Source organism: Cynocephalus volans, chromosome 2 (genome assembly GCF_027409185.1).
Source record: "Cynocephalus volans isolate mCynVol1 chromosome 2, mCynVol1.pri, whole genome shotgun sequence".
NCBI lineage: Eukaryota > Metazoa > Chordata > Mammalia > Dermoptera > Cynocephalidae > Cynocephalus > Cynocephalus volans.
In genome coordinates, this window is record NC_084461.1 from 184791127 (window position 1) to 184934308 (window position 143182).

General features: G+C 48.5%; 1 protein-coding gene across 2 annotated transcripts; it reads left to right on the top strand.

Moving 5' to 3' along the window:
• The first annotated feature begins 8479 nt into the window (after positions 1–8479).
• On the top strand, positions 8480–84595 carry SCARB1 (scavenger receptor class B member 1). Of its 2 annotated transcripts, XM_063085871.1 has the most exons (13): positions 8480–8821; positions 48894–49051; positions 51927–52068; positions 55826–56029; positions 58280–58375; positions 59644–59759; positions 61930–62096; positions 68061–68179; positions 71750–71823; positions 75898–75949; positions 76833–76979; positions 80120–80248; positions 83675–83762. In XM_063085871.1, exons 1-12 carry the CDS (start codon positions 8696–8698, stop codon positions 80246–80248), a joined length of 1530 nt encoding a protein of 509 aa, XP_062941941.1. In that variant the 5' UTR covers positions 8480–8695; the 3' UTR covers positions 83675–83762. The 2 variants fall into 2 exon arrangements, with proteins under 2 accessions (XP_062941941.1, XP_062941942.1); XM_063085872.1 differs by lacking the exon at positions 80120–80248 and having other exon boundaries at positions 83675–84595.
• The last annotated feature ends 58587 nt before the right edge of the window (positions 84596–143182 follow it).

Below are 143182 nucleotides of genomic sequence, written 5' to 3' on the forward strand. Positions count from 1 at the left end.
TGGTGTGAAAGTAATGTCTTTGTCCCCACTGGTCTGTGACCTGTATGAGGTCATGGCTAAAGCCCACCCATGTTCTCCTTGCCCATGGGACCTGCTCAGTTAACAAAGTCCCACAAATGCTGCTGTGAGTGACAGTCCAGTGGCCCTGTTGGCATCACCTCATCCCCACCCAAATGGGAGCCTCAGCTGCTGCCATTTACACCTGGAGGTCTGTTGCTTTCCAAAGAATATTTTTGGAACTGTCCCTATGTGGATTACAGCTACCCCTGGCACACATCTCAGCCTGGTGCCTAAGAACAGTTTCCCTCTCAGGAAAGACATTGGTGAGTAAAATTTTTTTTAAAAGTGCAAGGGCATTTCCTAATCTAAAGGATTCTCTGAACCAATGTTGGCTTCCAGAATACTTCTTCTGCTTGGCTGCACCACGACTGTCCTCTTGCTCTGATGCTGTCCCCAGGCTTTGGTGGGCCCTAAGCAGACGAGGTGAGTGTTGGAGAGGAGGGGACAATGACAAGAGCTACAGTTTTCTGAGCAGGAAGGAAAACGTTACTCTGGCAGGCCAAGTAGCAAAACAGATGGGGACTAACTGCAGACTGAGTTGTTTAGTTAGGATGAAGCATGACAAGTTGGTTTTCATTTTAAAAAAATCAGTGTGTTTCAGGCCCACACATGGTGAGAAGTGAAGTGGCTCTCCTGAGTTAGGAAGTGAAGCCTGAAAACTCAGCTCAAATTCCAGCAAAGAAGAGCTCATAAGCATTGGGCCTGGGAACAAAAACCCAAAAGAAGAGGAAGGGAGAAGAGAGACTCGGAATGACCCTTTGTATATTTTTAGATACTTTCTTGGAAGCTGCTACTGTAAGCATGCCACTGTCACATTCCATGTTTTAGTTCCTCAAATGCACAACATTCACTTCTACCTCAGGGCCTTTGCACGTGCTGTGTCCTCCACCTGGAATGCTCTCCACTGGTCTTCACATGTTCGGCCCTTCTTCATTCAGTTCTCCACTCAAATGTCACCTCCCCAGAGAAGCCCCACCCTTTCTCACTCTCTATCAAGCCACTCTGTTTGGTTTCTTCCTCAGCATTTAACATTACCTAAAATTATTTCATTTGCTTATTTGCAGACTTGCTTTTGTGTCCATCTCCACACGAGTCCTGGTCTGGTCCCTGCTTATCTGTTCCTTGACTAAAATGATCATCTCCCTACCACAGGGCCTTTGCACTTGCTGGTTGATTTGCCAGAAATGCCCTCCCTGGCTCTCTCCCTTCAGGCCTCACCCTCCACCACCCCCCATCTCCAGGTGGCATTGCCTTGTCTATTTCTCTCATTAGCACTTAGCATCATCTAAATGCCTTATTTATTTATTTGCTTATGTGTTTTTGTTTTTTGAATCTCTCTCCCCACTAAAAAGTAAGGCCAGGGCAGAGGTGACCTGCCTGTCTTGTTCACTATTCTATCCCCACCCCTAACCCACGGTAGGCCTGGCACATAATGGGTGCTTGGCAAATATTTGCCTCATGGATGAATGAATGCATGTGTACGTCCCTTCCCCAGGCAGGCAGGACAGGGCCAGGTGACCTCAGAGGAGCCTTCTGGGTCCTGGCCCAGGAACCATCCTCCTGTCTCTATCTGCCATTGGCTGTGGGAACTGATAGAAGCTTCTCTCCTCTTGTGATCTGTCAATGGAGCAGAGTGATTAGCTCATAGCTGCTGCCTGGGTCCTCCCCTTTCACTTGCACCTTTGTCCTGAAGGCATTTCTATGCTAGAGGGTTAGCCCTTGCCAGACAGGTGAAATTACAGGTCTTGAGGTCCAGGGAGCAAAGGTGAGGTTGATTGCCAGCCCTGAGTCAGAGCAGGAAGGCTCCTAGGGGAAGGTTGGTGGTCTCGGACTGACAGAGGCAGAAGAGATTGCAGGAAGTCAGTATTTTTTTTTTTCCATACTGAAACCATTTTATTTTTTAAAAAATTTAAATTTTTTAAGTTAATGTTTTTCATTGTGTATGTTTATGGAATACACTTTGTTGTTTCAATACATGAACATATTATATAATGATCTAATCAGAATAGATAACATATCTATCACCTAAATATTTATCATTTCTTTGTGGTTATGTGGTTATAACATTCAAGGTCCTGTTTTCTGGCTATCTGGAAATATACTACACAATATTATTAGCTATTGTCACCCCAGGGCATCTGAAGGGAAGTCAGGATGGACGGGTGTCTCAGTCTGTTTGGGCTGCTATAACAGAGTAGTGTAGACTGGGGTCTTATAAACAGCAGACATGTATTTCTCACAGTTCTGGATGCTAGAAGTCCAAGATCAAGGCGCCAGCAGACTTGGTGTCTGATGAGGGCCTGTGTCCTGGTTCATAGATGGCTCCTTCTCACTGTGGCCTCCCCTGGTGGAAGGGGTGAACAAGCTCTCTGTGGCCTCTTTTATAAGGGCACTAATCCCATCCATGAGGGCTCCACCCTCATGATCTAGTCACCCCCATAGGCTCCACCCCGTAATATGTCACATTGGTGATTAGGTTTCAACATATGGGTTTTGGGATGACACAAGCATTCAGACCGCAGCATGGGAGCTCCAGTCTGAGTTGGGGTAGAACCCAGGGGCAGAGGCCAAGCCTCCCCAGGGGATGTTGGGGGGCTCCAGAGACCTCCATGATATTCACAATATTGTAGGGGGCATTTTAATCTACTGAAGAAAAACAACTCCTAAGAAGTCACTTGCATCAACATAAGAAATTAACATTTTAATTAAAACCTATCCAGTTACTTCTCCTGCCTCAGGGCCTTTGTCATGGCTGTTCCTTCTGCCTGGAATGCTCTTCCTCGCATTGTTTCTGCACTTCCTCTAGGTCTTTGCACAGATGTCACCCTCTCAGAGTGGCCATCCCCAACCACTCCATTTAAATTGCAACCCCTTGCCGCAGTGGTGGCATTTACGCTGTTCTTGTATTTTTTTCCCTAAAGCACACATCGTCCTGTAACAGTGCTTTCCACTGGAAATGCAGTGGGAAACCACATGAGCAATTTAGAAATTTTTAGTTGCCACATTTTAAAGAGTAAAAAGAAACAGGTAAAATTAATTTTAATAGTATATTTTAGTTAACCCTGTATATGCAAATACTGTCGTTTCAATGTGTGATCAATATAAGAATATTGAGGTAGTTTATGTTCTTCTTTCCATGTGAAGTCTTTGAACTCTGGTGTGAAATAGGACACAGCACGTTTGGCTTCAGACTAACTCTGCGTCCAGTGCCCAGCGGCCCCATGTGGTCAGTGGCTGCTGTATGGACAGTAATAGATCTGCAACATAACCAGCGCCACTTTAGACAAGCCCAAGCACAAAATGGTGCCACCCACCTCCTCCCTTCCCCTCCCCCTTTCCCTTCACGAGGAGATTCCTGACTTAAACAGAAACCCCTTTTGCTTCTGCAAGGATGCAGTTCTCCACCCTGATCCACATTAGCATAATGACCCTCCTTGATGGTGTCAGCCAGCCCTTGGCCACTATGTAAGCTCTAGCACCTGCACACCTGGTGCTGTCCTCCATTTTCAGGGCAGCCCTGGGCTGTTCCCCACTTTGAGCACAGCCCAGTAGATTCTTTTCCTTTAATAAAGCTTGAATGGTACCCGGGATCTCGGCTCACTTTCTTTCAGACAGCACAGCCCCAACATATTACAACATTTACCAACGATTACATTGATCACTTATTGTTATTGCTTGTTTACTAGAGTTCAGGATCTGCAAGGGTAGGGATCGCTGCTGGGTCCCCAGCACCTAGCTCAGTGCCCAGCACATAGTAGGTGCTCAATTAATATCATTTGATTGAATACACAAGTAAACATGTGCTCTCTTTCCTGCCCTGCCAGTAGCGATGTAGTTGACAGATGAGGCCAAAATGGGACTGCTTCCTCTTCCTCCTTTGCCTGTTCTTATGTTCATTGTCCTTTCTCCCCCATCTCTTCCCTCTCCTCCACTTTCTTCCTCTTTCCCCTTTCCCTCAGCAAAGAGAGTAGTGGCCACGTTTGGGTTCTGCAGTCAAGTGACTTTGGTTTAAGTTCCCAGTGTCACTGCTCTGCCACTAACCAACTGTGCTTCTTTTGAATCAAGTCATTTAGCTTCTACGCCATGTGCTTCCATTGCCCCTGGAGGTAATAATAATTCTTCCCTGGCTGGGGTGGGGCAGACGGCATGTAGCTGCCTGCACGGAGTGATGGCCACACCTGACACAGGCACCTTGCTAACTTACCAGGATTAATTCATTTAATCCTCATGACTACCCCAGGAGGCAGGCACTACTTAGATCATCCTCATGGCCCAGATAAGGAAGCCAGGCACAGAGAGGTCAAGCAACTTGCCTAAGGCCACCAAGCTGGGCAGCCGGGCAACCTGGGTGCAGAGACCACTCTTAACTACTGGGCTCTGGTAGCTGTGGTTCATCAACACATATTGACTGAAGACCCACTGTGTGTCAGGCACTGTTCTGGGAGTTGGGAGCACAGTAATGGATGAAACATTGTGCCCTTGTGGAACTTTATCCGTCCTAGAAGAGGAAGGAAACCAATAAAGCAAATGAATACATGTGTAATGTGTGTTGGACGGTGATAAGTGCTATGGAGAATGATATCCAGGGAGATAGGGAGTATTGTGCGGGATGGTTTGTAATTTCAAAAGGGTGGATAGGAAGGAAGTCCTTGTTGAGAAGATGACATTTGAGCAAGGGCCTGAGGAAGGGAGGGTGAGCCTCAAGTGTGTTGTGTGAGCCTCCTGCTCATGATGAGCTTTCCAGTAGAGGGACCATTAAATGCAAAGGCCCTGGGGCAGGAGCACAGCAGCAGGTGGAGGAACTCCCAGGAGGCATGGCTGGAGCACAGCAGGCAGGGAGGAGAGGGGAAGTAAGCCAGGGAGATGATGGTGACCTTGTGGGACATGGTGAGGACTTTGACTTTTACACTGGGTAAGATGGGAGCCATGGGAAATTTTTTTAATAACAGCTGTTGTTGAGATATAACCCACATATCATACATTTGTGCATTTAAAGTGTGCAATTCAGTAGCTTCTAGTATATTCACAGTGTGCAACCATCACCACAGTCAATTTTAGAATGTTTTCACCAATCCAACAGGAAACCCTGTACCCATTAGCAGTCACTTCTTGTTCTCCCCAGCCCCCAGCAACCACTGATCTACTTTTTGTCTCTATAGATTTACCTATTATGGACATTTCCTATAAATGGAATCCTATATGTATCCTTTTGTGTCTGGCTTCTTTCACTTAACGTTCTCAAGGTTCATGCATGTCAGAGCGTGTGCTTCATTCCTTTTTATGCTGCGTAATGTTCTGTTGTGTGGATAGACCACGTGTTATTCACTCATCAGCTGATGGGCATGTGGGCTGTTTTCACTTGTGGCTCCTGTGAAGAGTGCTGCTGTGCACACTCGTGGACACATTTTGCGTGGACATGTGCTTCCCTTCACTGCTGGGTCTTACTGTAATTCCATGTTCAACCTTTTGAAGTTACACCATTTTACAATCCCAGAAGCAGTGGAGGAGGGTTCAATTTCTCCACATCTTTGCAAAAAATTATTACCTTTTTTTTTGATCATGGGAGGGTTTCGAGCAGAGGAGGAACACCTTCTGACTTGGTTTTTGCAGGATCCCTCCTACACCCATGCTGATAATATTTTATTATGATTAATCTCCTTTTCTTCTGTATCTTTTTCTCAAGGCAAAGCCTCTTTCTAAAACATGATGAAGTCTTTTTTTTCTCCCTGCTTTTAGGCGGCCCTCCCGTCCTCCCTGCCACTAGAAGTGACTCCTCCTCCCAGCGAGGTCAAGGTTGGTCATGTGTCCCACATCCTTTCATCTCTGCCTTTCTCCTTTGTCAAGTGACAGTGTGGCGTGACATGAGGGTGCTCCGGCCACGCACGGCCTTGGAGCTGGCTCTCTTGGGTAAGCACCACGTACATTTGGACCTTGAAGACTTAGTAATAAATAAAAGTTAGATTGGGTGAGATGGTCAAGGCAAGTTGGTATCAAGAAAGAGGGGGAAGGCCTTATAACACCAAGGTCTCAGGTTTGTATTACCATACTGGCCAGCCACCAAAAGAAAAAAGAGGGAGGGCATCAGGCCAGGACAAATGCCAGTTTATAGTTAATTGGCTAATTTCTGAGAACTACAAAAGTCATTAAAAATAAAAAACAATCTCCATAGCTGAAGGCTGTTGAAGGCCTTAAAGAATTCAGTGAAATGATATTAATTAATTATTCAATCAAGTAACTGATTAATGAAATTATATTAATGAATGAATCAATCAAGTAATTGATTGATTAACAAATTAATTAGCTAATTGATTACTTAAAGTATTTATTGAGTACCAGCTATGTGCTAGGCATTGTTCCAGCTGCTGGGGATACATTCATTGACAAAAACACCCAGCTTCTGGGAGAGACAAACAAGTAAACAGATTAATGAGACAATTTCAGATAAATGGGGTGGTGATTTGATAGAGAGTGAGTTGGGGCTCCCATTTTCAACAGATTAAACAGCAAAGGTTTCTCTGAGGAGTGGACTTTGAACTGAGACCTGGAAGAGGAGAAGGAGTCAGGTATGGAAGGTTCTAGGGGAAGAGTATTCTAGATAGAAGAAACAGTAAGCGCAAAGGCCCTGTGGCAAGAAAGCTGGGGGTGTTCGAGGAACAGAAGGAAGGCTGGGAGGCCAGGAGTATAGTGAGCAAGCAGGGAGCGGGAAGGAGATGGGGGCAGAGAGGCGGGCAGGGGCCAGGGTATGTAAGGCCATGGGATAACAACTGGCTTGACTGCACTTACATATTCCAGGCACTGTTCTAAGCACTGTCACATTTTTCCAACTTGTTTAATCCTCACAACAGTCCTTGGAGAGAGCCTCTTATTATCCCTATTTTACAGATAGGGAAACTGAGGTACCGTGAGACCCAAACCACTTACCCTAGAATTCTGGGGTGGGAAATCCCAAAGTATGGATTTCTCTGAGCCTGTTCTTGTCTGACACCACAGCCTTGCCCTGGCCACCCTGATCTGGGTCAGGGTTGGGCCCCTTCCTTGGGGCACTGGAATGTTAGGTCTCCGCAGGGGAAGACAGTACCAGGCAAGGCTGTCTGGCCAGTACATAGCTGGTGCCCAATAAATATTGATTCAGGCCAGGACATGTTGCTTAAGGCTGGGCCTGGGAGAAGGCTCCTTTCTTCTATGGTTGTGTAAGAATTTTAGCAGGCCTTGTGCTGAGCCTTCAAGGACCGGGCCTGCCTTACCTAGATGCTGGGGACACTATCCTCCTGTCCATGTGCAACCCAGGAGGAGTCAGTTGTCCTCTCAGAGACCCCATCCAGAAAACGAGGGGATTGGACTACGTGAAAGGCCCAAAACTCAGTGTGGGGTGCGGGACGCAGGCAGCAGGAGGCAAGCCAGGTGGGGGCCGTGGAGGACTACAGGGGCACACGTCTATCTGGGGGCAGCCACCACTCAGTGCTAGCTGCTGCCCATCCTGTTTTGTTTTCTCATCGTGCTTATCTGCAATTATCCACGGTTTATTAGCTCACTTGCTCATCATCTGTCTCATCTTCATTAGAAAGCAGGGACTTAGCTTTGTTGACTTAATCTCTCTGTGCCTCAGTTTCCTTATCTGTAAAATGAAGCCATTGTGGTCAAAGCGTTTAGCACAAGGACCAGCACCTGGAAGGCTCCTTATGTGTTTATTCTGGAATATTTATTGCGAGCAAGCATTCCCTGCCAGGCAGTGTTCTAGCACTGGAGTCTCTGCAGGGAGCCAGAGACCGAGCCCCCTACCTCCCAGGCTGGCAAATGAACATGTAAAGCGCCAGGTGGTGCCAGTGGTAAAGCGTGAGGGTTAACAGGTAGCGCTGAGGAAGGCCTTCCTGATAAGGTGACAGACAGTCATGAAGGAACAGGTGGGTATTTGGGCAAACGGAACTCCGCGTGGAGGGTGTACAAGGGCCCTGAGGCAGGAGCGTGCTAGGCTTGTTCCAGGGACAGTGAGGCTGGAACAGAATGTGTGTGTGCGGACCGGGGAGATGAGGTTCAGAAGTGGTGGTGCTGGGGCGGGAGCTCATCTCATGGGCTTTGATGTTCCTGAGTGAGCGGGTCAATTCCTGCTAAACATAGGCAGCGATGATGTCTCCTGACAGAGGAAGTGGGAGAGGAGGGAGGAAAGGGAGGGAGAGAAACGCAGGGAGAGGAGAGCTAGGAGGGGGAAGGGCGCCAGGCCTGGAACACCCGCTGCGAGACCTCCACGGCTCCCGCCCGGAGACGGAAGCCAGGGGGGGAGGTCGGCCACCGTTTGGCGGGGCGTGTCCTGGCGGCCGTGGCCCCGCCCCTCGACCCGTCCGATCCTCGACCGCCCCCGCCCCGCCCCCGGCCCGCTCAGGCTCCGCCCCTCGCCGCTCCCGCCCTCGCGCGCAGGCCCGAATCCCTGTGCCCAGGGCGGCCCGGGGGCGGTCCAGCCAAGTGGTGATGGCGCATAAAACCTCTGGCCACCTGCCGCCCACTCCTCCGTGCGCTGCTGTCCGGGGCCCGCCGTCCCCGAAGTCCTCTCCTCTGTTGCATCTGTCGCCTTGGTCGCCGTCCCCGTCCCCCTGCAGGCGCGGAGCCCCGCAAGCGCCGGGCGGACACCAGGGCGCAAGACATGGGTAGCAGAGCCAAGGCGCGCTGGGCGGCCGCGGCGTTTGGCGTCACGGGGCTGCTGTGTGCTGTCATGGGCGTCGTCATGATCGTGATGGTGCCCTCGATCATCAAGGAGCAGGTCCTCAAGGTGGGTGAGGGGCACCCCCGGGGGTCCGTGTGTGGGGTCCCAGCTGAAGAGCGCTGGGCGCCGAGGAGGACCGAGCGCACTGCTGGTGGGTTGGCTACCGGAGCCGGTATCGGTGCTCTGGGCCGGAGCGCATCGGAAGGGGCAGCTGCCCACCTCCCCAGTACCCTCACCTGTCCAGACTGAGGGTGGGGGCAAGGAGATCACCCGGCGGCTTTGCTGGAGGCGCAAGCCAGGGTTGGGGATGCCTGAAAAAGAGATCACCTGGGGGTCCGACCCCACCCTAAGGGGTCTGGGGGCCCACGACGCGTCAGGAGTATGGGCATGTTATCCCCGTGGCGCCGCTCAAACGCCTCTGTTTTTCACAGCAGCCAGTAGCAGTGTCTGGTAAAATTAGGGCTGCACATGGCTTGTATTCTGTGAGTCCATGAGGACAGGAACCTTCCGTTCATGTGCTCTTGTGAGGCTCATGTGGGTGCCCGGCCCATAGTAGGTGCTCAGGAGAGCATCCTTGCTGTACAGAATATTCTCACAGAAACCGTTTCTCAGCAGCAGAATGCCCAGTTCTGTTCTCTACCCACACTGCCTTCTTGATGCAGACTGGAAAAGATAAGCTGCTTTTCTCCCCAGATTCACGCAGAGGCAGGCAAAAGCCCGAGTCCCTCTGAGCACACACAGCCTTCGTGCACCATCGCCCTTTTAACCAGGGATACAAATTGGGCCGTTAGCTGGCCTTGAGACCAACAGACTGCCCCAGGTGCCTGGGCGGCCTGTTTGAATGAGCCTGGAGTTAGCAAAGCGGGGGAGATTGCACACTGTCATTTTTGAGTTAAAAGCGTCTCAGAGCTTTGACCGAGGCTCACCTTTGTGGAAGATATAGCCAGACACAGAGTTGAGTTGAGGATGCGGATACTGCCATGCCAGTTGACATCTTTTTCCCTTAGCCTGCTTCTTTAGACTGAGTTTCCTAAGAATCGGGACTCGTCCACATTTCATGTCTGTGCCTTGTGTACAGAGTGAATGAATGAAGGATACTTCTGCTGAGACCCCACTGCCCCTTCTTGGGACCCAGCTGGCTTTAAAGATGGAGCAACGTTTGGCATTTCTCAAGGTCTCTGGGTGGGCAGTTGCCTGAGTCATATTGGTCACTCTGTGTCTTTTTTTTATAGTTTTTCAAATCTTGGCTCATTAAGTCCTGTAATCTGATTGCAAAGAGGTCCTGGTGGATGGTGGCACTGCCTATGGGGATGGGGGGAAAAGCTTACGATGTGGGAGAGGCAGAACTGTTTCTTCCTCCCCGTGGAAGTGCAGAGGTGTTTCTCTGTGATGCTTTTCAAAGTGGCTGTGCAAGCTTTATTTCAGTGACAGCCTTGTGGTTTCTGCCATGGCATGTTCATACACCATGAGCATGCACACTGCCGGCTCCCTGGAGAGGCTGTCACTCAGGTAGTGCAAGCATGTGACCCTAGGCAAGGAGCACCTAGTCTCTTGTTTGGGGAGTATAGGGGGATTGAAACCAGATGAAGAATCTTGTCAGCCCCATCATTCTTGGGCTTATTTCAGGGTGTTTTCTTTCTCAGGGTGTTGGTTGGCTTAAAGGTGTCTAGGGGTGTGTGTGTGCACCACTGAATTTCCCCAATCCTCCTCTTGGCTTCCAAAGAGGAAACCACATTGTTCTCAGTTGTCCTGGAGCTGGGAGCTCTGGGCTTAAAGCTGTGAGAGCCTTCCAGCATCTTTCATGTGAGCATCCCAAAGGTGTTTGGTTTGGGGCTGAGTGGCGTGGAAGCAGGAAGACATGCCCAGCCCAAAACAGCCAGTTCTTGGACAGCCCAGGCTGGAGCAGTGGCCAAATGCCTTCTCGCCGAAGAAGAAGGTCTGTGTTCAGGGGACCAAGAGGGTGGGACACTAGAGTAGGGAGGGACTGCCCACTGGTGTTTTCTTTGGCTGTACATGTTCATGTGCAACTTGAATGGGAGGTCTTGTGCTTTGATTTTTTTTTTTTTTTTTAATGCGCTTTGGTTAATTCAAGAAGTCCATATGTAAAAGACATGAATACTTGCTTGTAAAAAAAAATTCAAATTGAGGAAAATAGAGAAAGTTCCCCCATTTTATTCCCCTCCTCAGATATTACCACCATCGGTCAATGTTAATACATGATTTTTACATAAATTGAACTATATACTATGTATAAATATCCTGCAGTTTGCTTTCCAATTCAGTCGTGTTGCTTGAAGATTTTTCTATGACAGAACATATAAATCGACCACATCTTTCTTCACCACTGCATGGTGTTCCTTTGAATGGATGTTCACTTGTTTACCTGTTTTTCCATTGACTGATAATTTTTTCTGTCACAAACGACAGTGACTGTCCTGATTCACACCTGTCTGTGTGCATGTATGAACACTTCTATCATGTAGGCTTCTAGAAGTGGAGCCAGTGGTGTGCTCAGTTTGAGTTTTGCTAGTTACCACCAAATTGCCCTTCTGAATGGCTCTACTGTTTACACTGCCCCCAACAAGGTGCAGGACTCCCCCACGACCCATCATCTCTACTGTCATTGGAGATGACTGGTCTAGTATTATCATTTTTTTGTGTTCATCTGATGGGTTTGATTTACATTTCTCACATTCCTCATGAGGTTGAGCAGGAACATGATGCATTTTGAAAACTGTGTTCGTTTCTGCAGTTGAAGGTTGTAGGCCTGGCTGTGCCATTGCTGCCATTTGAAGTAACTGGGACCTCAGACCAGTTACTTCACCTTTGATCTGGGGCTTCCTTCTTCAGCTCTAAGACAGGGATCAAATCTGATTTGCCTCCTGGAGATATTACACAAGGTACAAAGGACATGTGTGTGGAAGTGCCTTGGATGTACCTAGTTTCTCATTTGAGTTTGACAACTTTATGAGACAGGCTGAGGCTTTGGAATTTTTCCTTCCTCATCTGTAGATGAGGAAACTGAGGCACGGCAAAGGTCAGTTACTTGCCAGGGTACAGAGCTTGTGACAGTGGTGGACAGGAATCCTGATCACAGAATCTCAGTTTACCCTTCAATAAGGGAACAGGAAATAAAGTGGAAGGTCTTCTTCCAGTGGATTTCTAAGCAAATGTTAGAAAGAAGGAACTAGATACATATGTTTCAGCATGGGTAGGTCACAAAAACACATTACTAATTGAAAAAAGCTCTGGGGCTATTTATGTTTTCTAAAAAACCCCACCAAACAATATTCTGTATTTTTGGTGGGTTGATATTAGTGCAGGTAAAAGCTTAGAAAAAGGTGTGGAAGGATACACTCTAGTCTAACAAAGTGGTTACTCTGAGGAGAGAGGGGCGGAGACTGGGGGTGTGGCCAAAGGAAACCTAATACTTTATCTGTAATGCTCTTTTTTTTTTTTTTGAACAAAGAAAACGTATTTAAGTATTATGTGTTTAATTAAAAATTGCACGTGAACAGATACATAGCTTTCTGCAAATACTGGCTATTGAATTAGACACATATACACACTGGAGGCACATGGTGGAGGGGCCCTGTGATTGAGGGTACTTAGAGAGGCCTTGGGGCAGTGAGACTCGTTTTTTCTCCTTTTGCCTGGTGGGTAGGATTGGACAGAGGTGTTCTGGGGGCTTACTCTGTGCCAGGCAGGCTTCAAAGCACCTTTGCAAATATCATCTCATTTAGTTTTGGCAGAGTGCTGTGACACACGACTTAGTCACTGTTGTTAAGGAAACAAGCAGAAGAGAGCAATTTGCTGCAAGTGCCCTTGCTGGGGTGAGTGTATGTGCGCGCGCGCGTGTGTGTGAGAGAGAGAGAGAGTGAGAAAATGTCCCAGTGTGTGTTTGTGTGTGTGTGTGAGAGAGAGAGAAAATGTCCGTGTGTGTGTGTGTGTGTGTGTGTGTGTGTGTGTGTGTGTGTGTGTGTGTGTGTGTGTGTGTGTGTGTGTGTGTGTGTGTGTGTGTGAAAATGTCCCAGAGGCAAACCCATGAGGACGGGGACTCTTGTATCCACTGTCTGGATCTGAGGCTGGCATTCAGTTGGCCTCACGTATTTGAATGAATAATGAAGGCACATTCCAGGTCTCTGGGGGTACATGTTTAAGTTCCTGCATGTCTCTTGTCCTCCAGGGAAGGCTCCTCTGCCAGGCCACCATCTGCGATGATGGGTCTCGTGGCCTTCTTCCATGTCCAGGAGGAAGGCTGAGTCCCCTCTGCTGTCTTTAAGTTGGTTTTTCCAGTTGGAATCAGCATCTGGTACTTTATCCACTAATTTTCCAGATGCTCAAGGCCTCCCCCACCTGTGTTCCCCGTCTTGATAACTGGTACCTCCATTTGTTCCACCAGGTGTGGAAGCGAAAACCTTAGGTCGTTTTTGCCTGCATGTTTTTTTTGGATACCCCTGTAGCTGGTATATCAGCAAATTTTATTGACTTTACTTTGAAAGCATATCTGGAATCTGACCCCTTCTCACCATCTCCACCACTGTGGCCTCCCTGTTCACTACTTGGACTGGTGCAGTAGTCTCGTCCCTGGTCCCAAGGTAGCCAGAGGGATCCTGTTAAGTCATGTTGCCCCTTCACTCACAACCCTTTGAGGTTCCCATCACACTCTGAGTGAACCCCAAAGTCCTTTCAGCAGCCTGAAGACCTTCCATGCCTTGGCTTTCTTTTCCTCTCTCACTTCCCTGCTGTATCAGCCTCTTGCTCACTTGGCCGTGCTCACCTCTTTGGTGGTCCTTGGGCCTGCCAAGCCTGGTCCCACTTCAGCGTCCCTGGCTTGCTTTCCCTCTGCCTGGAAGGCTCGACTCCCAGGTATTCCTCACTTCCTTAACCGTCTCCCCCATTATGTTATTTGTGCATTCTCTTTCTCCCTCATGAACATGGAAGTCTGCTGGGGCAGGGGCTTTCCTGTTACTGTCACTGCAGAGTCCCTGAGGGCCAGAGCTGCACCGGTGCTCATGGTAGACCCTTGAACATTAGGATGGCAGGATGGACTGGCAGCAAACACTCTGCGATTGGCTGTTTCTTCACCCCCACCCTGCCCGCAGCCCGAGCCTCACACTCTTCATTCTGTCCTGTCCTCCCTCAGCAAGCCCAGGCACGAGGCGGTGAGCCCAGGCACAGGAGCCAACCTGGGGATAGCCAGGGGATGTCACGGACTGTCCCTGAGTTGTTTTTGCCCTTTGGCAAATCTCCTCGCCAATCAGTTAAAAAGTGGGAGTTGATAATAGATAACAGTTAATGAGCACTTATGTGCTAGTCGCTGCTGTTCTAAGAGTTTTAATTGTATTAACTCATTTCATTTAGTCTCTAAATAGCTCCTGTTACCTATGTTTTATTGAAGAAGATGGATGCACAGAGATGGAAAGTAACTTGCCCCAGGTCACACAGCTTGAAGTAGTAGAATCAGGATTTCAACCCAGGGAGCCCGACTCCAAAGCTGATACTGGCCACCCCCATAGACTATGTCCTCCCTGCTCTCCATATTTCTGAGCAGCTCAACTTGGCACTTGATGGCAGAGCAGGGCCCTTCTCATATTCTCTTCTTGGGTCGGCCCTTTCTTTTCTCTGCATCGCCAGTGGGCAGCAGGGTCCATTTCAGTATTTTCTCCTTATAACTACCTCCCAAAAAACTGCTGGTGCAGAGTGCCCCCAGCTATCTCCCTTTCTGGGGGCAGTTTGACAGACCCAGGGACATGTTCTACAATTACAGATGCCACGTGAAGCTTAGGAAGGCGGCCCCTTCCCCTGTCTCTCCCAGCAGCTCCTGGCTGGCTCCCACCTGTCCTGCAGGGTGCACTCAGCTACCTCTGTGCCTTTGCCAGCCCTCCAGATATGTCTTGCAGGACTCCCACAGGTGGACACGTAGGACAAAGCTGTAGAGTTTATCGATGGCCACACATGGGGCGGGGCTCCTTTCTCGGGGGGCAGGTCGGATCACAGGTGTGCTCTGATGCTGTTTTCTTCCTTTTTCCTGCCACTGAGCTTCCTTTTTCTCCTGGCACGTGAGAGGGCTACTTCAGCTTACTCCATTGAAACAGCTGAAAAACAAGGTCCTATTTTTAGTTTCCCTGAGTCTAGTTTATTTTTGTTTCTCTCTTTGCTCCTGATGTATTTGCTTCTCCCTGGCTTTAAGAGTGTGTGTGTATGTATGTACACATGTGTGTTGGTGTGTGTATGCTTGTGTGCTGGTGTTTGTCCATGTGTGCTGATGCTGTACACATGAGTGCAGATGCACAAACGTGTATCTGTGTGCACACATGTGCCTTGATGTGTGACTGTGTGTTGATGCATGTGTGAATATGTGTTGATGTGTGCCATGGATGTTGCTGTATTTGTATGCGTGTCCACATATGTTGGCATATGTTCATGCATGCCCACATGTGTTGATGTAGGCACATGTGTGTTGTGTGTCTGTACATGCATATGGATACACACATATGCATGTTTATGTGTGTCCGTGTTGCCCTTGTGTGTTGATGTATTGTCCACATGCATCTGGCGTTCCCGAGGTCAGGCCTGGCCAGGGCAGTGTTTGCTGAGCACAGATCTTCCCATTCCAGGAAGCATTCCTCATCCCTTCCTGGAATAACTGATACTTTCTGTGCCCCCACCCTGTGATTGAACCTGATTAGCAAGAACTTGGTTAAGCTCAGCTACCTGGAATCATTTTATTCTGGCCTTCAACTTCTAGCAAATGATTTGGAAGTGAGTCTATGTTGAGGACTTTTTTTCCTGGATCCCAGTGGTGACTTGGCACAGGCTTGTCTGCTCCAACCATGTCAGGGGGTCCTGTATGTAGGTCATTAGCTCCCAGAAGAGTGATCCCCTGTTCTTGGTCAGCAAGAGAGGCCCATGTGGTCATAAGCCACTCCCCCCGTAATCTCAGGACAAGAGAATTCAGTTAGGGAGCGTCCACCTCCAGCCTTCTGCTCTGTGAGGATCTAGGCAGCTCCAGTACCATAAACACATTTATATGATGAGGATTCAACTGCAGGGCTCGACCAAAAATAAAAACACAGAACGAAAAGAGAATCCCACACATCCCTCCCTATTCAAACATGGCCTTGGCCTCCACTGACCAGTGAGTGGCCGGGCCAAAGCTGAAATGCAGAGAAATGAAAACAACACGAAAAGGTTCCTTCTTGGCTTTGGAGCCATAAAGGGTCCAGGAGCTAGCGATTTACCCGTTGTGTGGGCAGGGATGATTTTCCTCCTAAAGCCCTTGGGTAAGATTCACAGCTGCTCAGTCTGCTCAGAGCCTCCCCAGACCCGAAGCTCCCAGCACCCTCATGGTGCAAGCCATGGCTATCTGAATTTTCTTGTTTTCTCCTTCCTCCCTCTACACCACGGTTTCTTCCTGTTCACTGATTCCCTAGTGCCAGGGAGGGGTGTTGCTTTGCCTCTCACGGATTTATCACCCCTTTTCCCCTGGGTGATGGAGCCATCAAAGATTACTCAAAGCCCATCTCTTCTGAGCAGTGAGAAGCCCTGAAAAGGGTTTAATCTCCCAGAACCCTCAAGAGTGAGGCATTCCTTCCATTTGGGAAATTAACCACGAATTGGGGTTCTCTTCCTGCATTTATTCTTCAGACCAGGAAGTTACAGGAAGGGAACACAAGTGGGGCTTTTTCTAAGTACAGTTTAACAAGTTTAACAGTAGGCATTCCATAGTGCAATTTTCAAGAAGTTAAGTTGATCCACCAACAAAAGCTTGATCTTAGCAAACATTCTCTTCTTACAGCAATTTCCCAGTATCTTTACATATCAATTAGTAACCTGTCTGTCTTTGAGCCAGCAACCTTGCTGTTACAATTCTTTATCTTACAACAGAGACTATATAGCCTGGGGAAAATTTCCTGTCCTTTGCAAGGTTAATACTTCAAACTGCAAGGCTTTGGAAAACCAGGCCCTGTGAAGTACATTTGTTTTATGCATACTTCACAGAGGGGGAAGGAACAGAAGTGGTCTGACCCTTGTTTGCTTCCTGGCATTTTGGGTGAAGTTCCTTCCACCTTTCTCTGGAAGTTTCTAGAAGACACTCTAAATGTCCTTCCCCTTCAACTTCCTTCTGCCTCGCGGGCTGGCTGCTCTCGGTCTCATCTGCTGGCATGTCTTTATCTCCCTGGCCTCTGGCTGTTGGAGCGTCCCAGGGCCCAGGCCTTGCCACCCTTTCTGTGCGGCTCATTCCTGGGTGAGCTCAGCCATCCTCATGCATTAAATGCCCTCTTTGTCATGACCACTCCCAAACTGGTATCCCTGGGCCCAGGCCTTACCCTTGAACTCCAGACATGAGTGTTCAATGGCAGACTCCACATGTCCCTTTGGGGGGTCACAGCAGCTCACACTTACCCTGACCCATTCCTCATCACATCCTCCTCAGACCTGCTCCTCCCCCACACTCCCATCTCAATCAATGCCCAACCCCCCATCCTCCAAGGGCCCAGGCCAGAGCTGTGGAGTCAGCCTGGACTCTGTTCTCTCTGCTTCTCTCCTTGAACCCAACTGCTTGTCACCATGCCTGTGGAGCCATCAACTCTGCTAAGGCACCACCAACTCTCATCTGGATTCCAGCATCCTCCTCCTCCTGGCTGGTTTCTCCACGTCCACCCTTGATCTCCTAGTCCAAGGCACCACCAACTCAAACCCCGATTCCTACATCCATCTGTGTCCCGGCTGGCCTCCCTGCATCTGCCCTTGCTCCCTATTAGGGTTTTTTTGATACAGCAATGAGAGGGATCCTATTAAAACTGCAGTTAGATCACCGTCCTCCTTTGCTCTGAGCCCTGCAGTGGCCAGTCCCATCCCCTGAGGAGTCAAAGCCAAGTCGTCTCCCTGGTCCATGAGGCCTGCACCATCCACCCTGACACCTCTCTGGCCTCATCCCCATCCCCTTTTCCTTGTACACTGGCCTCCTGGCCATGCCTCAGATATTGGCACAATCCGCCTTAGTTCTTCCTCTGCCCTGGAGCCCTTTCCCCTAACAGGTGTGTGCCTTGCTGTCTCACCTGTAGGTCTTTGTTCAGATCTCACCTGCTCAGGGCCTGTCCTGACCTCCCTTTGTTAATATTACAAGCTCTGTCCCCATCTCCCGTGCCCCCAGCCCTCCTTACCCTGCTGTGCATCATGTTTGTTGTTTGTTGTCTATGTCTCCCCATGAGAATGTGTGGGTAGGGACCTTTGTGTCATTCACTGCTGTGTCCCGAGCACCTGGAGTGATGCCTGGTACGTAATTGTAGGCTCTCGAATATTTATTGAATGGATGTTTGAAAGACAAGGGTTGTTTTACAGGATGGTTTGTGACTAGAGGCAGGTTGCATCCTATGCAGGGACAGGGGGCCTGCTTCCTTCCACCTGCCACGGCCACCACCGCAGGCTGAGCCACCAATACTTCCTCGTGGGGCTATCTGCTGTGCCTCTTCACACTACTCTGCTATCAGCTCTCCCCATCGACATCAGAATGCTCTTTTAAAAATGCACATTGAATCATTTCACAAAGCCGATTAAAACCTTCCTGCATTTGGTATCAGACTTGTGTGCCCCCACGGCCTATAAGTTCCCACATCATGGGCCCCTGCCTCCCTCAACTCTTAGCATTCCCACCCTGCTGCAGCTGCACAGGCCTTTCTTTTCCTCCAGTGTGTCAGTCTCTTTCTCGCCTCAGGTGCTTTGCACATACTGTTCCTTCTGTGTGGAATGCCTTTTCCTCCAGGCTCTTATGCTTGATTCCTCTTTTGTGGTTTGGCTCAAATGTAACTTCTTGAAGAAGACACTGCTGATCACCAGCTCCCCCAGTGGACAGTTGCTCCCACCTCCACTGCCTGTTCCATCTGTGTTACCACCACTGCATGCTATTCCCTTCTGAGCTCTCAACTTTTTCTGAAATGGTCATGTTTGCTTGCTTGAGGTTCCATGGCATAGTTGGAAACCCTTGTCTAAGGTAGAGACCTGGCTAAGATGGGACTCTGGGCTGAGGCAAATCCCAATGGGGATTCCCAAAAGCATGGACTTTGGAGCCAGACTCCTTGGTTTCAATGTTGGCCCCTGCACTTCCTGTCCGTGTGGCTGTAGGTGAGTTACATAACCTTGCTGTGTTTCAGTTTCCCCAGGCAGGCCTCCTTCCTAGTGTGGTTGTGAAGGCTGAATGAGTTCATATGCTCTAGAGAGCACCCAGCTACCTGGATCCCTGGGGTACATCCACAGATTCAGGGCCTGAGTCTTAACAAGCTTGGTCTGGATTCCAGTGACTTCTTTCTAGTTCCAAAGTCTGGGTGTTTCCCCTGTTGGAGCATTGGTGTCTTCTGATTGACCCCTTTCCTACCCCAACACGAAGGAACAATGGCTAGGAGGAAGGGACAGAGGTTTACAAAGGTGTAATCAAGGCTGTCTGTGGGCTGTAGGGAAAGGGCACCTGTCCTGGCAGGGGGCCAAGGGCAGGGTGGAGGTTGGTTCTGGGGCCACCTCCCTCTGGCTGCAGGAGGGAAACAGGGAGCCTCCTGCGGCATATTGGTCCCATCAGGTGGCTTGGATTGGGGTGGAGCTGGGGATGTTTTCCTCCCTGCTGCATTTAAGCCTAAATTCATTACTTAAAGTGGAAACTTTAACTTTTCACTTTCTCTTCCTCATCAGCAGAAACTGTGAGGCTGGAGTCAGGAGACTGAGGTTCATTCTGCTGGTGATTTTACTCTGAATGAGACTGTGGAGGTGTGGCCTGTGTGCATGTCATTTATGCAAAATTATCTACACGCACTTAATCAAACAAAAGGAAAATAGCAATGATGCCTGCAAGTGACTCAGTTAGTGTTGGTGCAGGGACAGGGTGGGGAAGGAGTTTTTTGCGATCCTGCTGTTTTCTCTGTGATAGAGCATCTGACCAGGCTGAATTCAGTTCTAGAATTAAAGATTCATATGTTTTTGTATGTATCTTCAGTTCCACTTGCCAATAGCTTCATATGAGGCTTCAAAAGTATGGGGCCGGCCTGTGGCTCACTTGGGAGAGTGTGGTGCTGATAACACCAAGGCCACAGGTTCGATCCCATGTAGGGATGGCCGGTTAGCTCACTGGGTGAGCGTGGTTCTGACAACACCAAATCAAGGGTTAAGATCCCCCTACCAGTCATCTTTGAAAAAAAAAAAAAAGGGTAATTAGAGAATTTTCCCCTGCTAAAAAAAGTTGTGGAATGAATGTTCATTGGCTCTGATTGGCTGGGCTTGGGTCACATGCTCATTCCTGGACCAATCACTGTGGCTCAAGAAATGGACTGCTCTGATTGGTCAGGCTTGGGTCACATGCCCATTGGGTGCCAGGGAGTTGTTTTTCACCAAATCACCAGGACTCAGGTGGGAATGGGACGGTGCCATAAAGGAAAAAGGAGGGGCTATTAGCAGAAGGAGGAAAGGGTGACAGGCAACAAAAGTGGTGGTCTGCCCACTCGCCCCTCATAGCTTCCCCATTTCATCCCCACGTTCCTCTCGCTGTTTCTCGCTATTCCAGTATTAGAAATTATTTTGTCTGTATTTCCAAAACCTTTTGAGGAGGTGGAGCTTATCAGCTAATTGTCTTTATCCGGGAATATTTCATAAACTCTCAGATCGTTAGATCTGCAGCTACTGGGTTTCACTCAGTCCCATCCTTTAGTTTTCCTTTGCGGAAACAAAACCTGGAGGGAGCAGGGGTTTACTCAAGGCCACGGAGCTAGTTACCAGTGAATGCTGGCAGGGCAGACTGTTCCAGGCTAGCTGGGGAAGTGGGATGCTGGATGGAGGCCAGGAGAGCAGGGGAAGCAGGAATTGGAAGGGGCCTGGGCAGGTATAGGAGCAAGTCGTTAATTAGCGTCCTTCAGGCAGAAAGTCCCTGGGGTCCCATCTACACCCTTGCCTGCTCACATCCTGGCGGTAGGACTGGGCGGAGGTGTTTTTAATAAACTGGGAGAGATGTCAGGGTTGGAGTGTGACAAAGTTCAGGCTTTGTCCACCTCAGGCAGGAGGTTCTGGGGAGGCACGCTGGCCAGGATGGGAGGATGAGTCTAGTGCTCCGTGGCCTCCATCAGAATCTGACCAGTTGCAGCTGCAGAGGAGTTGATGTGGAATCCCGGGCACTGGGTATATTCTGCAATGTGTCCCAGCACACATCTCAGCAACAGTCCCTTGACGAAACACTGCCAACCTACTAGCCCTTGCCCCAAACCCTGGGGCATACCCTTCTTTACTTGGGACAATGTGGTGGCTGCAGCTCCTACCTCAGATGTGTGGGGGAGGAGTCCACCAGGACAGCCAGGCCCCAGGGCCTCTGGGAGCATCACTGTGTGAGCCGAGAGTGCCCTAGGTGCCTACAGGAGCACCTTCCAACTGGGTGAGGGGCATGGGGCAGAGTACGACGTGAGGAGCTGGAAGGTGGTTGGCTCTGGCATGTCACCGTCAAGGTCAGACAAGACTTCTCAAGTCCTCAAGCTTTACTCCAGCCCTTGGAAGGGTTTCAGCTTCCAGGAGCTTAGGTGGACCCAAGCACATGGGCTTTGGAGGCAGGCAGCCCAGGTTTAAATCCTGGCTCTGCCAGTTCCCAACTGGGTGCCTTTGGGCAAGTGACTCAGCCTTTCTGTGCCTTTTTCCCTCTTTTGTAAAATGTAGTTAATAAAAGTATCTCCTATGAGTGGTCTTCAAAAAGTTTATGGAATCATTCATGTTATCTTTTAATTCTATTTCTACACAAACTTTTGGAAGTACCCTCATATATAGGACATTTATGAAGTTGTAGTTGGCATGTGACAAGCTGTTAAAATTCAGCTTGGCAAGTGTCACCTGTGTGTTTGCTGTTTTCACCATCTTAACCTTATTGACACAGATACGTAGAGGGATCAGTGGATCAGTCTGTCATCAGTTTACTGAAATGGCACCACACTCTGCATGCTTTCCTATGCCTTGCTTTTCTCACTCGGTCGTCACTTGTCTAAATCTCCCTCAGTCCCCAGAGATTATCTGGTGATTATCGTGTCCGTTTCCCTGGAAGATTGCGAATGCTCCACAATGTGGACCTACTGCAGTTGGTGCAGCTGTTTCCACGAGGGAGCTTTCAAACTGTACGACAATCTGCAAAGCAGCCGCTCGTGTTCTTTTCCTACCTCAAGGTTTTACTTTGACAAATTTTATTTTGGAAAAATTGCAAGAACAGTACAATTTGCTGTGCTTGTGGTCTCCTTCTCTCTCTCTCTTTCGTTGCTGAACCTTTTGAGAATCATGTGTAGACATCATCACCCAAAAGACTGCAGCCTGCCTGTCTGAATGACAGGTATGTTGTTCTCCACACTTAGGAAAGCTCACAATAATTCACTTCTTTAATCTAACACTCAGTCTGCTTTCAGATTCCTTGATGTGATGGTCCCAACAGCACCCTTTATAGCAGCTTTTCGTTTTAATTGTTAAATTCAGGATCACGTCCTGTGTCTGGTTGCTTTGTCTGTTTGTCCTCTCTAACCTAGACCAGTCCTCTGGCCCTTTACTTTTTGCTGGATCTTTCATGATCTTGGTGTTTGTGACAGGCCCAGGCCACTATTTTTGGCAGGACGTTCCTTGATTTGGATCTGCAGATTTCTTCCTCATGAGAGCACATGTTCGTCCCACAGACTCACACACAAAGGCCTCTTTGTGGAGATCAGGTGGGAGCAGAGCTCTCCCGGCTGAGCTGGGGTGGGTGTCTGGGCCTCCTTCAGCCTGGCAGCCCCACCCCACAGTGGGCCAGGATCCCAGGGCGAGTTTGAACCCCTGGACTGGAAGAAGCCTGTGATTCCTCCCAGCCCCTTCCTCTACTTGCTTCCTAATTTTCCTGGCTCTGATTCCTTGCTCTCACACCATGATGTCCTGATGCTTCCAGAGGCCCCCAGCCAGCCCATTTCCACCCCAGCACCATCACACAGGAAGTGATGAGAGGTCCTCTGGGCTGGAAAGGTTGTGGGGCTCTAGGGGTGCCAGGGCTGGTCTGGGAAAGAGGGGAGGCTGGTGGAGTGGCAGATGGAGGCTTCTCCCCGTTTCTCCTCCCCTCACCTGGCCTTCTGAGTCCTGCAGAAATTCTTCTGCTAGATCATCTGGCCCCATCTGGCCTCCTGGAAGGCGGGCGGAGGTCACGCTGGCTTTACTTGGCAGAGAGCCGATTGCAGCCGGGATCCCTTGGCAACTTCAGGATCAGTAAAGGCTCCCCAATCTTTGGGATTTCCTTTTCCCACCTGACCCCGGGCTCCCTGGACTCCACTTGCTGCAATCTTCAGCTTCACACTTTCAACACAGAGTCTTTGATTTCTTTTTATTATGAAATATCGCTCACTTCGAGGAAAGTATGTAACACACATGCAGTTAAATAAATAATTAAAATGAACATGCATGTGATCCCCCCAGATTAAAAAAACTAGAACCTTGTCTACCTCCAGAAGCCCCTGCAGAGGAAACTATGCTTGTTCCCAGCTTGCTTTCTTTTCAATAGCATCATTTCCCTATATCCATCCCTAAATGCTGGGTTTAGTTTGGTCTGATTTTAAACTTTACTGGAATGGAATTATACTCTCTGAATATTTTTTTTCTTGGTGTATTGCTTGGAAGATTTATCCGTGTTGTTGCAATAAACCACACCTCATTTTCATGGCTGTATAATATTCCATGAGGGCATCACAGTTTATCCATCTTATTCATGATGGCTGTGAGTATGTCCAGTTCTGGGTTATGAGTATTCTTGTACCCCTGCCAGCCAGGTACACCTGCCTGAGTTCCTCTAGGGTCCATAATTTGGAGTAGTATGGCTGGTCATGGTGTGTGTATCTTCACTTTTATAGGAAAGTGCCAAACTGTTTTCCAAAGTGATTGCAACAGTTTTTACTTCCATCATTTGTTTTCTATTTAATATATATATTTTTTTCTTTTTGGTTGGCTGGCTGGTATGGGAATCTGAACCTTTGACCTTGGCATTATAAGACCATGCTCTAACTACCTGAGCTCTCTGGCCAGCCCTATTTAGTAATTTATTGAGGTAAAATTCACGTAACATAAAATTAACCATTCTAAAGTGAACAATTCAGTGGCACTTAGTACATTCACAATGTTGTGCAACCACCACCTCTCTCTGGTTCCAAAACATTTTCATCACCCCAAATTTGAACTTTGTACCCATTAGCAGTTCCTGTCCATTTTTCCTTCCTCCCTCCTTCCCAGCCCTAATCTACTTTCTGTCTCTACAGATGTGCCTGTTCTGGATATTTCTTGTAGACAGAATCACTCAACATGTGGCCTTTTGTGGCTGGCTTCTTCAGCTTAGCATCATCATGTCTTCAAGGTTTGTAGCGTGTGTCAGAACTTCACTCCTTCCTATGGCTGAATCACATTCCGCTGTATGGATGGACCACGTTTTCTTTATCCATTCACCTGTTGATAGGTATTTGGGCTGTTTCTGCCTTATGGCTGTTGGGAACAGTGCAGCCGTGAACCTGCGTGTACATGTACTCTTTCAACTCCTGGTTTCAGTCATCTCCTTCCATTTCCCCTTCCTCTCATCCTCCCATTCTTGAGCCCTCTTTGCCCCAGAGCCCATCCTCTCTGTGGCTGTGTCTTTAAATATGAGTGTGTCCTCGTACCACATGCAACACTGGGGGTCTGCACACAGAACAGTGGGCAAAGGCACAGGTTCTGGAGTTCACAGTCTTGAGTCCAAATCCTGGCTCTATCTCCTGCCAGCTGTGCAACCTTGGGCAGGTTCCTCAGATCTCTGGGCTTTGGTAGGGGTATTAGTTGGCTCGGGCTCCCATAACAAAAGACCACAGGCTGGGTGGCTTAAACAACAGACATTTATTTCCTCACAGTTCTGGAGGCTAGAAGTCCAAGATCAAGATGTTGGCAGGGTTGGCTTCTCTAGAGGCCTCTCTCCTGGGCTTGCAGACGGCCGCCTTCTCCCTGTGTCCTCATGTGGTCTGTCCTCTGTGTGCACACATCCCTGGTGTCTCTGTGCGTGTCATAACTCCTCTTCTTATAGGGACACCAGTCAGATTGGATTAGAGCCCACACTAATGGTCTCATTTTAACTTAATCATCTCTTCGAAGGCCCTACCTCCAAATACAGTCACATTTTGAGGCACTGCAGGTTAGGCCTCCAACATATGAATTTTGGGGGGACACAATTCAGTTCATAAAAGTAGGGCACCTATAAAATGGGATAAAACCACACCTTCCTATAGGATTGAGGTGAGGATTGAGTGAGTTCATAGGTGGCAAGTGCTTTGAACTGGGGTGGCCCGGGGAAGCCCCACATGTGCATACTGTAAATCTCTGGGACAGGGTTGCTGTGGCGTGTGTGATACTCTTGCTCCCTGCTGACTTTTCTAGTGCCACCCTGTTTTTTTTTTTTTTTTTTAAAAGATGACCGGTAAGGGGATCTCAACCCTTGACTTGGTGTTGTCAGCACCACACTTAGCCAGTGAGCAAACTGGCCATCCCTATATAGGATCCGAACCTGTGGCCTTGGTGTTATCAGCACCACACTCTACCGAGTGAGCCACGGGCCGGCCTGTGCCACCCTGTTTGAAATCTATGTTGCTAAGTGTGAGTGACTCCTTGCTTGTTGTGGCTGCCTGGACTCCCTAGTTAATAACATTTATCACCTTTTGTTTATTCCCTTAGTGACAGGTACCTTGGCTTGGTCCAGCTCCCGCCTCCACAGACAGCAAACACCCTGGAACCTGCTGCCTTGGGCTCCTCAAGAATTTCCTTGGAATGTGCTGGGGGTGGGATTGCCATGGGGCAGTGAGGAGCCAGTGTCACTAAATTGGAAGGGCTGACACTGTTTACCCTCATGTCACTCCAGCGCTTGATACACCTTCTAGAATTTTTGTCCTCCCAATGGGTGTGCATAGTCATGCGGTGTTCTTTTGACTTGCATTTCTGGGTCATGAATTTGAGACTTCTTCCTTTTTTGTAACTTGGCAAGTGGGAGTCTGGGGCTCAGAGAGTTTGAGAGGCTTGTTCGAGGGTCATATAGCAAACAGGAGCTAGACCCCAGGCCTGGGGCTTGGTGTGAACAGAAATCTGTGGTCCCCAGTGACTGAGGTCTGGTGTAGGGAGAAGATGAGAAGTTCTTTCTTTGGACTGAGAGGCCCAGAGAGTGGTCGGCTCTTGTAGAGGACAGGGAGAGAATGTGGATCCTTCCTGTTCCCTCCCTGTCTGCTAATGTGTGCTTGTGGCCTCCTTGGTGTGTAACTGTATACATGTGTGTTAGTCTTCTAGGGCTGTGTAACAATGTACTGCAGACTAGGGGCTTATACAACAGAAATTTATTCTTTCCCAGTTCTAGGGGCCAGAAGTCCGAAATCAAGGTGTCAGCAGGGCTGGTTCCTTCTGGAGGCTCTGCAGGAGAATCTGTTCTGGGCCTTACTCCTGGCTTCTGGTGGCTGCCGCAGTCCTTGGCATTCCTGGCTTCTTGATGCATCACTCAGTCTCTACCTCCATTTTCACACTGCTTCCTCTGTCCTCTGCTCTTCTTGTAAGGACGCGTGTCATTGGATTTAGGGCCCACCCTGAATCCAGAATGATCTCTTCTTGACATTTTTAACTTGACATCTTCAGAGACCCTATTTAAAATAAGATCGCATTCTGAGGTTCCAGGTGAACATGAATCGGGGGGGACACTCTCCGCCAGTACAGTGTGTGTGCATGCGTGGACGTATGCCCGTCCTCAGACCTGCAGCATTCTGGGCTCAAATCCAGGTCCCACCACTTGAGTTCTGTGTGAACTAGATTTCCTCCTGAAAGCCAATTTCCTCATCTGCAGATGGTTGCAATTTTCTCTGCCCTCACGAGCTAGAGGTCAAGTGGGGCAGCTTTGGATGGTCACGTAACTCAGGGGGACTGGATGATGTGCCTGGTGGGGCCCAGCATAACCCTGGCTGGCACTGGAAATAAGATAAGGAAATTAAAATGGGGACATGATTAAACACATGGAAAGTGTACAGAAAGGAGTTGAACCTCTGGGAAGGTACAACGTGAACCTGCTCTCCCTGCCCCCTAACTGGTCCTTGCTCCAGAGGGAACTCTGATTTATAGTTCCTTCCTGGAAAACAAGTGTTTGTGTCCACAGGGAAGGGTCCGCGCCCATATCCTTCCCTTCCTGGTGCATGCACACATGGGCACGCATTCCCCATGCCTTTCCACACCTTAGCTGGGCACCTAGGTGGATCTTGGGGTCTCTCATTCTGGCACATGCCTCGCCCTCATCCCGACATTGGGTCCCCTTTCCTCCCTGTGGCTTTGCCAGTGGGACACTGCAAAGGACAGGACTGTGTTTCCTTATTGCCGGAGCAGTGAAGAAGGGACCTGGATGGCAGGGAGACCTACCTCTGAGATGTTGGGGTCCATTCCAGAAAAATCTTCCTGTAGTGGAAAACACCTGCATGTCTCCTGGAGCTTTCTCAGGGGACTAGTTTCCTAGGACTGCCATAACAAATCACCCCAGACTTGGTGGCTTAAAACAACAGAAAGGAATTCTCTCACCGTTCTGGAGGCCAGAAGTCTGAAATTAAGGGGTCAGTGGGGCCATTCTCCCTCTGAAGACTCTAGAGAAGGATCCTTCCTGGCCTCTTCCAGCTTCCGGTGGCTCCAGCTGTTCCTTGGCTTGTGGCTGCATCATTCCAGTGTCTGCCTCCTCTCACATGGCCTTCTCTGTGTGTGTCTTCTCTTATAGGGCATTTGTCATTGGATTTAGGACATACCCTAATCCAGGATGATCTCATCTCTTGACCTTTAACTTAATTAATTATAACATCTGCAAAGATCCTTTTTCCTAATCAGGTCACATTTACAGGTTCCAAGTGGATATATTTTTTGGGGGGCCACCATTGAACCCACTATAGGAAGGAAAACATTAACAACACTAGCCAGCCTTGACTGAGTGCTTGCTGTGTGCCAGACACCGTGCTGCGTGTGGTATAAGCATTTGCTAATTGAACCCACAACTACCCCTGCCCCCGCCAGGGTAGTTATGCTTATTTTCCAGCAGTCTCAGAGAGAGGTTGAGGTACCTTCCTGAGGGCACATAGCTGGGGATGGAAGCCAAGTCTCTTTCACAACCTGTGTACCCCACTATTGACCAGAGGTCATGTCTTGACTGCACATGGGCCCAGGCCTGGCTGGACATATGTTTTGTTCAGTCCACACTGCTATTAAAAAAAAAATTAAATTGGTAGCCTGCTTTTAAATATTGACAGATTTTACATCTGAATCTAGATTTCTAAGCTCTCATGACAAACTGGAGGATCTACAGAGCAGCTGTTGGCAAAGCTGAGACATGTCTGCCCCCATTTGATGGGGTCTGTCCTCACCAGGACAGTTCTTTCTAGCTGTGTGGCTGTGGGCAGGAAACCAGGCTTCTCTGTGCCTCAGTTTCTTCATCTGGAAAATGGGGCTTGTAATAGCCTTTGCCTCACAGAGCTGTTGCGAGGGAAAAACGGGTTGATAAGTGGGAAATGCGTAGGTGCTGCTGTTGTGGGCAGTGAGGTGGCTGTGTCAGGCTTTTTTGTATAAATTAAGAGCCAGTTCATGAAGGCCGTCTGTGGTCCCATGTGATGAGAAGTTCCCAGAGGAAAGCTGGGCTGTCAGTAGCCCTGTGTGGTTCTGAGGCTGCTTACAGCCTTAGACCTGCTGTAAACCTCCTGCCTCAGTTTCCTCATGTGTCACTGCAGCTGCTCTATCTTGCCAATTGAGGTAATAATGTAAAGAATGAAAGAATACCATTTATTGTTGTAATTATTCTCTCAATATATGTAGCAGTATAGAGTGAGTATTAAGAAAACAGGCCCAAATTCTAGCTGTTGTCTCAGGCACTGACCTAGCCTCCTTGAGCTTCAGTTTCCCCATCTGTAAGGTGGGACGATTTTAGTGTCGACTTTGCAATATGCCCTGGCCTCGGGCAGTGCCCTAACCTTCTCGAGCCTTGGTTTTCTCATCTGTCACTGGGATGGCGTTAGCGTCTACTTCGTCGAGACGGGGTGAGCATTCAGTGAGTGGTGTGGGCATTAGCTGTGGGGATGATGATGGGGGTGGTAATGAAGGGTGGGTCTGGGAACCTTGAAAAGCAGGGGATAAACCCAGCCTGACTGGGGAGTGGTGGGCAGGCCATGCTGGCGGGAGCTGTGGCTGTGGCCATGGGCGTGCAACCCGGCTCTTGCTGTCCCCTCCTACAAGACACTGGGATTGACGTGGCTGACCTCCACGCTCCCTCTGGCCCTGACAGTTGTGATGTGTGGCCTGGGAGTGCAGATAAGTGCAGCAAAGATGTCTATGTCCTTGGTGGGGGGAGGGCAAGGGGACGAGGCCAGGCATGCTGGGGCCAGGGACAGAGTCCAGCTGAGACATGAGATTTCCTTCAGCGCTGGGGGGGGGTTTCCTTGAACCCTTTCAGGCATGGTGACATGATAGCCATGTCAGCCTTGCGTTCTGCTGCATTCCCCACTTTCCTGGGCCTCTCACAGTATGGGGGCTGGCTGAGCCCTGGCAGGCAAGGCGCTGAAGCCTAAGGTGTCTGTTTCACCTGGACAGGTGAATGCTTGGGGCCAGTAGCCAGCACAGACAGGGTGCCTTCCCGCCCAGGCCAAGAGTGACCTTGGTGCTTTGCATTTATCACCAGCTGTTCTGGTATATTTACAATCCCCACTTTACAGATGGGATGAACCCCAGAGGACAATTGCCTCTGGGCAGCTGTTTATGAACCAGCCACGTTGGGCAGACAGGAAGGGGGCTGGGTGTTGTGAGAAGGAGGGACCCCTGAAGGCCACATGGGGGGGGTTGCTCATTCCTTCAGCACACGTTTACTGTGTGTGGATTGTGTCCCAGGCGCCCGAGCCACAGCCATGGTCAAGGGAGACCAGGTCCTGCTCAGGCTGCTGCATTCTAGCAGGATGCACCGTGGACAAGCCAACGAACATACACACACACAAGGAGTTTGGGTTATGGGAAGAGCTGTGAAGGGAACAGGCAGTCGAGGTGACATTGAGTGACTGGTAGGGAGGGGGCTCCTTTGGATGGAGCAGTCAGGAGAGCTTCTCTGAGGAGCGGTCTATAGGCTGACCAACAAGCACATGAAAAGATGCTCAACATCACTCACTTGTCATTAGGGAACTGAAGATCAATGAGATGCCACCACATACCTTTTAGGATGGCCCCTGTAAAAACACAGAAAGTGGGCCGACCCCGTGGCTCACTCGGGAGAGTGCGGCGCTGGGAGCGCCGAGGCCGCAGGTTCGGATCCTATATAGGGATGGCCAGTGCGCTCACTGGCTGAGTGTGGTGCGGGCGACACCAAGCCAAGGGTTGCGATTCCCTTACCAGTCACAAAAAAAGAAAAAAAAAAACCACAAAAAGTGACAAGTGTTGGCTAGGATGTTTGGAACCCATGTGCACTGTTGGTGGGAATATAAAATGGTGCAGCCTCCATGGAGGCTCATCAAAAGATTAAACATAGAATTACTATATAATGCAGCAGCAGTTTCACTTCTGGGTATGTACCCAAAAGAAATTAAAACAGGGACCCGAAGGGATACTTGTACACCCATGTTATAGCAGCATTATTCACAGTAGCCAAAATGTGGAAGCAATCTGAGTGTCCATTGACTGATGACTGGGTAAACAAAATGTGGTCTATACATACAATGAAATATGATTCAGGCTTAAAAAGAAAGGAGATTCTGACACATGCTCCAACATGGATAAACCTTGAGGACATTGTGCTAAGTGAAATAAGCCTGTCACAAAAGGACAAATAATGTATGATTGCGTTTATATGAGCTACCTAAAGTGGTCAAATTCCTAGAGACAGAAGGTAGAGGGTGGTTGCCAGGGGTTGGGGGAGGGGAATGGGGCATTATTGTTGAATGGGTATAGAGTTTCAGTTTGGCAAGATGAAAAGAGTTCTGTGACAACTTTGTGAATGTACTTAATGCCACTGAATTGTACAACTTAAAAATGGTTAAGATGGCAAATTTTATGTTATGTGTATTTTACCACAATTCAAATTTAAACAAAATTGTGGTATGGTTTAACCTGAAGGAAGAATTGGTACCAGCCGCTCCAGATGGCTTGGGACAGGCTGCTGGTTTGTAGATGGTAGACCAGATGGCTCAGCCCATTGGCCATGGTCAAATTCCACCCACTTGAGTCTCTTGCAAAAGACTTAGCCTTTGAAGGAGGCAGCCCTGAGCTTCTGATTCCTCCAGGCCTAGACCACAGTTGCCCCATCCTACAAGACCTTGGCAAGCTTCACAATGCGTTCTTGAACTGGGGCCAGTGGCAAGCCAAGGAAGGCTCATTCAGCAATCATCCTCCAAGGCATATTTGCCTCCTGCGGGCCATCTCAGAGCAGACCCACATCCTCTGTCATTTCATTCTCTCTGTATTGCTGCTGGGGCGGAAGGGATTCACACCCCCCTGGGGCATATCAGGGGACCAAGCTGGGCAGGAGCTAAGTGAGTGAGACCAGAACCAGGTCTCGGGCACTTTCCCTCTCCCTGATGTCCACAATCCGGTCTCATACACGAAGCTGGTGTGGCAGGGGACAGCCCTTCTGGAATTTCTGAATGGTCCAGGACAGGGGTTGGCAAACTTTGTAAGGGGACAGGTGGTAAATATTTTCAGCTTTGCGGGCTGTACGCGTTGTGTCTCAACTACTCGGCTCTGCTGCTGTCATGCAAAAGCTGCCCTGGGTGATCCATACGTGGGTTGGCGTGGTTGTGTGCCCACACAGCTTTAATTATGGACAAGTGTCAAATTTGTATGATTTTCATACGTGACAAGATGGTGTTTTTCTTTCAATTTTTTCACCATTTAAAAATGTAAAAGTCCGGGGCTGGCCGATGAGCTCAGTTGGTTAGAGCATGGTGCTGATAACTCCAAGATCCAGGGTTCGATCCCTGTGCTGGACAGCTGCCAAAAAGAAAGAAAGAAAAAAGTGAAACTACTCTTAGCTCCTGGGGTGAGTAGGAACAGATGTCAGGCTGGACTTGGCCCACGGGCCATAGTTTGCTGAAGCCTTTCTAAGAGTAGAGAGGGATAATGTTCTTGCCTGGGAACAACCAGCTTTGTTACTTGGAATGATGGAGTTAAGGAGTTTAAAGGAACAGTTATTCTCTGCCTGATTTATGTGGCAGAAGTGGGGCTGGGATCAGCCCTGGTGGAGACTGTGCTTGCCAAAAAGAGCTCGTACAGGTGGGCGGCCTGGACTTCCTGTCATGGTGGTGTAATTGGGGATCAGGGTGGGGTCCTGATTTGGGGAGTGGAGGGTGCGATTGTGCTTGGTTTGCCTTGGGGGTCAGGGATCAGGACTATGTGTGCCTTCCAGCAGTCTCCTCACTTATATGAGATCTTTACTCATTCACGCCTGCGGTGAGCCTTTACTGAGGCAACAGAACACAGTGGTGAGAGCAAGGCTTTGGGGTCAGACCCAAGTTCAAGACCGTCTGCCACTGCTGGGTTTGTGCTCTTGGGCAAGCAAGTGGTTTAAATTCTCTGTACCTCACTTTCCATGGAGCCAATAACAGTACCTACCTCATAGACGAATTATTAGGTTTAAATACAAGAATGCGTTGTTTCAGATGGGTTGCTTTTGGCAGCAAGCAATGTAAGACCTGCCTCCAAGTGGCTTGTAAACTGTGGACGTTTATCATCATGCTTAATGAGATGGGCAGTGATAGGTGTTTCCAGACTTGTTCAGCATTTCATCAACATCAGAGCACTGGGTTGGTATCTGCAACTCTCTTGGCCTTGCCCTCTTGGTCTCATGGCTGCCACAGTGCCAGACATCGCACTGTCACACAATATTATTCAAAGCCAGGAGGGAGGGATAGTGCAATGGGAGGGCTCTGCTCAGGTCTTCCTCTTTTATTGGAAAAGGAATTTTTTTCCCTAGAAGCTTCCAGCGGGCTTTGCCTTTCCTTCTTATTGGCTAGAACAGGTTCATGACTAGAGTCTAGGCACACTTTTCTCTAAGATTTAGGGCTTTCTACCTAATACTTGAACCAAGTCAGGGTTCTTTTAGTGGGGTTAGGGACAGAGGCAGCCTTTGGGTGGGTAGCAGCACTGTCAGTCACATGCACATCAAATGCTTGTTTAGCACATGGCCTGGCACTCAGTAAATGCTAGCCGTTGTCATCATTAACCTGCTGTGTATCAGGCATGCAGAGTTTTGACAAATGAATGTAATTGATAAATAGCACCCAGATCAAGAAACATCTCCCCAGAATTCCCTGTGTTCTCCTTGTCACCACCTCACCCCCAAGGGTAACCACTCCCCTGACATCTTATAGCATAGATTAGCTTTACCTAAACTACTCCATGCTTCTGCACCCAGTTTTTGTACTTTCTCGAATGGAACCACATGGCAGGTACTCTTGCTTCTTGCTTCTTTAAGCTCAACACGAGGTTTTTGAGATTCATCTGCATTGTGGCTGGCTGTTCTTTCTCATTGCAGTGTAGTGTACCATTGTGTAACTAGACTACAGCGTGTGTCCTGTGGTTTCAGTGGTTTCTATTTGGGGCTATCGTGAATAAAGCTGCTGAAAGCATTCATGTACAAATCTTTGTGTGGACATGTGTTTTCATTTCTCTTGAGTAATACCTGAGAATGGGTTATTGGGTTGTAGGGTATGTACATGTCCTAGGTTGGCAGATCTTGCCCAACACTTCTACAAAGAGGTTGCACCAATTGACTCTCCTGCCAATGGTGTATGAGTGCCCTGGTACTCCCCAGGGCCTGTCAATAAATATGTTTGATGTCTCTGAGCTCTTCCTATTGTGTATCTGAGATATTTATGGATTACATGTCCTCTTCCCCACTTTCTGCTCAGTTCCCTGTGGGCAAAAATCCTGTTTGGTTAACTTTGCCCCTATAGCACTAAGTACCAACTTTGAGCATACTAGATGCTCAAGCAGGGTTGGAATGAATGAATGAATGAATGAGTGCTGTGTTTTCATCCTGTGTTACTGTAGGATAGGGATTGCAAACTCAGATACTTGTAAGGGCTGTGGAGGAAAAATGAGTGAAGCAGCCTGGTGTGAGGCGATAGGGAGTGGTGAGGTCTGTGGCAAGCTAGAGAACACACCCCATCCAAGCAGCAGCTGCCTCTCAGCACCAGCAGGCTGTGGCCATGTGGAGATGCAGGCCCAATGCTGGTACATCTCCCAGTTTTTCAAAAGAAGCCAGAAATCTGGAATTTAGCTGTCACTTTTAAGGTATTGTCAACAAATTAAAATACTTTGAAATACCATGTGATCCAAAACTCATCTATTGGCCAAATCTGGCCCATGGGCAGACAGTTTGTGAAGTTTGCCTCAGGAAGACAGAATACCCAGTCTGTGTCCACCCCTCCCCCTGCCATAGGGTGGGAGGGATATAAAAAATTTTAAGTGATTTTTAAAACCTTGTTATTATGAAAAATATCAAACATAAAGATAGAGAGCAGTATGGTTGCTGTGTGCTCTCTCGCCTGCTCAGAAGACGGTTCCATCTGTCCTTCCTCCCTACCTTTCCCCTCTTCTGAATTGTGTTGGAGCACGTGTCCGACATCATTGTAGCTGTAAACATCCCTAACAGTCATTGTTTGACTTTATTGTGCATCAGAATCTCCTGGAGGCTTGTAGAAACACAGATTGTCCAGCCCCACCCTTGGGGTTTGGTTTCTGAGTCAGCTGGCTTCAGATGGGGCCTGAGCATCCATGTTTCCATCAAGTTCCCAGGGGATGTTGATTCTGCTCATCCAGGGACCACACTTTGAGAACCGCTGTTCCAACAGGTACATGCTAAACACCACCACCTACCACCACAGAACAGAAGAAACCCCCCAGACATGACCACAACACTATTATAATAATTCCGGAGCACAGTGATGAGTTTTGAAAGGGTGGACCTGCTCAAACTTTGAGAAATTCCCTGGGGCCTCTGCCTGGGCTCTCAGCCCCTTGCTGTTGGATCCTTTTTGGGAGCTGAGAGAGCCCCTTGCTGTTGGATCCATTTTGGGAGCTGTGGCTCTGTGGTCAGCACCAAGGACAGGAATTGGTGGCAACTCTGTGTCCTGGTCCCAGCAGAACCTAAGGACCCTCAAGTTGCTCTGAAATCTGGTGGCTCCTGTTCTCCCCCCTTGCCTATCCCCTGGCAACCTGCTGGCTTTAGATTTGCTTTTGGCAAGAGCCCTGGTTGTATTGCTGCCCAGGAGAGGGAACAGCTGGCCTGCCAGGGCCCTCACACCGCTTGGTGTGGATCAGCAGGTAGCTCATGGCATTTTTCATCCATCGTGGATGAGGATGAAGCTGGCTGAGCCCTTTTCAGGGCGTGATTCGGTTACTGTCTAGCAGTCCTAGCTGTTAGGAGGGGGCAGCTGCGTGTCTGCAGCCTGAAAGGGCTTGCTTTCCAGATCCCTGCTGCGAGAACAAAGGGCACCTGCTGTGCCACTTACAGCAGCCACCCGGAGTGTGTCCTGCTGCCGGCAGGTCTTCCCTGCCTCATGTTTCTCTTAAGGCAGCTCAGGCTGAAATATATCAGGATGATTAAGCATCCTGGGTGTGGGGGAGGAGAAAGGGAGTGGCCAGAGTCCCTTTGCTTTTAGGGAGGGGGTTCCAGGACTCTCTTCTCCATCCTGTGGTCCCCCAGCAGTCTCCTTCTCCAGGAGGCAGGTGCAGAGGTTCAGAAATCAGATTTCATGGGACACCAGGATGTTTGTGAGGTTTTTGTGGGCTGCAGGTGCTCTCCTGTTCGTAGCGCCACTTGAGGATGTGCTGGACTTCTGAAGAGCACCCACTTCCATGTTAAGAATCTTTCGCTCTAACTTTTAAAGCTGGAGTGTAACATGCATCGATGAAAGTGCACACTTTTAGATGTGGAGGTTGGTGAATTTGTACTTAGGTGTGCACACTGGAACAGTCACCTGGATCATAAGCAGAAGGTTCTCTTGCACCCCTGGCTGTCAGCATACACCCCTGAGGAACCTCTGTCCCCGTCTCTATCCCCATGGATTAGTTTTACCTGTTTGCCAGAATTCACATAAATGGATGCCCACTGCATGTTCTCCTGTGTGTTAAGTTGCTCTTGCTTAACATTAAGCCTGTCATTGTGTGTGTCACAGTTGTTCCCTTTTGTTGCTGGGTAGCATTCCACTGTGTGAATGTGCCACCATTTGCCGTCCCCTCACTTGCTTGTGTTGTTTCCAGTTTGGGGCTATTATGAGTAAATCTACTATGAACAATCTTTGTGTGGGCATATGCTTTCGTTCCTCTGGGATGAGTACTAGGAGTGGGATTGCTGCATCATGGGGTAAAGGTTTGTTCAGCTTTAGTGAGTGTTTTAATCTGTTTTGTGTTGCTACAACAGAAATACCTGAGACTGGGTAATTTATAAGGAAAAGGGGTTTATTTGGCTTATGATTCTGGGACAGCTGCATCTGGCACGGGCCTCAGGCTGCTTCTACTCATGGTGGAAAGTGGCAGGCAGCCAGTGGGTACAAGCAGATTACATGGCGAGAGGAAGCAAGAGAGAGGAAGCAAGAGAGAGAGAGAAGGTGCCAGGTTCTTTTTAAGCAATGAGCTCTCATGGGAACTAAGAGAGCGAAAACTTACTCATTAATCCCCCCTCCCCCAGGGAGAGCATTAATCCATTCATGAGGGATCCGCCCCCATGACTCAATCACTTTCCAGCACTGCCACATTGGAGATCAAATTTCCACATGAGTTTTGGAGGGGACAACACATCCAAACTCCATCATTCCACCCCTGGCCCCCCCAAAACTCATGTCACTCTCACATACAAAACACAATCATTTTATCCCACAGTCCCAAAAGTCTTAGCTTACTCCAGCACCAACTTAAAAGTCCAAAGTCCAAAGTCTCATCTGAGACCAAAAGCAAAAGTCCTTCCAGCTGTGAACCTGAAAAACAAAACCAAATTTGTCTACTGCCAAGATATAATGGTGGAACAGACATTGGGTACACGTTCCCATTCCAAAAGGGAGGAATAGACCAGAAGAAAGGAAAAACAGGCCCCAAACAAGTCCGAAACCCAGCAGAGCAGACATTATGTCTTAAAGCTCCAAAATAACGTTCTTTGACTCCAATTCCTGCATCCCGGGCACAACTGGGCATCTGGGCCCCCAAAGCATCAGGCAGCCTCATTCCCACAGCTCTGCCAGGTGCAGCCCAGTGGGCTGTGCTGGTGCCTGTGGCTTTTCCAGGCTGGTGTTCCACTCTGGTAGCTCCGTAAGTCTGGGGTCTCCATGGTGGTCCTGCTGCCTTGGCTCTACTAGACATTTCCCTGGTGGGGGCTCTCTGTGGGGGCTCTGACCCCACTTTCCTGTTCGGCATTGCTCTAGTAGATGGCCTCAGCAGTGGCTCCGCCCCTGCAGCAGGTCTCTGCCTGGGCTCCCAGTCTTTTCCATACATCCTCTGGAATCTGGGTGGAGGCTGCCGCACCTCCACTGCTCTCATGTCCTGCCGGCCTGCAGACTTAACACAACGTGGATGCCACCGAGGTTTCAGGCCTCTACTTTCCAGGGTTGCTGCATGAACCACACTTGGGGCTGCTCCAGCCAGAGCATCTGGGATGCAGGGAGCAGGATCCCGAGGACAGCTGTGCCCCAGGTCTGTCCTCCAGGATAACTCAGTCCTTCTAGGCCTCAGGGCCTGTGATGGGTGGGGCACCCTTCCAGACTTCTCAAATGCCTTCAGGGCTTTCCTCTCATTTTCTCCACTATTAGCATCTGGCTGCCTCACTGCCAAGATTAGCAACCAGTTTATCTGCTTCACCCTTGCATTGTTCTCCGGCTCTCTGCTTCTTTACCGCATGGCCAGGCTGCAAAGTTTCCAAATCTTTACGCTCTGCTTCCCTTTTAAATTCTGGCTTTATATCATGCCTTTGCTGCCATAACTCAGAGTAGGCTGTTAGAAGTAGCCATGCAGCGTCCTGAATGCTTTGCTGCTTAGAAATTTCTTTGGCCAAATGCTCTGGTTCACAACTCTTAAGTTCCAACTTCCACAAAGTCCAAGGGCATGGACACAATGCAGCCAGATTCCTTGCTATGGCGTAGCAAGGATTATCTTTTGTCCAATTCCCAATAAGTCCCTCATTTCTATCTGAGACCTCATCTGCATGGCCTTTGCTGTCCACATTTTCAGGTATCTGTATAGCAACACCCCACTCCTCGGTACCAATTTTCTTGTTTTAGTCCGTTTTGTGTTGCTATAACAGAAATACCTGAGACTGGGTAATTTGTAAGGAAAAGAGGTTTATTTGGCTTACGATTCTGGGACAGCTGCGTCTGGCACGGGCCTCAGGCTGCTTCTACTCATGGCAGAAAGTGGCAGGCAGCTGGCGGGTGCAAGCAGATCACATGGCAAGAGAGGAAGCAAGAGAGAGAAAGAGAGGAGGTGCCAGGGTCTTTGTAAGCAACGAGCTCTCGCGGGAACTAGTAGAGTGAGAACTCACTCATTAATCCCCTCTCGCCCAGGGAGAACATTAATCTGTTCATGAGGGATCAATCCCCATGACTCAATGAGTTTCCAACACTGCCACACTGGAGATCAAATTTCCACATGAGTTTTGGAGGGGACAACACATCCAAACTCCATCAGTGAGAAAAGTGTTTTCTATAGTGATTGTACCAGTGTTCACTTTCACCACAATGCATGAGCACTCTGGGTGCTCCACATCCTCGTCAACACTTGTTATTGTCAGTCTTTTTCATTTTAGCCATTCTGGTATATGGTATGGGATCTCATTGTGAGTTTAATGTACACTTCTTTGATGACTGTGCCACCCAGGGCTGATGGGGTGGCTTTGGGAAGTCATGGGGACCCATTCTCCTATCTTCCTGTTCTGCCATCCTTTGTGTGTGGCTTTCATTCTCAAGTCTGCCTCATGATCCAAAGTGGCTGCTCAAGCTCCACCCATCATGACTGAATTCCACACAGCAGAAAGGGGGTACTTGTCAACAAATACATAGAAAATTCTGATATTGATAACATGAGGAAGAGAAAATGGTCATGGATAGAATGTGACAGGACAAGGGCTGCTTTAGAAAGAATAGTTCTTTTGTCCATTTTGTTCACGCTTGTAGTCCTCAGGCCTAGAACAGTCTGTTGTATAGTGGGAGCTCAATAAATATTGTTGAAAGAATGAAAAGCATTCAGGGAAGTTTTCATTGGGAAGCTGATTAGACTTGGGAAGTGAGGGGGTCACATATGTGGACACTGGGGGGAAAGATTGCTCCTGGAGGAGCAAATAGTCAGTGCAAAGGCCCTGTGGCAGAAACTTGCCTGGTGGCTCAGGCACACAGCAAGGCTGGTATGGCTGGAGCTGAGCAAGCAAGGCAGATAGGAAAGTGAGATGAGGTTGGAGCGGCTGCAGGGTGGTAGACTGTGCAAGGCCTCATCAGTCACTGTCAGAAGACTGGGTTCTATTCTGAGATACATAGGGAGCCATGGGAGGGGTTTGAGCAGAAAAATAACATGATCTGATGTAAATCTTAAAAGGCTAACTCTGATTTTGTAGGGAGAATAGACTAGGGGGCAACAGCAGAAGCAAGGAAACAGAGACTACTGCACTAGTCCAAGAAAGTGATGATGGGGTCAGGATGGAATTGGAGAAAAGTGGATGGATTCGAGGTATGTTTTGGAGGGAGAGCAGCCAAGACTTGCGGATGGATGGGTGTTGGGTGGGAGGGAAATGGAAGAGTCAAGAATGACTCAACTTAGCTTAAGCAATTTACTCCGTTGTCTTAGCAACATGCATGGGTTCCCTATATAGAAAAAAAAAACCTTTAAAAAAATTCTTCTTACCTTAGCCCTTTAAAATCAATAGAAGTTGGAACCTTAACCAAGGATGTGGTGTTCTCATGTCCCAGATGGAATCAGCATATGTTGCAGTCCTTCCTGTGTTTATAGGTCCCACGGGGATGTGGACACCTGGGGCCCTTGGATTCAAGGTGTCCTAAGAGACTGGCTGGTCCAGAGTGGGCAGGGTCTGGTCCTGTCCTAGAACTGCGCCTTGTATGGGTGAATCGGGTTCTTGGCTCATTTGCTCAGAGGTGTGTTCTTTCTCCTGGATCCTGTTTTCTGTTACTAATGGAGGAGGAATCAGGTTTTGCAATTCAATGGCTAGGTCAAGTTAATGATTAATTTGCGAAGCTCCTGAGCATCAGATCCCAGTGGGGAAAGCCTAGGAGAGAATGGTGGGGGCACAGAGTGGATACAGAACCTGGGGCTCCGTCTCTCCCTGCACCTGTGACCCTGGGGAGGCATTTGCCCTCGGAGCCTCAGTGTCTGCATCTGTGAAATGGACCATAGAGAATTTAATGAGGTGAAGTAGGTGGAAGTGTTTTGTTACCTGGTGGTCCAGGTCCCTAGGATTCCCCTGTTCCCCACTTGTCCTCACGCATCTCAGGGGCTGGGGTCCCATTGTTCATCTTTTTGTCTAGCAAAGCATCTAGCATGGGGTGGTGATTGGGCAGTGAATGAACCGGGATCCTAATTAGATCAGCTCATTTCAGACCGAGGTAGTCCCATAGGCTTCCTGGAGGAGGTGGCACCTGGATAAGTGGGATTTTAGGTTTGGAAGTCAGGGGCATCCTGGGAGCACATGCTATGGGTGGCAGGATAGATAGGCATGTGTAGGAGGCAGTGAGCTGATCCACCTCCTGGGGCTGGCCCTGGGGTGGAGAATGTGAGGCATTTGGTTTGGAGAGTTGAGGCAGGGCCTTGAATGCTGAGTAGAGAAATTCATACTCAAAGGTGGTAGGAACCCAGTGATAATTACAGCTGCCTCACATCAGCACCTGCTGTGTGCACTTGCCGTGCCTGTCTCTAAGCCTCATCACAGCCTTGAAAAGTAGGGGCTGTTACCACTCCTGTTTTGCAGATGAGAAAACTGAGGCACCAGGAGGGATGCCTCTTGCCTGAGGCCACACGGTTTAGGAAGCAATGGAGGTGTTTCTCGAATCAGATTCGTCGATACCAGCGCTTTTTAAAAAAAATATATTTATACCAATATAAATCAAACCACCACAGCGAGCTGCACATCTGATCTGAAATTTTCTAGCAGCCTCGTTACAGAAAATCAAAAAGAAATAGGTAAAATTTATGTTAGCAGTATATTTTATTTAGCCCAGTATGTTCAAAATATCATCGGCTCAGCATGTGATCAATATTAAAGTATTATGAGTGAGATATTTTGCATTCATTTGCTTTTTTTTTCATGAAACCTTTGAAATCCAGTGTGTGTTCTGTACGGCAACTCGTCTCAGTGTATACTGGTGCCCTGGCTCCCATAAAGGCCCTGTCACTGTCCACCTGGCTTTATTTTTTCCTAACATGCCTCAGGGCCTGAAGTTCTTTCCTGTGTGGATTTGTTTACCTGGTGATCATCTGTCCCCCACCTCAGGGACCTTGCTGATTTGTTCTTTGTGATATTCCTGCACCCAGGATGCAGCCTGGCACCCAGCACATGCCCAGAAAGTATTGGGATGCGAATGAGTGACGGGGGTGTGCGGTGCATCCTTCCATGATTGTCTGGAAGCCTGGAGGTTGCTCCCTGCCACCCGTCTCGCAGGGCACCTGGGCAGCATCGCAGGTTCGGGCCGGCATGGACTCATTGCTCAGCTTCTGGGGAGTGAGGTGTGGCTGCCCACAGCCAGGATGCTAACCCAGCCAATTGGGGGATCACGATAGTCATCCTGGCTGCTTGGTTTTGTCTGGCCTTAGCCCCTGTAGTGGGTTGAATATTGTCCGCCCCAAAAGACGTATCCAAGTCCTAACCCCTGTTACCTGTGAATGTGACCTTATTTGGAAGTAAGGTCTTTGCAGATATAAGTAAGGAAGGGGTCAGATAGGTCCTGTGTTCAGTGGGAGTGTTCTTGTAAGACACAGAAAAGGACACACAGAGAGGAAGGCATTGTGACAACGAAGACTGAGATCGGGGTGATGTGGCTACAAGCCAAGGACTGCCAAGTCCGCTAGAGCCACCGGAAGCTGCAGGAGGCAGGGCAGGACCATCCCAAGAGCCTCTGAAGGGAGCAGGGGCCTGCGCACACCTGGATTTCACACTTGTGGCTGCTACAGCTGTGAGAATACACTTCTGTTGGTTCGTGTGACTTTGTTGCAGCAGCCCTAGACTAGTACAGATGACTGAGTGCTTGGGAGGTGGGTGAGGCCAGGCTTCCTGGTGCATGGTTTTAGCAGGAGTCTGGGGACCTGAGGAGAGATGCTTTTCAGGCCCTCTCTGAGCTGAGGTTCTGCACTCTGGCTGCTGGCAGTCAAAAGAGAGGGTAAAAACTCTGGAGTTGTGGGCCCTGTTCTAGTCTCTGCTCAAAGCTTATCCCAGTGTGTGCCTCAGGCCTGGCCGGCTGGCTTGAGTGTTTTGGAAGGATTGCCATGAGGCCTGGCTTCTCCCCTGCCTCCCCCAAGTCCGTTCTGTGAAGCACAAGGCTGGGCCCGGGTCCTTCAGCCCTGGGAACCCTGCTGTGCCCTTCCTTGGCCAGGGCCTGGTGCTCCTCGTGGAGGCCTGTGGCGACCACCCTGGTGAGGGACAGCAGCCTGAGCCTTGGAATCCATTTACCTGCAGCCTGAAGCTGCAGCCTGGCTCTGAGTTTAGCTTGCTAAGCCAGAATTTTTTATTATAATTTTAAAGATTTACTTAATTGAAAAATAGAGTAATAGCTAAGAATTAATGTATATGAAATTTTCATCCTGTCTATCACACACTGACAAGCTGTTGCCCCAGCCCAAGCTGGGCCCCAAACAGGCCATACTCTCTGTGTATTTAAAAACATTCATTCTTAAGTACACGCTATTTAAAGCATACACCAAGGAGAAACCACCCCCTTGACATTTCCACGTTGATAATATTATTGCAAATCTCACTTTTGCTCATTCACTCGGCACATGTTGATTTATTGAGCTCCTGCCCGGTGCTGAGCACTGTTCTAGGCCCTGGGGACATATCAGTCAACAAAGTAGATGAGGATCTTGCCCTTGAAGGTTTATGGTCTAGCAGGGGATACAGACGAACAATAGAATAATAAGTTAATTGTAGTATACACCGGAAAGCAACAAATAGCATGGAAAAAACAGAGACCGGTAAGGGAGTTCAGGAATTTTCAGGGTGGGTAGGGTGGGCCTTCCTGGAAGAGGGCATGTGAGCAAAGATCTAAGAGGGTGAGGGATATGACCACGTGGCTACCTTGAGAAGAACACTGAAGGCAGAGGGAATAGCAGGTGCAAAGGCCCAGGGGCAGGAGTGAACCTGCAGATACGAGGGACAGCAAGGAGGCTGGTGGGCCTGGGCTGAGTGAGTGACGGGGACAATGGCAAGATGTGGGGCCAAGGAGGGGACAGGGGCCAGACTGGGTGGAAGGGCTTGCAGGCCAATGTTAAAATGACAACTTTCATGTTAATTTTATTTTCAAGAAGTAAAATGATACAAAGACAGTTAAAGCCTTACCCATGTCCCTCCCCTCCTGCCCTCTCCTGTTGTTTCCAGGTTAGTGGGTATTATTTCCCTGCATGTTTTTCTACATTTCCATGAGTTAGTCTTCAGAGGGAATATAGAGTAGTATTTTGTGTTTGAGAATTTCACGTTAAGAGGCCATTATCAACTGTATCTTTCTGCAGCTTGCCCTTTTTTTCACTGAAGATTCTTTTTTAAAAAAAAATGTGTTTAAGTTGTATAACATTATATTGCAATTTTTTTTTTTTTTTTTTGGTGGCTGGCTGGTATGAGGACTGAACCCTTGGCCTTGGGGTTGTACAACACAATGTTTTGATACACATGTGTGTAGTGAAGTGTTACTACCTTCTCACGTAGTTAACTTTCTTTTTTTGTGTGGTGAGAACCCCTGAAATCTACTCTGTTAGCAAACTTCCAGTGTATAATACAATATTATTAATTATAGTCCTATGCTGTACATTGGGTCTCTAGACCTACTCATCCCACACAACTGTGGCTTTGTACCCACTGTCCGACACCTCCCCATTTCCTGTACCTCCTTACCCCAGTAACCACCATTGGCTGCTTCTGTGTGTTTGTCTCTTTCAGAGTCCTTGAATCTAAAAGTGAGATCATGCAGTATTCGTCTTTCTGTCAAGGTTCTGTCTTGGAAACTTATCCATGTAGCTCTAGTTCATTCATTTTGTCTGCTATCCTGTGCACCAAGGCCCAGTTTATCTTTGACTGGGCACCTGCTGGGCTCTCTGTTCTTTTTCGAGATTCGACAGGTCTTTTGCAGCCCTCTTGCACACACGTGAGAATTTCTCTAGGGCAGTTTTTAAACTGAGATATGATCCGCTAGGTGGGTTGTGAAATAATTGAGGTATGTGGAGACCAGCATTTTAAAAACAGAATGGAATAGGATAGAATATCAGAGTCCTAACGTAATTGCATTATGCCTGAAGTGAGTACTCTTTCCGGAAGCTTCTGGTAGGTATGCAGGTAAAGGCCCTAGGGTGGCAGGTAGTGTTGGTGCCTCAGGGGACCCACAGAGCCATCAGGGCCTTGGCCACGTTCTGACCTGGTTAGGAAGTGCCCACTGCTCTCCAACCAGCTTACTCAGCAGTGCACGGCCATCCCCATTTCTAAACATCTTTGCCTGAACTTGGTTTTCTGGGGTGTCTTGATTTTTGCCCATGTGTTGGGAAATGATATCTCATTTTAATGTGTAGTTAATCTTTTAAAAATTGTGGTTAAGTTTCAGTTAACATAAAATTCACCATTTTAACCATTTAAAAGTCTATAGTTTAGTGGCATTTAGCGCAGTCACAATGTTGTGGAACCATCACTACTATCTAGTTCCAGAATGTTTTTGTCACCCCAAATAGAAGCCTTGTACCTATGAAGCAGGCCCTTCCTGTTCTCCCCTCTCCCCTGCCCGTGGCATCTACCCGTCTGCTTTCTTTTTCTATGAATTTGCCTGTTCTGGACATTTCACGTACGTGGAATCATGCAATGCGTGGCCTTCTGTGTCCGGCTTCTTTCACTTAGCATCATGTTTTCAAGACTGGGGGGCGACTGCTAATGGGTATGAGGTTTTGCTTTGGGTGATGGAAATGTTCTGGAACTAGGTCGTGGTGATGATTACACAACTTTGTAAACATACTAAACATTTTTGAATTGTATACTTTAAATGGTGAATTGTATGATATATGAATCATTAAACTGTTAAAAATGTTAGCATGTTTTTAAGATTCGTTTATAACACTCATCCATAACTTTCATCCTTTTTAAGTTTACAATTTGATGAGTTTTATCAAATGTATACACCTCACTTGTGTGGCAGCTAAGATCAAGATATGAGACATTTTTATCACGCTAAATCAGCTTTCTTGTGCTGGTTTGCAGTTGGTCCCCTACTTCTACCCCCAGCCCCTGGCAGCCACTGATCTGGTTTCCTTGCTCCCAGTTTTCTCTTTTCCAGAATGTCATATAAATGAAATCATATAGTATATCGCTTTTTGTGTCTGGCTTTTTTTTTTTTTTAACTGAGGGTAATGCTTTTGAGATTCATCCATGTGAGGTATTTATCAGTAGCTGATTCCTTTTTACTGCAGAGTATGGATGCTTGGCAGTTTATCTGTTGATGGGTATTCAGGTTGTTCCATACAGCATTCCTTTAAAAACATATATATATTTAAAGATGACCAGTAAGAGGATCTTAACCCTTGACTTGGTGTTGTCAGCACCACGCTCTCCCAAGTGAGCTAACCGGCCATCCCTATATGGGATCTGAACCTGTGGCCTTGGTGTTATCAGCACCACACTCTCCCAAGTGAGCCATGGGCTGGCCCTAAATAAAAAACATATTTGTTATTGGTGGACATTCAGGCAAGCCGTGATGTTAAAGACTTCCTAGCCTTTGCGTAGGCTGTGTCCTCTGCCTGGAACTCCTTCCCCAGCCCCTTTTCTTTTTTATTTTTTAATACCCAGCTCAGAGGTCCCCTCCTCCAGGCAGTCTTCCTGACTGCCCAAGAATGGGCTCAAAGGGTCCATTTGCCTGGATGGGAGGGGGTGGCATCCAACAAGGGCTCACCTTGGCACTGTCTCCCAACTTTGTGTTCCAGGGCTATGATCTTTGACCTTGGGGGTAGGGATAGGGACAGGATCACAGAATCAGCTATGTTAGGCAAAAGGGTTTGAGCTTCACCAGAGCTGTTATCTAATCAGCTGCCTGGTCCAGATGCCTCTGGTCTGGTGTAACTGAAAGAAAGTTGTCCTGCTGATCAAAAGCAGGTCAAAGTCTGTCTGCCACCAGGGGTGGGGGTGGGGCAGAGGAGGAAGGGTCATTCCATGTCAGGTGACTATGTGGCTGACCATTTGGATGCCCTGGAGTCCAACAGACCCTCTTCTAAGCACTTTCACTACATGGACTCATTTAAATCTTTTTAACAGCCAATGAGGTGGATGCTATCCTTATGCCCATTGTAGAGATAAGGAAACTGAGGCTCAGAGAAGGTCAGTGACTTCACCATGGTCATCCAGTCTGAAGGGGCAGATCTGGGTCACTGGAGATTCCCTGTGGGCAAGTGCTGGATAGATGGGCTGGAACTCCAGAATTCACCACCCTATCAAAAAGTTTCCTGTGCCCCCTCCCCCTTTCTTTGGTGGTAAAGACAAATAACTTGTGGTCTACCCTCATAGCACATTTTTCAGGGTACTGGGTATTGATGTTGTGTTTTCTACTGGCAGAGCACCAGCAGAAGCCAGGCTGGGGAAGGCCCAGGAGGTTAGGGAGTTGCCCACATCACAGAGCTGGTAGGGATGGGGCAGGATTTGAACCCAGCCTTCATGTCACTAAGCATCTCTTGGACTCAGTTTACCCAGGAGGGCTGAGTCCTGGGGCCTGAGTGAGGGAGGGAAAAATGTGTGCGTGGGTTTTCCTCCGTACTGCTGGCTCTGAGCTGAACCCTAGTGGACAGATGGTGTGGATGCAGTGAGGCTGGATTGGACACCATGGCCCCTCCCCTCTTCTGGAGGCAGCTGGCTTGTACGGGGAGCTCCAAGGGGGCTCGTTCCCTCCTGGGGGCATCGCATTTGGTAGACACAGGTGTGCTCATCCTTCTTGCAAGCCCCTTCCAAGGTAGATATGATCATTCCCAATGCTCAGGTGAGGGGGCTGATGTTCAGAGAGGGGAGGAACTGGGCCCAGGGTCACACGGTAAGTGAGTAAGTGATGGATTTGCACTGAGGCCTCCCTATGACTCTGGAGTCTCCCTCCCTGGAGCTGTGTTGGGTCTAAAGTCCTGGGAGGGAGAGTGAAGGGAGAGGTTCATCATTCATTCATTTAAAATCTCCCCCTGCCTAGCTCTGTCCCTGGCACTAGGATTTAGCAGTGGACAAGACTGCAGATCCCCACCCTCATGCAGCTGACATTTTGGTAGGGGGGGTCATGCCTAATAATGAAGACCATTTCAGGCCCTTGTTAGTGCTGTAAAGAAAATATAGCTGCAGAGTGCCCTGTGTCGGGTGGTGCTGGGTGTCTTAGAGAAGCCTGGGAAGCCTCTTGGAGGAGGTGGCATCAGGGGTGTGATGGCCACCGAGTGTGCAAAGGGGCCGGCCTGTGCCGAATACGGTCCTCAGGGGTGTGGGGCCTGTCCCAGGCAGAGGGACACACAATGCACAGGCCTTGAGGCTGTTGAAGGTCGGTTCAGATGGAAGGCTAGGACAGGCAGGAGGCCTGGGTGACCGGATTCTGTGAGCTGGCACCTGTGGGCTGTGGGCAGGGCCCGGTGAGGGGGTTGGGCTAACCGAGAGGGTGGGGTCTCTCTGGATCCAGCTCTGTGTATTGATTCTGGCTGTTTGGGGTGGGGGTGTGAGGGTGGGGGATAGCTGTCCTTGTCCTGGAAGGCCATGTTTGAGAGAAGGGGGAGGGTGATACAAGCCACCAGTGCAACCTCGCTTTACGACATCAGATGTCTGACGGACTGGGTCACTCCACCCCACTGGGCTGTGAGGGGATGTGTGGGGCCAGTGATGTGGCCAGGCTGAGTTGGGAGTGAGGATTGGGGTGGACTGGGGGACTCCTCTGGGACACTGGGGTTAGGGAATTGCAGATCTGGAGAAGCAAAGCAGCAGTCAGAGGCCTAGTGGACTTCAGACCTGTTTCCTTCAGCCTTTCAAGAAAATTAAGTTTTTGCCAAGCTTTATAAATCAAACGTTTCATATAAATTTCTGAATTTCTGGCTGGGAAACATCTCTGTTCTCATCTCCTTCTGCCTTTGCCCCTTGCATGCTCAGCTCTAGCCACACTGGCCTCCCTATGGCCCTCAAACTCTCTTTAAACACCTTGCTGCCTCAGGACCTTTGCATGGGCTGTTGCTACTATGTGGAGTCCCCTCCGCCTCCCAAATTCACGTGCTTCCCTCTTTCACTGCCTGCAGTTTCTATTTTGGATTTGGCTTCTGTTTGCATTTTTTTACATCTCACTTACCTGGTGACTGTCTAAAATTCAGTTCTCTTCACCATCCCTGTTTGCTTTCTCTGCACTCTGTCACATGGCACCTATTGCACCCTCATTGTTTAACACCTGCCTTTCCCCTGCTACAGTCAAAGCCCCATATAGTTGGGGATTGGTCTGTTGTATTCGCCCAGTTCTTAGAACAGCACCTGGCACATAGTAGGTGCTCTTACATGCTTGTTGAATGAATGAATGAATGAATGATACATTTGGCCCCATGGAGCTCACATTCCTGCATGGTGCCATATGCTGCCACTGAGCAGCAGCCACCTCCTTTAGAGGGCATGAGGGGACCCCATTTGCCATACTACATTCACCGGTGTTGGCTGTTATTATTAAAACACAGTTTAAAAAATAACAGCATGAATATTTACGTATTTAATTTTATAAACTCCAGGTACTAGAGCTGTGTGTATGAAGGGCTTTTCCTCCACCTCCTGTCCCCACAGCCCGCACCTGAGGAGCCCCTTCCCATTCATTCCTGTGGGGTCCAGCAGTGCAGGCTGGCTTGGGGCAGCTGTTCCAGAGCCGCATGGTGGAGCCCCCACCACCCTCCTCATGGGCCCGTTTGTCTCATCCCCCTGCAGAATGTGCGCATCGATCCCAGTAGCCTGTCCTTCAACATGTGGAAGGAGCTCCCCATCCCCTTCTACTTCTCCGTCTACTTCTTTGATGTCCTCAACCCCGACGAGATCCTGAAGGGCGAGAAGCCACAGGTGCAGGAGCGCGGGCCCTACGTGTACAGGTGAGACTGGAGGGGCTGGCTGGGGCCAGGCGGGGGAGGGGTCTCAGAGTGGACAGGGTGGGGCTTCTGTGCTGAGCCCCTGAGACTGTTCCAGAAGCAGGCCAGGTACAGAAGAGGGGCGTTGATGGGGCTGGGGATGTTCTTTATGGAACAGTGAGGCACGAGGGATGTGGATCTGAGTGGAGGGGGTGTGTGTGTCCCCCTCTCTCACACATTCCCAGGGCCATTCTCTACCAGGACCAGGAGCAAGCTTGCCCAGCTCTGTCCAGAGCAGAGGATTGGGCGGGCGAGCACAACCATGCTGGCCGCGTGCCTGGCATTGTGCCTTTGCTTTCTGGCCTTGCCTTACCTGGCTGTGGCCTCGGGGGAGTGACTTCACCCCTCTGAGTCTCAGTTTGTCCACCTGCAGACTGGGGGCAATGATGACATAGCAGCTACTTTGTCGGGTTGTCAGACACTTGCACGAGATAAGGATACACTCAGAGTGATTAAGACAATGTGCCAGGGTGCGGTGAAGCATGCCCCAAGTGCACATGCCTTCTTACTGCACTTTTTATCTCATGGAGTTGTTGTAACACCCCTCCTCCTCCGCATTATCGTTCCCTTTTGCAGGTAGAGGAATTGGGGCTCAGAGAGATGAACTGACTTGCCCCTGTCACATGGGGGTGGCCGGTAGGGTGGGTGGGACCTCAGGACTGGCTGCCTGCTCTGCCTGAGCCTTTGGACCTCGAACTGTGGCTGGTGGAGCCAGGGGTGCCCCTTCTGAGGGGTGAGTGACCCCGCCCTGGCTCTCCTGGGGATGGAGTGGGCAGAGAACGTTCTGGCTGTTTGAGATGCAGTTTGGTTCTGGGAAACCTAGGATGAAAACTCAACAAATGCACCTGAAACATTGTGGAGCCGGAAACATTAGAGTCAGCTGCATGGATTTGTGTGCTCATTCATTCATTCACTCATTTATTCAGTAAATGTTTGTTGAGCACCTAGTAGGAGTCAGCTGCTGTTCTGGGCACATGGGAACCAGGAGTGGACACGATGGGCGGGTGCCTGCCCCGGGATGCTTGTAGTCGAGTCAGGGAAGTTGGAGGAAGATAAATAAGTAAAACCGTAAGTCAGCATTGAGTGCTAAGAAGAGAGTGATAAAGCAGGGGAGGGACTAGGGAGAGTGGAGTGTGATTAAGCCTTTGGTAAGAAGACCAGGGTGGGCCTCTCTGAGAAGGTGACTGGTGAGCAGAGACCTGGAGGAGGGAAGGGAGCCATGCAGGTCTGGGGCAAGAGTGTCCCAGGCAGGCGAACCCATAGTGCAAAGGCACTGAGGCAGGGGCATGGTGAAACTAGGTAGCAGTGAGGAGGCCAGCCTAGGTTAAGAGTCCCACTTGGGCCCAGAGCCACAGGGCCTGGGAGCATTGCTGCCAGCGTTAGGGTTTCTAGAGCACTCTCTGCAACAACCCTCTGAAGTATGGAGGGTTATCACTCCATTTTACAGATGAGGAAACTGAGGCCCCTAGAGGTGGAGGGGCTTGCTCGAGGTCACACGTTTCTCCCAATCTGGTGCTCTAGTCATTGAGACTTTGGACTCTGGAGAGTGACTGCCTGGATTTAAAATGTGGCTTCGCCACTCACCAGCTCTCTGCTCATGGGCAATGGGCTTTCTTTCGGGTACCAGATGCGTCAAATTAACAGAAGTAGTTTTCCGAGGGACTGTTGGAATACAAAATCCGATTCTGACCATTCTGCCCTCCTGGGCCGAGCAACTTCATGAAACCAGGATCCCAGCTGAGCTCTGCTGTGCAAAGGCTTCTGTGTTGGAGCCCAGCCTGGCTTGCCAATGCCTATAGTTATTCCTTCATTCTGTAAGCATTTATTGAGTGCCTCCTGCTCCCAGCCCAGACAGATGAGACCCTGCCTCACAGAGCTGATGTTCTGATGGGGAAAGGGCAAATAAGCTGGCAAGTAGTGAAATCAGGTACCAGTAAGTGTGATGAAAACAAAACAGGGACATGCTGGAGAGTGCTGGAGGGAAGGTGTCAGCAGGGCTTGGACTAACTGGAGGGTCAGGGAGGACCTCTGCAAAGGGGACAGTTACTGGATCTGAATGGTGGGAAGAAGGCGCTGGGGGAAGGAAGGTCCCAGACAGAGCATATGCAAAGGCTGAGGCAGGGAAAGGCAGCCTGTGTGGCTGGAGTGTCATGGGTGGGGGGGAGTGGGAACGACCAGGCCTGAGGATTGGGCTGGGTCAGCTGGGGGAGGGCCTCGGAGGCCACATGAGGAGCTCCACTGGGGGTTGTGGCCAAGAGAATGACACGATCTGATTTCCACTTTTGAAAGATTCTTCTAGATGCTTTGTGGAGGATGGATTGAAGAGGCAAGAAATAATGAAAACAATAACAATAATAATAGCTGCTAATGTCTGTATATTGTTTCCTTTGCATCAGGTGACTGTTTTAATTGCTTTATGTGTATTAACTCATTTAATCTTCACAGCAACTCTACAGAGGAGATCTTGTTATGACTTCCATTTTATAGACAGGAAAACTGAGGCACAGGTAGAGAGTGATGGAGACAGGATTCCACCCCTGGCGCTCTGGCATGTTCCTTACTACCGTGCTCCACTGCCTCCCTTGAAGGAGCAGGGACACTCAGGAGTAGGCTGGTGTGGTCTCCCCACCTTAGTGAGGGGGAGAGGGAGGTGTCAGGGTTTGGGGTGCTCTGGGGAACAGACTTGGGGAGGTGGTCACGCCTGGCTTTGGCACTATCAGGTAGGAGATGTATGTGGACATTCCAGGGCCCCGCAGCCTCCGGGTGGGTACTGCAGGTGAGTTGCTGGGAGCGTCCCCACTCAGGTGGGGCCAGCTGATCCAGCGGCTTCCCCCTACAGGGAGTTCAGGCACAAGAGCAACATCACCTTCAACGACAATGACACGGTGTCCTTCCTTGAGTACCGCAGCTTCCATTTCCAGCCCGACAAGTCTGGTGGCTTGGAGAGCGACTACATCGTCATACCCAACATCATGGTCTTGGTGAGGCTGCCTGCCCTTGTCCCTCGAGGGGTTCCCTTTCTCTTCCCACCTGCCCCTTGCACGAGGCAGTTCCCTGAGGTGGGCAGAGCATGGCGATCCTCTCCCATAGTGGGTGCTCTTGGCCCTGTGCTGTCTCAACTGCCCCACCTGAATTCTGAGTTTCCTGGGCTGGCCCACCTGTCTCTGGCTTGCAAGTACTGGCCAGGTTCATTTTCTTTTCTATTCCATCTGCAACTCTGAACTCTCCAAAGGGAGGTACCTTGTGGGCGACTGAACGGGCACTGATAGGCTCTGGTCTGTGGCATTTGGGGGAGGGTGTGGGCAAGACCTCTGCTCTGTGGGTGACAGTCATAGTCATAGCCAGTGTTTCCTGAGCTTGTCGTGTGTGTGGTGTTCCCAGGAACACCCCCCGGTTTGCTGATTCACAGGACTCAGCATAAAGTCGTACACACAGCTGTGATTTATTACAGGAAAAGGACGCAGAGGACAATCAGCAAAGGGAAAAGGCACATGGGTGAAGTCCAAGGGACACCAGGCTCAAGCTTCCAGAGTCCTCCCCCCATGGAATCCCACAGGACATGCTTAATTCCCCCAACAATGAGCTGTGACAACACGTGTGAAATGTTGTCTACCAGGGAAGTCTGCTAGAGACTCAGGGTTCAGGGTTTTCACTGGGAGCTGGTCACGTACACAGTCTTGGCTTGGCACCTAGCAAAATCCCAGAAGCCCAGAGGAAAGCAGGTGTTTGACATAAACTACATGATTTGTGAAAACAGCCTGGGCATAGTGAGCTGCTGTTATCAGGGGATGGAGGGAACCTTCCCGAAATCCAAATTTCCAGACTCCAGCTGAGGGCTTGCCTTGCCAGCAGCCTTTCTAGAGCCAGATAGTAAATGTTTCAGGCTTTGAGGCCTAATGGGCCCTAAAAAGGGTCTCCTTGGCAGCCGCTCAACTCTGCCATTGTAGCTCAGAAGCAGCCAAGGACAGTAATGAGAAAGAATGGGCGTGGCTTGTTGCTATAAAACTAACTTTGTGGATGCCGAAATGTGAATTTCGTGTGTCTCTCAAGTTTCTTGGAATATTCTTTTTTTGATTTTTTTCCCCAACCATTTGAAAATGTTAAAAACATTCTTAGCTCATGGACTGTACAAAACAGGCTTTGGGCCGGTTTTGGCTGTGGGCCGGAGTTTGCTGACCTTGGTGTAGATTATGTTCAGAAGGACACCCAAGAACCTGCAGCAGCAGCAGCAGCAGCAGCAGCGGCAGCGGGCTGCCTCAGGGAGGAGAACGGGGAGACGAGAGCCAGGGATGGGAGAGGGACTTACATCCTTTTGTGAGTTTTTAAAACTGTGTGTATATTACCTTTAAGAAATTATTAGAGAATGAAGGAGTCCCTGGTAAGTTCCCATGGAACCAGATCGCTATGACCCATGTTTCAGGAAATGCTAGATGTGTTCACTTTTCTAGAGGTGGAGATTGGCTTTTAGATGATGTACCTTCAAGAAAATAAACTGAGAGTGAAGACGGTATCTCTAGAAGAAAGCAAAAATTGACAAATTCCCGTGTACTCTAAGCACCTAGGTACTGGGTAGAAGAGATGTCTGGGGCTCTTGGTGTTTGGATAGGAAGGAGATGATAAGAAAGTGGAGTAGAGTCACCATTAAGGCTCTCTTTTTGTCGCAAATGGGAGTAAAATGTGCTCCAAACTGCCTCATGCAAAAAGGGAATTTATGGGCTCCTGTTACTGAAAGGGTAGGGTTGTGCTAGTTTCGGGTATGGCTCAATCCAGGTGCAAAAAGTTTGGCTGGGATTTGTGCAGGCTTTATTCTCCGGCAGGCCTGCCCTTCAAGGTGCCTATAGGCTTGTACACACAGGGTCACATGGCCAGTGGGGCACTCTCTCTCCTCTAGCCCCAGCAGAATGTCTCCTTGTAGCTCCTTGTCTCTGACTGGGCCATATCCACATTCCCAAACCAAGCACTGTAGCCAGAGGGAGGTAGGTTTCTTTTCTTTTCTTTTCTTTTTTTAATTTTATTTTATTTTACCAATATACAATGTAGTTGATTTTTGTGGCCCATCACCAAAACCTCCCTCCCTCTTCCCTCTCCCCACTCCCTCCCAACAACCTCCTATCTGTTCCTTGTCGTATCAACTTCAAGGAATTGTAATTGTTGTGTCTTCTTCCCTCCCCCCCCCAGTTTATTTGTGCATTTATTTATTTATTTTTAGCTCCCACAAGTAAGTGAGAACATATGATATTTCTCTTTCCATGCCTGACTTGTTTCACTTAATATAATTCTCTCTAGGTCCATCCATGTTGTTGCAAATGGCAGTATTTCATTCTTTTTTATAGCTGAGTAGTATTCCATTGTGTAGATATACCACATTTTCCATATCCATTCATCTGATGATGGACATTTGGGCTGGTTCCAACTCTTAGCTATTGTAAAGAGTGCTGCAATGAACACTGGAAAACAGGTATACCTTTGACTTGATGATTTCCATTCCTTTGTGTATATTCCCAGCAGTGGGATCGCTGGGTCATATGGCAGATCTATCTGCAGTTGTTTGAGGAACCTCCATACCATTTTCCATAGAGGCTGCACCATTTTGCAGTCCCACCAACAATGTATGAGAGTTCCTTTTTCTCCACAACCTCGCCAGCATTTATCATTCACAGTCTTTCTGATATTAGCCATCCTAACTGGGGTGAGATGGTATCTCAGTGTGGTTTTGATTTGCATTTCCCAAATGCTGAGTGATGTTGAGCATTTTTTCATATGTCTGTTGGCCATTCGCATATATTCCTTTGAGAAATGCCTATTTAGCTCTTTTGCCCGTTTTTTAATTGGGTTACTTGTTTTTTTGTTGTAAAGTTGTTTCGGTTCCTTGTATATTCTGGATATTAATCCTTTGTCAGATGTATATTTTGCAAATATTTTCTCCCACTCTGTTGGTTGTCTTTTAACTCTGTTAATTGTTTCTTTTGCTGTGCAGAAGCTTTTTAGTTTGATATAATCCCATTTATTTATTTTTCCTTTGGTTGCCTGTGCTTTTGGGGTCTTAGTCATGAAGTCTGTGCGCAGTCCTACTTCCTGAAGTGTTTCTCCTATGTTTTCTTTAAGAAGTTTTATTGTTTCAGGGTGTATATTTAATTCTTTAATCCATTTTGAGTTGATTTTAGTATATGGTGAAAGGTATGGGTCTAGTTTCATTCTCCTGCATATGGATATCCAGTTATCCCAGCACCATTTGCTGAAGAGGCAGTCTCTTCCCCAGTGTATAGGCTTGGTGCCTTTGTCAAAGATTAGATGGCCGTAGGTGTGTGGGTTTATTTCTACGTTCTCTATTCTATTCCATTGATCAGTGTGTCTGTTTTTATGCCAATACCATGCTGTTTTGGTTATTATAGCTTTGTAGTATACTTTAAAGTCAGGTAGTGTTATGGGGAGACAGGTTTCTGATTGGCCAGGCCTGAGCTATCTGCCCACCTCTGGGACTGGGGCTAGGGTTAACTTAGCCTGAATCCACTGGGTTGAAAGGAGGAGAGGTGGTTCTGCAGAGCACATGGGGTCCTAGAACCAAAGGATCAGGGAATGGTTCTGGATGCCCCAGTTGCCCAACATGTCCACTCCAGGGGCCCTCCTGGGCCCAAGCATTTCCTTACATGGGCTCTTTGCCTTGAGGCCTGGCTTGATTTGAGGAAGGACGGGCAGCCATGTGCAGCCACTGACCTGGGGCATCCCTTTGTGTTGCAGGGTGCCTCCGTGATGATGGAAGATAAGCCCACGAGCCTGAAGCTGATCATGACCTTGGCATTCAGCACCCTTGGTGAACGCGCCTTCATGAACCGCACCGTCGGGGAGATCATGTGGGGCTACGAGGACCCCCTCGTGAATCTCATCAATAAGTACTTTCCAGGCATGTTCCCCTTCAAGAGCAAGTTCGGGTTATTTGCTGAGGTGAGTGTGGCCCAGAGAGAAGCCAAAAGTTCAGGGCCCATGTCTTGTCCTCCATTGACATAGCCTGGAAACCAGGTCACCCCTTGCTTTAGAGTTGGCTAGGGGGCCCAGGGGCCATGGGTTGTGAACTGCAGAGAACCTAACTCAAAGTGGCTTAAACAAAATAGGGAATTTTTTGGCTCATGTAACTGAAAACTCTAGGGACAGACTCAGGTGCAGCTTGATTCAGGCTCAAATGATGTGATTGGGGCTTAGCTTACAGAATTGTTGGCAGTCAGGGGAATGGCTGCTGAGGAGGCAGATTACAAATGTTGACTACAGCATTGCTCTGAGCTGCCTATTTATTCTTACTCTTGATCCCCAGTAACCTGGTAATCTGGTCCATGTAGGGTCTGATCCTTGACCTCTGGCCCCTGACTTTGGCTCTTTCAGTTGCTGGTTTTATTGAGTCGTCTGGGTTGCTCCATCCTCAACCTTCTCTTTGGATTTGGGCTCTTCTGATCTGGTGTAGAGTGTTGAGGGGAAATTGTGGTTTTATATCTGCATGTGATAGATACTCAATACATTTGTGTCCAGGATGAAAGGTACTGGTTGTGTGGGTAAATTGGCAAGTCTCGGTAAGTGACATGATTCTGCAAAAACATCTTGTAACTTCTGAAGTACTTTGCAAATGAGAGTTATTACAAAGTAACTAGCATAGCTATAATCTATGTTTGACCACGTATAATGGAAAACTCAAAATAACAGTCTAGCAGTAGGCTGTTCAGTGTTGGTATGGTGGCTGCATAGTCTTCAGTGATTGAGAAGCCTTCTGCTACTCTGCTCTGTCGTCCTTGGGGTGTGGTTTACATTTTCAAGATAACCTTATGGCCCAAGATGGCTGCTAGAGCCACATCCCAAGTAGCCCAGCAGGAAGAAAAAAGTGGTGGTGGTGGGAGGAGGTGGGGGAGTTGAGGACAAAACAGCATGTCCTAGCTGCCTCCCTCTTAGGGAGGGAGAAAACCAATTTCCACTTACTTCACATGGGCCAGAACCTAGTCATGTGGCCACACCTAGCTGCAGAAGAAGCTGGGCAGTGTAGCCTTTTAGGTGGGTGCTGATACCTTGATTACCCTGATCTGGGTTTTGGTATGAAGGAGAAAGGGGAGAAGAGACTTTGATACACTGCCTATTACAGTGATCATTTAAGTATCCTATTGGGTGAGCATTTATTAATAATATCAACTACCATAATAAAAACAAAGACGAGCATTTTGAGCTCTTACTATGTCCTAGGCACAATGCTCAGCCTTTCTGAGCTCTTTTAGTGGCTTTGTAGTGGCTCCTGTTATTCTCACCTTGCAGTGGCTGCAGCATGGGGCTGACAAGGTCCGTTTGGGCAGGTGGCAAAGACACAGCTGTTAGGAGCCAGGCCTGTGCTTTGTACTGGGACCTGCTCTGGAGCCTGTTTGCTGTAATAGGTGTAGCTGTTTGGCCAGTACACCTCGATGGTGTTCTTCAGTCTGCTATACCTTACACAGCACTTCTAGATTTTACCCCAGCGGTCACTCCTTTCTTTGTATGCTTTGTATGTCTTTGTTCTGAATTAAAAACCTGCTTCTAGGAAATGCCCTCAGAGCACCAGTGCCTGGGGCTATCTAGAAAGTGCCCCATAAATCCTGGGTCCTGGATGAGCCTCAGAATTTCAGTGGCTTAGAACAATGAGGATTTATTTCTTGGCTTATACTGCCTGTCCAGTTTGGTGATGGGGGTCCTTCTGCTCATGGTGGCCACTCAGGGATCCAGGCCAAGGGAAGCTCCTTCTTGACACCAACTTCCATGGTCACTACAGCAGTGGCAGAGAGCCTGGTGAAATGTGGGAGCCCCAGTCCTTCGAGTGGGAAGGACCTGGAAGTGATGTGCCACTTCTGCTGTTTTTTCATTGATCAGAGAGCTTCCCTGGCCGTGCTTTATTTTAAGTTGGCAGGGGGGTAGGGGGCAATCCTGCCATTCACCTGGGAGGAGAGCCCGACTCCCCTTGCATTAGGAAGGCAAGGCGAGACACGCCAGCCCACCACAATCAGGGGAGTTTACCTCCTAGAAAGCCCCAAGTCTCCTTCTCTTGGTCCCCAGATGCTGGGGAGTGGCAGTGAACAAGATGATGGGACCCCTGTCCTCCTGGTGGAGGGGGAGGTGGGCTCGATGGCCTGTCCCCGGGTCCTTCGCACCTGGCCCGAAGCTTAAAGACGCTGTTCCCTGCCCTGTCTGTAGCTCAACAACTCCAATTCCGGGCTCTTCACCGTGTTCACCGGGATCAAAAACATCAGCAGGATCCACCTTGTGGACAAGTGGAATGGACTCAGCAAGGTGAGGGGACAACAGGCGGGACCCCCACCCGCCGCCAGGAGAAGGGAGGGCGGGCAGGGCCGTGGCTGCATGGGAATAACAGGGGCCACCGGGCAACTTTTTTCTCTTAAAACTCAGGAGGGTGGGTGGCATCTGTCACAAGGAGGGTACAAAGTCTTTCAGAGTCGGGGATTTTACCCATGGTTAGGGCTCAGCTAGCCGGAGAGGTGGGTAGAGAACAGTAACTGTGCTGAGTACCTGGTGTCTGCCGGGAACTGAGCTCTTTCTTCCTTTGATTCTTCATTTACAAAGATATTTTTAAAATATTATACTACAAACTCAGGAAGACATTCACATTAAAAAATGAAACAATAGAGATATATATAAAGTGCCCTTTACACCACCTAACACTTCCACCCTCCTCTCCCCCATCCACACAGGAAACCCACAATTATCAGTTTGGAATATATTCCACCTGCCCATTTTTATCCTTTTGCACGCCTCTGTGTGTACGGGAATATGATGTTCTTTTCTTCTTTGAACATAATAAACAATACTGTGAGCATTGTTTTGCAACTTGCTTTTTTCACCTTCTTGGCCTTTTCTCGATATGCGTGGCAATGACTGTGCAATGGTGTTCCTTCCACCACTAAATCCTCCCTGTGGCAATTGCTACAGAGACCCCAAGGGCCTGGGACAAGTTACACCCCGACCAGTACCCAGAATGGCAGAACCGTTCTTAATGGATATGATTAACAATCTTTTTGGCTTGTTTTTTCAGCGTAAAACTATACACATGCACATGATTTAAAAAAATTCCAGCGTACAGAAGGCTGGAAAGCAAAATGGGGTCTCACTACAGGGGGGAAAGTCCTCTAATCGGTTCCGTTTGGAGGTCTCTATTATGATTCGGAATAGCTTACCTTTGAGCCATTTCCTAACGTTATCTCTGACTAGGAGGTGCCTGTTGACGTCCACCCCGAGGGGCAAGGATGTCAATGTCCTCCCATCTCACCTGCGCTCTGCTTCTTGCTCTGTGCAGTCTGGAGATGTGGGTGACAGGCCCATTTTACAGAGCGAAGGAACAGAGTCCTTGCAAACTTAGGGAGTGGGAAGCCGCAGTGGACGCTGTCTGTCTGTGCACACAGCCTGCTCTCTCCTCATTGCGCTGATATTGAGAACTGAGTGGTGATGTCTATGCCAGGGCCAGTTAGGTGTGTGGTACCTGAGAGCATTTCTTAAGAGGCCGTGGCTGTGCTGAGTGGTCATGTCTGAATGCTTCCTCACAGGTCAACTACTGGCATTCCGACCAGTGCAACATGATTAATGGGACTTCTGGGCAAATGTGGGCGCCCTTCATGACTCCTGAATCCTCGCTGGAATTCTACAGCCCCGAGGCCTGCCGGTAATCACTCTGATGTGGGGCCTCCTGGGCGGCTCATGGCTGAATCCAGAAGCTTTTAGGGCACACTTGGAAAGCGTTTTGATTTGTTGTGTAGTTGACTCACTAGCCCTTGGTATTGTCTTGGATTCTCTTTGGCTGCAGCATGAAGAGCCAAACGCCAACTTCTGATGCTTTTGCAAGGCCCAAAGAGAGGCTGCTGGTGGTTGTTTGGGGCACGGTAGTGGTAGGGCAGGAAACGATCAAGTTCACAGGGATCCCTGAAGTGAAGGCAAGAGGTGGGCTCTGTCTGCATCTGGCTGGCTGTCCTAAATGGCCATGTGCCTGCTGAGCCATCCAGCTGACTCTGCTGGGCCTGCTGGTCTCCAGTTGTGCAGTCTTGGGGGCCTGCTTGGGGCTAAACATTTCTTGTTGTCTCTAGCTGTGGCGTAAGAATAGGCAGTGGTTCCTGCAGCCCTTTTCTGGGCACTGCTGTGTCTTCTGTTCCACTCCGGTCACTCTTGAAAACTTCTTTGTTTGGGAATTCACTAATGTGAACCTTGACTTACCTGCCCTCCCAACAGACCTTTCTCCTAATCTTTCCCAGGTGCTGGGGACACAGCAGTAACCAGATGGCTGAAGTCCCTACTCCCTGGGAGGTTATATCCTATCGGGGGGTACTCAGGCAAATGCATAAACAACAGAGTGAGAGGACAGTGCTTTTGCTCTCTGTGGCCACTTTTTAAAAATGCAACTTTAGCAGGCTGGCTGGTTAGCTCGGTTGGTTAGAATGCAGCCTTGTACCACCAAGGTCATGGGTTCAGTTACCCATACTAGCCAGCTGCCCCCGCCAAAATTTTTTTTAAGTTGCAAGAAAAGTCTAGGTAACCCCCATATATCCTTTAGTCGGTCTCAGCAGTTGTTTCTCTTTGCCTCAACTGCTGTATCCTTATCCCCATGCCCTCCTCTCCTTGGGTATCTCTTTCCTGAACCATCTGAGAGTAGATTGGAGACACTGAGCCCCTTTATGCCTAAATACTTCAGTGGGTGTTTTCTAAAAACAAGGACATTTTCTTACATAACCACAGTACTGTTATAAAAATGAGGAAATTTAACATTGATACTATACTGTTGTCTAAGCCAGCACTGTCCAATGAAGATATAATGCAAGCCACATATGCAATTTTCTTCTTGCTCTTTTTTTTGGCAACTGGCTGGCAAGGGGAACCGAACGTTTGACTTTGGTGTTACAGGGCTGTGCTCTAACCAACTGAGCTAACTGGCCAGTTCCATGTATGCAATTTAAGATTTTCTAGTAGCCACATTAAAAAAAAGTAACATGAAATTGATGTAATTAATTTCAATAATATATTTTATTTGATTTTATATGACTTGGTATACCCCAAATATTATCATTTCAAATATCATGGAAGAGTTTTTTTTTTTTTTAAATCAAGTCATAGAAATCTGGAATGTGTTTTACACTTACAGCACATCCCAATTCGGACTCGCCCTAATTCAAGGGCTGGGTAGCCACATGAGATTAGTGGCTACCCTGGTCAGAGTGGGCCACATGGTCCCTGTGCAAATTTAAAGTGCTTTTGAGAAAGTACAGTAGGGTGAGTAGCTAGAGGCTGAATAGAATGGGTTTGGGGGATGGTGCTGCCCCCACCTGAGGGGGTGACAGTCGAACTAGGACCTGATTGAAGAACTGAAGTCTGATGTGTAAAGCAATCAGGGAAGAACATTCCAGGCACAGGGAGCAGCAGAGACAGAGGTCCTGGGGCAGTCAGGAGCATGTTTGAAACACAGTAAGGAGGTCTGAGGGATGTAGCAATGTGAGGAGGGGATGAGCAGACGGTAGGCAGGGGCCAGACCTCATAGAGGCTTGTGGGCCGTGCTGAGGACGATGGATCTTAGCTGTAGGTTAGATTAGAAACAACTGCAGCTTTTCAGCAGGGATGTGATGCATGGTGTTCTTGCAGAGAGTGGTTGGCATGGTGGGGGAGGCAGAGTTGGCACAGGACACCAGTTAGGAGGCCGTTGCAGTTACTTGGTTGAGAGAAGAGGGTGGCATGGACCCAGGAGTGGGCAGTGCAGGTAGGGGGTGGCTTGATGTGGGCCACCTGCAGTGGGACCTGGCTTCAGCCTCCAAGTCCTGGGTGTCATCTCTCCCCTTGTCTGTCTTTTACAGGTCCATGAAGCTGATCTACAAGGATTCGAGGGTGTTTGAAGGTATCCCCACCTATCGCTTCGTGGCCCCCAAAACCTTATTTGCCAATGGGACCGTCTACCCACCCAATGAAGGCTTCTGCCCTTGCCTGCAGTCTGGAATTCAAAACGTCAGCACCTGTAGTCTCAGTACGTGTGGTCGGGAGGGCAGCGGGCGCGAGGGTGGGGCATGACGGGGGGTGGGGGTGTGATTACCCCCCTCATGCTGTCTGCTTAATCTCTGGCCTCTGTACTCTTGATAATCCCATTAGGCTGGAGATAAAGAGGGCACCAGAAAGATAATTTGAAAAAGAAATAACGCTGTGTGTATTGATTCCTGCTGTAATAAATTCCCACAAACTTCATGGTTAGAACAATAGAAATTTATTATCTTACAGTTCTATGGGTCAGAAGTCCGCCGTGGGTCTCGCTGGCCTACGATCAGGGTGGTGGCTTATAGCGTTCCTTCAGGAAGCTCTTGGGGACAGTCCATTTCTTTGCTTTTTGCAGCTTCTAGAGGCTGCCCTTGTTCCTTGGCTCACGGCCTCTTCCTCCGTCTTCAACGCCAGCAACATGGCATCCCTCTGATCCACTCTGACCTCCCATCCATCCTCTGACCCCCTTTTCCAGTTTTAAGAACCCTTGAGACTACATTGGCCCCTCCTGGATACTTCAGGATACTCTCCCTATCTTAAAGGCAGCTGATCTGCATCCTTAATTCCATCTGCCACCTTAATTTTCCTTTGCCGTGTAACCTAACACATCCATGGGTTCTAGGGATTAGGGTGTAGACATCTTTGGGGGCCATTAATCTGCTTCCCACACTGGGATTTATCCCTTGAGAGTGAGGCTTGGTGGGAGGGGCCTTTCACCCCATTCTGGGGTGAGAAGAGGCTGGGGTGATCCAACTGTTACACACATCCTCTTGTTCAGCAGCGTGTCATTGCAGGTTTGGGTGTGAAGGCTGGTGCTGGCGTAAGGTCCTCTGGCATCTTGGGTGTTTATCAGAAGTGTGCCAGCCTCCACGATGTCTCCTCCTTTGTTGCTCAATTTGGACACTCAATTGAGTGGCACTTGCCAGCTTGACTCCCCTGTCCTCACCGCCCTCCTCCAGCACGTCCCCAAGCCCAGTTGGCTCTACCTCCAAATTAAATGCCAAGTCCGTCCTGTCTGCATCCCTGCCCACCACTTCCCTCTACTTCAGGGTCCAGACCACCATCCCATCTTACCAGGGGATCCAGGCCCCTCCAATTAGCACCCCCATTGCTCTGTTGCCACCCTACCAGTTGCCCCCCAGACTGTCCAGTGTGGTCACGACTGGCCTCATGTGGCTGTTTAGATTGAAATGTATTGAAATGAAATCAAATTAAAAAGGCAGTTGCTTCATCGCACTGGGCACATTTCAAATGCTCAGCAGCCATGCGTGCCTAGTGGACCACAGAGAGAGAGAACGTTTGTCATCTAGAAAGTTCTGTTGGAGAGCGCTACTCCAGACAGCAGCCAAAGGGAGCTTTCAGCAGCACAGATTGTCATCCCACTCTGGTTATAATGCCTAATGGCCCCCTCTGCATTCACACTGAAGTCCAGACTCCTTACTATGACCTTGGGGCTCTGAAGGATGAGGACTTTGCCAGCCCCTCTGACGTCTTACCCCACCTATTATCCTTCAGCCCGGATGCCTTCTTCCTGTTTTTAGAATATACCAGGTTCGGTTCTGCCTCAGGGCCTTGGCATCAACTGTTTCCCTGCTTGGAGAGCTTTTTCTCTGGATTTCCACATGGATCATCCATCACCTTCTTTTGGTCTATTCAAATGCCACCTCCTCCTAGAGGCCCGCTCCGATTTCCTGTTCTAAAGTGTTGCCTTCTCCCCTGCTCCACCAGCTGCATCTGTCACTTTGTCGTCTTATTGTCTTCTTGAACTCACTGACTGTGGATTTTATTTTACTTATTCATTATCTGCCTCCTCCACTAGACTATGCACACTGTAGGCAGTGCTCCTTGGTCTTCTTGGCTATAACTTCAGCTTCTGGAACCGTGCCCAGCATCAGTGGGTACTCATACAGTATGTGAATACGTGGATGTGTGCGTATGTTCTGTACTAAGGAAATTGAGGCTTGAGGTTGGGATGTGACCGAGGTCATGCAGTTGGTAGGATAAGAAGCTGACCTTCCGTCTGACCCTATCTTGCCTTTTGGGAGCCTCTTTGGTGGAAGCCATGTCTTCCGGCTGGGGATAGTGATTCTGGAGGATTAGTCTGCAGCAAGGGTTGGGAGAAGGATTGTCAACAGATTGGATGGTTTCCCCAATTTCAGGCAGAACAGGGCACTCCATAGGCGAAGGATATGGAACTGGCACCTGGAATGCTGGCCCCTGTCACCGCCTTATCTGGCCAACCTGGGCATCGTTCTCTGTTTGTTTCATTCTCCCTTCACTGGTAGCTACAGGAATTTCTGCTTGTAAGATGGAGGATGTTGGATCACCTGATAGGAGGTGTGTTACAACAACTTCTGTGGCAAGTGGCAGATGCCAGACTCTATTTGATTTAGGCCTGAAAGGGCATTGCTTGGTTTGTGTAACTAAAAATTCCAGGGCAGATTACTGTATTCAGCATAGATCCAGAGCCTGGATGTTGTCCGGAAGCTGCCTTTCGTCATGTCCCAGCTCTCTTTTCGTCTAGGTGGCTGTGCTCTGGGCAGGCTTCCTCATGGCTGCCTGTGAAGGCTCCAGGCTCACCTCCTCCCAGCTCTGAGTTCTGCAGAAAGGGGCCACCTGGGTCCTCTTCACGCCAGCAGAAGTCCCAGGGTTCACTTTGATTGGTATGCCTTGCGTCACGTGCCCAGCTGTGAGCCAATCACTGTGGCTGAGGATGGACTGATTGGCCAGGCTTGTGTCACATGCTCAGCCTGGCTCCATAGGTGGGGCTGGCACTACTAAAAGCACTTGGTGGAGACTAGGGGAGGGTCTAAGATGGTGTGTAGGTACCAGAGGAAGGGTGAGAAAGGACAAGCTCAACCCCTAAAGTGGGCTTAGAATGGGTGTCATCTCTTAGCACATCTGCCAAAAGAATCTGAAGTGCAAGGGAATTTAAAAATATTTATTTAGAGGTTTTTTCTTTTAAATGTAATGAGCATACATACAGAGACGTTCACAAATGGCATGTGCAGTTTGAAATTTCACAAAGTGAACATACCCGTGCAGCCAGCACCCTGCTCTAGAAAGCAAATGTTACTGGCCTTAGACACCTCCCATGCCCCCTCCCACTCGCTGTCCTGATTTTCGGCACCTTAGGTCTGCCTGTTTTGAGTATTTTTTTAAAAAATGTATTTATTTTTTAATTGATATGTATCGATTATACATACTTATGGGGTACAGAGTTATATTTCAATACATGTATACAATCTGTGATGATCAAATCAAAGTAAAATTCATTGCAAAAATGTACCATATCTTTGTGATGAGAACATTTGAGTTCCTCCCTTCTAGCCATCTGAGAACACACAATAAATTGTTAATTATAGATACTTAGCACTACTGTAGACCACTAGGACTTATTTTTCCTATCTAGCTGTAATTTTGTATTCATCAACCAACCTCTCTCTATCGCTCCATGTTTTTGGTCTTTATGTGAATGGGATCATAAAATATACTCTCCTTTTTTCTCTTTTTCTGGCTTCTTCCACCCCTTCTCACGTTGGTGGGGTCCACCCAGAGCACCGTGGGTGGTTGCAGTGCATCCTCTTCGCATCTGAAAGCGCCGTACTGTGGGGCACACCTCAGTTTCTTACCCTTCCATTCCTCATGGGCATCTGAGCTCCTGTGTGTTGACCATTGCCGTGGTGCTGCTAGGAACATTCTTGCATGTGTCATTTGGTGCACTTATGTCTGCATTTCTGTGGCTTTTTATCTGCAGATAGAAAATACCCACACATTTGTCTTTTTGGGCCTTGAAAATATGTCTTGGACCAAGGGAACCCTTCACCTCAAACTTCCCTGCCAGGCGAGGGCCTTCCAGCTTGTGCGGTAAAGCCACTGAATCATAATCCATGGTGATCCTGGGCAATTAATTCTGGCGAGATGTATCATAAAGCTGTAAATTAATTACCACTTATTGCCTGGGCGAGTCTCTCTCAGTGTGTTTGAAAATAAAATAGGAAGAACCACGTGCATGCGTGCATGTTATTAAAAAGCCATGCTGGCTCAGCGTCTGAAGCAAGGACAGGTGTTGGCAAATTGCTCCAACCTGCTTCAGTCTCCACCTGGGGTTGGAGGCATAACGGGGCATGTTTGAGATTCTTCCAGGGCCTGGCTAGCTTGGTGGCTGCCTCCTTTATGGTGGGCCTCCAGAGTGTCACCACTTGTAAAAACGGGGTCCTCGTGTTTCCTCTTTTGGGCTCCTTTCACAGTTGAGATGGGAGGATGGGAAGCAGGGGTTTCCAAATTGTGTAGGACATTGTCCCTGTAAGTGCTTGAGATGACTTCAAAGAGTCTAGGGAGTCAGCTTTAATTAACATCAGCTTACACGGGCTTTGGTTTTCCATTCTCTTTCCCTCCTTCCCATCACCTCCAGGAGAAAATCTCCTTTCTCTTGGTGCTGACAGGGCTTGAAGACCTTCCTAACATGCACCAATGTGTCTTTTTTTAACAGTGAAAGAGCAGATTTCATAGTGAGCCTTGTACAGGTAACAACATCTAGGTAGAATTTACAATATTCATTGGCTTCCACTGTATTTATTCAACTATTTACTTTCTCATTGTGGCAAGTGTTTGCCAGTTATGGCATAAATATAAAGCCCCTTTGTAAAACATAGGTACTTTAGGAAGGCAACAGCAGTTGGTTCAAAGAAGCACATTAAGTTGTAGTGCAGGGGTGCAAGGACGCTGAGAAAAATGAAATCAGACGTCAATAAAATCCCAGCTTTTATTTCAAACCAATGCCCAGCTTTGCTAAGAAATGCAGAAATAATCCAGAAATGTGAGGCCGTGAGATGCACCAAAGCATGAATGCCATCACCTGGCTGGCCACGAGGCAGGGGCGGGGTTGAGGGAAGATCTCCTGTTTGCTTGTTTTTCCTTCCTTTTTTTCTTTTTCTTTTCTTGAGGGGAAATTCATGTAACAAAATTAACCATTCTAAAGTGTATAATTCAGTGGAATTTAGGACATTCAGTGTTGTGCAACCATCACCTCTGTGTAGTTCCAGAACGTTTTTATTGCCCCAAAAGGACACCTGCTCCTCATTGGCAGTCAGTCCTCCTCCCCCAGCCCCTGGCAACCACCAGTCTGCTTTCCATCCTGATGGATTCTCCCGTTCTGGATCTTCATGAGATTTTGAGAGAGGGTCAGTCGTTCACTGTTACGCATTGTTCAGCAGGCCTGTTGTCCATTGTGATGCAGATGAGTTGGCATTTGCCCTGTCAGGTGGGCCTCACGTCTGTGTGTGTGAACTCTCACTCGGAGGGGCGAGTCTATCCTTGTTCATGCACACTGGCCCGGCTGCTGGGAGAGAAGGGGCAAAGCAGGCGTGTCTCCCACCCTCCCGTGGATGTCAGGGAGACCTGGCCACAGGAGTGCACACACCAGCTCTCAGGTCATCAGCTGCAGAAGACAGTCCAGGCTACTTGGCTTGGCGCTCAAGATGCCTGCCCCTACACTCAAGTTCAAATCTGGCCTCAACTTGGCTTTTTATCCTCACCTCCTGTAATTCCCCTTCACACACCTACTGTCCCATATGTGCCACGCATTTCCCACCTCCCCACACCTGCTTCTGCTATCCCTCCCACCTGCAATGCCGTTCCCTGACCTTCTCTGCCTGGCATCTCTTAGAGACCATCTTCTCTTCCTTCCTTTGGCGCCTCTCACCAGAATCCTACTTCGCCACTCCTCCAGCACAGAGCCTGTCCCTTGCCGTGTCACAGAGCCCGGCCTCTTTACAGAACAAGAAGGGCTTTTTTCCTCATCTGGTTATTGATGTTCATGTCTTGTCATCATCTTGGGGGGTTCTGCAGACAGCGGCTCTGTCTCATTGTGTGTCCCCTGCACCCAGTAAGGCAGGCCTCTGACATGCCGCCAAGCTGTCCTCATCTGATACCCCCTCTCTGCCCCTCTGCCTCCTAGATGCGCCCATGTTTCTCTCCCATCCTCACTTCTACAACGCCGACCCGGTCCTGGCAGAAGCTGTGCTCGGCCTCCACCCTAACCAAGAAGAGCATTCTTTGTTTCTGGACCTCCACCCGGTGAGCTCCCCCGTCTGCCTGTGGGTGGGTGGGTGATGGTTTCCAACAGGTGCGCTCTTGGCTGCCTCCCCCCTCATCCCCCCAGGCACAGAGCTGGTCCAGGGTTGGGTGATAGGAAGCCAGGCTTCCTTTGGCATTGATGGCTTCTCGAATATTGAGCCATCAAAGGTGCTTACTTTACCCTGACTCCATAGTTCAAGGATTTTATTATCCCTTTATAAGTTTCTATAAAAGGGCCATAAGACAGTAAATTAATTAGGACTTATCAGCCTGGTGTGTCTCCTATAAATTAATTAGTTGGAAGCAGCCCTCTGACTGTGTCAAGATATCGTAAATATCTTTAGATTCCAATAAAAGCCTGGAACATCTTGCAGACTAATTAGGTTCTGGGGAATTTGTCCCATGTGAAGTTCCTTCTCCACGCAGGGACTAGGAGGATGTCAGACCATGCATGTGGCCTCCCCGAGGACACGACTTCAGTGGGTGCCTCTTCTCTCGGCGCCTCTGTTCACTGTGAAATGTGCCCAGTTGGACTTGGTGGCTTCTACCTGTTTCCTGAGTGGATATTCGTGGTCTCCCTTATAGGCCTTTTAAAAAATACTATTTTTTTAAATTGAAAAATAAAAATTTTACATATTTATGGTATACAACATGCAGTTATATTGTATGTATACATTGTGGAATGGCTAAATCAAGCTAATCACGTACTTATCATTTATCTGTGGTGAGAACATTTAAAATCTGCCGTCTTAGCAATTTTCCAGTATACAGGACATTGTGAGCTATAGTCACCATGTCATATAATAGATCTCTTTAACTAATTCTTCCTGTCTAACTTCCTTTCTATATTTGACCAACATCTTCCCAACCCACCCCCCACCCCCAGCCCCTGGTAACCACCATTCTACTCTCTGCTTCTATGAGCTCAACTTTTTTAGATTCCACATATAATTGAAATCATGCAGTATTTGCCTTTCTGTGCTTGGCTTATTTCACTTAGCAAATTGTCCTCCAGACTCATCCATGTTGTTGCAAATGACAGGATTTCCTTCTTCTTTAAGGCTGAATATTATTCTGTTGTGTATATGCACCACATTTGCTTTATACACTATCTGTTGGTGGACACTTAGGTGACTCCATCTCTTGGCTATGTGAATAGTGCTGCGATGAACACGGGGGGTGCAGGTGTTTCTCTGACGTGGTGCTTTTATTTCCTTTGGGTCCATACCCAGCAGTGGGATTTCTGGATTGTATGGTAGTTCTATTTTTAACTGTTTGATGAACCTCCATACTGTTTTCTGTAATGGCTGTACTCTCTCTAGAGCTTTTGTGAAGCTCTTCTGCAGACCTTGTTCCACACCATTTTTGTTTGTCCTCCCCAGACTTTCTTAGCAACTTACTGGACACCCTGAGCCTCGCCGTGGCCCCCAGCTCTCCACCTTCTCTCTTTTAATCTATTTTACCACCTCTCTTGCTCTGCCGGCTTTTGGAGAATTCCACCATGAACCTAGACTCTTCTGTGCTCTTACTGGTAACTTTCATTTTAGTGCATGTATTTTCTTTTTTCCCCCATGTGGAGAAAAAGGGAGTGAAGTTTGGGAGGCCAGAGAGTGGCAACCAGCTGTCATGCAGTGGCCACATCAGCTGGTGCCTCCCACTTCTCTCCTTTCAGGTCAGCTCCAGGCAGGCAGGCTGAGGAAGTTGCCTCTCGTGTTTTTGTTGTTTTTCTGGGCATGTCCAGGAGGAGGATCATGGAGTCAGTTAGCTGTCTGCTGGGCATTAGCCTTGGAAACCCAGTGACTGCTTCTGTGTGGCTCCTTTTCTGCTCCTCAGTTTGGGAGAGGGTGGGGAGACAGGAGGCCAGGTCCAAGCTGCTGTTCTCTGGGGTACATGGAATAGGCAGGGCTCTGCCTGCTAAGTGGTGGCTGGACAATAGCTGGAGACATGAGCCAACAAGGGCCTGGGACAAGTTTCTTGGGGAAGAAAGTGGCCCAAGTGGAGACTCCAGACTTTGGAGTGTGTTCTAGAGAGGGGAAGAGGGTGACAGGTTGTCTTGGGGTCCCCAAGACCATCATAGGTTCGATGATTCAGTAGGAGGACTCATAGGACTCAGCTTTTGGTTGTGCTTGTGGCTGAGATTTATTGCAGCAAAAGAACACAGAGCAAAATCAGCAATGGGAATGAGCACATGGGACGAAGTCCGAGGGACACCAGGTGCAAGCTTCTGGAACCCTCTCCCTGCAGAGTCAAACAGGATACACTTAATTCCCCTAGGACCGAGTGTGATAACATGTGAAGTGTTGTCTACCGGGGAAGCCCACTAGAGACTCAGTGCCCAGGGTCTCTAGTGGGGGCTGCTCACATAGGCATCCTCTGCCTGGTCTGTACCAAAATTCTAGACTTCCAGAAGGAAAGCAGGTGGTCAGCATAAGCTACATTGTTTGTACAAACAGTCTAGGGTCAGTGAGCCCCTCGCATCAGTTAGGGTATGGGAGGAACCCTCCCAAAACCCAAGTTCCCAGATGTCAGCAGAGGGCCAGCCTTGCAAGCAGCCTAAGAAGGGCAGGTTCAGGGCTGCTCTGAGAACTCTTTCTACACACGGGTGATCTCACTCCCATCCTGCCAGGTTCTCTCCCCAGTCATGGGAGCAAAGCCTTTGCCACAGGGGCTGGGAAGGCCCTCTCCCGATAGTGTACATGACGATAACTCAAGCATTTGTAGTCCTGAGTGTGGCTGTCTTGCATACCTGCAAAAATTCTGTGAGCTGGGTAGATTTAGCTGCATTTTACAGAAGAGGAAACAAGTCTCAGCTAAGAAGAACCAATCATGGTCCTCTGACCCCAAACCTAGGTTCCTTTTCATTATAATTTCCTGGTTTCATTCTGGAACCACCTTCCTGATTTTGGTGACATATGTGTGGCACTTCTGTTATTTCCTTAAAAAAAAAAAATCATCTCATTAAAAAAATATTTTTCTACACACAGGAAGCTTCCCGTTAGTAGTTTGAATGGGAGATTATAAAACTCTCCAAAAAAAGAAGACAACCAGAAAAATAAATAGGGAAAAAAATATTATGAGGCTCCATGTACAATCCTGTTGCCTGCCTATGGTGCTGAGACTGAGGCCAGCTCTGTGAAAAATGGAGATTCCGTGTAGGTGTATAGAGGCGCCAAGGACCATGAGAGCTCCTGACCGAGATTCTCTCTGAAATGATCAGGAAAAGCTGGGAGTGAACTGAGAAGAGATTCTCACCCATATTACTTAGTATGGAGGTTGTGAGAGAGAGAATCTAAAAAATGTCATTCTGCACTTTGGGAAACATTGTCTCAGGAGATGACATTTAATTATGAAATGGATTTGTTTTTTTCCATCCTGAGAGAGGCTTTAAAGAGAGGCCCCCTGGAGGTGGTGGACATAGACTGTTTGGGAGGCATGTGCGCTTAGAACCCACAGAGGAGATCTCAGTGCATGTGCACAAAATTCCTAGAGCGGTGGACTCCCCCAAGGGAGTTTGACGGTGTCCTTAGAGCGCGAGGGCAGCTGAGCCTCTCACTGTGCTTGTTGCTGCAGGTCACCGGCATCCCCATGAACTGCTCCGTGAAACTGCAGCTGAGCCTCTACATCAAAGCCATCAGAGGCATCGGGTGAGTGGGGTCTGGGAGCTGGGGCTGTGTGGCTCATTCAGAGATCAGGGGCTCGGGACTCTGGCAGTGCCCCTCAGGAACCAGGGCAGCAGGGAGAGAGATGGTCTTCCTGGATGTGGAATCCAGCGCCTGCCATCTTCTCCATGACAGGGGGTTATTAGCTCTGGGCCCAGGTCTCACTCACATCTTGACACCCTCCCCAGAAACCACCCCAACCTTTTCTTTTCTTTTGAACATTTCCCCGTAGAATGAACCAGAATCTTCAAGCCAAGCCGATTCCCACTCAACAGAGTGGCAAAAAATGAAAGCCTGGCAAAATCAAGTGTTTGAAAAGGGAAACTTACCAAATAGCATTCTTAAGTTTGACTATTCACTTTACTGGAGGAATTTTTTAAGCACTGGTTTTCTTTTCTTTGATTTTTAATATAACAGCTTTATTGAGATATAATTCACATACCATAAAACTCACCCCCGCCCCTTTTTTTTAAAAAAGATGACCGGTAAGGGGATCTTAACCCTTGACTTGGTGTTGTCAGCACCACATTCTCCCAAGTAAGCTAACTGGCCATCCCTATATAGGGATCCGAACCCATGGCCTTGGTGTTATCAGCACCACACTCTCCCGAGTGAGCCACGAGCCAGCCCTAAAACTCAACTATTTTAAAATGTACAATTCAGTGATGTGTAGTATATTCACAGAGTTGTGCAGCCATCACCAGAGACAATTTTAGAACATTTTTGTCACCCCAGTAAGAACCCTGTACCCATTAGCACTCCCTTCTCTGTCCCCCTAACCCCAGGCAACACCTAATCTACTTTCTGTCTCTATATATTTGCCTATTCTGGGCATTTCATATAAATGGAATCATGTAATATGTGGCCTTTTGTGTCTGGCTTCTTTCACTTAGCAGCATGTTTTCAAGGTTCATCTATGTTGTGGCATGTGTCAGTGCTTTTTATGGTTGGATAATATTCTGTTGTATGGATAGATCACATTTTATTTATTGGTTGATGGACATTTGGGTTGTTTCCACTTTTTGGCCATTATGAATAATGCTGCTATAAACGTTCATGTTTCTGTGTAGACATATATTCTCATTTCTTGTGGGTATAGACTTAGGAGTGGAACTGCTGGGTCATATGGTAACTATGTTTGACTGATTGAGGAACTACCAGATTTTTCCACAGCTACTGCACCGTTTTACATTCCCACCAGCAGTGCAGGAGGTTCCAATCTCTGCATATCCTCTCCACATCCTCACCAACACTTGTTACAACATTACATTTTGATAGAACTGGGTGAGGCAGGATACTGATTTGTCCTTAGGTCAGTGTCTGTACTTCTCAGCATATTTGAAATAGTTTCATTAAAAAGAAAATCCCCCTAGAAAGATTCCTGGGTTTCAGGAATGTGAGCATCTATTCAGCTTTGTCAAATGCCTCTCAGCTGGAAAGAGCAACACTTTGTCAGAGAAGGGCAGGGGATAATACCTGCAAACTCACTTCCACCCTTGTGTTTTATTTTTTCATCTTGAGGCTGCTGGGGGGTGAGAGGGGGGCGGTTCTTGGTAGGTTTGTGGGTAGTGAAACAGCACCAGGTCTGGACAAGGCATTTGCAGCCCAGACTCGCACTCTGGCTGGACCCTTTGGCCCCTGGGTGTTGATTTAGATGCCACCAGGTGATTTGGACCCAGGCAGGTGACCTGGACAGAGGAGCCCAGCAACTGGGTGGGGCTGGGCCCAGGGTGCAGCCTCTGCCCAGCACTAGCTGACCATTGCTTCCTGGGGATACGAGCCCAGTGTGGCCACATTCTCTGCATTTTTCAAAAGGACCTGAAAATCTGGATTTTAACAAGAGCTCTATCAATTTTCACCTGTCGGGAGGTCATTCAGATTGTTGACCAACAGTACATATGGGCACTGTACTGTGCCTGGTTGGTGACCTTGGACCTGGTTGCCATGGGCCACTAACCCCACCTCTCTGGGCCTCACAGCTGCCCGACCTTCCCTGCAGACTGACAGCCATGGTCGCAAGGGAAGTGGTCTCAGCAGCAGGAATTTATTGCTACCTCCGAGGACTGGCAAGGGATGGCTGTGGAAAGGTCTAGAGGTGCAGCTATCGGGAAGCAGAGCTGCTGTGTTGTGTCAGAAGGGACTTTCGTGCTCCTTGCTCACTAAAGGCAATGGCACGTTGCAAGATACTTGCATTTAACTTTCACGAGTTCTTACGAAGGCTTTCCGAGAAAAGCTGGAAAGTGAGCAGTCTCTTCCACTGTACGAGGGCATTTCCAAAAGTTTGTGGAAAAATAGGATTGAAAGATAATACGCATCTTTCCAGGAACTTTCTGAAGACCCTCTTATTTCCGTAGTGTTTTCCGTGTCTTTCTCATCTGTCGGTGACCCATATCAATCCATTTCACTGCGCAGACTCTACATAGTGGCTGCCCGCGTGAGTGTCATCTCTCCTCTCTACTGCTCTCTGCCTTCCTTTAAGCAGACCCAAGAATGGTGAAGTTACTCAATATATGTCTATTTGTTCGCTGGTATTTAATAACAACAATAACTGTAACAATAAACTTATGGGGCACTTCTATATGCCAAGAAGAGAAGAAGCCTGAGAAGCACCAGGCAGCAGGGTGCCCACTGGCCAAGGTCCCGCTGCTCCAGACTGGGTGTGAGTTGCTGTATTAGTCTCTTATGACTGCTGTAACAAATGACTACAAAATTAGTGGCTTAAAACAACACGCATTTATTTTCTTATAGTCATGAAGGTCAGAAGTTTGAAACAGGTCTCACTGGGCTGAAAACAAGGTGTCGGCAGGGCTGGTTCCTTCTGGAGGCTCTAGGGGAGAATCTGTTCCTTGCCTTTTCCGGCTTCTAAAGGCTGCTCACCACCCTTGGCTCCTCCATCTGACCCTCCATCTTCAGAGCCAGCAGTGCAGCATCTTCCTGTCTCTCTGTCTCTGACCTCCTGCCTCCCTCTTTAAGGACCGTTGTGATGACATTGGGCCCACCCTAATAACCCAGGACAATCTCCACATCTCAAGATCCTTAACTTAATCACATCTGCATAGTCCCCTCTGCCTTATAAGGTCACATTTTCACAGGTTCTGGGATTAGGATGTGGACATCTTTGGAGGGCTGTTATTCTGACTACCACAGCTGCCAAGGTCCAGACCACAGAGACAGAAAGAGGAGCAGAAACCTGGACAGGGCTGGGCTTGGACACAGGAAGTTGAGGAGCAGGGAGGAATCTATGATGATCCTCTAGGATTCACTTCTGGGTGACAGTGGTGCCAGCCCTGGCACCCCAGGGACCCCAGGGGTAGAAATAGATGAGTGAAGGATTCTTTGGGGTACATGTGAATAACAATTAATAATGTACTATTAAAGTATTATTAGTACATATAACTAAGTATCAGGTGTCTTGCTACCTAGTGTTCCTCTGACTTCTCTTCTTGGCATGTAAGAGTGCTCTTTCTGTTCCATTTCCCTAGCATGTGGCTTCCATCCTCAAGGTTACCTGTGGTCTAAATGGCTATTGGAGCTCCAGCCATTGCATCTGCATTCCAGGCATCTGAAAAGGAAGAAGGGAAAAAGGGTTCACCTTCCAGCTGTGAAAGCTCCTTTTTAAGCAGCCCTGCTAGCCTTCCCAGCTATCTCACATAAGGGTTATTAACCAGAACTTGGTCTCACAGCGCCCCCTTGCTGTAAGAGAGGCTGAGATAGTCTTTTAATTGGGTGCATTGCTATCCTGAATAAAATTAGGGCTCTGTTTCTAAAAGGGATGAATGGTTATCAGATAGGTCACTGGCAGTCCCTGCCATATAGGAGATGTGAGTTTTTAATTTTAAAAGATTATCATCACATTGTCAAGTTACTCCCTACCAGGGAAGATTCCTTCAGCGTTCCACACTCGGCAGATCATTATACCTGTTCACCACGCCTGCACTAGTCGAGTAGTTGCAAATCAAATCCCTCCTGAACCCGGAGCTTACAATCACATGTCCAGAGCTGTATGATGTAAGACACTGCAGCAAAACTTCTCACCTGCTCTGTCCTGCTTCTTTCCAGACAAACCGGGAAGATTGAGCCCGTGGTCCTGCCACTGCTGTGGTTTGCAGAGGTAAGACCGGGTTGGACTTGGGGTCAGGTACGGTAGTGAGGAGTCAATGTGGGTATTTGAGGCAGGGAGCTGTTTGTAAAGAGGGAGGGCTGCGCCAGGGCATCTGGACTGTGGAACATTGTGTATTAGGATCTTCACACTGTCGAAGCACTTTATGAAACGATCACTTGAGATGGGGAAGACAGGCGCTGTACGAACGGTAAAGTCCCTGGCCCTGGGTGTAAAAGAATTTTGTTAATGTGCATGAGCACTTCTCCTGAGAGAGGCGAAGTGGTTCTCAAGGTGTCAGCTTTCACTTGAATTTTCTTCTCTCCCAGCTTTTCAGTATTCCTTCTGGCCTACCTCGTTTTATTTTATTTTGCTTTACTATTTTGTGTTTAATTTTAATTTTATTTTTCTGGCCTACCTCGTTTTAAGTCAGGGTGAGCTAATGGCCAGGACAGACCACCTCGGAATGTCAAGTTCACTCCTAGCTCACAGCCGGTCGAAGTGGGCTGGTGGGAGGCGGAGCTTGCTCCACGCTGTCATTCAGGGAGTCCGGGCCTTTTCCACCTTGAGGCCCCGCCCTCCCCGAATTCAATGGGCGGGGAAAGATGGAGAATCACTCCCACCTCACATTGGTCAGAACGCGATCACATGGCCCTGCCCAACTGCAAGGGAGTCTGGGAAACTGGTATTTTCCCAGATAACTAGAAAAAGGTAGTCCTGCTGGTTCCCTGGAGGACGCAGAGGCTTTAGCCAGGGAGCTGGAGTCGGTGCAGGGGTGAAGGGTCACAGGTGCAGGGGTGAAGGGTCACAGAGGCAGGCGTCGCGGGGTGGCATCTGCGCCCAGGCCTGCAGCCTGAGGCCGCAGCTCAATTCGCTTGTCGTTCTGCCTCTGTAGAGCGGGACCATGGAGGGCGAGACGCTGCAGACGTTCTATACCCAGCTGGTGCTGATGCCCAAGGTCCTGCATTACGCCCAGTACGTCCTCCTCGCCCTGGGCTGTGTGCTGCTGCTCATCCCGGTCGTCCACCAACTCCGGAGCCAGGTAAGTGGCCGGAACTGGCAGCCCTTTGCTTGCCTGCTGGGGTCGGGGTTCTCGGGTGGGATCTCCCAGCCGCCCCCAGCCTGGAGCCCACCCCGGTGGCGGCCCTGCGTCTCTGCGGGGGCGGGGCGGGCACGCTGCCAGCCGGCGCTGCATCTCACATCTCTTGCATCCTGCGTCGCCACTACTCTGCCTGTCCTGGAAGGCCGGGGACCTTCCCTTGGAGGGGCTGCAGGTGGATTTTGAGTGAGAAGACCTGGTATTTGAATCATTTGCTCCTCAAGTCAGCACCTGCTGGATGCCGGGCTGTGTTAGATGCAGGATTGCAGAAGCTAGCAAGACGGTCGAGGTCCCAGCTCAGGAGGAAAGGGGGGCTGGCATACTAGTCTGGGGACAGATGAAAACCAGTAATAAATAAGCAGGAAATATAATAAAGATGATAGAAAACGTGATGGGCTAGAGCCATGGTGTCCAATAGAAATACAATGTGAACCACGTGTGTGATTTTTAAATTTAAATTTTCTAATAGCCACAGGACGTCAGAAGAAACTGGTGAAATTCATTTTAATCACACATCTGATTTCACTCAAATATATCCAAGATATTAACGTTTCAACATATAATCAGTATAAAAGATGTCTTTTTGCATTTTTCATAGTCAGTCTTTGCAATCTGGTGTGTGTTGTACACTTACAGCAGGTCTCAATTCAAACTCGCCCCATTTCAAGGGCTCAACAGCCATATGTGGCTCCCAGACTGGACAGCACAGGTCCAAGAGGGTTGGGACAAGTATAGATAGAGTGTTAGGAAAGAATCTCTGAAGAGGTAGAATTGAAGCCTAGATGTGAATGCTCGGGAGGTGCTCAGCACAGAGCCACAGAAAGAATGCTGCAGGTGGAGGAAGGGCTAGTGCAAAGGCCCCGAGGCAGGGACGGGAAGGCACACTGGACGATCAGGCAGGTCCAGGGTGGCTGGAGAGGACGGGGGAGAGGGTCAGGAGCAGGTCACACCCCGCCCTGTACTGTAGGATGAGCAGCGTGGAACTGATTCTGGGAGTGAGGGGAAGCCCTTGGAGGTTTTTTTTTTGTGTCGTTTTTTTTTTTTTTTTTTCGTGACCGGCACTCAGCCAGTGAGTGCACCGGTCAGTCCTATATAGGATCCGAACCCGCGGCGGGAGCGTCGCCGCGCTCCCAGCGCAGCACTCTACCAAGTGCGCCACGGGCTCAGCCCTGCTTGGAGGTTTTTAAAGAAGGAGCCACTAGATCAGCTGCTGTGTGGCACATAGGTTCTTGGTTGGGAGGGGCGAAAGCAGGGAGACCAGTGAGGAGGCTCAGGTGAATGAGGATGGAGGCTGAGTCCAGGGTGGGGGCGGCTTATACTAGGAAGGGAGCATAAATGGCAAAAACTCCAGCCCTGGGACTTTCAGCCTGGAGAAGCAGGAAGAAGAGGGGGTGACAGCAGATACCCCTTCTAGGCTTGGGGTCATTCATTCAGTCACTCATGGCATTAACTGGCAAACATTTGCGGAGGGACTTTATTTTGTGAGGCACTGTGCGCAGGTTGGGGGATATGGAAATGACCACAACATGAGGTCTGGAGACCAGGGGCAAGGGAGACCTTTAAGTAAGTCCCTGCAGTCATGTGATGACAAGAGAGCTGTGATCCCAGGGCTGCAGGGGCAGTGGAGATGGCTGAGCAGCTGCCCTGGTAGGGGAGGGGATATTGCTCACTGGCAGGGAGTTGGGAAAGGCCGTTTTTGAAGGCAGGAACCAGAAAGTCACCCACTCAGGTGGTTATCCTGGGGCCACAGGCCATAGGCCTTGGTGGGGTGTTAGGGCCACCTGGCTCCCCTGCTGGTCTTTGGGTCATCTCCATCGCCTGCTTTCTTGGTTCACTGTTGGCAGATCAGCTCTTTCTCCCTCCCCCTTTCTCAGAGGAAGCTTGTGTACGTGCTTGCATACATGCTTGCTTGCTTGCTTGCTTGCTACGGTGATGACAAACCTTCCCGGGCCCTTACCCTGGACTTTCAGACCTGGAACCCGACTTTTCTTCCCAATCCCCCATCCTCTGGGGCAAAAGGCTTCCACAGTGTGAGGTGGCATGGGCAGCCAGATCTTGAGCCCCCATGAGGGTTGGGTCTAACCAGTCCTGTTGGGTGCCTCTCTTCTCTGTCGCTGCCCCTGTGAGAGCCAGGGCCCAGCTGGGCTGTGACTCCAGCGAGCAAAAGGGAACTCCCTACAGTTTCTTGACTGAATTATGTGGAGAGGGCAGAAGGGACCAGAGGCAGGCTCCCAGCCCTCAGGTACCGCAGGTGTCCACTAGTGAAGACGCACACAGCTGCATATGGGGCTAGGCCAAGCAGGAGGCCGGGACAGCCCTGGCCCTCCGTCCCCTTCTGTCTCTCTCCTAATCATCCATTGGAAGGGGGAAGGGGAAGGAGGTTGAGGAAACACAGGATGTGGAGGCACTGGCTAGGGTCCCCTTCCCTGCTCCCCTCCCCAAATCAGTGTCCCGCCCCTGAATCCGGTAAGAACACTATTATTTCTATTGACAGTGTAGTTCAGGCTCCCCTTCCTGCAGGTTTCATCAGAGGCCAAATGATTGAAATGTATCCCGTTATGTATTCTTTTGGCTTAGCAGGGTCAGGTTTTATCTTTTTGTCTTGATTGAAAAAGAGAAAAAAGAATTGCATGCTGGTAAACTCAACCTATTTTAATTTCTCTTCAGAGAAATTTTTCTTCTCAAGTCATTCTTTAAAAAAAAAATCAAAAGTATTTTAACAAAAAAAATCTCTGTTTCTGGTCCATTTAAAATGCCACCTGCTCACTCCACTGATTCTCGGCCAGCTGACCCTGCCCACCGGGTCTCCCTACCACGTTGCTACTGTGGCCTGAATTTTCAGGTGGACGGATCCTTTTAAGCTTGGCCTGTCCATCCTTCTGAGCCTGTTTCCTGAAGATGCTTTTATTTCTAAGGGCGACAGCTCCCCAAATCTCAGCCAACTCCAATCATTCAGGGTTGTTGGTCTCTAAAATTCTGCATTTTGCCCGCCTCCTCTTTGCTTTTTGAAAATCAAAGAACCGTGTAAAAGCTTTTGTGTTTGGCTGCAACGTCAACTATAAATTAGCTTGGTTATCTTCTAGGAGAAATGCTATTTATTTTGGAGTAGTAGTAAAAAGGGCTCAAAGGATAAGGAGGCTGTTCAGGCCTATTCTGAAACCCTGATGACATCAGCTTCCAAGGGCACTGTGCTGCAAGAAGCAAGACTGTAGGTGGGTACCAGGTAACGTTCCAACACCCTGCCTCCCCCCGCCCCATAGTGACTAGAATGCTGGCAGCTCAAAACACTTGCAATCCTACATTCCTTCAACCTAAACTTCACCTGGAGTGTCTACAGACTGAAAATACGTATTTGTATATTTTGCTTTTGGAGAAACTGCCCTTCCTATGTTTCCAGTGAATGGCAGTTTCTTTGATCCCTGTGGGCTGGTATGTTATTTGCAAGGTTGTATTAGGAAGGCAGGACAAGGTTTAGGCCAGCCGTTTCTCAAAGCTCTAGTGCAATAGACTCCCCTGGGGAAGTTTGCTAAAAATGCATATCCCTGGGCAGCCTCCTGGAATGAACCATTGTGGGGCCCAGTAATCTGTATTTTAATTATCCCCTAAGGGAATTCTGGTGTATGTGGTCCAGAGATCCCTGTTTGAGAAACTTTGGTCAAAATCTGGAATGACTGACCAAGAACAAAGAACTTAGTTTGGGCATCAGTTGAGCACCAACTATATATCCAGGACTGGGCTTGAGGGTAGGGTTGCCAGCTTGGGCACAAACCAAAAACCAAGAAGCAGCAACAGAGGAGTGGCCAGTTAAATCTCGATTTCAGGTAAACAATGAATAATTTTTAGTATAAGCGTGTCCCATGCATTTATGGGACACGCTTATACTGAAAACCTATTCATTGTTTATTTGAAATTCAGATTTAACTGGGCATCCTGGTTTTATCTGGCACCCCTACCTGCGAGAGAAGTAGACTATTTTCTTTGGCGGTTCTGTTTCCTTGACCAGTTTCCTTTAGGGTTGAGGTCTGGGGAGAGTCACATCCAGGGTTGGTGTCCCTGCCAGAGGAAGTGACAGGCATGCAGGCCCTATGATTTGGGGTTGGGCACGGGTGAGTCGATCTACGGTTGTGCCTCTGATAATAGCTGCTATTTTAATTTCTGAAAAATGTGCCACCCTTGAGAGCTTCTGGGTTTTAAAGAGCTTTCCTGGAGCCAAATTACAGAAGCAGGAGCTAGAGCCCTGCTCTCTGGGGCCAATTGGCTGTCTCCAGTTCGCTTCAATTGCCAGGGCTGGAAGAGGAGATAAAGTGGCAAATGCAAAGGGTGGTTAGGGGCGTGTTTGCATTGGCAGGTGCTGCCAGTCCTGCAGGGAAAAGGGAGGGACAGCTGTGTCCCCGCCAGGCTCTAGGGGCTTCTGTTTATCTGGGAGTAGCAGGGCAGGTCTGACCACATAGGGGCTGAGCATTAAGATAGGACCTTCTGAGGACAGGGCGTCCTTACTGGTCACCCCTTTCCTTCCTTTTTGCTGAGGATTCCTCCAGGACACATTTTGGTTGTGTACAATTTGGTCCCACCGGTGTCCCTGCCTCCTTCCAGCCATGACTCCGTTCTGCAGAAACTTGCTTGGTGTTCTCGGGGTGCAGGATGGGAGGTCCTGAGGCGTAGAGAAGGGAGTTACTCACTTGTAGCACAGACAGAGCTGGTGGTTGGGGGGCCAGAGCCCCACAGCTGCACCACCTGGACATGACCAGGATGTCCTGCCATATCCCTCCCCACTAACTAAAACAAAACAAAACTGGAGTCTCCTCTTTATTTTGCTAACAGAATCCAGTTTTCAAGTTATTAAGGAAGTATTTGACCTAAAGAGATTCTACTCCCATGCCTTCTGGAAGGCGGCTCAACCCCCACTCCAGATGACACCCTCAACCCCCAGTCGTGTATTTGGGGACTAAAGCATTTTCTAGTGGGCTGGCTACAGCCTGGGGGACAGGCACCTGGGAAGTGGCTGTCAGCCCTGCAGACCTGAAATCTCTGCAGGCAGCCTCCATCCCTTGCAGAGTCCTGTTCTGAGTTTCTGGCCTGGCTCCCTTCACCCTGCAGCGGGTGTGGGGGTGGCCCCAAGGGGCTGCCTTGCTTGGGGGGAGAGGGGGGAAACAGGGCCTCCACGAACCCAGGAGGGTATTTTTATATGGATAGGAAAAAGACAGCCCCTTAGGACAGATGACGCCTGCTGGAGGGCAGAGGACTTGGTGAATAGTGCCCTTGTGCAGTGCTCAGCCCAGACAGCTGTGCAGGGTGGACCTTCAGGGAAATGTTCCTGGACATTTTTTTTTACCTTCTCATAGATTCTTCTCCCATTCTAAGTCCTCTTTCCTCAGTTAAACAAAAGTGGAAGGTAGGAGGAGGAGGAATCTGTTTCATGTTTTGGCCTCTCGGGGGTTTGTTACATGTGTCTTTCCTGGGAAAGACCCGGGGTCCTTTTACAGCCTGGGGGTAGTTTCCCCTTTTTACTTTTGAGTGAGACTTTGTCAAGTCATGGATGTTTGGGCCCACATTGATTGCTGAGGTTCTGGCCACCACTGGTGTCCCAAGCTGCCTCTTTGTAGTGGTATGGGGAGACGGGCTGGTCTCACTCCACCTGGCTCAGTGCAAGAAACCTTAGATCTGTCCCCAGAGGGGGAGGAACCAGGAGTCCCCCCACCCCCTAAGCCCTCTGTCTCCCTGCTGTCCAGGTTTGTGAGCAAGCATAAGTGGCAGGAGCGTTCAGGGGGTTTCCAACCCCAGTGAGGCAAGGAGGACTCTGCTCTTCAGGGGAGGGCAGGCAGGGGGCTTCGAGGGACAAAGAGTCACCCCACATTCTTATCATCATAGTTATCTTTATTTTTAACTTTTTTAAGTTGAGAAATTTTAAAAAATATATAACCAGATAAATGATAGTATCCGAGTTCCCTCTCGCCTAGATTCAACAATTAGTTATTAACATTTTGTCCCATCAGTTTCACCTTTTTCCTTTATGTCCTTTGTCCCTCTCTCCAAGTCCCGCTGTCCCCTGCACCCCCAGAGGCAACCACTGCGAGGAATTTGGCACGTGGCTTTTTTCCCCCTGCACATCTGTATATAGGCACCCATGGACAATAGGTGATTTTTAAGCATTGGGTCTAAGTGGTGTCATGCTGCATGTGTCACCCTGCGGCCAGCCCTCCCGTCCTCGTGTTGTTTTTGTGAGCTGTCCAGGTTGACATCGTCCTATGACTGCAGTTTAAAAATGTGTTCTGTCGATGGACATTTAGGTGGTTTCCAGTTTTTCTGTGTTAACAGTGTTGCCCAGAAGCCCTAACGCCTTGCTCCGCCTTCTCACTGTCTTGGCAAGTCTCTTTGGGCCTCAGTTTTTTGGGCCCTTCTTGAAGGGGTGGAGGCAGAGCCAGATGGCATTTAGTGAGGCCAGGAGGCTTTTGTCATGACATTTCAGAAGTCTGTAGGTCACTCCAGCCTTTTCTCTTCTCGAGCTTGACAGATGCTGCTGCAGGGACGGGAAGCGGGAGGTGTCTGTGCTGGTGGGGATGTGGGTGCGGGGACAGGGGTGGGACCGGGGTGGGGGGTGAGGGCCAGGTTTGGTAACCCAGCTTCCCCTTTGTCCACAGGGTCCCAAAGAAGCTGTGAGCCAGCCAAGCCTGGCGGCTCAGCCGGAACAGCTCCCTGGCCCCTACAACCCGCTTCTTGAGGACTCTCCCAGTGGACAGCCCGCCAGTCCCAAAGCCTGAGCCCCCCGGTTGCCACACAGCTGTCCGCACACATGCACACATGCCCCTGCACGTGTACACACACGTGTGTACAGGCATGTGCAGACACACTCAGGGATGGAGCTGCTGCTGAGGGGACTCCAGAGGAGACTCATCAATAAGCACTGTTTTGGAACCTTCTCTCCATGTGACCCACAGGCCTGACCACAGGTGCTGTGGGCATGGCGTATCCTCCCTTGGGTGAGCCTGGCCCATCCCACACAGGGCCCAGGTGCTTGACGACATATACCACCTGCTTCCCTCCCTGTTGGGCACAAAGCACTGTAGCCCCGGCTTGGTAGCTTGCCTACAAAGAACACGCCATCTGCTCCACCGTCCTGGAATCCCAGGCTGGGAATGCAGGCACAGGGCCCTGGCCAGGAGCTGTGGCTATTGTCTGCCTGCCTTGGCTGGGGCCGTGCGACTTCACACAGGCCTCAGAAAACCATGTGGCACAAGACACGCCTGCACCAGCCCCACAACCTCCCCCACCATCTTCCACCTCCCCGGAATCTGCACAGACACCAGGTTTGGGTCACCACACTGAGCTGGCCACTGCCTAGCTGGGGTGGTGGCAGGCTCAGCCCTGACCTGTCACTCACAGTGTCCCTCAGCTTTTAGGGGCCAGGGTGGAGGTGGAGAGGCCTTAGGGGCCTGTCCTCCCCTAGCCGAGTGCCTCCCCCGTCACCCTCTGCCTGGTGCTCCTGGTCCCTGGGGCAAGCCCTCTTCTCTTTTCTACCTTGAGAGAAATGAGTTTTGTTATCTTTTAAAAATAATTCACTATGGAAGTAATAAATCTTTTAAAAAAGTGAATGCTTGAGTCTGTGACAGCCTGTTTGCTGTGGGGGTGGTGAGGGGTGGGGGTGGGGGCTTCCCAGGAGTTCTGGGCGATTCTTCTCTTGTCAATAGCTCCTTTCTGATGGCTGCCAAGAGCGTTTCTCAAGGGGCTGATCTGCAGACTTGCCTTTCTGTGGATTTTAAATTTCAACTTTGTACCTTTTTAAAATTTTGTGTAACTATTCCATGAATACCGTTCTTGTTTAGAAGTAGATCCAAGTCCTTTTTGGCCACTCCTCTGGGCCCCAAGGTATCCCTCTTGTGAGGTGGAGCCTCTAGAATGTTTTCTGAGTATTTACATACAATTCGAGGTACCTGCAGGACATAGTAGCATTGTTCTGGGGCTTTGCTGTTTCTTACATAAATGGCAGAAAAGAGTACTGGTTAAGACGGTGGACTGGAGCCACCTAAAAATTTTCATCTTAAGTTTAAATAGTTGCAATGGATGTACTGTCATTGACATTTAAAAATAAAACCATTTCATCACTGTTTTAAATGTGCCTGATAGGATCTAAATACAATGGTGAGATGATACTGTTGAACATTTAAAAAAAATACATGAGCAAGCTCTTTTATAGTTAGAAATTTGATGCCTTTTTCCCCCCTTGAACTTGTATTTCCTTTCTTCTCCCCCCCAATTTTATCTAAATGTTATATATTTGATGCTTTTTCATTTTTTATTAATCACTTGATTGTACTTCTCTGCAATATAAATATCTGTATAAGTTGGAGTGAACATTTTTATTATTTCTTTTGACCAGAAAGGTTAGTTTTTGGCCTGGTGTCTTAGTCTGTTTGGGCTGCTATAGCAAAATACATAGACTGGGTGGCTTATACAACAGACATTTATGTCTCAGTTCTGAAGGCTGGGAGTCTGAGATCAAAGGACCAGCATGGTGGGTTCTGATGAGGGCTGCTTGCTGGCTTGCAGCCGGCCACCTTCTATGTCCTCACAGGGCCTTTCTTCGGTGTGGGGAGAAGGAAAGAGAATGACATTGGTGTCTCTACTTATAAGGACAAGAATCCTATCAGGGTCTTACCCTTATCACCTTGTTTAATCATAATTACTTCTTCAGTGTTCCCATCACCAAATATAGCCAAACGGGGGGTTAACAGCCTTAAATATAGGAATTTTAGGTTGACACAGACATCCAGCCCATAACATCTGGATTGCCATTCAACTATAAAGACACAATTGATCAGAGCAGTGTCACGTTTTTGTTTGAACTTGTTTTGTTATATATACACCAAAGGAATAAGGCTGGCTGGTTAGCTCAGTTGGTTAGAGCACCACTTTGTAACACCAAGGTCAAGGGTTTGGATCCCTGTCCTGGCCAGCCACCAGAAGAGAAAAAAAAGTCATATCTTCTTGCTATTAAAAAAATAAAATTTTATTGAAATGTGTGTCCTTTTTAATGTGTTTTATATATTTTAAGATTTACATAAAGTATATTTGTGTGTGTGTACGGTTCCATGAATTTAAACACATGCATAGATCTAAGTAACTACCACTATAATTAAGATACAGAACAATTTCATCATCCCCCAGAATTTCCTTGTGCTTCCCCTTTAAGGTGAAGCCCACCTCATGCCTAACCTCTGGTAGCAAGCTAGTTTTGACTTTCCAGAAGGTATGTCTGAAGGTGGACCAACAGCAGATTGTCCACCTAACTGGAAAGATATCTCGAGGCCGAACAACAAAATAGGCCATTTTATGGAATGAAACGAGGAACTTTATTCCAGGATAACTTACATACAGGGTAATGGATCAGGCAGACAGCGACCCAAAGGCACATGCCAAGCTTCTCTCTGTGCTATCTCAAGGCCAAGTTCAGGTTTACACAGGCAGTTCATAAACAAGCTTAATGTAACTAGCTCCAAATGTTGATGCAGGTGGCCAGGCTGTCTTATTGCTGCACTGGTACTTAATCATTCCTTCTTTACAGTCAGCAGGTTGTTCCTACCAATTGTTCAAACTACCTTTTCTCCTAGTTACTATGTAACTTTATGGGCAAATCTCTCACAAATACATAAAAAGCTTATGGTAAGGGCCCAAGATGGAGTCACTCATGCTCACAGTCCCATAAATGTCATGAATAGAATCGTGCCATATGTAGCCTTTTGAGACTGGCTTCTTGCACTTGGCATAATGTCTTAAGAGTCATTCATGTTGCTGCACGTAGCAATAGTTCGGTTTCTTTTGTTGCTGAGTAGAATCCCATCGTATGCATATACCACAGTTCTTTTAGCCATTCACTGATTGAAGGACATTGAGTGTTTCCAGTTTGGGGCAATTATAAACACAGCCTGCTGTGAACATTTCATGTGCAGATTTTTGTGTGAACATATCATTTTATTTCTCTTGGCTATATACCTAGGAGGGGGATGGCTGGGTCAAATGATAACTGTAATTTTTTGAGGCACTGGCAGATAGTTTTGGTATTAGTTGGACCGTTCTGCATTCCTACCAACAATGTGTGAGTTTTACCACATACTCTCCATTTTCAGTTTTAAAAAGTTTTAGTCATTCATAGTGGTACCTCATTGTGGTTTTGATTTGCTTAGGAACATGTCTCACAAGGAGAGGAGCTGCACTTCCTCTCCTCACCTGCCTTATTCACATACCCATGAGCAACTATTGCCTGTTGCCGGAATGAGAGCAGTTTTGTCATGAAGACTGTGCGGAGAAGCCTTGTTTCATAAATAAGTAGGTGGTAGTGGAATTTTAATGCTCCTTCTGAGTAATGTGCAAAAATCATCGAGCGATTTGTCACCAGAAAGTGTACCGATCTGTCAGCTGACAAGTCCATTTGACCTTTCTCCAAATTTGTAGAAAGCAGCAAAATGGAAACCACCAACTTGCAGAAGAATTTATTGCCCAATCTTTTGGTTGATTCTCGAAATCGGTATTTGGGAGTGTCCCTTGGGTGGGGGCCAGAGGTCAGGGAGGGCCCTGCCTGCCTGCCTGCTGTGGAGGGATGGGGGCCCAGGTCTAAAGACCCACAGGCGACAAGCTCCTGTGAGAGGCCAGGCCTAGAGACGGTCCCTTAAAACTCCCCTTGTTTGTTCACAGCATCCCCCCACTTTACTTATTCTATAACCACTGTTAGGAGTTTCGACTTATCTGGGTGTAAGCCACATCACAGACACTTTTAACTTTTGCATTCAGCTCAGAAAAAAAAAAAAAAACCTGCTCATAAAAAAGAAAGAAAAAAAGCAATCTCCATAAAGCGTTCTGCCGGTGTGTGTGTGTCCCATGTGTCTCATTGTGTGTGAACATCTTGCTTCTCAGGGTCTTTCTAAGGTTTAAGTGGATTTGTTCTTAGGTACAACCTCGGTCCCTAAATCCAGCCAACTCCTTCATCTGGGCTCAGTGAGGAAACCACCATCTGCCCCAAAGCTGGAGAGATGGGCTACAGGGACACCCTGCAGGACACCCCTGCACACTTCCACGTGGCATCATCCTAAGGCATTCTCAGGGGTATCTTTGACTCTGAGGATTTTCTTCTCATGCTATCACGTTGGACCCCAGCTGCCACCTATGATGTCACTCTGCTACTTAATATTTTTCTTTAATGTGACTCACATTTTTCACTTTAAGAATTTTATTTGAAAAGGAAGGCAACTGGGCCGAGCCCGTGGCGCACTCGGGAGAGTGCGGCGCTGGGAGCGCAGCGACGCTCCTGCCGCGGGTTCGTGATCCTATATAGGAATGGCCGGTGCATTCACTGGCTGAGTGCCGGTCACGAAAAAGACAAAAAAAAAAAAAAAAAAAAAAAAGAAAAGAAAAGGAAGGCAACTGTATCCATGAAATTATAGGTCTGATGGGCAAGTACTATTTCCCCAGTATCCATTAGAATAAATCCGTAACTATTAAAGTTTAAAGATGTTTTTCTAGGTACCACTAAACTGCCTCCTTCCCTGGAGAACTCTGCACTGTCCTACTCTTGCGTCCTGTACTCTCCCTTCTTCCCACCCTGCCCTGTAGAACAGCTGTTACCCCTGCATGGATGGCTTCCCTCCTGTCTTACTCAAAAACTCAATTCCAGCCATGTCCTCTCCTCCAGGAAGCCTTCCTGATCACTCCTGCTCGCTCAGCTTTCCCATCTTTGGATTCCTGGGGCACTATGTACCCTAGTTGATACGAGACTGTTCTAGGATACTAGAAGTCCCAACTTCCGTTGCTGTAGTCCAAACCTCCAAGGACCTGTAACGTAACCCCTGGTACCTGCCATTGTGCTGGGAACTGGAATATTCTTAACTAAAATGGTTACTTGCATTCCTTGGCTCACTCACATGTCCATTCTTTCAGCAAATACTTTTCTTTTTTTTTTTAAATATGACCGGTAAGGGGATCTCAACCCTTGGCTTGATGTTGTCAGCACCACGCTCAGCCAGTGAGCTAACCGGCCATCCCTATATAGGATCCGAACCCGTGGCCTTGGTGTTATCAGCACCGCACTCTCCCGAGTGAGCCACGGGCTGGCCCTCAGCAAATACTTTTCGAGTGCTCACTATGTGCTAGGCACAGGGGATACCACAGTGGACCGGACGCATGGCCCCTCCTCTCAAATAACTACAATTCTGCCACTTACTAGCTGTGGGACCCTGGACAAGTCACACAACCTCTCTAGAACCCCGGTTTTCTCCCTTTTGAAGAGAGTGAGTCAGACCTACTTTGCAGAGAGGTGTAAGGTCAGCTGAGATGGGGGAAGTGCACAGTGAATGCGTAATTGATACCTGCCACACAGGGTCAGCGTGGAGCTCACAAGTGCTGATTGCCCTGTGTGATGGGCCCAGGGCTGGGGACTACTCAAGCCCATGGCCCTGGAGACCCTCTGGTCTCACCTGGAGGTGCTGCCAGTCTGGTCTCATGCGTTCTCCATGAGGTGGCCTGTAGGGTCTTTCTGAAATGTAAATCTGTCACAAAGTTTATCCTTGCTTAAATTGTAGGCGCTTTTCCCCACCCTAAAGATAAAGTCCCCCCACCCTCCTGGGTCCCTTCCCCTCATCTGGCTGCAGTGCTGGGCTTCTGGGCAATTCCAGAATCGGCCACTGGGGGGCAAGCTATGCACACGCGTTGCTGAGAGGCCTGGTGTCCTAGAGGTGCTGAGGTCACATCCTGTTCCTTGAATTAAAGGAATTGATTTTAAATTGGTCGCTTGTTACCCGTGGTCCACAGGCTGCCATCCCTAGAAATTGTATTTTATGTGTGTGTCTGGGCTTTTTATTTTGGGAAGCATTTCCATAACAGTCTTCAGATTTTCAAAGTGGTAACCCTCTCCAAGGGTCTTGGGAGAAAAAGTGACATCCCCCAAATAAAAAACAGGGTCACGTGACGTTTGCTCTTCCTTAGCGTGTAATGTAAGGGTCTCTGGCCTTGGAAACAGGCTAAGCGTTGAGCCCTGCTCTGCTCAAGTTGCTGGGCAGCCTTGGAGCAATTCAGAACCTCTCTGAGCCTCATGTTGACCCCCCATGACACGGAAGAGAAGATCGCTGCTCCGCGGACCTCTGAGAACCCCTGTGAGGGTGGAGTACAAATAGAGGTGTGCGCATTCTCTAGGGAGCCCAGGATTGTTGTAAAAGCTCTCAGATGCTGAGCCTCTGAGATACCTACTGTGTGCAGAGCACTTGCTGGGCACTGAGAGGGAGTCAAGTGCTGAAAGCTCTGTAGATATTCATTCTTCATGTTGCTTCATTCAGCAGTGTTGTTTGGGTGCCCACTATGCGTCTGGCACTGTTGTATGTGTTAGGAGTTATTTGGGGTCGGGTTCCCCAGAAAGAGACACAGAGGCAAACATTCCTGGCCAAGAGGTGTTCCAGGAAACTGAGCCACGTTCCTTGCCTCTGGAGAGGTCGTATCCCTGGCTTTTCACTTTCTAGGTACCCTAGTACCTGTCCTTTGCAGTTTGATCTTTGTGGGGGAGCATTTGGTCACTCTGTCTCCTTCTTTAGGTTGTGCGTGCAAATAAGTCTTCGTTGAGTAAATGAACGACTGACCGGGGGCGTAGCAGGGTTCGGGGTGGGGCTCGGGGTACGGGAGCGCGCAGCACCCGTCTGGGGCCCGCCGGAGGCCGCGAGTGCAGGCCTCTGCCGCGAGGGGGCGCTGTGGGCCCTGCCTCGCAGGGCAGCCCAGGTCCAGATGCAAAGGCCTCGGTTGCTCTTGGGCTTTTCGTCTGCCCCAGGGGCTGAGCAATGGCTGTTTTGTGAGGCTCTGGACATATTAATAGCAAAAAGTGAAAAGCTGACGATCGAGGCCTGCACAAACGATGCTGTCTTGTATGTTTATATTTAAAAAGTTAACAGTTTCCACACATGAGAATGCCACATAATATATTTTTGTGAAGTAAGGATTTGCAAAATTCTTAATGAACAATGTCCAGAGAGGGCAAGACTTGTTAATGGGAATTGATCACAATTCTTTTAGTCTGAACAGTGAAGCTCTAGGGCAGTACATTCAACGTCATCTCCAAAGTCTGACTGGCGGTGTTCTAGTGAATGCAGGGCCCTGTGCAAAAGGCTGTCATTGGTCCCCCAGGGATGGCACAATCCTGATCAACACTTTGGATGCCCAGGAGATATAAAATCTCAGATGCTGGCCATACCAGCCCAGGCAGGCCAGAGGTAGGCCCTGGTATCCTGGCTTCCTCTCCTGAAACAGATGGTTATTAACATTAATTGAGCATTTATTGTGTGCCCTGCATTATTTGGAACCCTTGACATGTGCTCATTTAATTTCCATCATAACCCTGGTAAGTCTTATACTACCATCATTCCCATTTTATAAATGAGGAAACTGAGGCACAGAGAGGAGAGGTAATGGTCCCAGGTCTTATGGCTGGTAAGTGTCAGAGTCTGGATTTGACTCTCAGCAGCCTGGTCCAGGACATGTGTACCTAAGTGCTAATCCACCCGTCCCCTCATTGTCTGGTACCAGGACTTATGGATGTAGCTGGCAACCAAAGACTCCCACTATCTCTTTTCCTTTCTGAAATTGTACTTGGGGGGCCAGCCCTGTGGCTCACTTGGGAGAGTGCGGCGCTGGTAGCGCTGAGGCTGCAGGTTTGGATCTTATATAGGGATGGCCGGTGCGCTCACTGGCTGAGCGTGGTGCAGACAACACTGTGCTGAGGGTTGTGATCCCCTTACCGGTCAGTAAAAAAAAAAAAAAAAAAATGAAACTGCACTTGGGAACCCAGCTTAGAAGAACGCCGTTTCCAACCAAAGGCAATAAGTACAGACAGATCCTGATTCTGGAGATTCCAAGAAGTCTGGGAGAGGAAAGGAGGTTACAAGGGTCATTTCCCCCAAATCCAATCCCAACTCCGTCTAGAAAGAGGCCCTGCATGCCAGGCGTGTGCCCAGCCACTCCGGAAAAGCCCCCAGCAGGGGAGCATCCAGGCTCATTCCAGAGAGGTCGAGTATGGGAGGGGAATAGAGGGGTAAGAATAAACACGTCTAAAAATAGAGCTTGGCTCTCCAAAACCCACAACAAAATATGAGAGAGAGGGCAGAGGAGCTGGGAGGGAGCCACCCGGGAGTGTGGCGGAGGCAGGAGTGAGGCGCGCTGCCTCGGTGTGGGCTGTTTCTCTGTCGTTCCTCTCCGAGGTCCCGGGAGCCAGGCTGGATGGAGGTCTTCGGGGTGAAGTCCAAGTGGCAGTATCTTGAAGCCCGTAGTCATGAGCATTTCCAGATTTCATGGCACATTTGCCATGGAGTCTTAGCCACAGCAAACTTGACAACATGCAGAAGTCCTCGGCTGAGGCAGAAGGGAGGCCTTTAAGATGGAGCTGTTTTTTTTTTTCTTTTCCTGCTTTTAGGAACAGATGTTTGAGCAACGTTGGCCATGATGTACATTTCAGCAAACTAGATCTCATTTACCTCCTCAGCTTCCATTACGAAATGGGAGTTCCACTCCCCCGGGGGAAAACAGCTCAGCAGATGGATCGGAACAATGTGGTGTGGAAGACATTAAGCCATAGGCTGGTGGTAGGGCCTGCGGTGGTTTTGCAGAACTGTACAACACCCTTCTGGTCTCTGGGATCTTCCCTCTGTTTCTGTGACCCACCCCATCTGCTCTTCCCAGGCCGCAGGAATTTCTTCCATTTCAGGGGCCAGGGACTTTCAGATTAGACACTAGTGTCTCTGGTCCTGCTTTGTGGTGTGCTTGGCTCTGTGGTCTTTCTGCCTGTGGCAGCAACAGCTGCCTAAGGGAAGGACATGGTTTCCCCATGATATCAGCCTTGGAGATTAGGCTGACAGCAGGGTTCAGAAGCTATTCTGTGTGCTGGAGAGGCCTGGATTTACTGTGTCCCTCACGCAAGTCACTCTGATCCCTCTGTGCCTACTCCCACGTCCAATGGAATGGACGTCCACTCTCATGTCCAACAGGAATTCTAATTCCTGCCTCATCTATTTCACAGGTTCTCATGAGGATCATAAAGAAAGACATTTTATGTACTTTAGGCTGAAAATAGTTTGAAAAGATTTTCAAACGTATGATAAAATACTCTTGAAACCAACCCTAACATCCAAAACCAGTTTATCTAAGTACGTACGTGGTCTAGGAGAGCTGAGCTGTAATACCACACACCACCAGGAGGTGCCGCTGTCAAGCACACACGGGCATTCTTGCAGGTGTGAGTCGTGTGGATCTCCTATATCGTGTAAAACTAGCTTCTTCAAATAGACGGATACGTGTAGATCTGTGGAGGTAAGTTCAAAGCCTACAGAACCAGCAAATGATGTAATTAGGCCCAGCAGGCTGGTGCGTATTCACTGAGAGACAGGGTGGCTTCAGTGGCAAGCTAAAGGGTTAAGGTGTGCCCTTGCCCAAAAGCTTGGCCAGAGAACAAGTGGGTGCAGGTGGGGGGTGAGGGTTGCCGATGCTTTGCCTTCCCAAAGTGGCAGCTTTTCATCACTTTTAAAGGTACACTGTTGGGCCGGCCCGTGGCTCACTCGGGAGAGTGTGGTGCTGATAACACCAAGGCCACGGGTTCGGATCCCATATAGGGATGGCCGGTTAGCTCACTGGGTGAGCGTGGTGCTGACAACACCAAGTCAAGGGTTAAGATCCCCTTACTGGTCATCTTTAAAAAAAAAAAAAAGGTACACTGTTGACATCATTATTGTTAAGACGGAGATGACGACATGCTCAAGTGTGAAAGCGAGGCTGTTAGACCCGTGGTTAAGGAGTGCGGCATTTTATGTGTTGGGTTCTGGGCTAATGATGCCCTTCCCTTTCCTCCAGCCCCGGCTGCCTTTCCATGATCCGAGAACCTGGCTTTGCCTCCTGTCATGCCGACCACTGCCTTATGAGAATGCAGGATCGTGTTGTCAGACGTTCCAGTTTTTTTTTTTTTTTTAAACAATAGAAGATGGTTTTTCAAAAATGTGAAATCTCCTGAGTTTTAATTATTGGCAACAGATTCCAATTTAAAAAATACTATATGGGACAAATGCAACAGTCTTGGACAGGACTTAGTCTGTCAGTTTTTGAGCAGTATTTGTCTTTGCTTGTTAGTTGTGTGATGTACGTGTTAATGCCTGAGGCTATACACCCCTTTTTGGAGGTGTGTGGGTGGGTGTTCGTCATCAGCCAAATTCACTGAATGTGTTTATCTTATGTTCAAACAGGGTTAAACAGATCCTACTTTGGGGTTTGTAAATGGTGACAGCTAAGACACTAGCTGCTAGAGTCAGACGGAACTGAATTTGAATTCTAGGTCTACTGTTTACTAGCTGTGTGACTTTGGGCAAGTCACTTAACCTCTCTGAGCCTCAAACACCTCATCTGTAAAAGTAAGGATAATACAAATACCAATGTGGTAGTGATTAGTAGTGTGTACAACAACTTTTCTAACTTTCACCTTCTGGGCACATGGGAGGATGGCACTTCCTGGCCCCCTTGTGGTTGGGGAGGACCATGTGACTCATTTAGCCAATGAACTGAGAGTGGAGTACCACTTGTGTCACTTCTTGGGCTGCAGCATTTAAATGCTGGTGTGAGAGGCTTCAGATCTCTTTGTCTCTCTGCCATGGTGACGGGCAATGTCTGCACCATTGGCTGATCCATCACCTTGGGTCCCAGAATGAGGACTACACGGAGCAGAGCACCAAGCTGACTTCTGCAGCATAAGCAAGTGATAAGCCTTTGTCATTTTAAGCTACTGAGATCTGGGGAATTGTCTGTTACCACAGCATAACCTAGACCACCCCGACTGACACAACCCACCTCTGAGAGTGTAGTGAGGATTCAGTGAAGTCACCTATTGAACAGACTTAGCACGGTATCTGGCACATGGCAAACACTCAGTAAATGAGGTCATCCGTGGGGTCATCTCCCCGGTAAAGGAAGGGCCTCAGACTAGACTAGAGGGTGCTGGTGGCCTATAGACTTGCTTTCTTTTGGCTCACGTAATTTTTAAAGAAAAAAACTAAAAACTGAATTAGTGGCCAGTATTTAAAAATCAAGGGATTTCATATAAAAATCTGCATTTCAGCTACTTTTGCAAAATTGGAAGATCTGGCTACCCTGGGCTTGCATTCCTGCCTGGCAGCTGTCCTGCCGGGTCGTTGCTGTTCTGAGAAGGGATGTATTTTGTGTGTCCCTGTCCCTGACTAGCCTTATGCATTAAATGCTGCTGCACCCTGCTGGCATTTGAGCTGGCAATCCTTCATTGATCCTGAACTCTTCCAACAGGCTTGTTCTAGAAGCCTGGTGGAGGGCTGTCTCGGATCAGCCATGCGTGGACCCCCCTCCTATCATCTCACAGCCCAGGAACCCCTCATTTCCATTCTGCTACCACTTAAGAGTGATCCCTGAGTCCCATTTCTTTATCTGGAGAAGCAACATGGAACAGTGGGGAGCAAAGCAGATGGAGAGGAGGAGACCGAGGCAGTAATAACAAGAAGGATGATTGTGATTAGCTGAGTCATGCCTCTCTCCCTAACGAGGTCCATGCCCTGATCCTTGGAACCTGTGACCTCACATGGCAAAAGGGATGTTACAGAGGTGATTGTTAAGGATCTTGAGGTGGAAGATGACCCTGGATTATCCAGATGGGCCCTGTGACATCACAAAGGTCCTTATGAGAGAGGCAGGAGGGTCAGAGTCACAGGAGGAGATGTGAGCATGGAAGCAGAGGTCAGAGTGATGTGCTTTACAGATGCAGAAGGGGCCATGAACCAAGGAACGTGGGCGGCCTCTAGAAGCTGGAAAACGTAAGGGAACGGATCCTCCCCAAGAGCCATGAGAAAGAACATTGCCCTGCCAACACCCTGATTTTAGAACTTCTGACCTCCAGAACTGTAAGAGAATAAATTTGTGTTGCTTGTTATAGCAGCCACAGGAAGCTGGTATAATGGCGTCAGGGACGGTGATGATGGCTAACCCACCTGTGCATCTGAATGGACTCTGTGGCTGTGTCAAGGTCCTGGCCTGATGCACATGCCACTGACTGTATGAAGTAATTTAGTCTCAATAACCCTAGGAAGGAGGCACTATTATCATCTTCCCCACTCTAACAGTGAGAAAACTGAGGCACAGAGAGGGTGAGCCCCTTGGCTCAGGTCACACAGCTAGTAGGGCTCAGTGTGGACTTGAACATGGGCAGCTGGGCTTGAGAGTCTGCCCCCTGTGGCTCTTACTGCTTCTTATAACAAAATGTCAGAAGCTGTCTACTTTCTTCGTGCCTGTGCTGTGCTCCCGTGTTTGCCATGTCCCCAGGACCTCCTCCTCAAAGCCTGTTTCCTCTGAACTTTGGAGAATGTTTCTTCCATGCTAAAGGACCCAGAGGAGTTGCAAAATGGGATTTCCTCCAGGCGGCCCTTACCTTGACCTCCCTGCCTCTTAACAGAATTAATTTCCTGAAAAAAAAAATCAATGCCCATCCCTCTGCACTAAATATTAAACTGCTTTGCAGGACTGGAGCTGGCAGGCTATTAATTGGTGATGGGGGTGAAGTGCCCTCTGATTTTTAGGATAGAGGGAGGGATCCAGGGGATGGGTGGAAGATCAGCTGATGCCCTGAACTCCTCGCCTTCCTGCCACCTCCCTGCCACCATGCTGAGCTTTGTCATTGAGGAGGCAGGACACACAGGGGCCCAGCTATCCATTTGTCTCCCCTCATTTGCAAGCACTGAATGAAATCGTTCAGCGTTTCCCCGACAGGGCAGAATGCAGCAACTCCAAATGAGCTATTTATGGGCCATTTTTTTCAGCATTACTTGCATATTATAATTAAGAGATAATGTCAGTGGAATAGAACATTGTCACCGGGTAATGGTCTCCTGCTGCTTCCGAAATGTCAAGGCAAAGTCACAGCATTTATCAAAAATAAATGTTGGCGGGAAGACGCGACGTTTGTTTTCGCAGCAGGGACATTAATCCCAGGACAACGATATAGCAGTGTCTTTATTTCTCTTCTCCGAGTGATGGATGCCAACGGATGATCCTGTCTGATGGATGAGGGGTCTTGCCAGTGTGGGGGAGGCCAGCTGGGGCAGGGGCACCAGCTGCCTAGCTAGGTGGTGACGTTTTGATTAGGGTTGGCAGGAGGGTTCTGGCTGCCCTTGGCCACAGCCCTGTATCAGCAAATTCACTCTCCACTGATGCATTGAAGGAGGCCGCAGGGTGGGAGGTGTCCTGGATCTGATTGGGCAGGGCATTTTTTGCAGCTGGTGGCAGCCCACTGATTGGGTGGGGACAGGGCCGACAGTTGGCAGGGGGTCCTTCTTTCTGCCACCATGTTGGTCCATTGGGAATCGGGCTAATGATGAAGTGGCGTACCCTTGGACAACCTCTGTTTCCACATCACTACCCAAGACAGAGCCAGGATTGGAAAGGCAGCGGAGACAGGCAGGCACCAGTGACTCCTGGTGATCTGGGACATCCGACTGCAGAGCAGTAGAGGGACCTCTGCCTCTCCAGGCAGCGGCATGGCCGGGCTTAATTGCATGCTTGGCTGACATCTCTTCCACACCGCTGCCCCAGTGATCTTTCTCAAGTGCAAATCTGATCATCTAGCTCCCGGCTGAAATCTCCTGGGCCCTTCAGGATAAAGTCCCAACTCTGAAATGGAGGGCACAGGGTCCTGTGTGATCTGGTTCCAGCAAATCTTTGCCAACAACCTTGCAATTCTTCTAAGCAGTCAGGCTCTGTCTGCCCCACCCCTCCCCCTACAGGGCCTTTACCCTTGCTCCTTCCATCTGGAACACCCTCCTCCGCTTCTGCCTGCACACAACCCTCAGTCTGGCTATCTTCTACTTCTTCTTCAGACCATCATTTTGACAACTCCTCCACCAGTAAGCCTTCCCTGACTTACTCTTTCTCTTCTTTCTGAGCTATGGGCTCCATGAGGGCCCTGCCAGCAGTCCTATTGCTGGATACAGAGTGTGTGCTTAATGAGTATGTGTTGGAACAGCTGAATAAGTGAATGAACAGACAAAGGCCTTTTATGTGAATTTCTATCCGTTATCTGTTAGCAAAGTAATGCTGCATAACAAATTGCCCCAATCATCAGTGACCTCAAACAATAAGCATTTATTTGGCTCATGCACCTGCGGGTCAGTGATTGAGGCTGGACTTGGCTGGGTGGTTCTTCTGTCTCAGCTGGGCTTACTCACATGTCTGGGGTGGCTGGCTGTTGGCTGCTCCAAGGTGGCCTCAAATGAAATTGCTGGAAGAGCTCTGCAGGCTAGCCCGGGCATGATCCATGGGGATGGCAGAGGCAGAAGAGGGCAAGGATATTCTCTAGTCTCTTGAGGCCTAGCTTGGGTCTCATGTATTGTTACTTTTATTGGCTAAACCAGTTACAAGACCAGTCCAGATTCAAGGGGTGGGGTATGAAATTCACCTCCTTGGTGAGAGGAATTGCAAAGCCACATGGCAAAGGGTATGGGTACAGGATGGGATGTAGAACTGGGGCCTTGCACACACTCTATCAGAGAGTTTAAGTCAAGTTCTTACAATAAACAGTACAGTGGGCATCCAAAAAGTGCTGTGCAAGTACAGCGATTCTTCTGATGGTGACAATGGTGATGGTATTTGTCTTTCTTTAAAATTATGGCAAAATACACAACATAAAATGTATCATCATAGCCATTTTTAAAAGTACAGTTCAGTAGTGTTGAATATATTCATATTGTTATGCAGCCATTCTCCAGAACTTTTTCATCTTGCAAAAGTGACTCTGTACCCATTAAACAACTCCTCATTCCTCCCTCCTCCTAGCCCCTGGCAACCACTGTTCTGCTGTGTGTCTCTATGAGTTTGACTATTCTAGGGACCTCATGTAAATGGAATTGTACAGTATTTGGGTTTTTTTGTCACTTAGTATAATGTCCTCAAGGTTTATCCATAGTTGTAGCATGTGATAGGGTTTCCTTCCTTTTTAGGCCGAATAGGAGTCCATTGTGTGGGTAGACCACATTTTGCTTATCTATTCATCTGTCCATGGACACTTGGGTTGCTTCTACCTTCTGGCTATTGCGAATCATGCTGCTATAAACATCAGTGTACAAACATCTCTTTGAGACTCTATTTTCTATTCTTTTGGTGTATACTCAGAAGTGGGATTGTGGATCACAGGTGGTGTGGTTTCTAGCCTAGTAGGAAAACCCTGGGGAACATAGACACTGACCCATGTGATTGACAGAGCAGTGGTTAATTTGGCAAGCTCCCTGGTCAGACTGCTTGGTTTGGATCCCAGCTCTGCTGCTTCCTAATAGTGTTTTCTCAGTCGAGTTGCCATTCTGAGCCTCAGTTTCCTCCTCTGTGCAATGGAGAAATGCTAGTATCTGTTCATAGCGTGAGGACAAAGTGAATCAGGTGCTTAGAACAGTTTCTGGCCACTGCGAGTGTTCCATAAATAAGACCATGTGTTGTTTCCCAATGATCTGTGTCTTTGACATGGCCCTAGCCGGCTATGGGTGAAAGTGTCATAGCTGATGTATGGCCAGGAGAGTGTTTTCCTTCTCTATTGGAATATACCCACAGCTTATCACCCCAGGGAAACCCTAGGGATGGCTGGGCTGGTGTTGGGTGACAGGCACTGACACCACATCCCCTCTGCTGGGTTGGCCGGGCTCAGAGGGGTTGGGCTGGGGATAAGCCAGTGTTCAGCAGGGCAGGGGAGGTGCTGGCACCGAGGCCCAGCACTCTGATTCTGAGGCCTGCTCCCCACCCCCACCCCCCCGCATGCAGACTGCAATTTCGGCGTGGCAGGAAGAGAGGAGTGAGCTTGCATAATAGAGGAACATTGGGTTCTTTCGGCTGGGCTGGAGAGGGGGAGGCTTTGTGCTGAAGTGTGCAGCTCGGCCGACTTGAGAGGCTTCCTGTGTGTGGGGCTGGGAGGAGCTCGGTCTCAGGAAGCGAGGGCCGCACTGAGGGCCAGATGGACGTGGGGGTGGGAGCTGCTGCCCCAGGGAAGGCCAGACAGGGAAGGTGACTTTGCTGTTTTCCCGCGATGGGAGGGAGGGCACAAGAGAAGCCACACAGAGCAGGGAGGGGAGGCTGTGGGCAGGACTGTGGCCTCGGGGACCCAGGGCCAAGCATATGGCCATGCAGGCTGTTCCTCTCTCCTGGGGCCTTTCAAGCCACCTTCCTTCTCACCCCAGAGAGATCTGTGGCCTCAGCATGGAGTCAAACCTGTATCTCTCTGATCCAACAGGACAGGTTGGAGCCACAATAATGAGGTCTCTCTAGGACCACAGGGCCAGATGTAAGAGAGAACCACACACAAACATGATCAAGGTCAGTAGGTTGGTCCCCAGATGTGACAGCCACCACCCAGATTGGACCCTGACTCTGCTGTTTACCAGAGGGACAGAGGTGGGACATTTACCCAGCCTGGTGATCCAAGGGCCAGGACAAGGGTCCAAATCGTGACTCCCAGAGGGCTCCTGTATCCTCCAATGCGATGTTTGTTTCTCTGACCTGGTTTAGTCCTCACAGCAGTGTAGGGAGGTTGGGGCAGCTTCTCGGTCTTTCAATTTGCTGAGCATCTGCTCTGTCCCAGGCCCTGTTCCAGATGGGGATACAAGAATTGTGGAGTATACATAAAGCAAATGTATTTCACAGGGCCTGGTTTTCCAAAGCCTTGCAGTTTCAAATATAAACCTTGCAAAAGACAGGAAATTTTCCCCAGGCTCTATAGTCTCTGTTGTAAGATGAAGAATTGTAACACAGCAAGGTTGCTGGTTCAAAGACAGACAGGTTACTGATTGATACTTAAAGATACTGGGAAGTTGCTGTAAGAAGAGAATGTTTGCTAAAATCAAGCTTTTGTTGGTAGATCGACTTAACTTCTTGCAAATTGCATTATGGAATGTCACCTTGCTTGTCTTACTGAATGTTATCAGCTTCTATTGTTAAACTTGTTAAACCATACTTACTAAAAACCCCACTTATGTTCTCTTCCTGAAACTTCCCGGTCTGGAGAATAAATGCGGGAAAAGACCCTCAGTTCGTGGTTAATTTCCCAAATGGAAGGAATGCCTCTATCTTGAGGGTTCTGGGAGATTAACCCCTTTCTGGGGCTTCTCACTGCTTAGAAGAGATGGGCTTTGAGTAATCTTTGGCAGCTCCGTCACCCAGGGGAAAAGGGGTGACAAATCCGTAGGAGGCAAAGCAAGAAAGAATGAAGAGAGACCCACATGCTTGAGGAGGTTATTTCTACTGGAGAATGTGTCTAGTTATATATTCTAGTTATGGTTGTCCCCCAAATCCACAGGGGATTGGTTCTAGGACCCCGCATATACCAGAAGCCATGCATGCTTGCATCCTGCTGTTGGCCGGCAGAACCCGCAGGCATGAAAAAGTCAGCCCTTGGTAGATGTGGGACCCGCTTCCTGAGAATGCCATATTTTCCACCTGTGGTTGTTTGAAAAATATCTGTGCATAAGTGAACCTCGCAGTTCAAACCCCTGTTGTTTAAGGGTCAGCTACAGTTATACATCCTAAGTCATATGTGGTGGTTGTATTCTTGTTTACTGCAGATGCTAAACAGGTAAACACGAAGATAATCATATCCCTGTGGGAGAGCACAGCTGGCCTCAGCTCTTCACCTTCCCTGCGTCTGTGCCCTTTGCTGTGTGACTTGGCATTTCTCCTCACTATAGGGGGACAGCACATTTCCCCACTCCTCGACTTCAGGTCTGGCCATGTGGCTTGCTTTGACCAAAAGCATAAAGTGGAATCAGTGCTGAGCCAGTTCTGACCCTGGCCCTTAAGGAAACTTGTGCTTTTCTGTGTCTCTGTCATGTGAGGCAAACATGCCCTGGGTTAGCCCGCCGATCCGAGAGGGTGAGAGGCAGGTGGAGCAGAGCTGACGAGCCCAGCCCAGCCTAGCCTGGCTCAGGTGATCCCAGCCAACCAGCAGGTGTACAGAAGATAACGAATGATGTTTTAAGCCACTGAGTATGGAAGTCATTTGCTACGCAGCATATCGGTGGTGATAGCTAAGTGACACAATCAGCTATTGGTAAGTGCTATTAGTAACCCCATTCTGTAGACAAGAAAACTGAGGCCTTAAGAGGTGAAGAGATCATCTTGAAGTGACAGAGTTAATGTGGCTGAGCCCAGACAAGAACCCAGCTGTGCTGACTCCAGCTAGCTTAGTCATTCATTTAGCACATTTTCACTGAGCACCTACTATGTGCCTGTAATTGTGCTAGAAACTAGAGGTAGTACAATTTTTTAAAGTTCCTTCTGTGAGCAACCTCTTTTAAAAGAGAACCTCTCTTTTGCTACAGTTTCAACAGAAGTCCGAGCTTTGAGTCCCATCAGCATGGTGTGGATTACCCACCCACCCTGAGCCAACCACAGTAGTGGGGCTCTGATTGGCCAAGCTGGTCATGTGTCCACCCCCAGAACCTGGGGACAGTGATTACCCCAACCAAACCATAAGGACTGAGTGGAGGAGAGATGGTTTTCCCAAAGATAAAGGGGTGCTGTTAAACCTTAAGAAGGAAAAATAGATGCTGGGCAGATAAAAAGAATGATGCTCACTCCAGACCTGGGGGCCCTAATAAAGACCCTGCAGCAGCTCTGTGGTCCAATCCTTGGTGAAGTACCCCAGGGTCCACAGCTGCTCCAGGCCTCCTCCTACCTCCCACGTTCCTTGTGGGAGCTCTGCCTGGCTCTCGGAAGATCAGATGTGATTTATTCCTGGCATCTGTGCTGCCACTTGCCGCGAGGTGCTTTGCAGCGGAACAATGAGTTACAGGGCCATTTATCTTGCTGGCGGCTTCTGATAAAATGAGCAGTCTGAGCAGACAGGGCCTTTAACGAACATGATCAGGGCTGTTCATTTAGAAACCAGGAGACCTTGAAATTGGCTTTAATTGAAGGGGTTAGCAGCAAGGAGCTTGGCTGGATTTGTTTGGAATGGAGACACCTCACCTCTGGGAAGGTCGCAGTGGTGGGCATACCTGGTTTTGAGTCTTGTCTGTGCCACTACTCTGCATTTGACTTTGGGCAAGATGCATGATCTCTCCCAGACTTTATTTCCTCATCTGTGAAATGAATATGTATCAGTCTGCATCTGCTCTGTTATGCTGCAGTAACAAACAACTCCAAAATCTCATTACATAAAAAAACCCAAGTCTGTTTCTCACTTAGACTAGGTGTCTACTGTGGGTGGGCTGGGGGCTCTGTACCATGTCTGTTCACTCTGGGACACAGAATGATGGAGCATTGTTGGGCGTGGGATGAATTGTGTCCTGGTTCTTAAAGCTTCTTCTCAGAAGCAACTGACATCACTTCTGCCCACATCTCATTGATCCAGGCAAGTCACATGGCCACACCTAACTTCTGGTGGGGGGCTGGGTTAGAAATGGAAATCCTACCATGTGACTGGTTGCAGGAAAGCTGGACGTATTATTATTTATCAGAGAGAGCAGATCTGCTGGGCCATCATAAAGTCAAGTTTTTTTCCTTTTTCCTCCGAGAGATGCTAATCTTCTGACTCTAATCCATTCTGTATTTCCTTGCCAGAGTCATCATCATCCCTGCGCCTTGGCCATGCCACTCCATCTGCTGTGAACTTCCACGCCTGCTGCTGAGCATTAAAGCTGGTCGTCCTGGCGTTCAAAGAACCCCTAAGCTGGCACCTCTCAAGAGAGCCAAATCCGGCCCAGAGAGGGCTGGGACCAGGTATTTATCTCCAGCATCCAGAACAGTGCCTGGCATATAGTAAGTGCTCAGTAATTATTTGTTGCAACCATAAAATAACTTGCCTGACATCATGTGCCCTGGAAAATGTCAAAGGCAGGATTTAAGCCAGACGGGGGCTAACACCAAAGAGCTTACTGTTGACCATACTCAGTGTTGCCGCCCATAGTCCAGGCCACTTACTGGACACTTGGCATGTGCCCGGCCTCAGGAGCCACGTGCCCTGCATGCATTAGTCCCCTTCATCCTTCAAACAGCTCCCCACAGGAGGCATTATTGTGGCAGGATTCTCTACTGAGATACTCATTCGTGTTTATTCAGCCTGTAATTTTTCCTTCCCCTGATTCCAAGACAGCATCCAGCCTTTTTCTTTCTTTTTTCTTTTTTTAATTTAATTTTTAAAAATTTTAACATTTACTTGTACATTGTTGTGGGATACAGTGTGTTGTTTGAATACGTGCATATACCGCAGGATGATTCACTTAGGGTAGACAGCATAGTTTTGTACCCGTTAGTCCACCCCTTCTCCTCCCCTCTGTCTCCCTGCCCTCCAGCCTCTCGTAGCCACTATTCCACTCTCTACTTCTATGAGAACCACTTTTTCCCCCCTTAGATTCCACATATGAGTGAGATCATGCAGTATTTGTCTTTCTGTGCCTGACTTACCTCACTTAACATGATGGTTTCCAGTTCCATCTATGTTATTGCAAGTGATAGGATATCATTTCTTTTTATAGCTGAATAGTATTCCATTGTATATATATATATACCACGGTTTTTTATCCATTTATCCGTTGATAGGCGTTTAGGTTCATTCCATCTCTTGGTTATTGTGAATAGTGATGCAATGAACATGGGAGTGCAGGCGTCTTTTTGATAGATTGATTTCATTTCCTTTGGGTATATACCCAGTAGTGGGATAGCTGGGTTGTAAGGTAGATCTATTTTTTAGTTCTCTAAGGAAGCTCCATACTGTTTTCCACTGTTTCCAGCCCTTTTCTTGATTTTGTTTTTCCTGGGCAGAGATTAGAAGATAGTCAGTCTATATCTGCCTTTTGTGAAAACTTGATATTATCAGTCAGAATATAGGCTCAGCCACTGTAACAAAGAAACCCCAATACCCATTGGTCAAAGCAAGACAAAAGTTTGTTTCTCCCTAATGTGAGAATTCTGAAGGAGAAGTGTAGGGGTAGCCAGGAGCTTTGCTCCACAGTCATTTGGGGACCCAAACAGGTCCTCCCATCTTGTTCCATGACCCGTAGGATATATATGGTCCTTTATGGCAGGGTTGAAGCAGAGTCAACACTAACCCACATTCCAGCTATTAGAAAGGGGGAGAGGAAGAAACTGAGGGCAGACCCCTCCCTGTTAAGCAGGGAGTGCAGAAGTCACACAAGCAGTTCCGCTCACATCTCATCAGGGGCAGGGGAGGCTGGGAGGTGGCATCTCAGGCCACAGACCTATTCCTGTGCAGCAGGAGGTACCACAGGTGGGCCACATCTGGGTTCCCCAAGAAGCTGTTACTGGTTCTGGAGGGGGATGGAGAGAAGGAGTGAGATTTTCACATGCTGGGTGGAGGCAGAGGTGGGCCTGGTGACCTCATCCTGTGACAATGCCCAGGAGGTGATAGGATCAAGCTGTGTCATGCACTAGGAAGGGGCATCTAACCAAAGAGGTTCCAGTGCAGACAATGCCGCCCCCCTCTCCCCCCGACACACGAGACATGGATGCTGAAGAATTTCCCACCAGAAGGGCCTCCCATCGTCCTGGATCCCATGCATATCTGGGGTCCCCAGGGGATCAGTGACCAGAGGAACCTCTTGGACATTTGGTCTTTGATCCGACCCAGCATGGAAGAGACCCAGTCCTGAGGCTGAGACTGAATCTTCCATCATTCTGGGAGGATGAGGGTTTGAAATCAGCTCTAAGTTGACTGCAAAGAAATAAAAATTGATTATACCTTGCAGACCTGGGTTTGTAGCTGACATGAATACCAGCTGCCTTATATCCCTGTTTTATTAAGTGAGGATTCGGGGGCTTAAAGAGGTCAGGTCACTGCCCCATGGTAAGTTCAGAATAAAACTGGGATTTGGAACCAGGCCTGCTGCACTCTTCTGCCCTGCTTGGCTGTGCAAACCCGTTTTGGACTTTGGAGGAAGGAGGAACTAGGGTGGTGGAGGGTTCTGGTGCCTGAGGAGATAGATAGCTGTGATGTGTGACGTAGGCTTGCCAGCCATTTAGGAAGGTCAGCGGGCCACACTCTGGGCAGCCTCTTGGAGGCTCTTGCTTATGTACATCTCAGAAGCAAGGACTGTTTTCTAAACAAGTGGTCACTGCTGGGCTGGGCTGGGCTGGGCTGGATGCAGCTGGTGAAATATTCAAAAGCCATTCTAGGGGGAGGTCGCAGCTCCTGCTGAGCCCCTCCCTTGCTTGCAGTGTGCCTGCTTGGAGAAGCCTGTCTCTCAGGCTGGAAAGGGAGTTAGCTGTAGGGTGGGTAGCTACGAGCTTATGTCAGCTCTGCCACTTTCGGGCCAGCCAGTTAATTCACATCTCCGAGCCTCAGTTTCTCATCTCTCAAATGAATGTGGTAATGCTACTGTAGGGGCAATTCAGAGAAAATAGGTACTTAGCCCCGTGCCTGCAGTGAGTCGTCAGTGCTCAACACAGTGCTGGCATTTTCTTGTAAAACTGAACTTTCCTATTCCTTGAGACTCAGGAATTTTTCTCCTAAGTACATGCCAAAGCAAAGCTTTTGCACACGCATCCTGGGCAGCATGTATGAGAGTGTGTACAGCAGCGCCACTCTCATGCCTCAGAAGGAAACCCTGTCCCCATTAAGCAGTTGCTTCCTACTCTGTTCTCCCCCAGCCCTGGCAACCACCAACCTACTTTCCATATGGATTTGCCTATTCTGGACATTTTATATAGATGGAAGCATACAGTATGTGGCCTTTTGTGTCTGGCTTCTTTCACTCAGCATCATGTATTCAAGGCTCATCCATGTTGTAGCATGTGTCAGTGCCTCATTCCTTTTTATGGCTGAATAATATTCCACTGTGTATGGACATACCACATTGTGTTTATCCATTCCTCAGTTGGTGGACATTTGGGTTGTTCCCACTTTTTGGCTGTTATGAATATTGCTGCTATGAACATTTGTGTACGAGTTCTTGTGTGCACATATGTCTTCATTTCTCTTGGGATTACTGACATTTGGGGCCAGATCATTACTTGCTGTGGGGCTGTCCTGTGCATTGTAGGCCAAATTAGCAGCATCCTTGGGGCCAACCCATTAGATGCCAGTTTCACCCCTCCCACCAGTCGTGACAAACAAAAATGTCTCCAGACACTGCCAAGTATCCCCTGGAGGACATATGCCTCCAGCAAAATTGAAAATCACTGGTGTAGAGTAAAAAAATCTAGTTACAGAACACTACATATAACATGACACCCTGTTACAAAGTTTAGAATCAACTAGAACTGAATAATAGTTTAGGGTTGTGGTTCTCAAAGTGTGGTCCCCAGAGCAACAGCAGCAGTCCCTGGAAACTTGTTAGAAATGCACATTCTCAGGCCCTGCCCCAGACCTCCTGACTTGGAGCCCCAGGTGGGCCCGGCCTCTCTGTTTTCACACACTCTCATGTGAGAGCCACTGGCTTAGGCGCACACGCAGACATCCTCATGCCAACAACCTTTATGTAAAAAAGCGAGGGGAATGATAAACACACATTCGGGATCGTGTTTCTGTGCCACAGCGAGGACAAAATAACTGTTGCTAGATTGAGGAATGAGGTGTACTTCCTGAAGAAGCCAGGAGACGTGGGTACCTGCGTGAGTCAGTGTTTGTTCTTGTATTGGGAGGTGGATGCGTAAATGCCCATTATATTATGAAACATCAAACTAAAAAGTACAAAAAGCAATGAAGAAATAAATAGACCTATAAAGTAAAAACAGGCCAGGCACCCGCCAACAATGGAACTGAGTCAGGAGATGATGATTAATCCAATTTTATGCACCTGAGGTCATTAAAGAATGAATGCTGGGCATTAATGCTACGTCCAAGTTTATTCATTGAGAGGGGAGTGCAGGGTGCTTACCGGCCCCTGCAAATAAGCCTTGGCCTCTGCTGCCTGTGGCTCCCCCTCTTCTCAGTCACCCGTTGGCTCTAGGAATTGGGAGTAGTTGCTACGACCTATCGAGTAGTTACCGTGTGCCAAGTCTGTTAGCTTAAGCTCTCACCCTGCGTTTTCTGGTGTCCCATTTTATGGATGGGGAATCTGAATCTGAGGGCATTTAGGTGACTTGCCCAAGGTGTTCAGGGGCCTGGGGTTGGCTACTAAGTGCTGGTAGCCAGGTCACTCTGAACACCAGGCCAAGGCCTCTACAGGATTTCATCCAAAATAAGCCAAGTTCAAGGTGTTTTGTTTTTTTTCTGAAATTGCCCTAATCCTGTCTGGGAAAGGCCCAGCTAACTTGGGCTGCTCTTTTTCTTGAAGAAGTCCCCAAAAGATGAGGTCACAAGGCCCAGAGAGGTGAAGACCTTGCCCAAGATCCACAGCAGAGGCAGGATTTAAACCTGGCTCACCTCCTCCAGGAAACCCTCTATGCCTGTTGCGTTCCCTCAACTCCTATAGAATTTAGGAGCTTAGGGACAGGTCACCAGAACCCATTTGTCTTCTAACCCAATACAGTGGGTTGTCAGCTCCTTGCAGGCAGGAGCCAAACCTCAGCTTCTTTTTATGTCCCTTCTCTCACCTCTCTGCTTCTCTCCCATCAGAACCAGCTCAGCGTGCCGGAGACATCCAGCAGGTCCTCTGCATGTGAGTGGGCAGAAGAGAGAGACAGCCCTGCTGCCCATGCACAAGACCTCCCTGAGCATTTGCCCTGGTTTCCCTTATTTCAAAGTGTGGGACAGAGACCCAACTCTGCAAACTCAACTGAAACCAAGAAGCTCCAATTCCCTAGAAGAATAAATTGAATAGCAGCTAACTACTACCAAATACTTACTGTGCACCCAGTACTGTACCTGAATTAGCACATGTAGTACTCGAGACAACCTCCAGCCTTTCCTGATTACTATCCTCCCTGTTTTACAGATTAGGAAATGGAGGTACAGAGAGGTTGAGTGACTGTCCCCAGGTCACACAGCTAAAAAGAGAAGGAGCCAGGATGTAAATCCGTCCTTTGGGTTGAAAGACTCAAGTTAGGGATATAGTTACTGCTTCCCATGGGTGAGGAGAGAGAACAAAACCAGGAGGCCGGATAGGCTGCTTTTAGGTTTTTGCAATGTTGTTTCTCTTGGGTTAGCCAGCCTGGGAGGGCAGCTCCAATCCTTGCTCAGCCCAGACCAAGGAATGTCACAGCGGCTGTGGCTCAGCAGGGGCCCGGGGGAGGAGTGTGGGGGAGGGAGTGATGTCTTGGCAGCCGTGACAAATAGAAAACAGATTGTGTTTCCCTGTGTTTCCACCCCCAAGCCGGGGGAGGGGATGCACCGGAACCCAATTACCCACTTACAATGGATGCTGTGTTGTGGAATCGGACAAGGTCAGGGGCAGGCCGGGGGGGGGCAGGCTGGGGAAGCAGGCCCGGCCCAGGGTGCAGTGTCCCTGGCACAGCCGGTTCAGGCTCTGGCTGGCCCGGCTTCCTCCTGCTTCCGCTGCCAGCCCTACCACCCACTCTTGCGGCTGGCAAAGGCCTGGCCTCCCTTTCCAAAACTGGGTTCTGCTCTCCAAGCAACCTTCACACTCTCACTGTCTGGGACCTTTTGCAAGGACTGTGGATCCTCCTTGGTGTGCTCAACTCTAGAAAAGGTTGTTGTCATTCATTCATTCATTCATTCATTCATTATTCTCCCTCCCCCCACCCCCAGCCCCCAATCTCTTCGTCTCTCTCTCTCTTGTTAATGATGCAGAAACGTTTGAGCAGTCTCGCTGAGATTTGTTCACTTATTCCCCAAATATCTGTTAAGCACCTACTATGTGTAGGCACTAAGGATATGTTCATCTACTGACTATTTGTAGAGCTCCTCCTATGCGTTAAGTGCCAGGGCTGCTGCAGGGAACAAGACAGGTCTCTGCCCTCAGGCATCTTGTGCTCCGTGGGGGGCAGACACTTAAGAATTTGATGTGACGGGCATTTATTGCACACTGACTCTGTACAGCGTTCCTAGGGTCTTGGAGGGCAGGATGAGGGATGTGCGATGGTCAGTGTGGGTAGCAGGATTATGAATCACACCCAGATTAGAACTGGAACGCTGCCTCCATCACAAACTAACTTCACCTGCAAGATCTCAGTTTACTCAACTGTAAAATGGGTGGCCATGAGACTTAGTAAAGGAGCCTGAGAAATATCGGTTTGCTTCTGTAGGGGACCACTGTTGCTTTCGACAGCGCAGCATCTCTTCCTCCTTTTAAGGGCTCCTTGATCTTGTTGGGGGTTCTCTTCTCTCCTCTCAGCATCTGCACTTCAAGTGGGGCTGACCCCTTCTACCCCACTCCTGGAGGATCACATGACCAAGGCTTGGCCAATCAGATCATCCCATCCCTTGACCACAGTCATTGGTTCAGAGGAGGTCATGTGATCCAGGCAGGGTTCAATGAGATTCAGTTCTATAACCATTGAAGGAGTGAATCTCTTTCTACCAGGATTGGCAAGTAGATGGGACACAGTCTGTGCCACTGGCGCCATCTTGCCTCATGAAGAGGAAGAGCCTGCCTGAGAATAAAACCAACCCAGAAGAGATGGAGAAAATGAGTCCTGATGGTGCCATTTCGAGCCCCTGGAGCCAGCTATGCCTGAAGCTCATCCAATTCCTGTACTTTTCAGTAACATGAGCCAATAAATAAATTCTCTTTGCTGCTTTAGCCACTTTGAATTGGGATTTCTATCCTTTGCAACAAAGATCCCTGACTGATAAATAGACCTTTCCTCTTCCTCATTCCATAAAACAGAAATCTCACTATACCACACATGGGACAGGCAAAATTAATGTCTCTGTTTTCTAAGAAGCTGATGAGAAATGGATAATGGGGGAGGCTGTGCGATGACTCCTTTCCCTTCGGTGTGTGAGAACATCCTTCTCCTGCTGGCCCCTGACCTTGCCTCACTGAGCTGGAGCAGGAATCACTTAACCTTCCGGGTCTCGGCTTTTAAAGGTTGATGATGGATAGCGCTTGGCCTTGTGGGCAGAAGTGGAAAATTCTCGGCTGTCTGGCCTATCCCTTCTTTCTGCATTTCATGGCTAGCCCAGACAGGAAAGGCATTGGTGGGCTAAAACTGGTGAAATTCCGAGACTGTAAACTTTTTCTGGAAAGGACCAGATAGTAGGCTTTGTGGGTCATAAGGTCAATGTTGTATATTCTTTGTTGTTTTTTGTTTGTCTTGCTTGTTTACAACCCTTTTAAAATGTACAAATTATTCTCAGTTCACGGGTTGCACAGAAACAGGCCACAGGCTGGATTTATCGATGCTGTGGTTTGCTTTGCTGACTCCGGATTAGATTATGGTTTTGGTGACTGACTTCCCTTTCTTTTCTCCTGCTCTTTCCTTCCCTTTCCCCCCTTTTCCTTCCCTCCTCCCTCCTTCCTCCCTTCTTACCTCCTTTGTTTTTTTTCTTTTTTTCCTTTTCCTTCCTGGGAAAAGCCCTTGTTCCCCCAAACCCAAAAGACATCCTGGAAATATTTTGGTATCAGAACTCATACTTAAAAGTAGCTCCTGTCTCCTCTGCTTGCCATTTCTCTCCATGGCCCTTAGTACAATTCGTAATTATAGATTTCTTTCCTTGATTATTTTTGGATATCTGCCTTTCCATTCTAGAATATAAGCTCCACGAAGAAGGAATGCCCTGGGGGAGGGGGCGGAGTCTGGGTTTCCTGGTGATTTGGGGCTGATCTCAGTGACTGCAGGGTGGGGCATGAATCTGTGGTGAACTTGACAAAAAGCAGAGGCTGGACTTAAGCTATGTGAGCAGAGCTGGGCGGGGCTGGTGGCAGCTGGAGTCTTCTCTGCACAGGCAAGCTCAGGCTGTGACCCTGAATCATGAACTCAGGAAGAAGTGAGCTCCCCATCCCTGGAGGTCTGTAAGCAGAAGCCGGCTGCCCACTAGTGCCAGCTTGCAGATGTGATTCCTGTTTCTGATGGCAGGTCTTTAGTCTATCAGCAGAAGCCCAGAACTTCCTAGCCTGCTTGGAAATCCCCAGTTACAGTTTGCCAGAATCCAAATTTGGCTTCTTTAGAATTAGGGCGCTGCCCAGAGTCACCCTGAGATCTTGCTCTCTGGGAACCCCAGGCTTGAGGGTTCCAGTAGCGTGGACTTCTAAAATCCTGAGCCATCCACGGGCTTCCTAGCAGGACCCCTCTTGCCACTCACAAACCCATCACCCAAGCTGGGGAGACTGGGTTACAGAAGCCATAGACCATGGGAGAGAGTCCAGACTGTTACCCTCCTCTGCTTTCTGCAGCTCAGTGCCCTCCCAGACTCTGCAAACAGTCCCAGTGATCCCCTCAACTGGGCAGCACCCCAGCTGCTTTGTGTCCACCCTGGCATGTCCACAACGGCAGGTGTGGGCCTGCTGGAGGCCTGGCCTGGCGGAGCAGTGCCCCCCAGCAGGTGCCCAGGGGCAGATACCCTGGATCCACACCAGTGGATCCACACTGTTCATACTACCCAGGGTGTTTATGGCTGGTTTCATTCTGCTGGGTGGGAGCCCAGACCAGGAGGCTGTTAAGGATTTAATGTCACCCCTGCCTGGGGCTCTTTGGGGGCAGCATGACTAAAATCATTGACTTGCAGATGTATTTTTTTTTTTTTTTTGTGACCGGTAAGGGGATCTTAACCCCTGACTTGGTGTTGTCAGCACCACGCTCACCCAGTGAGCCCACTGTCCAGCCCTATATGGGATCTGAACCTGGGGCCTTGGTGTTATCAGAACCACACTCTCCCGAGTGAGCCATGGGCCGGCCCAACTTGCAGATATATTTTGAGAACTGCCCTCTTATCTCTTATTTGAATTTTTATTCTAATTAAGAATAAGTCATATTCTTAATAGGAGGGACTCAGATATGCCCTTGTCAAGGTAGGTAACATTACTATCCTCATTTCACAAACATATTAAGTGCCTAGCATCACACAGCTTGGCCACGCATTCATTTATTTAGGTACTGATGCACCCATTCGATAATAGTGCCGGGTTCAGAGGTGAATGGAGCAGCTCTTGTCCTCATGGAGCATGGGGTCTGGTGGGGAGCCCAGTGGGGAATAGTCCAGGGGCCCAGGAAGTTTGCCCTAAGAACCCTAAGTCTGCAGTTTAGTATGGTTCAGGGGTTAAGCACCCAGACCTTGGGAACACCTCTGTCTAGGTCCAAATCCTTAGTCTGTCATTTATGAGGGTAATTCAAAAAGTTCATGGACAGATTCATATTCTCTTTAAATTCTATGCCTCAGTTTCCCCATCTCTTAGGCTTTTGGTAACTTATGTATATCTATAATAGATGGAACCAAACCTGGTACATCCCAAGTGCTACATACACATCATTAATTATTTTTATTAATACTAGTTGACTAAATGGACAAAAAGCAATGTTTCAGATCAGTCTTTGAGCATCCATGGATGACAGTAGTCAGGCAAAGTTTAGGCAGTGTGAGGAACAGTGTTCCTGCTAGAAGGAACAGCATGTACAAAGCCTGCCGTACTGCCGCACCTAAACACGTGAAGAGCTGAGCCCAGGGCTCAGTACAGATCTGGCAAAGGCTGAGCCCTGCCCTCAGGGTCCACAGAAGATAAATCGGACCCTTCAGTGTGCGGTGGGAAAAGAACAGCCAGGTGTGTCTGTGGTGAGGGTGGGGGTTGGTACGTGCAGAAGAGAGGGTGGGAAGCTGCATCGTGCGGCATTTCTCAGATGTGTGTGGGAACAGGAATTGCAGGGACCTTGCTGATTAAAATGATAGCTCAGTTCTGGGGACCAAGACACGTACGCCTTCCTGGGAGACTTCTCCTCCAGCTCCTCTCCTCGCCCTGTGAACCCCTCCTTGCAGGGCTGTGCAGCCGAACCCTGTGGCTATGGATAATGAGGAGTCTGCCTTTTCCGGGTGTGCAGAAGGACCTGCTGTGACTCTCATTTAATAGCAAGCTGCTTCCTGACCAGAAATGACTCAGATAAATTTGTCGGTGGAGGACGGCAGCTGCCATCCTGGGATTAATTTGGAAGTGCTGGCTCAGAATGGCGGGGCCTCTGGCTGCCCACGAAGGTCAGGCTTTCTCTAGGACTTCTGTCTGGGTCACTCTCAGGGCCTCTCTCTGAGGAAGCTGCCACCCCCAGAGGGGAAATGACTGGCCTGCAATTCACTCCTGGAAACATTCTGCTGAGGCTTCTCTCTGCCCTGTCATCCTAGTGATGGCCTCTGAGGGAGGACATGTGGGAGGGCGTCTATTCAATTGTCCACTCAGCAAATTGTTATTCAATCAATAAACATTTGCTCAGCACCTCCTATGTGCCAAGCACCATGCTAGGTGCTGATGATACAAAGTTGAATAAGGTATTGTCCTTACTCTCAAAGAATTTCAGCCTCTTATGACAGAGCTGGTGATGGACCATGCAAGCTGGTGATAGGTTGTTGTGAAATTCTTATGGGCGGGAAGCTGTGTCCAGCCTCTCTGTCTGCAAGTGGTAAAACAAAACAAAACCTCAAACTAGCTTAGGCAAAAGAGGAAATTTAACGATTATCATGTAATTGCAAACTTAAGTATGCACCTTCAGGTATAGCTTGATCCAGCACTTGCAGCATTTGGCAGGATTTACTTTCTGTCCGTCTCAGCACCCTGCCTTCCAGGGTTTTAATTGCTGTGGTAGGCAAGCTAAAAGCCCTCAAAATGCTCATGTCTCAATCCCAGGGGATCTGTGACCATGTTACCTCACCTGGCAAAAGGGACTTTGCAGATACGATTAAGTTAAGGATCTTGAGATGAAGAGATTCTCCTGGATCATCATAAGGGTAATGTAATCACGAGGGTCCTTATCAGTGAAAGAGGAGCAAGAGAGTCAGAAAGAGGAGATGTGACTACAGGAGAAGCCAGAGTGATGCCATTGCTGGGAGGGACCATGTGCCATGGAATGCGGTGGCCTCTGGAAGCTGGAAAAGGGAAGGAATAGATTCTCCCCTGGAGCCTCCAGAGAGCGCACAGCTTTGCTGACATCTTGATTTTAGCCCAGTGTGGCCCATTTTGGACTTCTGACCTCCAGAACTGTAAGATAATGTGTGTTGCTTTAACTCACATGTCCCGGGCCGGCCCGTGGCTCACTCGGGAGAGTGCGGTGCTGATAACACCAAGGCCCCAGGTTCGGATCCCATATACGGATGGCCGGTTTGCTCACTGGCTGAGCGTGGTGCTGACAACACCAAGTCAAGGGTTAAGATCCCCTTACCAATCATCTTTTAAAAAAAAAAAAAAAAAAAAAAAATGGGAGAGTGTGGTGCTGATAACTCACATGTCCCTTGGTTTAAGTCTAGGAGAAAACATGAAGTGTCCCCCTCCCCCCCGTAAGTCCTGCACAGGTCCTAGTGATCACTCGTATTGGACCAGCTTGGGTCACATGCCCATCTCAGAGCGAGTCACCTGGCTAGCAGTGCTCTGATGGGCCAGGCCTAGGTTGCAGGCTCTACTTTTTGGGGTGGAGGCCACCTGAACATTCTGGACTAGAGTCCTGGCAGGTGGAGGAAATACAGGGTTATGCTCCCATTAAAAAAGGGAATGAATGCAGTGTAGCCAAAAATTGGCAGCATTCTCTGCAGGAGAGGAGAGAGAATTCTCACCCAGCTTGAGGCAGGAGGAAAAAGCATTGGGGGACACTGGGAGACCTTAGTTTTACTCCTAATTTCCTGTCTCATGAACTGTGTGACCTTGGGTAGGTGGTGCAACCTCTCTGGCCCTCCATTGCCTTACCTGTAAAATGGGGCTGCTAGTCACAGCCTGTGTCTTCCCAGGTTGGGGTCATCCTTGAGCAACAGGCTGGCTTCAAACTAGACACATTTCTATGGACCCAGCGCCGTTCCTGTGGAGCCAGCCCAGGGATGCTGGATGGTGAGTATGCTCACTCTTGGGCAGCCTCTTGAGTTTGTTTTCTCAGTGGTTTTGCTTTATTGGGGCATTAAATGGGATCTTCATCTGGTGACTCAGACTTCAAAGGAGATGAGTGACCTTCTGGGTTAAGCTTCCCAGGTCTGCTGGTGCCATGTGAGAGAGAAACGTGGCTCCTGACCCAGTCTGACTGTTTTTCTTTCTGGTCTTGGCGCCAGCCATCATTTGCTGGGGTTTCTGTCAGAGTAGAAATGCTGGGACTTTGGCCCATTTGTTGAGAAGGAAGGGGCTTCTCAGTGCCAGCTTCCCTCCTGGTTTGGTTCAGAGAGGGTGCCTAGGGTCACATGCCACACTAATCAGCACTCACGGGCTGCAAATGACAGAATGCCAAATCAAATGGGTTCAAATCCCAGCTCTGCCACTTATTAACTATGTGACCCTGGGCAAGTTACTTAACCTCTCTGAACCTCAGTTTTCATCAGTAAAATAGAGGTGATAATAGTACTTACTATACAGGGATGTTCTGAGGACTAAGTAAGTTAATAGAAAGTGCTAGAACACATCTGGCACACAGATGCTCAAGAGATGTCAGATATTATCATTATTCATCAGCCTTTCCTCATAGTGAGCCTGGAGTAGGTGCAGGGTTGATTATACTTTGGATAGAAAAGTGTCTTCCTGTCATCCCTCCCATTTCATTCTACCACAGCAGCAGGAAACAGCCAGGGCCTGACAGGTGACCTTCAGCAGTGGCCTGGCCATGACGTCTGACCATCAGGAGGTGCAGGGAACACTGCTTTGTTGTTGGGGGTAATGAAGGGTTAATGACAGCTCATATCTTGGAGCATCCTGTGGGCAGCTGGAGTAGAGAATTTGTGAGATGACCCTGGCCACGCGTCAGTTACTGGACAACCTTGTTCCTGTGCATCCCGAGAGTGGGTGTCATCCTCCCGACCAGTGTCATGCTATCTTCCCACCCGCAGGGAAAAGGGCCTCCACGTGGTAAGCTGTATCCCTTCATTGCTCCTGTTTAACCCTCCCAGTGATCTTTGAGGTATTATTGTTCTCATTTTACAGATGGGGAAACAAAGTCTCATGGAAGTGAAGTAATTTGCCCAAGAGCACAGAGCTAGGAAATCGCAAGGCCGAGGCCCCTTGGCCTTAGCTATGAACTCTGATGCAATTTGGCTTCCTGTGGTGTCACTGTTGACTTTGAGGTTGGCTAGGAATCCATCAGTTACTGAGTGGATACATCCCCAGCCTCTCTCCAGCCCAGGGTTCTGACTCACAGAGAGCCCTAGAAAAGTGACTTTCTTCTATACGGCCCACTTTAGAGGTTGGGGTTAGGGATTTATCTTCGACTCTCCTGGCAGATTAAATTGCAACTGTGGTAAGTAAGTGTGTTGAAACAGACATTGTGGTAAGTATGACAGTATCTGGGGTGGGGGCCAGTCAGAGAAGTTTTCTGTGGGAAAGGGACATTTGAGCTGAGCACTGGAAGATGAGTAAGAATGGGCTTTGAAGAACTGACTTATTGGATTGTTTAGCATGCCTTAGCTGCAGGTAAACAGGAAGCCTAACTATGGTGTAGATGATAAAGCCATTTAATTTAATTTGAGAAGTCTAGAGGCAGGAGGTTCCAGGTGTGGCTCAGTAGCTCTATGATGTCACTGAAGACCAGATGTGGGTCAGAGAGGGTGCCTAGGTCACTTCCCATCATGTTGCCATCTTTTTTGCTTCAGGGCCCCAATGTGGCTGCAGATGCTCCAGGCATCATTTCTTTATATAATAGCACCTCAAACAGGAAGAAAGGGGCTGGGCAGGGAGTGAAGGGGGTCTCTGTGCATTTCTCTTATATCAGGAAGCAGTTTTTCCCTGAGTTCCCAGCAGACTTCCTTTTAGGTCTTATTGGTCAGAGAAGCGAGTCACAAGACCACATCACTGGCAAAAGGGAACAGAATTAACATACCACTGATGCGTCGCCTATGGCCAGGCATATGGCTGCCTGTGTAAAGTCAGACTTCTGCAGGAAGGACGGGGTGGCCTGCAGCCCTACCACACCATGTCTTCTAGCCCTCCATGCATCCATTCATTCGGCAGACTGCCACTGAGCACTTCCTGTTTGCCAGGCACCCTTATTAACTGTCATCACAAAAGAAAGATCAAAGTGAGGAGGTTTTGGTGGCCTCTTGTTTAACTCCTGCATTTTGCCAGTGGGGAAACCGAGGCCCACGGCAGTTTGGTGAGTTCATAAGTCACTGTGGGATATTGGCAGGATGTCTATCTGTTTGCTGTTGTCTCCCCAGTTCCTGGAGCAGTGCCCGGCACTTAGTGTGACCTCAGTTAGGTGTTGGATGGATGAATGGATGGATGTTCTCAAGGTCCCCACTGGGAAGAGCAGGAGTCAGAAAGTGTGGCAGTGACCACACCACAGCGCTTGTCTGACTGTCTAACTTCCGTCCCTCCTGCTGAGGTCTTTGCTTTTCCTGGGAGCTCCCTTGCTGCCAGTTTTGTGATCTGGTTCTTTAAGGGAAGTCCCTCCTCCACATCTGGGGAGCTTGCTGGGCCCTGTTCCGGGTGGTCCTTGGAGGCAAGCTGGGTGGGGGGTGGGCCCTAGACTCCAGGCAGGACTGAGGGGCCCAGGTGGGTGCAAAGACCTGGGCAGCATGCCAGAGAGAACAGAGGCTGGGAGGCAGTGGCTGGCATGGTGAGGGGTGGGTGGGAAACGCTCAGGGGTTCTGTTTTCAGTCCCCTGTCACCACCCTGGGGAGCCTTGAGGGCTCAGAGGGAGCTCCAGAGCCCTCTGCCAAGCCTGAGGCACAGTGGATCCTCTATCCAAACATTGGCTTCTCAAAACAGCACACGACTCACTGGGGATCTTGCTAAGAGGCAGATTCTGCTTAATAGGTCTAAAGTGGAGGCCAAGACTGCACTGCTAACAAACTCCTAGAGGATCTCATTGCTGACCTGGGGATGACACTCTGAGGAGTTTACAAACATTCAAAAACACAACCCATGTAGGAAATACATTTTGTGTTGTAACCCAGCTCCCCGCCCCCCACCACAGAGACACATGCAAAAAAAACTTCAGAAACTCCCTCCCTGGTTTGGCTCAGAAAGGGTGCCAAGGGTCACATGACACATTAATCAGGACCTATTGGTTGCAAGTGACAGAAAGTCAAATTAAATGGGTTCAAATCCCAGCTCTGCCACTTACTAGCTCTGTGATCCTGGGCAGGTCACTTAACCTCCCTGAACACGAGTTTCTTGATCTGACAAATGGAGGTAACAGTCTGTAGGCAGCTGCATCTGTTTTCTATTTATAGGCAGCAGCCACTGGGAATTCCCCTACATCCTGGCCCTGCCTTGTAAATGGATTTTTTATTACATGCAACTGAATCTAATCCTAACTCTGCCCCTCTCTGGCCTTTTGTCTTCTGGTTCCATGAAGTGGCGCCTGCCAGCCTACCTCCCAGGCCCATCGAGGCTCATAGATCCAGCCTTCTCCCGAATTGTCCCTGCTTTCCTTTACCACTCCTGAATTGTGTGATAGCATCTGTTTCATGAAGAGAGACAAGTTAGCAGTTTGTGCTGGAAATTGGCTAGTGGAGGATTACTAGTCAGACTGTGGACACGACCCCGGGGAACGCTGGGCCTTCCTGGGCCTCTTCGGAGTTTAGCATCTGTACTAGGCCAGGCCTCCTCCAAAGCCTTGTCCTCTGTGGTAGGCAGAATCCCAAAAGGGCCCGCAAGATTCCCTCCCCTGCTATACAATAGATAGCTTGTATTATCTCCTCCCTTTGAGTGTGAATATGATGGGATAGTTGCTTCCTTGATTAGGTTATGCTATGACAAAAAGTGATGATATAGTCTGTTGGGAAAATATAGAAAATGGTCAGGGCCCCTCAGATGTTCAGAATCTTGCCGAGCATTTGATGTAAATATGCACGTGTGCTCAGGTGTTCCTTGGTTACTATCTAATGTAATTGTGTATGAGCACCCATGTGTCCTGGGTTATGGACCTAAGTATAAAGGATGAGTGGCTCTGACCCACAGGCCCCCTACCCCGGGGATGCCACAGGGAGGCCGCTACTGCTGCTGGAGGCTGTTGCTGCCAGAGCCTCCGGGACCCTCGGGAGGCTACCCCTGCTGCTGCTGAGGACTGAGCTCGTGTCATCTGCCAATGGCTCCTGGGACCTTTCCTAGTTACCTAGCTTGTGGGCCTGCACGTGAGGGGTCTGGTGACCCAGTCTATACAATGGGTTTGAAGGGTTTGAGCCCTAGCCCTGACAATACAAATGGAAACTTAGTATAACTAAAATAATGCAACATTTTGGCTTTAGCATCCCTGTTACTAACCCGACAATTGGGACAATTGGCGTAGTCATGTAGCTTTACATATTCATTCCCATGATTACATTACTTTATATAAAAGTTTGGAGTAGCAGACAAAACCCTGCTGGCTTTGAAGTAAGCTGCCTTGTTGTGAGAGCAAGCCCTGGCTGATGGCCAGCAAGAAAGTGGGGCTCTCAGTCCTACTGAATTTTGCCAAACCCCAGGGGAGTTTGGAAGAGGACCCTGAGCCCCAGAGGAGATCACAACCCTGCTGACACCTTGATGTCAACCACATGAGACCCCGAGCAGAGGACCCAGCTAACCTGTGCCTGGACTCCTGACCAGCTGTGAGATAATACATTTGTGTTCTTTTAATCTTCTAAGTTAGTGGTGATTGGTCATGCAGCTTCAAAAACTAATACACCCTCTAAGTTCTGGGAGGACCCCAGTTTAGAAGGAGGGAGGAGGAATGACAACTTGGCTTGGAGGGTCTTCTCTGTGCTGACCTATGATCTGTCTCATGTCATGGTCTTGTCTCTCCTACCTACAGCATCTGTCCCTCCAACACCCCTTTCTCCTCCTTCTGGAGAAACCTGTAGGGAGAGAGAAAGAAATTCAGACTTTGCTCAGTGTATCAGTTAGAATTAAATTTGGCTGTAACAGAAAACTCATTTAAGAGAAGATTAGATGAAAAAGCAGTTACTTTTCTCTTACTATAAGAAGTCTACCCTATACTGGCCAGCTGCCAAAAAAAAAAAAAAAAGCCTGCAGGTAGGCAGTTGAGGGCTATTGTCTTCAGGGACCCAGGCTCCTCCTGTCACTTTGCACTACCACCCTTATTGTAGCCTTTAAATTTGCCTCATGGTTACAGTATAGCTGCTGTAGCTCTGGTCATCACGTCCACATGTAGGAAGGAAGGAGGGGAAAGGGGCAAGGGCAGAAGGATATCTTCCAGCTGAGTCTGGCTTCTTTAAAATCTTTCCAGGGGAAATAATCCAAATGTTTTTCAACAGGTAAAGGGATAAACTGCAGTATATGTGTACATGAACTACTGCTCAGTAATAAATAAGAATGAACTACTGATACACACAACAACATGGGTAAATCTCAAATTCATTTTGCTAAGGGAAAGAAATCAGACTGAAAGGGCTATGCTGTATGATTTTATTTATGTGACATTCTGCAAAAGGCAAAACCAGAGAGACAGGAAGCAGGTCAGTGGCTGGTCAGGACAAGGGTGGGGGAAGTGTAAGAGGACTTGGAGAATTTGTGGGTGGGGAATGGAACTGCTCTGTATCTTCACTGAGGTGGCGGAAATACAAACTCTGTGCATTTGTCAACAAAGAACTGTTTGTTAAAAAGGGTTAAATATTAATAGCATGCTTTCAAGCCAGCTTTAAAAAAATTTTTTTCTCTCTCTCTCTTTTTTTTTTTTTTGGTGGTGGTGGTTGGGTGGTTGGTGGTGGAGGGGGCTGGCTGGGGCCCTGTTGTATAGTGTTTGCCAATTCCCATGGTGTAAATACTCCCACCATGGCCAATTTGAAGATACAGCTTAACAATTGTTCACAAAATTCCTGAACAGTGGTGGAATGCTACTGAATACTATATATAAATTACTGCCTCAATACATAGGTCTTTTTAAAAAAAGAATGATTTCCAAAGAGCCCTGCCTAACATCTTCTGCTTGTCCCTCACTGACCACCTGTGTCTGCAAGGGAGGGTGGAGGTGGAATTCTTCAGCTGCCTGGGGATGGAGCCGCCATTTGATTTTTCCTGTTCCAAGTAGACCTTCACCTTTAGAGCTGTTTCTGGAATGGCCAATATTTTTCCTGCAGGAAAGTGAAAAGACAGGACTGCTGGAGTACCTGGGCTGGGACCAGGCCAAGGAGGATTTGAGTTGCTACCAGCCCCAGCCTCGCTCCCCATGTCTCAGTGGGGCATGGGGAGGAGAGGGCAGCGACCCTGTATTAGTCCATTTCTGTTGCTTATAACAGAATACCTGAAACTGGGTAATTTATAAAGGAATGAAATTTATTTCTTAGTTTTGGAGGCTGGGAAATCCAAGGTCCAGGGAACACATCTGGTAAGGGCTTCTTCCTTGTGGTAACTCTCTGCAGGGTTCTCTGGAGACAAGGGTGTCACGTGGCGAGAATGGGCTGAGCAAGAGAGAGCTAACCTTCTCACTCGCCCTACTTACGAAGCCGTTAGAACCATGCTCATTGCTCCATGAATGGATCAACCGGGAAGGCACAGTACTCACAATCCAGTCGCCTCTTAAAGGCTCCACCTTTCAAATACCATAATTGGATTTCCCACCTTCTTAACACTGTTAACAGTGGGAGTCAAGCATCAGTGAGTTTTGGGGGGATGTTCAATCCACAGCAGACCCTCACTCAGAAAGCCTGGGGGTAGGGCTCATGGAATTCACCCCTTGCTCCCAGCTGTGACCCCCACTGGGTCCTTGTGGGGCCTAGAAGGACTCTTGGGGACTAAGTCCTGGTGTTCGGGATGAGGTTGCCTGGTCTGTCCCTCTGGTTTTGCCATGTCACCTTAAGTGAATCCTTTCAGGCTGGCAACCTAGACATTTCTAAAATGCCCACCAATTCAGTTAACAATAGTCTGAGCCAGGCAGGCCCTGGTTGGCACCTAGCCAGTAATAATTCCCTTCCTTCTCTTTCTGACAGAGACCAGGTTTTATTTTGGGGGATGTGGGGTGAGGCAGTGTGAGTCACCCTGTCCCAGGGGATTAATTATGATGGGGCTAAGGGAATCCTATTTCTTACTGGTCTGGGGCAGGCATAAAACCCAGTTCTAGTGAATAAAATGTTAGGGGAGTTCTGCTGGGTGAAGATTTTTCCCTTTCTTGTTTTTTTTTTTTGTTTTTGGTGTTTTTGTTAGTGTGCATTGAGATTTTTCCCTTTAGTAAGAGAGAAACATGTGAGAAGACAGCTCCTTTTGCTGCTTCACCCTCCTTCCTGTTTGGCTCATTGTTATGTGAGGGTGTGTTGTCTGGAGCCATAGCAACCACTTTGTGACTATGAGGCAAAACATGGCTGACCCACTGAGGATAGTGGAGCAGAAAGTTCAGAAGCTCCTAGGTTCTTGATGATAATATAAAGTCGAAATCACCCTGAAACTGCCCCTCTCTAGACTTCCTGTTATATGAGTGTCTTATAGATATCATAGATTGAGTGGCTTATATAGAACAGAAATTTATTGCTCACAGTTCTGGAGGCTGGGAAGTCCAAGAGGAAAGCACTGGCATATCTGGTGTCTGATGGGGGCCTGAGTCCTGGTTCAGAGATGGCACCTTCCTGCTGTGTCGTCACATGGTAGAAGAAGTGAAGGAGCTCTCTGAGGCCTCTTTTATAAAGGCACCAATCACCTTCACGAGGGCTCCACCCTCATGACCAAATCACCCCCACAAAGACTCCACCTCCTCATACCATCCCATTGGGAGTTAGGATTTCAACATATGAATTTTGGTGGGACACACACATTCAGTCTAGTGCAATAAGCATTCTCATAGCTGTTACTTGCAGCCAAAACATCCTAACTCATTTATAGGCCTTTGTGTGTGGACTTCTTTTCTCCCTGGACTTCTCTTTCCTGCCTCCTTCCCCTCAACTGGCTGGCTCTTACTCATTATGTAGAGCTCAGCTCACATGCCACCTCTTCAGAGGAGCCTGCCCTAATAGTAGATCATATCCCCTGCTTCCAGTCTCTGGGCATCACAGGCCATGAAAGCCCCTGTAACTCAACAGTTGATAAATGTCAGTCTCACACATGAAACTGAACATTCCGCAAGAGCAGCAACAGTGCTTGTTTTTGTGCTGGCACTGTGCCTGGTGCTTCATGGGTGCTCAGCTGATCTATGTTGGACGTGTAAATGACTATTCTGGACTGGACCTTAAAGATCTTGTGGTCAAAATCAAAATGAGATAGCACCGTACCAACTAGAATGACTAACATGAGAAAGGCTGACAGTGCCCAGTATTGGGAGGGTTTAGAGGTACTGGGGGTCTCACACACAGCTGGAGAGAATTCAGAACAGCGCAATTATGTTGGAACAGTTTGGGAGTTTCTTAAGTTAATCATACACTTACAGTATGACACAGCGATTCCACTCCTACGTATTTACCCAAGAAAAATGGAAGCATATGTCCACACAAAGACTTGTACACAGATGTTCATAGCTGCTTTCTTCATAATAGCCCCAAACTGGAAATAAACCAACAGTCCATCAACAGGTGAATGGATAAGCAAATGGTTGTATATCCGTACAATGGGATAATACTTAGTAATAAAAGGAATGAACACACACAACAACATGGAGGTCTCTCAAAATAATTATGCTGAAAGAAGCCAGACACATTGTACAGAAATTAACAATTACATTGGTTTAGAAACGTTAAACTTATTTTTTTTTCCATTTGTACAGTGGTAACATGCTGTATTTAATATGTATGGTCTTATCTACATGGGTTTGATTACAGACACTAATAAAGCATTCTCTAAATAGTGTGTGTTGGGGGGAAAGCCAGACAAGAAAAGAATGAATGGGCCGAGAACGAACTGGGAGTGGGGGCAGTGGACACAATAGAAGGCCAGATCCTTACAGTGTCCCCCCAGGTCACACAGTCTGGCCCTGAGACCTTCTGATTTTGTTTCCTACCCCTCCCCTTTCTCCTGTCCACTCCAGCCCTCCTGGCCTCTGCCCTGCTTCCTGAGTACACCAGGCATGGTCCTACCTCAAAGCCTTTGCATGGGCTGTTTCCTCTGCCTGGGACAATCTTCTTCCAGATCCAAACATGGCTCAGACCTCCACTGCCTTCAAGTTTTTGCCCGGATGTCACCTCTTTGAAGAGGCCTATCCAGATCCCTTCTCTGGCTAGAAGAGCTCCCAACACCCACTTTAGTTTCCGCTTTCTCTTTCTTTCTTAGCACTTCCACCACATGGATACACACAAACACACACACACATACACCCCCAACATGGATGACTCTCAAAATAATTATGCTCAGTTAAAGAAGCCAGACCATAAAAGAGGACCTACTGTGTGATTCCATTTACATGAAATGATTCCATTTACAAGTATTTTAATGATCTCTCTCCTTTATTTAGAACTGCATTGACCCAAATAATAGCCACTCATCACATATGGCTACTGAACACTTGAAATGTGGCTAGTGAGACTGAGTGTATTAATCCGTTTGTGTTGCTTATAACAGAAAACACGGAACTGGGTGATTTATAAAGAGAATGAAATGTATTGCTTACAGTTTCTGAGGCTAAGTCCAAAGTCCATGTGGTGGTGGCAACTGCAACCCAGGGGTCTCACATTGCAAGATGATGGAAGCAGAGAGATCAAAGAGAGAGAGAAGACAGACTCTTCTCTTCTTTTAAAGCCCTCAGAACCACGCCCTGACCAGCCTTTTTTATCCATTCACTACTGCATGGTCCTACAATCCAATCACCTCTTTAAGTCCGCACCTTCCAATTACCATGATAGGATTTCCCACCCTCTTAACAGTCACAGTGGGGGCTAAGTTTCTAATACATAAAACTTGGGAAACACAGTGCAAGCTTCAGGGAGTTTTGGGAGGACATAATTCAATCCACTACACTGAGGAACTGAATTTTATATTTCACTTTATTTTAGTTAATTTAAACTTAAAATAAAAAACCAAAGCGGTTTGGACAACGCAGATGCGAATATTAAAGGAAAACAATTTTCTGATACTCAGTTCTTGGAGGACTTTTAAGTGTCTGCAGAATAACTCGGATAGATTATCTTTCAACTGTCAATTTTATGAAATCAAAATACAGATTAAGTATTTCCAAAGAGGATCTAGTGTCCATCTTGAGATGGGCTGTAAGTGTAGAACACTCAGTGGATTTCAAAATGTTAGTACGAAAAATATGGCATGTAAGTATCTTGCTGATAACTTTTTTACGTGAAATAAATGCTGAAATGATAATATTTTGGATTGATGAGGTGAAATAAAATATTAAAATTAATTTCATCTCTGTCTTTTTTCTTTTTCTGTTTTCTTTCTTTCTTTCTTTTTTCTTAAATGTGGCTACTTAATAGTGGTTATCAGAGGCAGGAAAGGAGAGGGGGAGAAGGGGAGAGTAGGGAAGGTTGATAAAAGGGTACAAAGTTGCAAAATTAGTTAGATAGGAAGAATAAGTTCTGGTGCTTTATGGTGACCATAACTAATAATATTATATTGTATGTTTCAAGATAGCTAGAAAAGAGGATCTTGAATGTTATAACCATAAAGAAATGATAAATGTGTAGGTGATAGAGATGCTATCTATTCAGATTGGATCACTATACGATGTATGCATGTATTGAAACTACAAACTGTACCCCATAAATATATATAATGAAAAAATAGGGCTGGCCCGTGGCTCACTGGGGAGAGTGTGGTGCTGACAACACCAAGGCCACGGGTTCGGATCCCATATAGGGATGGCCGGTTAGCTCACTCGGGAGAGCGTGGTGCTGACAACACCAAGTCAAGGGTTAAGATCCCCTTACCGGTCATCTTTAAAATAAATAAATAAATAAATAAAAATCAGGACATTTTGCAATTAAAAAAAATGGCTACTAGGAAGTTTAAAATTCTGTATGTGGCCTGTGTTACATTTCTACCAGACAGGCTGTTCTGGAATGCCAACTATTGAGGGAGGGATTGATCTGATTAGCTCTCTTCTTAATCGCCAGCATCTAGAACCAGCCTACTGTGTGCTTTGGGTCCGGGTTTCTCCCAGTGGAAGGGACTGTCCTTTCTCTTCTGAGTGTGGGCATGTGGGCTCCTAACCAGGCATTCCCAGCCTGCAGGAGGAACACAGCTGCTGGGAAGATGCGGGCAGGATGACTCAGTTCCTGTGCTGGAAAGAGGATCTTGGGCGTCCGCTCCGGACCTTGTCATTCCCTGCCCCCGAGGGGCTCCTACCAGGTGGTGTTTGCCAAGCGCCTTTCTGTCTGCCTGCCCTGGGGCAGGTCGCTGAACCGCCTCCCTGTTGGCTGCGGAAATGGTTTGCATCATTTTTGTACCCGAGGCTGGGGGCATCTGAAGTTCAGATCCACTGGAAGGAAATCAGCCTGTGTCCTTGTTCGTAAAACAGTCAATACTGCATTGATTGGAACAAGACCGGCTTCCTCACCAAATGCCTCTGAGCAGGAATCTCTAGAACCAAGGTTCAAGGGGGAGGGATCAAAAATGGGACACTGGTTGGATCAAGATTTGTGCTTACTGTTTTTTTTTTTTTTTTTAAGGCATTTAAAAAATTGTGGCTTACCACAATATATATGTAACAGAAAATGTACCATTTTAACCATTTTAAAGTGTACAATTCAGTGGCACTAAGTACAATTGCATTGTTGTGCAACCGTCACTATGATCCCTTGCCCGAACTTTTTCATCCTTCCAGCTCAGGAGTTTTTAAGACTTGTGGGGAAGGGTACAGAACTCCTGGTGGGGGAAGGGCTGGCACTAGGATCACAGGAGAGTCCAGGTGTCCCAGCGTGAACTGGATTTCCTCCACGTCTTCTCTCTGGGAACCAGACTTCAGGAAAAGCAGGTACAGTCACATATTGACAATCCAGAAGTGTTTACTAAAGGGGTGATTTCCAAAGGTGTGGGCAGAAATGGAGTTGCCTTGGGCTAGAAGTGGAGGCGATGTCACCACCCCTGGGCTGGAGGAGGGAGGGAAGGGATAGTTCCAGAAACCCAGAAGGAAAGAGGATGTAGCAAGCCTGCCTTGAGAGGAGAGGTGCCCTTGAGTGGCCTGGGGCTCCCACTCTCCAAGTCCAACCAGAAGGCAGAGAGCGGTGGCTGAGGATGTGGCTACGGTGGGTCAGCCTCGGGGGCAGAGGGCTGGTGGAGGAAGGAGGACTGTGATCTGGGGGCAAACAGAAGACAGGGCATACAGATCAGATTCATTTCTTGGTGTGTCTGTCCCCTGGACACCTGTCCCTTGACACCTGGGTCTGTCCCCACGGCATCTGCAACAACCCTAATCTTCGTCTGGGGATCTGACCCTCTCCTCTCAGTCCAAGGGTGGTGCACCCCCAACTCCAGGGATGATGATTTGGGTCTGAGCCAATTGGCTTACTGCTCTCTGCTGGCCTCTGTGATTGGTTTGGGATGGCCAATCAGGGCTGGTCCTGGTGTCCTTGCTGAGGGACCCTGGAGGGGTATCTCTTTCCTGCTGGACTTGAACCTGGAGGATGTAGTATAAAACTCTTGGCAGCCATCTCATGACCATATGGTGTCTTTGAATAAAGCCAACATGGAGGAGAGGACAGGCCAGAGAGGGAGAGACAGATCTAAGCCTGATAACATTGTGTAAGCCCCTGGATCCAGCTATGCCTGAAGCTGATGCTATTCCTGGAATTTTAGTTACTTGAGCCAATAAATAAATCTCCCTTTTTGCTTAAACTGGTTTGACTTGCACTGGCTTGCAAGAAAGATTCCTCACATGATCAGTTTTTTTCTTTTCCTTCCCCCCGTCCCTTTTTTTCTTTTTAAGCAAGCTACAACTGTGATTCTGGCATTCTCAGGGATTTTTTTAAAAGTTCAGCAAGAATGTTGGGTGAGCAGCTGATGTGGTGAGCAGCAAGCCATCTCTGTCTCTGGTCTTTTGGGTCAGCATTATCTCGGCACAGAGCTGGGCAATGGGCCTGTAAGGGGTGGGGCCGTCAGAGTCCATCCTGCCATCTGGATGTGGCGCCATGAAGGGGAGATCCATTCACCTGTGGCCTGGCATCAGTTGCCCCAGGAAAAGACTGAGGGAGCTGAGTGATTGGGACATGGGCTCTGGGTCACATATATATCAGGGTTGCTGCTTATTAGCTGTGTGGTCCTAAACTACCTGCCTTAGCTTGCTGAGCCTCGGTTTCTGCCTGTGCAAAATGGGCTAACAGGAAAAGAAAGGAAAAATGCCCAGTGGCCAGCTCTGGGCAAGCCCCAGAGAGGTGATGGCATGCAGGGGTTCTAGACAAGCTCTGGGTTGGAGTCCTGGCTCTGCCACATCTTAGCTGTATAGCCTTGGGCGCACTATCTCACCTTTCTGTGCCTCAGTTTCCTCGCCTAGAAGATGGAGATGATAATAACATTTCTTCCCTTGTTGGATTGTCATGGGGACTAAAGAACTGCATCTAGACAAAGCCCTCAGAGCAGCGCTGGGCGGGCTGTAAGCGCTCAATACATGGCACCTGCTGCTTTCACCCAGAGGCCACTAGACAGTGTTACTATTAGCAGCATTCCTTATCGCTCAGACTTGGCAGTTCTCTACAAAATCGCACTGGAGTCCCTCCTGTGTATCTGAAGACCATTTGCCTCTCACTTCTCACCCAACATCAAACAAGTTATTTAGCCTCTAAATAAATGCCCCAGTTTCCTCGCCTGCAAAATGGGGCAGTAACAGTTCTTACTTCACAGGGTCCTTGTCAGGATTAGACAAACAATCACAGAGCTGTGCTCAGCACAGGCAAGGTTTGATAAGTGTGGGCGGTTACTACTAACAGCATTGCTATGCCCTGCGAGACCTCAGGGAAACCACCTGGAGGCAAATGTAATTCCAGCAGGCACTGCAGCCAGAGGGCCAGTTCCTCACTCCGTGCTAAAGTTTTCAAGAAAATAATATATTAAAATATATATGCATTGGTAGCTCTTAAAAGAGAAAGGAGATGGTTGGAATTTCATCCAGGGGGTATTTTAAGCAGAAAAACATCAGTGTGGCCCTCTGTTAGCCCCTGCCCTCATTCTAGCACCTTTTTGACATTAACCAGCCCCTTAAGAACCACTAAAGAAAGACTCATTTAATTTCCTTGCTTAGTTTAAGGGGTCATATGTAGCAGTGGATGGTCCAGGCTTTGGGAATTCCCCAGACTGGGTCTGAATTTCAGGTTGGCTATGTCAGCAAGGTGACCGTAGGCAAGGAACTGGAACTCTTCTACCTCAATGTCCTCATCTGGAAAATGGGAATGATTCTACCTACCATGCAATGTCATGAGCAAAGGTCCTCAAAAGGCAATGAAGTGGTTTCTCCTGCCCCTGCAGGACTTATCAGTGCTCTTATTACACCAGTGTACATTGTGCATCTGTGAGCAGAGGTGAGAACATGCAGTTTTCCATGGAATCTTTTTCAAAGAGCATCTTGTGCTTCAGAGAGCTCACTGCAGGGCATCCTGGATTTGTGAAGGTGACTGCGAGGCGCTCAGAGCATGGAGTCTGCTACAATGGTTACATCACCTCTCTGACCCTCGCCCTTCCCAGCTGCAGTTAGGAGGGAATGACTGTCTTTCATGGCTGGAAAGAAGATAAAAACTCAATACTCACAAGACCCAGAATTATTTGGGACATTGTCAGAACCCAACAAGCAAATGGATTTCTTAATAAAGCACATGAAGGCACTTGGACAGAAACAAAGTTCTACCTCCTAAGGGAAGGATTCAGAGTCCAGAAGAATGAGTTATCAGGTTAAACAGAGAAGGAACCTGCAGAGTAGTAGAGATCCTTAAGAATGTCCTGTGAATATGTAATATGGAATATAGAAGGCTCTGTAGCAGGGATCAGGAGGAGGAACAGACAAGATTGGACAAGCAGGGTGATATGACTCATTATTTACTGCTGTGCAACAAAGTACCACAAAGTCAGCAGCCTAAAACAATACACATTTATTATCTTATAGTTTCTGTAGGTCAGGAGTCTGGACATGGCTTAGCTGGTTCCTCTGCATGGCTGTAGTCAAGGTATTAGCTGGGACTGGGTTTCATCTGAGGATTTGACTGGGTAGAGATCTGCCTCCAAGCTCACAAGATTGTTGGCAGGATTTGGGTCCTTGTGGCTGTTGAGTAGGATAATTGACTGTTATGGGCTAAACCATGTCCCTACAAAATTCATATGCTAAAGTCCTAACCCCCAGGACCCCAGAGTGTGACTGTATTTGGGAGACAGCGTATTTGAAGAGATAATTAAGTTAAAATGAGGTCATTGGGGTGGGCCTAATCTAATCTAACTGGTGCCTTATAAAAAGAGGAGATAAAGGGCCGGCCCTGTGGTTCACTTGGGAGAGTGTGGCGCTGGCAGTGCCAAGGCCGCGGGTTCAGATCCTATATAGGGATGGCTGGTGCGCTCACTGACTGAGCGTGGTGCATATGACACCAAGTGGAGCGTTGCGATCCCCTTACCGGTCAAAAAAAAAAAAAAAAAGAGATAAAGACATAGACACACACAGAGGGAAGACCGTGTGAGGACACAGGGAGAAGACACCACCTGCAAGCCAAGGAGAGAGACTTCAGAAGAAACCAACTCTGCTGACACCTTGATCTTGGACTTCTATTCTCTAGAACTGAGGAAATGTCTGCTTGTTAAGCTGCCTCATCTGTAGTGCTTGTTACAGCGGCCCTAGCAGATTAATACACCTACTATCTCAGTTTACTCAGGACTGACGGGTTCCAGGTATGCAGGACTTTCAGCTGTAAAACCAGGACATTCCTGGGTAAGCCAGGATGTGGTTTCCAGGGACATGGGACTTTCAGGGCTAAAACCGAGAAAGCTCAGGTAAACTGGAGCAAGTTGCTGACCCTTGCCATGGGACTGCGGGTGTCAGTTTCGTGCTGGCTTTCAGCCAGGGGACACTCTCAGTTGTTAGCTGGAGGTTGGCTGGAGGCCACCCTGATTTACAGCCACATGGGCCTTGCAACACAGCCGCTTTCTTCAGCAAAGCTTGCAAGGGAGAGTCTCCCAGCATGACAGACATTACAGTCATATGCAGTGCAAGTGACATTCCATCACCTGTGCAAGAAGCAAGCCACAGGTCCCGCCCATACGCAAAGGGAGGGGATAAACAAGGGCATGCATTCCGGGAAATGGGGACCGTAGGGGCCACCTTAGAGGCTGTCTGGAGCACTCAATGTCCAGATTTGCTTATTTACTCTTAGAGATTGAGTAATAATAAAAGTTAACACTTTGTGGAGCCAGACGCACTGCCGTTATGCCACGAGGTCACACTAAAAGTTGACTCTTTGTGGTGTCTACTATTGCAGCTAATCTCGCATCAGTCAGGAGAGATTTGGTTTTGTTGCAGTAACAAATGGTCTCCATATCCCAGCTGAACAAACACCACCAGTTTATTTCTCGTCTGTTCCGGGTGGCACAGACAGCTGTGCTCTTGGTAAACAGAGCAGCCACCACTGGAAGGGAAGTGAATAAAGTGAATCATGGTGAATTGTGCACTGGCTCTTAAAACGATATGTGTCACTTCCACTGGGGTTTCATTAGCTAACACAAGTCACATGACCACACCGAAATTCAGGGGGTGGGGAATGCAATCCTTTGTCTGCTGGGAAAGAGAATCAGAAAGCAAGCAGAGGATTCAGGGAACTTCACTATTGCTATCCTCACCAGTTGTGTTAAGAAGTAGGTACAATTATTATCCATGTTTTTCAGATGAGAAAACCAAGGCCCAGAGAGGTTATGTAACCGGCTCAAGGGCACACAGCTTTTAAGCAGCTAAGCAAAGAAGTCTTCTGATGTTCTTAAGAAAATCTTCACCTTGCTCATTCAAGCCAGGTCTATTTTATGGTCTGTTCTGGGGCTCATGTGTGTGAATACACACACACACACACACACACACACACACACACACACACACTCACACACACAATACCCCAACTGCACAGCAGGGTGATGATCGTGATGATTTGGATCATGTGGGGCTGCTAGCACCCCGGACACCCTCCCCTCGTTCCTTCAGCAGCTCAGTTGAGATCACTGTGATTTCCTGTTACCTTGTAATAATTTATGGCAAATCTAATGTGCCCGCTGCTGGGTGAGCTCATCCAAATCCCCTTCTATTGTCTGAGCCTTGTACCGGGAGATGTCCTCTGAGGCCCCTGGGATCATCATCAGGTGATTTATGGCTCCAGCTTCCCTGAGGATTGAAACTGACCCAGTTGGAGGCTTGCTGTGCTCAGGAGAGATGGCAGAGAAAAATCTGGTTGGTTTGTTTTATCCCCAGAGGAGAACAAGCCTGAGGAGAGAAGATTTTCAGAAGCTCCAACAAGACAGTGCCTTACATTTTCTGCTGCTGTGTCCTTAGAGAAAAACCTGGCTGGGAAACAGATGGCTCCCGGGCACCTCAAACTTAACACCATGTTTAAAGTCGACCTCAGACCTGCTCCTCCCACTGTTCCCGTCTCTGTGAATGGTAACTTCATCTTCCTGTTGCTGGGCTCAATCAGAGTCATCCCTGACTGCTCTTTTTCAGCCATGCCACATATCCAATTCATTAGAAAATCCTGCTGTTTTTATCTTCCAAACAGATCCAGAATCTGATGACATTTCCTCACCTCCACTGCCCCCGCCCAGGTCCCAGCTGCCATCGTCGCTTGCCAGGACTGGTGCAGTAGTACAGTTCTCTGGCTTCACGGCTTCCGCCCTCGCCCAACTGAGTCTATTCCTCTCACAGTAGCCAGAGGGATCCTGTTAAGTCTCAAGTCAGAGGAGGACGCTCCTCTGCTCAAAAGTCTCCCATGGCTCCCATCTCCCTCAGAGTCAAAGACGAAGTGCTCTCTGTGGCTTCAATGACCCACATGCTCGGGCCCCCCATTCCCTCTCTGTCCTCACATCCCACCATTGGCCCCTCCACCCACTTAGCATCAGCCACGCTGGCCTCCTTGCCGTTCCACAAAGTTGCCAGGTGTGGTCCAGCCTCTGGACCTTGGCACTGGCTGTTCCCCCGGATGCTCTACCCCTTACCTCTTTCAGAGGAAATGGCCCCTTTCTTGGTGAGGCCTTCTCTGCCACTCTACCTAAAATTGCACCCCTTAGCATTCTGTGACCCCTGTCCCCTGATTTCTTTTCTTTTCTTTTTTTTTAAAGATGACCAGTAAGGGGATCTTAACCCTTAACTTGGTGTTGTCAGCACCACGCTCACCCAGTGAGCTAACTGGCCATCCCTATACGGGATCCGAACCCGTGGCCTTGGTGTTATCAGCACCACACTCTCCCGAGTGAGCCACGGGCCGGCTGCCCTGATTTATTTTCTGTCCTTAGCACTTACCAGTATCTGGCATAGTATATACTTTTTATTGCATTTCTTCTCTCGCTTCTTAAATGCCAGTGTCACAAGGGCAGGGATTCTGTCTGGCTGGCTCACTGCTGAATCCCTAGTGCCTAGAACAGTGGCTGGCACATAGTAGGTGCTCACTGAACATCTGCTGAGTGTTGCATTCGAGCATGAGGTAAGTGCCAACAGGGTGCCAGGCACTGTGAGGTCTCTTGGGTTACAGCAGAAAGCAAACCTGATGTGCAGTCAGTCTAATGATGAAGTTAGGGGAAGGCAGCTGGACTCACAGCATCATAATCTTATGTGCCCAGGGCTGGAATCGAAGCAGCAGAGAGAGGGGGCTGCAGAGTGGTTCAGAGTATGGACTTTGAGTGAGGCAAACCTGGGTTCAAATCTTGGCTCCACAACTGACCACAGACCCTGTGTGACACCGGGCAAGTTGCCCAACCTCTCTGAGCCTCAGTTTTCTCATCTGTAGAAAGGGTGGTCATGGCATTTTCCTCATGGGATTGATCAAAGGATTAATAGAAGGGGTTTTGTATGGCACTTGAGGCAGCACCTGCACATAGGAGAGACTACATAAATGTTCTTTAGTATCACATGTTTTAATTCTACTCAGTGGTAGGAGGAAGAGGGCAAAGTACACCTACTACATCTTTCTAGAAGCAGAATCCTGCCGTCACTATGCTTTAAAGGCAAAAACCTCTAAAAGTTGCTTTGAGTTGCTATCCACTTAACAAAATGTTAGATTCTGTCGACATCTAAGTTGACACCTATTCATTTTGATTTTTGCCATTGTCTTTTCTATATCCGAGGCAATACTCATATATTCTCTGTGTAAGGTCTCAGTCATTGTCACGGGCCCTTAAAGCTTAAAGGCTGGGATTGCTGTGTGCACAGAGCCGGGGCTGTGGTGATCGGGGCTGGTTCTTAGCACGTGTTCCCCACACTGCGCCTCCTCTCTAGCCTCCCCAGCCTTCTTCACCTCCCCAAGCAAACCTCTCGTTCCAGGGCCTCTGCATCTGCTGAGCACTCGGCCCAGAATGCTTTTCCTTTCTCCCTTCACGAGAGCATTATCGGGCACCTCAAACTCCAGCTCCCTCACCCTCCTCTCTTTGGGACACTCCCCCTCAGCCCCCCTAAGGCTGGGTCAGGTGTTCTCTCGCAGACACCTGTAGCACCAACACCTCGTGTTTAGACAACTAGGCACAGCTGACATTCATGTGCATGATATGGTGGCTGGTGTCCCTGCCCTGATGCACCCTGCAGGGTCTGGGAGGGCAGTGACCTGTCTGTGTTTGTCACATACCAGGTGCTGGTTGCACAGTGCCGGGAAGGGCTCAGTACATATTTGCAGAGTGGATGAGCAAGGGGCCCGTGCTTGTGTCTGGTGGATGACGGCCTCTTCCAGCAAGGGGCACGTCTGGAGCACAGCCCACGGCGCATGCCGATGGCAGCGCTGGCTTTGCTCTTCACCCCTCCCTGTTCTCACACCCTTTTCAGTTCTTCCCACTTTGGGGGCACAGTTCATTTTCGTACCCCTTGACTTTGGCTTTGACCAAAAGCACAAGGCAGATATGAGCATGTCCCTGGTGGGTCCTGGGTGGGCAGTGACCTGAACCTTGGAGGTGACCAAGCCTCCACTGCATGAGCCAGGCCTGATGGGCCAGCCACAGTCTGCGGGCCCCCAGCCACCCTGCAGATGCACGAGCTGGAGAAATGCTGGGTGCTCTGTGCACTGAGGCTCTGTGGTTGTTTGTTATGCAACATATGGTAGGTGTTCCACAAATACATGTTGAGTGTGTGAACGTACAGCCAGAGGCCCATGAGAGGCATCCAGATAAAGCACCCAGCAGGTGCCTGGCACGGAGTACGTTCTCTGTACATGGGGCTCCCTTCTCTCCGCTCTCAACAGCGGAAGCACTAGGTCAGAGAGGCCAATATTTGAGACGTCTTGGCGATCTTTATACAGTCCATGCTTTACTATATGACAGGACAACTCAAAACAGCCCTTGGTGGACCAGGGCCCATGAATCTTTCTCTCGATTTTTCCTGGCAGACTTGTTCCCAGTCATGGGGAAGAAGTCATTTGACCAGAAGCCACTCCACACCCCCCACCAAGGGTGTCTCCGTGAGAAACTGGGTTGTTCCCTTATCCAGCTCAGCTCCTGCTATTTACTATAAATAGTCAAATAGGATCTTCTTCCTTCCTCTGTCCCACCCTTTCACATGAAAAAGCTATAATTATTTCAACACAACATCACCGTCCCCAGCCCTTTGGGAAGGGGGCACAATTAGCACTGCCTGGACGTCCAGTATTTCATGGTTGCACACAGTGATTATTTCAGCAAAGAGGTGGAGAATGAAACCCAGCGTGGCGTGTGTCTTTGAGATGCCCCTGTTCACTCTCCAGCCACCGGGAAATGTGACTTCCTGGCCGCACCAAGCCAGGCCCTTTAATCCGCTTCTGGCTCCCCTCAGTGCACCTCAGGCAAGGTGGCTGCACTCCCTGAGGTCAGAGTCTCCATCAGGCCTGTGTGATCTACAAGCTTAAAAAGCTGCAGTTCATTCCAGGTGAGCCAGGCCCGCGGGGCAGGGCCCAGCACAGGAACATCCTGGGCCTGAAGGTCTGGCCATTCCTCACTGTTAGCTCTCAAGCAGGATCTTCCACCCACTTCTGAAGGGCTCCTAGCAGTCTGGGGCCAGGCTACCTTTGAGCCATCTCTTCCCTTAAACAGCCTGGACCAACCTGCCATGCACAGAGAAGGGGACAGGGAGCCGGGTATCCCAGCTGTGTCCTTGCGTGGCCCCCGTGTTCTCTCCCGCATAGTCTTGGCTCAGGTGTGGCTGTGCTCTGCACCTCTGTCCTCGTCTCTGAAACAAGCAATTGCAACCACTACCCGTAAAGTTGCTGATGTGAATTCAGGTAACCCCCTCAGCCAGGCCCTCCCTGTCACCTCATTTAAAATTGCAACCCTCTCGACTTAGATCCAGGTCCCCAGCTGCAGAACCCGAGAGGGCTTTTCATAGGAGTGATTCACCGGGGGGAAGGGGATGGGTGGAGGAAAGCCTCAGTCTGGCCCCACGGAGGACCCCGGAGTGCACAGGGTGATCCCATCTGAAGCAGGAGGGTCAGGGTGTGTGTGTGTGTGTGTGTGTGTGTGTGTGTGTGTGTGTGTGTGTGTGTGTGTGTGTGTGTGTGTGTGTGTGTGTGTGTGTGTGTGTGTGTGTGTGTGTGTGTGTGTGTGTGTGTGTGTGTGAGATAATTGTGGAGGTTTTTTTTTTGCTTTTATTTTTTATTGTGGTAAAATATATATAACATGAAATTTACCATTTAAACCATTTTTAAATGTGCAGTTCGCTGGCATTTGGCACATTCATGTGTGTGACCATCACCTCTACCCAGTTCCAAAAGTTTCTCATCACCCTAAACAGAAACTCTGTACCCAATAAGCAATAACTAACTCCTCACCCCCTCCCCCAGCCCCGGGTAACTGCTACTCTACTTTCTGTCCCTGTGAATCCACCTGTTCTGGTACTTCGCATAAGTGGAATCATGCAGTGTCTGTCCTTTCGCATCTGGCTCCTTGCACTTAGCATCAGGTCGGACTCGTCCCAGTTGCAGTGCATAGCAGCACTTCATTCCTTCTTCCCCTCCCTCCCTCTTTATATTTTAAACAGACTTTATTTTTTAGAGCAATTTTAGTTGCACAGCAGCCTCCTTCTTTTCCGTGGCTGACCAGTACTCCGTGGTCTGGTATGCCACATTTGTCCTCCCCTTCACTGGTCAGTGGACACTTGGGTGGTGTCGACCATTCGGCCATTGTGAGTAATGCGGCTATGAATGTGCATGGGCAAGAATCTGTTCTAATCCCTGCCTAGGGGCTAGGCTTTTGTCTCCTGTCTGCCCCTGTGTCAGTCCATCATTGGCCCCTGGCTTCCCCCAGGAAGGTGGACACCCCCTGAGGGAGTCGCTCCTGCTGGGATGCAGGCAAGTCGCTGGAGAAGGGAGCAGCTATAGGTCACTCCAGGGCAGCGCTCAGGGCAGCTGAGGAAGGCGACCGGGAAAGGCCTCTGGGCAGTGCCTCCCTCTCCCCCCTTTTCCCACTCTGTTTTCCCCCCAAGTACTTACCACCTTCTAACATCCCCAATAGGTCCTTACTTCTTTGGTTTGTTGTCTGCGGCCCCCGAGAAATTGAGCATCCCGAGGCTGGGGTTGTCTCTGTGGTGCTCAGCGCTGGCTCCCCAGTCCCTGACACGTGGTGGGGCTCAATACATATGTGTGGAATGAGTGGGTAGCACGTGCTAGGGACCGTGCCAAGCGTGGACGTGCCATCTCTCCCAATTCTCACTGTAACTCTGTGATGTAGGCGCTGCTGTTATCCCCATTCTACAGAGGAGGAAACTGAGGCTGGGGAATGTTGAGTGAATTCCCCAAGGTCACAGAGCTTGTGAGGGGCAGAGCTGGGACACGAGTCCAGGGCTGCCTGGCACCCGAGCCCACACTCTGCGGCTCAGATGCTCGGCCCCTCTGCCTTATGAAGTGGACACGGGTCAGACGAATTCAACTCTGCAAACGGGAGAGAGAGTGATTTTGGTAAGCGGGCAATGGCCAGGCCAGCCTGCTTAATGGGTGAGGCTGAGGTGGGACCTCCGTCTGCAGTTTGCACGGCGGGCGTCCGTTCTCTCGGGCCCCTCTTAACGGGAGCATTCAGCCTGATGAGGGAGGTCATAGTGGTCGAAATTAAGAAGTTTTAAAATTTTTGTTGAAGAACAATGCACAGTAAGGTGCACAAACCTTAAGTGTACAGACTGGTGGAGTTTGACACGTGTCTACACACTTGAACCAATGTCATTAGCATCCAGATGAAGATGTGGAAGATTCCTATCGCCCAGAAGCTTCCCTCGTGCCCTGCATGGCCCACCCCCATCCTCCAGGGGTGACCATTATTGGGACCTCTATTGCCCTGAGTTCGTTCTGCCCTTTCTTGAACCTCACCCAAATGAAGTCGCATGTATGAGCTCTCACAGCCCCGGCGTCTGGCTTCGGCTGCTCATGTCACCAGTGAGGTCATTCACGTTGTCACATAAAGCTGTAGCTCATTCTTTCTCATTTCTGTGCGGTTTTGATGGCACCAACACATCATCATTTATTTTTCATTCTCGTGCTAATGGGCCCTTGATTCGCTTTCAGTGTTCGGCTGTTTCAGATAGACCTGCTGTGGGTGTTCCTGTCTATGTCCTTCGGTGAATAAATGCACTCGTCTTTCCTGGGAGTGTATCTGCGAGTGGGATCGCTGGGTCTTAGACCAGTCGGGTGCTTAGCTTTAGTAGCTAGTGACAGTTTTCCAAAGCGGTTGTAACCATTTTCATTCCCACCTGCAATATGTGTGCATTCTGGTTTCTCCATGTCCTCATCAACACTTGGTGCTGCCAAACAACATGTGTGATGGACTGAATGTTTGTGTCCCCCTCCCATAATCATACGTTGAAACCCTAACCCCTACTGTGATAGGATGGGGGGGGCTTTTGGAGGTGATTAGATTGTAAGGGCAGAGACTTCATGAATGGGATTAGTCTCTAGCCCTTTTCCCACTATATGAGGCCATAACGAGAAGGAAGCTTTCTTTGACAGCTCTGTGGCCTTGGCCAAGTTTCTCAACCTCTCTGAGCTTCAGTGGTAAAATGGGGATAACAATAATACCACTGCCCAGGCTGTTGTGAGGATTGAATGGGTTACTTTGTGTAAAGTGCTTAGAATGAACTTGGTACACCATAAGCACTCAATAAGTGCTTGCTGTTTATTTTTCTTTTATGAGCACCTGGGGTTGGGGTGGTGTCCTCAGTAATTGTCAGTAAATAGTGTATTGCAGTGTGCATGCACCCAGGCTCGTGGCTTTAAGGATGAGGGTATCTGGTGTTAACTAAAGTGACCCTCACAAAATGGAAAACTGGCTTAAAAATTCCCTCAGAGAGAAAGAAGGCAGATGGAAGATAATTCTAGTAACAAGTACAGGTGAGCAAGAAGAAAACAGCTGAGTAATACGGAGGGCATGTGCATAATTTACAAGTTAAGAAATATTCATATCTTGAGCGTTGGTGCTCAACTGTTGCAGGGTAGATCAGAAGTGTCTGGAATATTCTGGTTTGGCTGACCTTCAGAGGAAGGCAGGGTCACAGAATTCAGCTCTCATGGGACTAGTTAAAGCTATGTCCCCAACTGGTAGTTACTGTTCCCTGGGTGGTTCACAGGATAATTTTAGCTGGTACACAGTTCAACTTTTTATTTTTTTTAAGTTTAAATAGTTCTACATTTATTGTAATGTATACTGGAGAAAAATAAAATACCACATATGTCTTTGGTCAATATTGGTGGAAAAAAATTTCCCTAAAGACCCATGTGCTCCCAGTGGGCCTGGTTTTCCTACGTAAATAGTAGATATTTGAAAGAATGAATCTAACCAGTTAAAATAAGAAAATAGGTTTTTGGGTTTTTTTCCCCCTCACACTGCCCATTGTTTATGGAGACACTCTATACAGGAGAATATTGGGATTTGCCAATGTGGCCACCACCCCTGGGTTTGGAGGCATGGGGAGGGAGGGGGAGAATGCTGTGCATGCTTGTTGAGGGGAGAAGGGTTTTTTGCTGGGTCTGCAACCTTTAATTTCTTTCAAGTGGAGATCCGAAGGAAATGTGGCAAAATGTTTAATCTGTTTAATCCAGGCGGTTGGATATATGCAATCTGTTACATTGGCTGTACCCTTTGTATGTCGGAAATAGTTTGTAATTTAAAAGATAATGAAAAAAGAATGATTTAATAACAGCTGGAGTCTAATTTGCTACTCTAAGTATTTCTCCTTAAGGTGGGAAACCCTTGAAATATCAGGAGGATTGGAATCACATCATACACACGTCCATTCAGAATATATAAGCACAGATAGGGTCTCTCTGTCATCCCAGGTACCACTTCTGTGATCAGTGCTAAGACTTTGGTAATACCCCTAAAAAAGGCTACCAATGAGGTAACTTGGAGTATACCCTGGGCATGGAATCCTGTAATTGCTCATACACTTTGCGGCCATTATGAGTTAGAACATTTGGCAATGAATGGCAGAGAACTCAAATAATATTGGTTTAAACAAGATATAAGTTTACTTCTCACAAGAAAACAAAATCCAGAAGGAGTCATGACTTCCATCTCATGGTCTAAAATGGCTGCTCCAGCTCCAGCCATCACATCTGAATTCTAGCCAGCCAAAAGGAAGAAGGCCGGAAATTGACCGTTCCTCCTCCCTTTAAGGGAGACTCTCAGATACAGCGCATATCCCTTCCACTTACATTGCGGTGCCCAGCACTGAGTGTTTTGGCCACACCTAGCTGCAAGGGAGGCTGGAAAATGCAAGGTCACCGAGGAAGAAGATGCTAGCCAGACAAAGGTAGAAAAAGATTTTAGTAGCCAGCAGACCTGCTAGGCTGAGCCTAAAAAACGGTGTCAGGCTCCAGAGGCTGCAGGGAGTCTTTTTTATAGGGATAAGATTGGCATCTGGCCTGTCCTAGGAAGGCAGTTACAATGTTCCACTCTGGATATAGCCTGCTCATGGGAACAGAGACTTGGGGAGACAGAAACCTTGGGCTAGCCAAGGGAAGCGGCTACAATGTTATATTCTGGATATAGCCTGCTCAGCCTGCTCCTGTGAGCAGAGACCTTGAAAAAGGAAACTTAGAGAAATGAAACTGAAGGGTGAGGGGGCTTTTTACAATCCGGTTCTCAGTTCCAGGGACCTAACAGAAAATGCCATCTTTATTTCTGCCAGCTGTGTGCCCAGTGAAAAGTCGGGGTTTCTGTTACCAAGATATAAGGAGTGATTGGGTATTGGGGACAACCAGAGCAATCTCTGACACAGTGATGCCAGGGTGGGAGCCCCTCCTCCAGAGGAAGGGTCCCAGCTTATTATCACCCCATCCCTTTCCACCCCCTGGAACTCAGTTGAGGATCAGGGGCTATTTCCATAATGTTCCATCAGAACAAGTCTGCCTTGCCCACCACACAGTTCTCTGCTAGGACTAGGCCAGTCTTTGGAAGGATTCATGAGATAAAAAGGAATGTGGTACCTGGGGAAGACTTGAGGTGGGAGGTTAAGGTTAAGGTCACAAGCTGGGAGCCCAACTGCTGGGTTCCAACTGTGCACCCTGGAGAAACTGCCGAGCCTCTTGGGCTGTTGCCTCATTGTAAAGTGGGGCTAAAAGTTGTACCAGCCCCAGAAGGTTGCCAGCAGGTTAGAACTGTGTCCAGCACATAGTCGGTCCTCAATAAACACTGGGGGGGGGGGGGGCGCACGTGCAAAACTCACACTGAAAATGGAAGCTGCTATTCTCTTCCAAGACAACTTCAAAACCACCATTTCGTAGGATCCAATGCTTAGGACATTAGTGAATGAGAGCTTCCTCCCTCCCTCCCTTTCTTAATTTTTTTAATTAAAATATCTATCTGTCATCTATCTATCTGTGTGTCTATCTATCATCTGTCTCAGAGTGCAAAGAGAACTCATCTTAAATGCACAGCTTGATGAATTTTCCCATGTGTCTATACCTGGGAAACTACTACCCAGATCAAATAAAGCCCATTTCCAGCCCCAAGAAGGCTCCTTTGTGTCCCTTCCCAGTCAGTGGCACCCACCCCTGCTGAGGTAACTTCTACTTTGACTTCTCCCCCCATAGACTAGTTTTACTCTAGAATTTCATAGAAATGGAATCAAGCAGCATGTGCTTCTCTGTGTCCAGCTTCAACATGATGTCTGCGAGAGTCATTCATGTCATATGTATCAGCGATCCATTCTTTTTCACCACTGCATAATACTCC

Excerpts from the sequence above, each read along its gene's own strand:
- SCARB1 (XM_063085871.1), top strand. The coding sequence starts at position 8,696 with ATGGGTAGCAGAGCCAAGGCGCGCTGGGCGGCCGCGGCGTTTGGCGTC. Across the intron at positions 56,030-58,279 it reads AGTTCGGGTTATTTGCTGAG|CTCAACAACTCCAATTCCGG; the intron begins GTGAGTGTGGCC and ends CCCTGTCTGTAG. Across the intron at positions 59,760-61,929 it reads TACAGCCCCGAGGCCTGCCG|GTCCATGAAGCTGATCTACA; the intron begins GTAATCACTCTG and ends TGTCTTTTACAG.